The sequence below is a fragment of the Pseudonaja textilis genome, chromosome 2 (genome assembly GCF_049901715.1).
Source record: "Pseudonaja textilis isolate UNSWEBS1 chromosome 2, rPseTex1.2, whole genome shotgun sequence".
In the NCBI taxonomy this organism is placed as follows: Eukaryota; Metazoa; Chordata; class Lepidosauria; order Squamata; family Elapidae; genus Pseudonaja; species Pseudonaja textilis.
Genome location: NC_141991.1, coordinates 191,429,898 through 191,543,815, shown reverse-complemented (window position 1 = coordinate 191,543,815; position 113,918 = coordinate 191,429,898). Strand labels below are relative to the sequence as shown.

The 113,918-nt window shown below is 38.5% G+C and overlaps 2 protein-coding genes across 2 annotated transcripts; one reads left to right on the top strand and one right to left on the bottom strand.

The window, feature by feature from the left end:
- The first annotated feature begins 39,368 nt into the window (after positions 1-39,368).
- Positions 39,369-43,975, top strand: TMEM252 (transmembrane protein 252). The gene is made up of 2 exons (XM_026703967.2): positions 39,369-39,716; positions 42,308-43,975. The coding sequence occupies exons 1-2, from the start codon at positions 39,418-39,420 to the stop codon at positions 42,564-42,566; spliced, it is 558 nt and encodes a 185-aa protein (XP_026559752.2). The 5' UTR covers positions 39,369-39,417; the 3' UTR covers positions 42,567-43,975.
- Positions 43,976-45,575: 1,600 nt separating this feature from the next.
- On the bottom strand, positions 45,576-109,477 carry PGM5 (phosphoglucomutase 5). The gene is made up of 11 exons (XM_026703772.2): positions 108,919-109,477; positions 89,859-90,021; positions 88,628-88,774; positions 87,257-87,382; positions 84,477-84,667; positions 82,582-82,736; positions 68,435-68,550; positions 65,787-65,922; positions 64,403-64,586; positions 63,425-63,559; positions 45,576-49,306 (listed from the first exon to the last, which is right to left on the bottom strand). Exons 1-11 carry the CDS (start codon positions 109,177-109,179, stop codon positions 49,217-49,219), a joined length of 1,704 nt encoding a protein of 567 aa, XP_026559557.1. The 5' UTR covers positions 109,180-109,477; the 3' UTR covers positions 45,576-49,216.
- Positions 109,478-113,918: the final 4,441 nt, after the last annotated feature.

Below are 113,918 nucleotides of genomic sequence, written 5' to 3'. Positions count from 1 at the left end.
AACAGAAGCCTAAATTTGCCATGCAACAACCGGGCCTTGGCACTTGAAGCGGACATGAGAAATGGAAAACACCCACACTCTTTATACTCTATATAAATGACCTTTGCAATGATCTTATAAGCAACTGCGTCCTCTTCATGGATGACGTAAAACTATTCAACACCACCAACAATGCTACTGCTCTTCAAAGTGACCTTGATTATGTGTCTGAATGGTCAACAATTGGCAACTCCAAACCTTGACCAACAAATGTTCTGTCCTACATATTGGTAAAAAAAATCAGTACACCAAATGCAAGCTAGGCAGATATGACCTCGTTGACAGTCCTCACTCTGTCAAGGACCTTGGAGTACTCAAATCAAAAGCGCCAGAGCTCACTGTAACAGCATTGCCAAAAAGGCATTAAGAGTTGTAAATCTACTCTTATGAAGCTTCTCCTCTGGTAATATTGAATTGCTAACTAGGGCATACAAAACCTTTGCTAGACCAATACTCGAATACAGCTCATCTGTCTGGAATCTGCACTGTATATCAGACATTAATACAATTGAGCAAGTCCAGAAGTACTTCACGAGAAGAGTACTACACTCTTCTGCTCACAACAGAATACCCTGTATCACCAGGCTTAAAATTTTGGGCTTGGACAACCTTGAACTACGCCGCCTACAGTTGGACTTAGGTGTAGTACACAAAATTATCTGCTACAATGTCCTACCAGTCAGTGACTACTTCATGTTCAACTGCAACAATACAAGAGCACACAACAGATACAAACTCAATGTAAACCACTCCAAATTGCTGAAGTCATACTTTGCAGAAAGTATGACTTCAGCAATAGAATGGTCAATGCTTGGAACACACTACCTGACTCTGTTGTTACATCCTCTAACCCGCACTTCTTTAACCTCAAACTATCCACTATTGACCTCACCCCATTCCTAGGAGGTCTGTAAGGGGCGTACATAAGTGCACCATCGTGCCTCCCGTCCCTGTCCTATTGTCCCCATTTATTAGTACCTATTTCCTTTATTCTTACTCATGTTTATACTTATACCTATTATCTTGTAAGTGATTGACAAATCAAATCAAATAAATAAAAAATAAATAAGGAGAATTTGGTGATGGGGAAACATCTTTTATTTATTTATTTATTTATTTATTTTATTTGGTTTGTCAATTGCTTTCAAGATAATAGGTATCAGTAAAAACATAGTTATGGATACATGGATACATATAAGAAAGTTAAAAGAAACAATAGGACAGGGACAGTAGGCACGTTGGTGCGCAAGATGTAGAAGAGAGGGAAAGATCTCCCTCTCTCTCTACAGGGTCAAAAGGAGAAATAAGGGAATCTGAAACTTCAGAGATCTTGCAAACTTCAGATCAAGAAGTGATGGAAATCCATCCTCCTTCCTACGGTGGAGCAGAGGGGGAGAACCTGCCAACTCTATCTGACAAAGAAATGGAAATGAAGAGGAACTTGCCTTCAGGCTCCTCAGAACCAGGAGAAGGAAGAAGAAAAGGGGGGAGAGGGAAATGTCCAGTTTGGGCAGAAGCAGTTAAAATTAGAGATGAATATGTTGTAAAAACTGAAATTGGCAAGGCAGCCAACAGTGACTTCCAGGCTAATGCCACATGCCTCTGTAACACCACAATGTGATGGAATGTGCACCTGCAGCAGCAGAGGGCGTGGAACTTGCCAACTCAAAGCTTTACCGGAAGAAAAGAGATCCGGATCAAGAGACTGCACGTTCCCGTGCTGGATGGGCGAGGGAGGGGGAAGAGAATCAAGGAAACCCCACCCTAGAATTCGTTAGAATATAGTTAGTAGGTTAGAAAGTTATAGTTTTAGTTTGGGAAGATTCTATCTACCGGTATCAGGTATAAGCAAATACAGGTGTGTCTCATCTCTGGGCTGGGCCTGACACTCCTACAGTAGCTACACTGGATTCCACTAGACTTCTGGATGCAATTCAAACAGCAGGTGCTCACCTTTAAAGCCCTACATCATATGAGGCCAAATTACTTCTAGAATCATCTCTTCCTGATGGCTTCTACTTGTCCCATTTGATCAGGCAAAGATGCGCTTGTCCCCTTGGCGGAATAGTGTCAGTTGGCTTCAGACCTTGGGCTTCTCTGTTATGGTGCTTGCCTCTTGGAACAGCTTTTACCGGGAGGCATGAATGTCCTTGATTATTCTGGCTTTAAGGAAAGCAGTGAAGGCGTGGTTTTTCTTTCAGGCACTGGACGGAGTTCACGTGGTGTGACAGGTTTATGAATGAGAGTTTTATCAGGGTTTCAATATTGTTTTTCATTTTAAATGTTTTTTTAAAGTAATTATATTTTTATTTTTGTCTGTCACCCATAGCATTTTCTGATAGAGGGGTGGCCATATAAATTTGTTTTTAAAAATAAGAATGTGGAGGGGGGGAACCTAGAGTTTATGATCTGGAGCAGCCCTATAGAAAAGCTTTAACTTTACATCACTGCAGATGGAAAATAATTTACATATAAGGCTTTATTTTTCTTGAAATGAAAAGCCCAGTTTTTTTAAATGTGTTTGAAAATCTTCTGCCAGCTAAGCAAATACTTGAAAATGGTACTAAATGTTTGGAAATTCTGTCTAGACAGATTGCTGAGTTTTGGTGTGAAATCTGACTGAATCAAACTGCTCAACCTTGATCTAGAGAGCAACTGTCTGTTCAGGAGTATGAATTGGGAGAATAGGATAGAATAGGATAGGAAAGGATAGGGTAGGGTAGGGTAGGGTAGGATAGGATAACAGAGATAATAACAAAAGACCTTGTAGGTCTTTTTGTCCAACTCAGTTCAGGCAGGAAACCCTATATAATTTCAGACAAACCATTGTCCAATTTCTTCTTAAAAACTTTCTATGTTGGAGAATTCACAATTTCTGGAGGCAAGTTGTTCCATTTCTAACTGTCAGGAAATTTCTCCTTAGTTCTAGGTTGCTTCTCTCCTTGATTAGCTTCCACCCATTGCTTCTTGCCCTGCCCTCAGGGGCTTTGGAGAATAGCTTGACTCCCTCTTCTTTGTGGCAACTCTGAGATAACAGAACACTGCTATCATGTCACCCCTAGTCCTTCTTTTCATTAAACTAGACTACCCAATTCCTGAAGAGTTATTACCATTTGGGGGCGGGGGAGGGAAATGCTATTTATCACCAATGCTGAAATAAAGTTCAGGTAGCAATCCAACTGGTTTCTGTAATTCCCTTTTTGGGACACTGTTGCCAGTAAGTTTTCCCTGCCTCTGCCTGAGGGGGGCCGTTTTTGCATGTTACATTAAACCACACTGGCAAGATATGGCAAGTTTAATGTTGTGCAAAGTCAGCCCTTGGGAGTTTAATGCTGAATGAATTCAGAAAATCAATTTAGGAAAGCCAATTATGGTTGTTTAATTTAAGTGTTTTGGCTGAATAAAGTCAGTATATAAATGAGTTAGGAATCCAAAAGTATATAACAAAAGATGATTACTGGGACAATGAACAATTTCTTCTCTAAATCTAGGCCTGGTTTACAAAGCCATAATTTGTTCAACTATAGCTTATTGAAGGAATTAAACCGAGTAAATTTATATAATGCACTCAATACACTAGAACAGGGGTGTCAAACTCAGGGCCCGCAGCCCTGGGGTGCTTAGGTCTGGCCACAGCGCTGCTCTGGAAACAGCAAAGGACCAGCCTGCCAGTGAAAACGGAGCTTGAGGATGCTGCGTGCAGCCCGCCTGGGCTCCAGTTTCAGCCTCAAAGGCCTCCTGCAGCCCTCTGCCAGTGAAAATGGACCCTGGTCACGGCCTCCCTGGGCTCTGCTTCCCCTGACAGAGGGCTGCAGGAGACTGTTGCAACTGAAAACAGCCTCAATGAGTGACATTGAGCTGGCCACGCCCACCCCGGCAACGCTCCCTCAGCCCCCCAGGTCAAACAAAGCCGTCAATGCAGAGGTGGTATTCAGCAGGTTCTGACCAGTTCTGGAGAACTGGTAGTGGAAATTTTGAGTAGTTCAGAGAACTGGCAAATACCACCTCTGACTGGAGATTTTACAGTATCCTTCCATTGCCACACTCACCAAGCCACGCTCACAGAACTGGTAGTAAAAAAAAATGAATCCCACCATTGCCCCAATGAAATTAAGTTTGACATCTCTGTACTAGAGTTTATAAAAGTACATGGACTTGATTCACATACTGCTTGCTTAATGAAACAACACCACATTGTATAATATCTGCATCTTTATATTGCGCCTATTCAGTATTCATGCCTATTTGACCCTGAGTCATTTTTTAAAAAGTCTGTTTGGACTGAGACATTTTGGCCACTGTTTGCAAGAGATTCAGTTTGACCTGCCACCCTCCTGTCCTTGGGCCTTCCCATCTCTCTCTTCGAGAAAAGTAACCTGCAACTGATTAATGTGGCCTTACAAGTCAGTATTCATCTTATGACCACAACCGGGACTGTCATTTCCATTGCTAGGCAAGATGATTGAGTGAGTCACAATTGATTTTAGGATATTTTTTCCATGGTTGTTAAGCAAATCATTGCAATTGTTGAGTGAATCATGCAGTTGTTAAACAAATCTGGATAACAACAGTAGCTTATTTTGAGTCATGAATCACATTTTCAGTGCTATTGTAATTTTGAACAGTTGTTCGTTTGTAGTTGTAAATATATCTTTATTTGTGCCTAGTACTCTCTCTCTCTCTCTCTCTCTCACACACACACACACACACGTATACAAACCAATGGTGGGATTCAATTTTTTTTACTACTGGTTCTGTGGATGTGGCTTGGTGGGCGTGGCAGGGGAAGGATACTGTAAAACCTCCAGTCAGAGGTGGTATTTACTGGTTCTTCGAACTACTCAAAATTTCCACTACCGGTTCTCCAGAACTGGTCAGAACCTGCTGAATACCATCTCTGATACGAACACACAGACATATGCATGTAGAGATATAAGGTTGTAACAAAAGTCATGTCCAAAAATCATATATAAATTACATCATTGAATTAGTTGCCATTTTCTTCTAAACATTCATTTGATTATGACTTTTAAGTATTCTGAAATACAACAATATTTTCCTCTGAAAAAATTAATTAACATATTGCAATTGGCCTATGGGGTATGGATTTTGGTACAGCACATTCATTATATACACACATTTAGAAATGCATATAAAGTTTAATTTATATAGACCAAACAAAAACATCAGGCACAAAAATTCCTTCATTACCAGCTGGTCTCTAATGTATCTAGGCCTACCATTTCTTGGGATGCTATGCAGTAGTAGAAACACTTAGTTTAAAAATAAAAAAGTGTTTGCTCAGTTTTGAATTTTTGAGTTGATCTTTAAATTACTATATTTCTTTGCCTGACCTATTTCTCTTACCATCAGCTTTGGTTTTGTAGTGGTTTTGCTTTGTAAATTCAAGCTTGTTGGTGTGTAGGTCAGAGAAAGAAAGGAAGAATTAAAAAAAAATTCTCCTGGATTTCAAATGTGTATTTACAATGTGTTATAATTTTTATTTACAATGTATGCGTTATAATTATTCCTGACTCACTGAGAGTGAACTGGGTGGCCATATAAATGCTCTTAAATAAATAAATATTACCCTATTATAGCATTTCTGATCAAAAATAATTTTAGAAGATATTGGAGACTATAGTAACCAGTGACTTGGTTGAGATGACACCGAAGGGATGTGATCTCTGAACTGTCCAAATAATTCCTGGAATTCACTTATACATGAAGAAATGCTCCTGTTTTCTTGGCAGAATCTTTCAGAAGTGGTTTGTTATTGCCTTCTTCTTAGGGCTGAGAGAATAACTGGCTCAAAGACACCCAACTGGCTTTATGACTAAGATAGGACTAAAACCCAAGTCTTCTGGTTTCTAGCCTGGTGCCTTAACCATTTCTGTATACCAAATTGGCTTTTAGCCATGAAAAGGGTGAGGGACAATAAAAAAAAATATCCGTTCTGGATACCAGTGAGTAGCTATGTACACAACTATTGAGGAGACATCATTGGTTCCAACTACAGCTTGCTTAATTATTGCAAACCATTTCAGATACTCCTCAACTCAAAGCAAGGCAGTTGTTAAATGAATTTTGCTTCATTTTATGTCCTTTTTTACCACAGTTGTTCAGCCAATCACAGCAATTATTAAAGCGAAGTTGGCTTCCCCCACTGACTTTGCTTGTTGAAAGTGGTGATCACATGATCCTAGGTAAGAGCGACTGTCACAAATACATGCCAGTTTCCAAGTGCCCAAATTTTGATCAGGTGACCATGGGGATGCAGCAATATTTGTAAGTGTGAAAAATTGTGTAAGTCCCTTTTTTCAGTGCCATTGTCAGTGCACATGGTCACTAAATGAATGATTGTAAGTCAAGGACTACCTGTATTCCATGAACTGAAGAAAGCTCAGACTGGTCATGATTTATGAAGCTAAGCTTCTTCTCATGTCCAGGATATTTCTATGATTGTCTTGGTGGAAGAAGAATGGAAGAAAAATGGAACTTCATCTTTAGCACATTCCGAACAACTTCACCGGCCTCTGGATCTGCAGGAGAAAATTCACAAAATACCTTACATGCAATATATTCATGTCTGACAGAAAATCCCGTCTGTTTTCCTATTAGCTGAATTTTTCTTTCTCCTATTTGATTATACATTAGACATATTTTTGTTGAATAACCATCTCCTTCTTCCAGAAATCCAGTTGACTAGAGATGCCATTTCCACAAAATAAAAATAAATAAATCCAGGCCTGTCATTATCTTCTGTCATGTAGTAAATTCAATTATCTCTTTTGTTGTCCCCAACAAGTCTAAGCCAGATTTCTTTGCAGAAAAAGAAGGCTCTTCCTATCACAATGGGACTCTTAAAAAAATACAAAATTTCTAGATTCTTGCTATGAATACATGTCTAGGAAGCTTTTTTAAAATTTTCTTTCAGCGTTATATTCCTATCTAATGTCTAACTCTTAGTTCTAGCTCCAAAGAGCTGTCCCATTTATCATGTTCACCTTGATACAGAGCATAATGACTACATTTTCTCCTTAGAGTCATATTCTAGGTTAATATTTAATGTATGCTATTGCTGCCTTTTTGAGTTTCTAAAGGCCAATGGCCTTTAGAGCAGAATTATGCTTGACTAATATGCCTTTTTATTTTTATTTATTCATTTACTGGAGAAGGCAAATTGGAGAGAATCTGTATTCTCTGGAAAAGACCCAAAATGGTAAAATGTGTAAGTAGGTGAATCTGTATATTTGGAAGGAAAGCCTTAAATATGATAAGTGATACCGTAACACAATAATGTTATTCATGATAACAAGGAAAAGACAAGTATGTTTTGCTTTTGAGGCCAAATTAGTGGGGTTCCTTCCCCACCCCCCTATCCCCAATGTGTTATGCTTCTTCTTGTATAATAGACGGTGGGACATTCATTTAGTTATGTTAGGTTGCACTTGAATCTACTTAACTTTAGGTTTATTTCCTCCCAGAAACATGCTTGTGTTTAAACTGTTGTTTAATATCAGGTGATCCTTTTCCCAGGATTTCCCAGGGTTTTATCATTTTTTGACAACTGCCTTTTGTTGCTTGTCTTCTGAGATTGTTTCAATAGTTCAAAAGTTTGTGTCTATTTCATGTTACAAGTGTTGTTTTTAACTTTTGTGAATTGAAAGATAACTGCTTATAAAGCTGAATAGAACTTAAATATTGTCACTGCAACTATATTAGGCCCATGTAATCAATGTATTGGTAGAAGTGGAGAGTATAGTATTGGCAGCAACAACGAATTGTTGCAGTGCATATAATTATTTTGCTTGGTGACACTGAAACGCAGTAATGGCATTTGCTTCTAAAATAGTAGTAAAATTAACCTAGTAGGTCTCCCTTACAAAGAATTTATTTACAAAGAAATGATGGAATCCATGATTTGTTTAAAAAATGAATTTAGTCATAGAAGAGAATCCTGGATTCATTTTTTAACATATTAATTAATTAATTAATTAAAACTTGAGGAAAGCAAGTAATTGTGTGTGTGTATGTGTGTAATTATACATTTTAATATATATGACATTAGAATGAAATGTATTATCAAATAGACAGAAGAACAGTATCTTTCTTTCAGATATGATGATTCTATTCCTCATCTATCCCAAGCATTGACCTAAAAATACAGGTGGTTAAGGAAATCAGGACAGGTGAGATTAACCTATCAAAAAAGAAAAAGACAGAGTTACAATGAGAAAAAGCTAGAAGGCCGGATGGATTTGCTTTCACCATCTGTTTGAGAATTTCACCCACACAGCTTACAAATTCTGAATTCTCCTGATTTGAGTAGGAGTGACCTGCTTCATCGGGCTCTTCTCTGTAACCTGAAGGATGAACTACATTATTTCCAAAAGCTTTTATCAACTCTTTTATTAGAAATCTGAATTTGGGACTTCAGAACCAAAAGCTGTGCAGGAATAGGAAGAAAACTGAAGGGAGAAGGTAAGAAATATATATATATATATATATATTTATTTATCATCCTTATTGTGCAGAATATGAGATAAATACGGTAACAGACATAATTACTGCCATGTGCATGTTTACATTTCAAACATACAATTAAAGAGTTCAAGTTATGTTTGGAGCACAGCCACACCTGTACATCCTGTGACAATGCATATTCATCTCTATTATCTTTACAAATTAAGTTCTCTGTATGTTGGCCATGCCGTGTTTAATGTTTTATTTATGTGCTTCTTTAGCAGAAAGAAATTTGCAGACTATTAGGAGCAAAAAAAACCTCATTCCACATTTCATGCAAAGCAAACTTCATATTAAGATTACAGTAAATGATGTATTTGTAAATATTTGGCACATTCCCATAATTGAAAACATAAGATGTGCATAACTCTAGAAAATGTAGGGTGTACAATATTCCAATCGATTGTAGCTGCTAGGGCTGTGCAACGTTGCCGGTTTGATCACTAAAAGGAGCCTCTTCAAAATCTTTGGGTGCCCAACCTAGCAAATATATAAAATCTGGGTCCCATGAAAATAGAAATAAAAGTCTGCTGGCTTTTAAAGGCAGACATTGGTAGTCATTCTATAATTATCTTTAATTATAGATTTTAACAATACACAACACTGCAATCATGCTATTGACTATTTATACTGCTCTAATTGTAAAATAATATACGAGAGGTAATGGGCTCTAAGAGTCATCTACACAGGTCAAAAGAGTCCAAATGGTAGCCACAACCACAGGCTTGAAGCCCTCCCCCCCACTTTTAAAGTGTGTTGTTTGCTTCTGACATGCCCTCAGGACTAACATCTCAACTTCTTCTTTGATTGTCTGCTAGAGTCATTCCTGGGCTGAAATAGAATTGCTGCTATGAAAGCAGCTTCCCCTTTATTCAAATGAACAGCTCTATCCAAAACACAAGGAAGAGAAAGAAAGCTAAGTAGAAAGCTAAAATATTATTTTTATGTTGGCTCCTAAGCTCAAGCCTTGGGTAAATCTCTTCTAGGAAACACACAGCTGCTTTGCTTACTTCCCTTTCCTCCATAGATTTGAATGGAGACCAACTTTCACTTTACCATATAATCTTTCCAAATTCAGGGAGGGAAACTGTGTACCAGCTGCAAAACATCTGTGCACCATCACCAGTACACTTGCAGAAAGGATGCCTCCCATATATTGACTGCATCTCCAATAGCTTGTTATCTTCATAATCAAGATTATGAAGCAAATGGGAAAAGCAAATGAGGAGAAATCTTCACAAAAGCTCTTGACTTATGAACAATCATTTAGCAACCATTCACAGTTACAACAGGCCTCCTCCCAGGGCTTCTTACAACCCAGTTTCCAAGTTGTGACAGTTCACAACTTGTAGATATTTATCATGATTGGAATGCCCCGGGCTCAAGTTGTCACCTTTTGACAAGCAAAGTTAATGAGGAAGCCAGATTTCACTTATCAACCAAATTGCTAAGTTAACAATTGCATTGCTTCACTTTAGCACTGTGGCCAAAAAGGTTATAAGATGGGGCAAAGCCCATTTAACAATGGTCTTACTCAGCAACAGAAATTTTGGGCTCAGTTGTGTTCTTAAATCAAGGACTGCCTGTATGGTACAGATGCTTTCTACTTCCAAAGCTGAGCAATGAGTGACAAGAAATTCTGTACCCCATTAAGGCTGAGAGAGTATAAAGTCGACTCCTGTGCGAGCTACATACATAGCCAGTTGGATGGGTAGATTTTGCAGTCACTGATCTTTGTCCTGTGGGCTTCCCAACTGTAATAAAACCAATTTTAGCTCTCAGAACTTTGTCTATGTCTTATGCGGCCAGCTGTTGAGTTTTCAGAGAGAGTTTTAGTGCTGTCCCTGGGTTGCTCCCTGATAACAAAAATCACATGTATGAAAGCTGGCTGATAACCAAAGAGTTATGAGTGGGGATTATCCTGCTAAACCATTCTGCTGCAAAGCTTTCTTAACAGCTGTGAGGAATCATTATCCAAGGGTTCAGGCACAAGTTTGGAGGAAAACTCCTACTTTCATTATTGCACAACTCCAGAAATGAAGGAAGTTTGGAAGAGTACACTGAGTAAAAAAACAAAAACAAAGCAAACCTACATAGCTGTCTTTATTCTAATGTGTCTATTAAGAAAACAGGGATTTATTTCCTCAGGAGATATTCTCTCACCAAGACAGATCATTGTCTTTCATTCCTCAGGAGCTATTCTCTCACCAAGACAGACCCTTAAAGACCACAAATCACATGGGAGCCCCTGAAAACAATTAGCCCTCCATCCATTTCTCCTTAATGTTTAGACATGGAAATGCAGGCGAAGCCATTTACATCCCTTGTACATCCATCCTTCATATCTCTGCAACACTAGGAACCAGAATTAATCTCCACATTGACATATTTGGCACAATGTTCCAGAGTCTTTTTGTGCCTTTTGTTTCAGACATGCCAGAATGAAAAAAAAGAAAGAAAAGCATTTCTATAAATCAGTGCTTCTCAACTTTGAGAAACTTTCAGATGCGTGGACTTCAACTCCTAGAATTCTCCAGCTTACAGGCTCACTAGAGAATTCTGGGAGTTGAAGTCCACACATCTGAAAGTTGCCAAGGGTGAGAAATACTGCTATAAGTAATACATTTTAGCATAATCAGCTGGATTCTATAGCTTCCCCGCCCCCCTTACTTTCAGTTTCCAAATTACACTGGTATTTAAAACTTATCTGTTGCCCTATGGGCTTGATTGAAGCACATTTTAAGGCAAGAGTCCAATCCCAGTGATTTGGGTAGCCCGGTGTGATCAGCTTGCAAATGCAACTTACAAAACTTGAAATGCTTAAAAGATTGTCAACAGATTCCTGGTGCTTAGCAATACAAAGGGAATTGTGGATATCCTAATTAACATCACTATTCCAGGCATGACTAAGCCTTGGTAATGGGATAAAATAATCTCTCCGTAGTGAGCAATCACATTCAGAACATCAGTGCGTGCCATAACTCTTTACAGTCAACATGACTGCTAAATAATTAATACAGCCCTGCCCACAAAATGTCTACAGCTCAGAGGCAAACATAATAATAACAATAAAAAAAAATACAAAAAAGAAAAACAAGGTTGACCTCAAATGAATCAGAAGGGAAGACATTTCCTGGCAGCAACAGATGTTCGTAGAAAAAGGAAAAGTGCTGCTATCTCTCAGATGGAACAGTTTGGGGAAGGTTCCCCATTTTGAAGCCTGTTCACACTTGGCAACTGAAGAAGCTCCTGTGACAGCTTGATTCTAAGCTGCTTGCTCAGGTCTGGGAGTGGGATACTTTGGCAACCTCTGGCAAGGTATTACATCTACACAGCAGGCTGCCATATTCTCCTGTTGGACAATTCCTCTATTCTTGTGTCCTTCCACCAGGAAAACAAATATTAATTGCTTCCCTTCCAGTGGAAGGATCTTCCTGGAAATATATTTTACATAAGTATAAAATCCATCTATATTACAATAAATGTGTGTGTGTGTGTGTGTGTGTGTGTGTGTGTGTATTTAAAGGACAAAAACACACATATATGCAGGGATATACAACATCTGCATTTAAAATAAACATTTTATTGTCAGCCTTTTTGTACTCTGATAATTTCTAAATCTTTTCTTTAGTGTGAATGCTAAAATAGCACAATGACTAAGAGTTTTATCCTATAGCTATGAAGTGGCTGGTTCATAAACAGGAAAAACATTTTTTCTAAATTATTATTTTTCAACCTAGTTTTCCTTGCATTTATTTTTTTCCAAAAAAAAGTCCCCAATTAGCTATGGAAAGATTGCTAGATAAAAGAAACAATAATTTAAAAATATTTTGTAGGAAGAAAAGTACAGTAGTAAAAAAAAAAGCAGGAAATATCTGGCAGGACCTGGTTGAACTAATAAACTTTATTTATAGTTCATGAAGCTTGTGGCTTTTAATAAAACTTGTTACTCTGAAAAGATACTACAGATAGTTCTCAACTTAAAAACTTTAGTTTAGTGATCGAAGTTTACAATGGTACTGAAAAATGTGATTTATGACTGGTTTTTTTACACTTTTGACCTTTGCCTCATCTCCAGGTTCACGTGATCAAAATTCAGGGTTTTGCCAAATGGCATGTATTTGTATGACAGTCTCAATGTCCCAAGGTTATGTGATCACCTTTTGTGACTTTCCAGCAAGCAAAGTCAACGGGGAAACTAGATTCACTTAACAACCGAGTTACTCACTTAACAACTGCAGGGATTCACCTAACAACTATAGGAAGAAAGGGGCAAAATTCACTTAACAAATCTCTTGCTTAACAACGACTACCTGCACCCAGATTTCTCTTCATTTAAATTGTACATATGTGAGAAGGAAAATATAGGCAGGGCATTAAATCAGCAACCTTTTACAAAGCATGTTTTTTTTATGCTGATTATTAAAGGGAAATATTAGACATTCTTTCTGGATTGTGGAAGTATTCCTCCCTCTCTTAAGTACAGGTGGTCTTTGACTTATAGCAGTTCATTTAGTGATTGTTCAAAGTTAAAATTGCACTGAAAAAGGTGACTTATGCCCATTTTTCACACTTATGGCTGTGGCAGCATTTCCATGATCATGTGATTAAAATTAAGGCAACTGATGCTACTTATGATGGCTGCAGTGTCCTACTTATGACGGTTGCAGTGTCTCGGGGTCATGTGATCATCTTTTGTGGCGTGACAAGCAAAGTCAATGAGAAAGCCAGATTCACTTAACAAGCTTGTTACTAATTGAACAACTGCGGTGGCAAGAAAGGTTGTGAACTAATTTGCTAAAAACTAATAATAACAGATAATCAGAGTTGGAAGAGACCTTGTAGGTCATCTAGTCCAACCCCCTGCCCAAGCAGGAGGCCCTACACCATTTCTGACAGATGGGAGAGTCCAATCTCGCTTAAAAACAGAACTTCTGGGCTCAGTTATGGTCGTAAATCAAGGGCTACTGGCTGTAACGAACTCCTGGAATAGGTCGCAAAGAAGTGAAGCCTTCTTGCTGAAATAGAGAAGAGCATTTGAAACAACTTAAGCGAGAAAGCCGACTTTCAAACAACAGTGGGGAAATGCACTGGGGATATAAATCTGTGAAGGAAGGGACATGAGTAAAAACTGATTTCATCTGTTTTTGCTCTGCAGAAATTATTGGTGTCCCATCCTAAGGCTGAGACAATTACGCAGTGAAGATAATCCCTTAAGACTGCACACCTTAGAAGCGTTCAAATTCACAGACTGCCAAATCCTAGGGTGTTTTGCTTGTCCGTGGCTTGTCAGTGGCTCAAATGGACATCGTATCATCCCTAGCCAGCCTTTTCCACCAAATCTAGAAGAGGGACAGCAAGATTTCAGCTGTAGTCCTAAAGGTGTTTTTTTTTTCAAGAGGCAATTGGAAGACGTTTCGCTTCTCATCTGAGACGCTTCTTCAGCTTCTTGTGAAATGTCTTCTTTACATCACAGAGCAAGGACATCAAATCTTGGCAACTTTGACTGTTGGGGACTTCAACTCCCAGAATTCCCCAGCCAGCATAGCTTAGCTTAGGCCAGGGTTTGAACACTCCTGGCCTAAGCCAAGTGAAACATACTCCTCTTGCTTTCTCACCCCCTTGTCCACAATATCACAAATCTTTTCTGCCCCCATCCCAATATTTAAGTAACAACATGTTGGACTGAAACTATGAAGTAGCATTGAATGGTACTTTGCCTCTGGGAAGCTGAGCCTTCAGGTTTTCCTTACAGCAGACTTTCAGTGGAGCACAGAAATGAAGGAACGTCCTGTTCCCTTTGCTTTGATCATTGTAGCATCAGAGAAACAATAGCACAATAAAGGGAAAAAGAAAGAGCCTACGTTGAATGTTGAAGGGGACAACAGTACAGGTAGTCCTCAACTTACAACCAGAATTTCCATTGTTAAGCAAAGTGGTTTTTAAGTGAGTTTTGCCCCATTTTATCACCTTTTCCCCCCCACATTGTTAAGTGAATCACGCAGTTGTTCAGTGAATCTGGCTACCCACATTGACTCTGCTTGTCAGAACCCAGTTGGGAAGATGACAAGTTGTGATCACATGATCCCAGGACGGCGTCACTGTCATAAAGACATGCCAGTTGCTAAGTGCCCAAATTTTGATCACATGACTATAGAGATCCTGGAGCAGTTGTGCAAAAACCGATCGTGTCTCTTTTTTTCAGTGTCATTGCAACTTTATATGGTAACTAAACAACGTGAGTCGAGAACTGCCTGTATGAATGTGTCCCAGTCATTTGGGAAAGCAAAGGAAAAAGAATGGGAACCCAATGTGCCCAGAAAGGATCCGTGAGAGATCCGAATCAGGCTCAGTCAGCAAGCCTTACCTGCAGGGATGAGAAGGGCAAGGAATAGAGAGTGACCAATTAGGGTCCAGACTGAAACACTAACCCAACCCGGGTACAAATTGACTGTAATCTGAACTGGAATGTTTAAATCTAGCTTCAGAACAGCTGGAAGCAGTGTAGGAGAAGATCAGTTTAGGTTGCTATGCCTATTGCATAATTGCCCTTGATTTATCTCAATTTCCCTAATAGCCATAACCGTTTCTTCCATAGCCACTGAAATCCTAACATTTTCTAACTCTTAGCCAAGCCTGCTACAGCCCACTTTTAAGAGATCCCAGAGTTCCTTGCTACATTTCCATGGGATCCTCCCAGGGATGGGATTCAGAAACCCCAGCAACCGGTTTGCTGCCCAGCTGCTGGGTGGGCATGGCCATGGTGGGTGTGGCCTGCCAGAATTTCCGGGATGGCCGTTTTTCACCTTCCCAAGGGTCCAGAGGCTTCCCTCGGGCCTGTGAGAGGGCAAAAATGGCCTCCCCAGGGCCTGAAGGCCCTTGGGAAGCTGGAAACGGGCCTGTTTTGCGACTTCTGGTACTTCTGGTAGGGCCGTTTTTCGCCTTCCCAAGGTTCTGGAGGCTTCCTTCAGGCGTCTGAAAGGGCGAAAACAGCCTCTTCCAGGCTCTAGAGGCCCCTTGGAAGCCAGCAACAAACCTGTTTCCGGACTTCCAGAAGGCCCATTTTTCCCCTTCCCAGAGCCTCCATGCGGACCCTGCACCTACCTGCATTTAAAATGAGCCACGTGGAGACTCCTGGGGTGGTAGGATGGGGTGAGAAAATGCCTCTGATAAGTGTTTCCCTATCACACCATGATAAAATGAGCATGAAAGCTGACTGACTTTGGACCAGTCACTCTCTCTCAGCCCAACTCACCTCAGAGGGCTGTTGAGGGGAAAATAGGAGAAGGAAAGTGTGTTAGATGTGTTTGCCACCTTGAGTTACTTATAAAGTAATAAAATTAGGATAAAAAAATTCTAATCAGTAAAAATAAAACAAGTCAGATACATAGTCATTAGTCAGCAAGATCCGACAAAAATAAAACTTATTTGGTGATAGTAGGTAAATAACAATTACTTCAGTCTGAAAGTCTTCTCAGATGTTCCTTAATGTTCAAAAAAAATAAAATAAAATAGAGAAGGCAGGAATTAGGTGAGCCTCTGATGGGAGAACATCTCAGGATTTGGGTGCAGAAATGTTGAGCCATTCCATATCTTTTTAAAGTCAACCTAAGCAAGCTTTTACAGTCCAGGGGTGTCACACTTGTGGCCCGTGGGCCAGATGCGTCAGGTGCTGGCCATGCCCACCTCTGGTTTAACAAAGGGGGACATGACATCATGAGTTTGATATCTGTGTTTTACACCATTATTGTTCCATCTATCACAGTTTAAACACTTGTAGCAGAGATCAAAAAGCAATGTAAACTTAGTTAGCAAAGGAACAGCTTGTTGTTTGATTGTTCTATTTGAATCCAAAATCTTTAGAAGAATGGATATTCCTGGCCTTTTGAATTGAGAATTAATTTTAAAATTAACACATTTCCTAAGGGTTTATCTTGATATATTTGAAAAACAAAGCAAAACTGGAATCATCTTTTAGATGCGCCCATTTTATTAAAGGCATATAGCCTTTTGTGAGCATAGTCCACTTCGATCAAAAGCGATGGGTGGGTTAATGTGTTGTAGGATTTAGATTGGGGGGTCAAGTGGAGAGAAAAAGGAAAATTAACAAACTGGCTGCACCAATTGGGTTACATGTGAAACAGATTATGAGTGTCTTATCAATTAACCATTGTAATGTTTGCAAAATCAGTTGTGTTCCTATAACTTCAAACTGAGTTGGAGAATTTACTGACTGAAAAGTATGGAGAGACACGAAAATTCGTATAGCTCATAACTGCCACTAGATGGTATTATTGCTGTATGGATGCTGGTTGCTGCAGAAAAGTCACAATAAAAGGTTCAAAATCCTCAGGGTAAGATGAATACAGAGTTTATTTGTATTTATTTTAACAGTACTTCTCCACATCATTTAGTTTACATTTTTCTTGACAGCATTCAACCTCTTTCCAAATCAATAATTCCATAATTCTTGTGAGCTGCTATTTACCTGACACAGGGAGTTTGAAAATTTCAGACACAAAATTTGTAGTGCAGACCAAGAACACCTTCCTTCTCATGACAGATAACTCCACGTAAGAAATAGCATTTGGGCATCTCTAGCAATAATTTGAAATGACTTGTGTATGCTTCCACATCTTGCCACTTTACTATATAATGAGGTATATTTATCAATTAGGAGACAAAAGTACTAAATATAATAGAATCCCTCTGGCTAGCCTATTAAGAGAAATACAATCTAGCTGATGCAGACAAGACTTATTGTAATTTTCTGGAGCTTAAGGGAGCTCAGCTGTGCTCCGTTCTAAACCCAACACTGCTATTCCTCAACTTACGACCACAATTGAGCCCCACATTTTTGTTGCTAAATGAGACTGTTATTAATGAGTTTTACCCCATTTTATGAGCTTTCTTGCCACAGTTGTATTAAGTTGGTAACACGGTTGCTAAGTGAATCTGGCTTCCCCATTGACCTTGCTTGTCAGAAGGTGGCAAAAAGTGACCACAAGACACCGGACACTGGAACTGTCATATATATAAGCCAGTTGCCAAGCATCTGAATTTTGATCATGTTACCATGGGGATGCTGCAACAGTCGTAAATGTGAAAAATGGTCATAAGTCACTTTTTTCAGTGCTGTTGTAACTTTGAACAGTGACTAAATGAACTATTGTAAGTTAGAGCTCAAGAGCCCATTTTCGCTGGCAGAGCATTCAGGCCACCACAGGCGCCCACTGACACGAATGATGTCAAGCTGGCCATGCGCACCCTGGCCACGCCCACCCCAGTCCCCCAAGGACAAACACCACTCTGATGCGGCCCTCAATAAACTCGAGTTTGACACCTCTGCTGCTCTAGGTGGCTAACAAGTAAAAGACACCCTCCACTCTCCGAAACAGCTTTGTGTAATCTTAAATTTTACCACATGCTAGGCTAAAATTTGGCTGTCAGGCTGTGGCTCTGTATATCCTGCTAACACAGTAAGCAGCCTTGTTTTGCATTTGCCACATGGTAGCTTTGAAATGACAAAGGACTGTAATTGTTTGGGTGTTTCACTGTTATTTACAATATTTTCCAAAGCTAAAAGTGTCACTGCTTTTACATTTCAGTTAATCAACTGTGATTGCTGTTGATAACTGACCTGCCTGCAGGAGTATGAGGATATATATACAAGGCTGGTTTAATAGATTAACCAGTCTATAATACTTCCCAAGAATTCCTGAACTTCTCAGAACATTTTTGTGCTATCTAGGTATGTCTGCCAACAGATACATTGGCTAAAATCCTCATCAAAACTTGACACTAATTGAAACCTGCATAACCACAGTGCCTTGTTTCTTTCACTATTAAGCAATTAGGGCCATAACTTTCCAGGGGCTTCTTTACTGGCCCCATAGTCACACAAACTCTGTGTATTGGTTTTCCCAAGTTGTAATGTACTGAGAATTAAAACATGTCCCAAGAATATAATCACTCCATCAAAACAGATAAGGTGGAAGTTGCTGATAGTTGCTCATAGTCTAATGTAGTTTGGATTCTGACTCTGCAAGAAAGAGTTTTAAAAAGTGGTTTTATGGGGTCCTTGGTGTCTCTGAGCTTGGCTGTCTTCTTGCAATGTTTCATTGCCCAACTTGGTAACATTAGTATTAAATCTACTGGGACTAATGCTCTGGAATCTGGGTGTGTTATTGAGCCTGACAAAGTAGATCTGGCACTGATGTTGTTACCTAGTTGGGTAATGAAACATTTGCAAGAAAACAACCAAGCTCAGAGAGCACCAAGGACCCCACACTTCAGTGCTGGGCTACAAATATTTTATTTTAAATCAGGGGTGTCAAACTCGTGGACTGGATGCGTCACTTGTAGGCCACGCCCATCCCAGCTCTGTGAAGGGGAAAACAGTGAAATATCACATGATGGCAGCATGACGCCATGAGTTTGACACCGTGTTCTAAATGGTTTTAGGTAGGAAACCTAGATTTTGGAGAACAAGTCAGATGACTTAGAGAAGAGCAAGGATGTAATAGAAGTTCTATCTTCTTAAAACCAGTAGCATCTTCCACACTTTGTAGACGTTGCGGAACAGAAAATATTTCTTCAAGGATTATGATAATTGTATCACTTTCCTAATTATGATATTGATGGGGAACAGTTATAAGTGAGATGGTAAAACCTCTGGTAAATAATAATAGTTAGGCTTTGGTAATAGTAGTAGTAGTAGTTGCGATGGGTCGGACATGACTTTGCAACTAACAACAACAAAAAGGCTTTGACAGAATTTCCCGAGGTATTGTAAGGGTTTTGAAAACATGCATCTCAGTACTGCAGCCATTAAGGGCAGCCAAAGAAAATTGTATCTTTCCAAAATACAAGTTTCATGTCAACAGCATATATTTCAAGGAATCACGGTCTGGATTAAGAGGTGTTATTTCCAGGCATGCTAAAAATATAGTTTAAAAAAATTATGTTCTGGCAGATAGCTCCCTCCTTTGACGTAAACGAGGGTTTTTGTTTTTTTTTCCCAAAAGGATCAAGCAGAACTTAAAGAGGTGTTTCACACTTGCTGAACCTGGAGCACGTCAGCAATTGCACAACGATTATGAGCGTCAAACTCATTGGAGTGGAACAACCTTTTGACTGTTCCAAGCTGGGTTTCTGAGAAAGAATTGCTTCCTAGAGCAACTTTTACATAGTTGTATCTCCTTGGTAAGACCATTGTGCAGAAGTAGTTCATTATTAATTAACCAATTTCCTCCCTTTGATTCTCATTAAGGATAATTCTTTTCCTGGTTTTCAACATGAGAATGCAGTCGGCTCACTCATGCTAAAAAATATCTTTGTATCATGTGACCTGAATGGCTGACGGGCAAGAGTTTTAAGCAGGAGCCTGTCCTATCGTAGCTTCTCTTCCACTACAGCACAGCTCATATACCAAATGGTTTATTTAACCATGTTTATTGAATAAACCACAGTTGGCTGGCTATACACGTAGTGCTAAGCCATAAACTATGTTTTGCAAATCATTACTGATTTTATACAATGCATTAAGCCACAGTCAACCACATTATGAACACTGTTACATTAGTAAATGTAATAATTGTCTGTTTAAATTATAATACACATCACTCTTGCTTCTTTTCATGTTTCCTTTAAACATTTGTATTGTATAGCCTCATTTTCAGTTAAATTTATAGGTACGGAGTCTTGAATCATTGGATTTAAGAGCTTCATTAAACATCTGTAACTTAATGCTGATGTTGGATTGAAACTCATAATTAAGATTTAAACTTAACAAAACTATGGTTTATAATAGAAGTGCCTTGACCATTCTGAAAGTGAATGAAAGCACATGAATGGCTTAGACATAAGGCTATAGAGGAGAAAAAAGAATATAAAGACTAATCTGTCACAATATTGTAAATTACAATATTTTGATTTTTGTATTGTAAATTACAAAAATTATAATATTGTAAAAATTATGTATAAGATACCGATAGTATGATAAAGGTGGATCCAACGTTTGGGAAAAAAGCCAAATTCCATAAGCTTATCTTTCCCCAACTTCTTCCAAATTGGAGGAAAATTCTGGTGGAATCATAGTACAGATAGATAATGGCTTTAGGTGCTTCACAATGAGGCCATTAAAATATGTTAGAGCCTCTTTTAATGGATTTGTGTAAATCTGTAATGTGTAAATTAAATATAGCATTTTTATGCACACAAGGGGCACCACATTGCTTTATTAGCTTTCCAGTTAAGAGACAGGCTATAAATATTATAAGTAAATTGGTCCTTTTATGTGTTTACAGCCAGTGTTCACTCTTTGATTAGCCATAAGAAGTCCGGAGCCTTTAGAATTTACACCAGAGAGTGATATCCACAGGAAACTAAAAACAGGAAAGGGCTTCAATCTTGTATACAAAATAATTAAAAAAGAACTCCAAAATTTTCTTGAATCGCTCATCTTTCCTTCCTCTCAAACCTCATTCCATTTTTGCTATTTAATAAAATAAAAAACCTACTTCTGTAAATGAGGAGTGGATTTGACCTTCTAATCAGGGGTTGGCTCTAGTGAGTGCTTAAAAAAAGTTAAGACGGTGGCTTTGCTCACATGGTCATACCTACCATTTGAGGTTTTTGGACATCTCCTGCTGATGTCCCTGCTTCCAGTGGTGTTAAACACTGGCTGGCCATATGTTCTTGGAATTTTGAGAAACGTTGAATAGTTTCTATTTTAAGATTTGAGTTGTTGGTGAGCAGATAATTTTTCTTTTGGTTAAGTTGGACAAGTTTGAGGAGGCAGAGTTTCCATGTCAGATTTCTTTTATGGGTATCACTTGGGGCACTAACATTTCTTTATGAAAAAAAAAATATTGTGGACGTCTCCCAAATACAAAGATTTCTTCATCCTAGAATAGATTCCAAGTGCTTCATATATACCCCCCAAAAGCATACACTGTACAGCTCTATAAAGTAATGATTATTCAAAAGCTGTACCAATGATTTGGCACTAATAGTACCCATATAATATGACTTTATATTCCAGTGCTTATATTGCACCATCAGCAACTACAGAATGGCAACCAACTCTTATTAAACATTTTCTGAGGTGTTCATTAAACACGTAACGATCATTCCAGTGGTGGGATTCAGCCAGTTTGCACCACTTTGGGAGAACTGGTTGTTAACTTTCTGAGTTGTTAACTTTCTGAGCAGTTTGGTGAATTGGTTGTTGGAAGAAATCATTAGTGCAGAGAACCAATTGTTAAATTATTTGAATCCCACCACTGAATCATTCCTGTTTCATTACCAACATTTTAAGATCAAAAAAACTAATTTCACATTTTTAAAGTAGCTTCCCACTGATTTCCAAGGCGAGGGCATTCAAATTAATTATTCCAAAGGCCACATAAATAATTAACCTAAGTGTCATCTACTCATTTCCGCTTCTTATAAAAACAGAGTATTGGCTTAGTAACTATAGTTAATGCTCCTAAGGCCTCAGTCAAAAGCCAAATAAATTATTCCTGATGAGTTGAATAAACTTCCAAGTGTATGAGAAAGACATTCTAAATAACGTCACACCAAGTCTGATTGATATAAGACGGGACAGAAAGAAACATTGAGAAGTTTTCAAGACTGTTATACCCTACAGCAAGACTGCCAAACTCCTGGCCCGCAGGCTGGATGTGTCATGTGCTGGCCATGCCCACACTTGGTTTAGCAAAGGGGAAAAAAAAGTCCTGATACATCGTGTGACACAGCCGTGATGACGTAAATTTGACACCCCTGCCCAACAGCAATAAATTAACACCACTGCAATTCTTGTGGCATCTGTTTTCTGAGCTGGTCTAGTTTGAAGGGCTGACAATAGCAGATCTGTCACATATTTTGATCTGCTCAAAGCCTTCCATGAGCCTGAATATTTTCCTATTGTTCCTTTTCAGATGCTGTTTGCATTTTGAACACCTCTGTATTTTTACTTCCTTTGCCAATGGAGATTTTACACATGACAAAGCTGAAAAAGAATGTTTACATTCTCTATTTTTTTTTCTGTTGTTTTCTTTTTAATAATGTTTGATTCTGTGATTATCTTGGGAGATTGATCTACTTTCCTACCAAGGACAAAAGGAAAAAAACTGGAATTCTTGGTTTCTCTGGAGTCCTTGGTGCTCTCTGAGCTTGTGGTTTACTTGCTGACGTTTCATTATCCAACCAGGCCAGCTAATCAATCAATCAAAATAGGCCCAGAAGGGACCTTTGAGGTCTTCTGGTCCAGCCTCCTGCTCAAGCAGGAGACCCTACATCATTTCAGATAAGTGACTGTCCAGTCTCTTCTTAAAAACCTCCAGTGATGACACTCCCACAGCTTCTGATAGCAAGCTGTTCCACTGGTTAATTGTTCTCACTGTCAGAAAATTTCTCCTTAATTCCAGGTTGCTGTTCTCCTTGATTAGTTTCCATCCATTTTTTTCTTGTCTTGCCCTTTGGTACTTTGGAAAATATCATCTTCCTTCTGTTTCATTAATCTTTGCTCAGGTTAAATTCCAGATACATTCTCATATAAGCAGAATGCTTCCAACATGGCCCTATGTGGAACCCATTATCAAAGCTATTTTAAGGCTTTAGCTGCCTTCCAGAAAAGTACTAGACCTGTGTTCAGATATAGCCCAACTGACAACTCATAGGCATTGGGAAAGCTCCTTCTTGATCCAATTAATAACCTTTTGCAGCACATGCAACTATCAGGTGGTAACAGGCCTAGTGGAAGGACATGGGGTGAAGTCAGAGAGAGTAATGGATAGGTGTTGCAAGGGAATAGTAGTGCTGGCTATGAGTGGCAATGGTAGCATGAAAAGCAGCCCATAAAGTGGGAAAAATGGTGCCATCTCCATAAAGCAGAGGTGGTATTCAGGTTCTGACCAATTCTGGAGAACTGGTAGTGGAAATTTTGAGTAGTTCGTAGAACCAGCAAATACCATCTCTGACTGGAGATTTTACAATATCCTTCCCCTGCCATGCCCACCAAGCCACGCCTACAGAACCAGTAGTAAAAAAAATTGAATCCCCCCACTGCCCCAAAATAATAAAAGCAAGCAACTATGTGGCATCTCTTTCTATTAGTAGCAATGGAAAACCTATTGTTAAGTCTGGGTGGTGGGTCCCAAGGAGAGACGAGACTCGAAATACTGACAACAGCTCTTTATTAGGAAACCAGATACTGAGACAAGACTCCCAGCTGAGGCAGCTCGTTTTATAGAGCTGGCTGCGGCTAGGCAGCCTATGACATGCATTTGAGCTTGCCGCGCTTGGTTTTACCCAATCGCGGCAGCCGAATAAGAACCAATCAGAATGCTTAGTTTTGTCCAATCACGGCCTGGCTTTTCCGGACCAATAGGAATGCAGGCCTACAAGCCTGCTATGGAACACCTATAATGCACTTATTTAGGACAGAACCAATAATGTGCAACTGATGGAACATGGCTTTTAATTTAATTATCTCTATGCAGCCCACAAAATGCAACTCCCAAGAGTTGCATTTCAAATCACATTGCTCATTCAGAAATATGCTAAGCCTATGTTTTAAAAATAGGCCTAGAATACTTTCAGAACCTGGTTTACACAGTGTGATAAGAAATCCACATAATGCACAAGCAACGCTTTCAAAAACCCTGGCCATCCCTATATATAATGCTGCAAATGCTTCTGCAGAAAGTGAGTGAAAATGAAAACAAAATATAAAGAGTCACAACCACAAAGCGGACTGCGCATCACAGCCATTTCTAAACATAATTTCAGGGCCAAAGGGCTAAAACAAGCAGATGTTTAATTAGGCTCCAGAAAGAAAAATGTTGGAGATAAAAGGAACCGCAGTCAAGTATTCAGAGACACTTTAGTGGCAAACCTCAGAGAAGGGCGATACATTTCCACAGCAGGTAGGCATACAGTATATAATTAATTAGCTGGATAAGGAAAACAGGAGGAAATCTGTTACACTTGGATGTTTCCTCTCATGACCCAGGTTGCTTGCTTCAGAAAAGCATTTCCTCTTTGGGGTTTTTCCTTTGAACTTCCTTTCTGTAATTTGGAAAGAATATTATGCAGGACTGATGTTTTCCCCCTCTTCATATAAGTAAGCATTGTCTGAAACAAATCATTTTTCCTGGCAAAGTAGCTGAAGCATACCAGCTGTCAGAAAGTGGGGTGGGGGGCAAAGCTAGAATATCTAACAGATTATCTTTCTGCAAAGTTAGTCCTTCATTTATTAAAACTTCCATAAAGGGAACTCACCATTCTTGCTGAGCTTGTTCTGGAATTCAAACCAGATGTAAACGGGAGACTTGAAGGCACTACTTTATCCTGGAGGGCTGAATATATCAAATGTTAATAGCAGCTTTAATAATATCAAATGTTAATAGCAGCTTTAATAATATCAAACGTTAATAGCAAATGTGAACGAAGAAGATAGAAGCCTTCAAATGTCATAAACTCAGGATCTGCTTTAATTCCCCCCACTCCCTGAGATAATCTGGGACTGAGACTCATTTTGGGACTGAGGTCCATTTTCTATGGAGTTAATCCTAGCCTCTAAATAGGCTGGGAACAAATCCATTGGTTGATGAACAGTGGGATTTTTTTCTGAGTAATATACCAGGACATATATTTCTGGTGGAAAGATGGCATAATAATATAAACAATATAGAGATAATGGTAGAAATGCAAAATATGGTTAGCACTGAACCTTGAGCATTTAAGATTTTTAACTTTTGTTAAAAATAGCACCATAATGTCACCAAGTAGAAGGCACAGTAGATTCTCTTCACCAAGGATGGGATGTCTATTAAGACCAGATGCTGAAAAAGGACATTTACGGTCCTGCAGGCTACAACTGCTAGTCCCTGCCTCTCAGGAAAAACAACAACAAAGGTGTCTTTTCCATGCATGTAGAGTGGCCATACAATCCCAGGAAAACATGCATTTGAGTCAAAAGTCACTGACAATTAGTCACTGATGCTAATTGTCTAGTGGTTGAAATCTAGGACAACTAGTGGGTGGAATCTAGGACAACTCACCACAGCCAATTCACCATGGCCAACTTGCCGCAGGACAATACAATGATGTATTTATGCTATAGTTTAATCAGTTGTCCATGGTGAGTTGGCCGTTGTCGATTCTGGAGTGGGCATTGGCATGCTGTTGGGAGTTTCTTAATTGAAAACTGTATTTTATTGGGATTGCACAGATGCTGTTTGCTGGAACAGAGCCAGTGTCTTCAAGGAAGTGTCCATAAATGTGATACATAGCACCAAGACCCATTTTGGCTTCAGAAACGCGAAGCTTATCGCTTCCTTCAATCAGCATGTTAATATGTTAGCATTTTTTGCAGTATCCAGACCTTGAAAGTAAATGTTAATGCAACCCCTGATTCTGAATAAATCAATTCACTCGATGTATGATTTAAAACAAATAATAAACAATGATGTCGCAGCTAATCTAAACTGAAAAACACCAACCATTAATCATTCAAACTCAGCTGACGTCTAGTCAAATAAGATGCTGAATCCCTATTTGTATTAAAGTAATTCAGAAAATATTTACTTTGAAAAATTATTAGGAAATGTATTCAAGTATTATAAAGTTACAAGAATGCCATAGTTACAAGAAAATCCAAAGTAGGATATGTTCAGTTATTGACAAACATGTAAATGTGTGCTTTGGTTATGACCTGAAGCAAAGAATATGATAGATAAATCCATAAATTGTCAAATGACAGTTGTTCCATATTTTTAGAGTATAGTTCATAAGTTGTTAGTTGTGAAGTCATGTCCGACCCATCGTAAGCCCATGGACAAAAGTTCATAAGTACATGCACATATTTAAACTATGTTGATCAATAAATGTATTAGAACAGGGGAGGAGAACATATATGTGCAGTGTTCCTTCAGTCATTTTCCATTTTCCATTTCATGATGTAACAGTCAACTTTTGGTACGTCCAATAAATATAAGAAAGAATCCTAAATCCCTCTTTTATGTTTTTTATGTTTTGTTTGTATGTTTGTTGTAAAAAATAAAAACTTTAAAAAAAAGAATAAAAAAGAAAGAATCCTAAATGTGCTTTTTCAAAAGACAACTGGACTTTCTTTGTTTTGCTTGAAGACAATTTCGCTTCTCATCCTTGAAGAACAGAGGATGCTTCTTGGAAAAGAAGCGAAACACCTTCAAGAAAGTCCAGTTGCATTTTGAAAAAACGCCTTTGGGACTACCATGACCTTGATGACTGAGAATCTACATAGACATGAGAAAAAAATCTTTTGTTGCATTACTCTGTTCTTTAAAAAATAAGAAACATACATTATATTTTTAAAGATCTTAGCCATTGGCTTTTTTAGTGTGGGATATTATTGAGAGCCATTTGGTGTGGTAGTTTATTAATTTGTGAGATTTATATGATGGTACATCTAGTAACTCTGGGCAGCTGGTATTTAAAAACCACATTGTTCCATTGATTCTGTAAAAATACTGTGTATTTATTTGGTTCTGATAGTAATTTAGGAATTTTCAAGGTTGCTAATGTGCCTGGCCTAAAAAGGAATATCAAAAGATGTTTCAATTGAACATCAAACCACTTCATATAAAACTGGAAAGGTTTTAAAACTTGATTGGCAATAGAACTGACATAACATGATCTAACTTTCATGATTTCATTCATAAATACTTCCATGCTGGGATTATCCTAGCAGGCAAGTTTATCATGAGAATAAGAATCAAAATTATGCATATATCTTAAAGACTTCCAAATGTGACAAAGAAATCCCATAGTAACTTCCTAATTATAAATAAAGACCTTGGTGGTCTCCAAGTATGGTTGTTTGTAATTGTACGTGTAATTGTAACCTGACTAGGTAATATAATCAGTGCTAGTGAGTATGTGGTTTGTTTCTTGTTTATATACAATGACTTGTCCTGCTAGTGTTGGGTGTAGTTTTATTCTTGGTACTTCTGTCATTAAAGTGTTGTTTTCTACCTGATTATTTGCCTAGTGTTAATCTCTGATATTAATTGCCAGGGACAAACTCTTCTAGTCTCTTTGTTTCCTTCTTAGCCTTTTTATGATCTCATGAATGGTGCATAGATACGGTTTATCTTTATAGGACTATTGATGGCTTGAATGCCAAACGCCCAGGAATTCTCTACCATTTTTTACTTTTAACAGAGTTTCCCAGCTGAAATTGAGTAACAAGGTACATCCATGAACAACAACCAGTGGTCAGTAGACACAGTGAAAACTATACCAAGTCAAGTAATGAAATATCAGCAAGCAAATACCAAACCACGGGGAGCGGGGAGGTCTCCATAACTGAGTGTAAAAGCACCCACTAATATAAATTTCCCCTGCCCATTTTTGCAATCTAATTTTATGTTCATTGACAGTGTTCTAATATTATTTGGAAGTTTCTTAAATATAACAATAGAAGTCACTGGAAAGACACCAGGGTAGGGAAAGTCGTACAGTACTACAAACTACTTACAGACCAATGACGTATGTTCAGAATAGAATAGAATAGAATAGAATAGAATAGAATAGAATAGAATAGAAGAGTTGGAAGGGGCCTTGGAGGTCTTCTAGTCCAACCCTCTGCTTAGGCAGGAAACCCTACATCACTTCAGACAAATGGTTGTCCAATCTCTTCTTTAAAACTTCCACTGTTTGAGCCTTTACAACTTCTGGAGGCAACTTGTTCCACTGATTAATTGTTCTAACTCTCAGGAAATTTCTCTTTAGTTCTAGGTTGCTTCTCTCCTTGATTAGTTTCCACCCATTGCTTCTTGCCCTGCCCTCAGGGGCTTTGGAGAATAGCTTGACTCTCTCTTCTTTGTGGCAATCCTTAGATATTGGAACACAGCTATCATGTCAGTCCTAGTCCTTCTTTTCATCAGACTAGACATACCCAGTTCCAGCAACCATTCTTTATATGTTTTAGCCTCCAGTCCCCTAATCATCTTTGTTTCTCTTCTCTTCACTCTTTCCAGAGTCTCAACATCTTTTTTACATCATGGCAACCAAAGCTGGATGCGGTATTCCAAGTGTGGCCTTACCAAGGCATTATAAAGTTGTATTAACATTCAAGTTGGGGAGAGACATTGATTAATTTGCATTTGAATTAGCATAATGACCAAACCCCTTGTTTGATTATGTTTGGGTTTTGAAACTACTTGATTATGCTTTGATAGGACCAACTTCCTTCCACCACCATCCCTATCAAAAGAGGGTCATAGAAGGATGCTTAGGTAGACATTTCCTACAAAGCTATTAATCCTATTCAATGCTGGCCATCTATTTTAGCAAGATGATTCACTACAAGAAGGACTGCACCTTACCCTTCAAAGATCACACACTGTTAGGAATAACAAGGTTACCTAACGTAGTTTGGGTAAAATAATATATATAAACTATGATAGTAAGTTTAAGTGTGTGTCACTTTAAACTGCAAAGCATGTAATTTTGGGTGCGGTTGTAAACCGCCATAAGAGGGAGCAAGAGAACCTGCTCATTTCCTGACAATTCCTGACTATTCCTGACTGGTTTGATGAATTGATGGTTTGTTAACTGCGTGTTTTCCCTACTGCTGAGTTGCTGAAGGAAGAGAGGAGGTTTTGACTTCTTCATATCTCTACTGCAAGGAGATATATTCCTGGACTGATATTTGTAAGTTTACTGACCTCTTTTTCGACACTGGAATTTGCAACTGAATAAACCCCGGACGGACTGAATTAGTGAATGATATATGGACTGTTTGACTATGCTATAACTCTTACTGGAATAAACTATTTAACTAGCACGGTGTATCTGTTTTACTGAGTGTAAGCTACAAAAACGTTTATCTCACATATTTTGCCTGCCTGCCTGCCTGCCGTGCAGATTCTGCTAGGGTGTATCCCTAACACTCACCTCTCACACTCCCATGGAATTCAGCAGGCTGCTAGGCAACCCTGGGTGCCTCCTATGTCACCCGATTATAATTCTATCTAATCACGTTTCCCATTGGGCTGTGTTTTCTGCATGACCTAATGGCTGGCAAATAAAAGATGTCCTAAGTGCAATGGCAATATTTTCCCAAGTATCAATGAGTGTAAGGTGTGCTCAGCACCTCCATGATTGCTGTAGGCCTTGTGTGTATGTGGAGGTCGATAAGCTCTGCAGATAATGTGGCAATAATCTTTATTGCAGTCATCTTGTTCAATTGAGGCCTCTGATGTCCACATTTAGCCAGGGATCTTATCAGCAAATGTGAAGGCTGTAAAAGGCTGGGAAGGGCCAAATGAACAGGGGAAGACAAAATAAAGGAAAGGGAAAGTTTAAGATGGAAATATTTATTGTGCAACTGTAGGGAGAAAGGCCAGCATTTTTGAACTTGTTGGTTTGGATGGGCATGGATTGGAAGTACAGCCCTTATTTGCAAGAGGTAGAACTTTTGAGTGGCACCAGTGTGGCAGATCAGCTGGCATGGCTGCAGCAAGCTTTATAAAATTCAGAAACAAAATTGTACAATTGCATTTTAAAGACATTAGTAGTTGTTATAGAAAGGAACTCTGCAGGCAAGCTGTCTGAGCCTTTTTTATTTGCTGCAAATTTTAAAAGAAATCTAGTCATTAATATATGTATCTATTCCCTCTGCCTCGGTCTTTATCTATCTCTCTGTCTCTTTCTCTTTGTGTCTCATAAGCATTACTTGCTGCCATCAGAAATTTTAGTGCCAAAATGTCTAAATTTATACCTATAAGGTTTTTTCTGAACAATAGTATATTGCAGAAAGGGTATAAGTGCTTGTGTAAAACCACCCTTGTAGAGGCAGAATTTGACATATGACAAATGGGGTTGTGTGCTTTTAACAACTTTTTAACAACTAAATTGTATTCATTATGGCAATTGCCTTGACTTTTAGCATCCACACATAATTTTTTTTGATTGTTGCTATTATACCCAGAATAAAGACCCCAATTTTCCTACAATGCTTAAATTCAGATAAAGCCAAATTCTTTATTTGGGTCTAAATGACCTTCTAGCAACTATTTCATTTATATCCATCTACTCAGTTTATAAGTTTGAGACTTCCCTATGGATGGCTTGCTGAAGCAACACAGCAGGTGTGATAAAGACAAATGACTGAAATGCATGTTAAAAACCTTATGAGGAGAAGTGGGTTTGCCTGGGGTAAAAGAAATCATCACTCTCTGTAGACAGGCCAACCATTTCAAGGCCTGAATGGAAGCTGCTTTCAGCCCTGCCTTGTAGGGTAGTCTGCTTTCATGAAAATGGAATATTTAACGAGGTTCAAAGCACTTTTTCGGAATCCTATCTCAAGAATGTATAACTCTACTGCAGGGGTGGGCTGCTGGGGGTTCACAGGGGTTCGGGAGATTCTGTACAGTTCAGAGGACCCCCAAATCCCACTCCTGGCTGGGTCCACCCACCTTGGGCCCAGTCCTCTCCCAGGAATCCCCACGTGGCCCATTTTAGATGCAAGTAAGTGCAGGGCGTGTGCAGAGGCTTGGGGAGGACAAAAAATGGGTCTCCCGGAAGTTCGGAAAGGCCGGAAATAGGCCTGTTTCTGGATTCCAGAGAGCCTCGGAAGCCCAGGTAGGCCATTTTCGCCCTCCCGGATGCTTGAGGAAAGCCTTCAGAGCCTGGGGAGGGCAGAAACACCTCCCCGCCATGGTGCAGGAGGCTTACTAGGCCAGGCCACCATAGCCATGCCCATCCAGGAACCAGGCAGAGAACCCATGGCTAAAATTTTTGAAGCCCACCCCTGCCCTACTGGTTACCACAGGTTTGTATTGATATTGTGCTTCTCAATCTTGGCAGCTTTAGGACATACGAACTTCAACTCCCAGAATTGGGAGCTGATGCCCATACATCTTTAAATTGCCAAGATTGAGGAAAGCACTGCATTCAGGTATATTTAAAAAATGCAAAACAAGTGGCATCAGTATTACTTCCAGCTGTTTAATAAGGGGAAAGGTACTGTCAAAGTATTTCCTTTGGTCAGGCAACACTCATAAACATAATCTCCAAGTAATTTCATTACTTGATGGAAGAACAGCCAGTCCCTGGCAAAAGTTCAATGTCCTCCTTAGGAAAATCAAAACCTCACATTAACCGCTGAACACAACCTTGGAGGAATTCATGCTGCTTTTACTGCATATGGTAAAGCTGAAAGCAATGGCCATCACTCCTTTGTTGATGGTGTTATACATTGTGCTGACTGAAATGCAGGAGAAAGCCTGCAGGTCTCAACATTAAAAGATGAAAAAAAATTATATGAAGCAGCAGATCAAGGACCTAGGAGTACTCATCTCAAACGATCTAAGCCCTAGAGCATTGTAACAGCATGGCCACAAAGGCATTAAGAGTTGTTAACCTTATTTTGCAAAGTTTTTTCTCTGGTAACATTGAATTGCTAACTGAGGCATACAAAACCTTTGCCAGACCAATTCTTGAATACAGCTCATCTGTCTGGAACCCAAACTGTATATCAGACATTAACACGACTGAGAGGGTTCAAAGGTATTTCTTGAGAAAAGTACTCCATTCCTCTACTAACAATAGTATTCTCTATGCCTCCAGGCTTGAAATTTTGGGCTTGGACAATCTGGAACTGCGTCGCCTGTGGTCTGATCTAAATTGTTCACAAAATTGTCTGCTGTAACATCTTGCCCGTCAACGACTTCTTTCAGCTTCAATCACAATAATACACGGGCAAACAACTGATACAAACTCAAGGTAAACCGCTTCAAACTCGATTGCAGAAAATAGGACTTCAGCAACAGAGTGGTCAATGCCTGGAACACCCTACCTGACTCCGTTGTTACAGCCTCAACCCCACACAGCTTCAACCTCAAACTACCGTGGACCTCACCCATTCTTAAGAGGTCCTTAAAGGGGACTGCATAAGCGCACCAGCATGCCTATCATCCTGACTTACTGCCCCATTTATCTGTATTTGCTTCCTTTGTTCATGTTTACGTTCATACTTATACTTGTTATCTTGTACATGTTTGACAAATAAATAAATTTAATCATGGGTTACTGAATAAAGCACAAAATGGTAATCACCCAGCAAGTTAAACCCAACCCAACCAATCACACAATGATTTAAATGCATGTGGAAACTCAGCCAACCCAGGTGTGACTGTTTTGAGATCCAAATGGGGTTAAGAGCTATAGATAATCCTTGAACTCCATAGAGAACAAAGAAATCAATCAGTGCTTTGCAAAAACCACTGTAATAATATTTCTCACATCTGGCATGCTGCAGCCCGTCATGAGATTTTTCTTAGCAGTACTGAGTTGTGAAAAAAAAACAGGTTTATAAAAAGGACATAAACACCAGTCTTACACAAATATTTTTTAAAACATGCTTAGTCACACACATTGCCCCACCAAGCTGCAACATAGGTTAAATTAGCATTGGTTTATAGTGTTGAACCACTGTCATATTTTTAGTGCTCGAAATATAAACAGTATATTAGAGAATCATAATTTGTTAGAGATTTGAACCGAAGGTTGACAGTGATTAACCTGTACATCCTAAATAGCCAACAGATTTGGTCAAATGGAATAATGAATGTTTTAAGAGGTTTTATGGAGAGTTCCATCATTCTTCATTAGATCCATTTTGCTTTGCTTAATGACCGTCTAGAGCAGCGGTTGCCAACCAGTGGGCCGCGGCTCACTGGTGGGCCGTGAGAACATTTTGGTGGGCCGCAGAGAAATCTCACCCCCAGAGCACCCCCACAAGGCAATTCATCCAGGCTACACAGAAACACACGGCTGCACAGCCCACATGGCCTGCGGGAATCCTCCCCGCCCACTCACTCCTTACCCTGCAAACTTGCCTGCTAAATTGCTATTTTTCCTTTTTCCAACCATCATCTGTTCTGCTGTGCCAGGAGATTTAGATTAGCAGGAAATGGTTGGATTTCTTGCTTTCTAGCTAGTCTTTAGATTTTGGCTCTCCTTTTAAGCACAGCCAAACTGCCCTTAGGACTGAAGGTTCTAATATTCAGTGCAAACTCACGGCAAGCAAACTTGAGAGACTGAGCTAGCCAATGGCATATAGATCACTGAATGATTCTGTGATTCTGTGAGCAATTCAATCTGCCTGCTTGCTTTGCCTGATTTTGAGTAAAAGTTGCTCTTTCTTAATAAAAAATTCAGTATTTACATATATGGTGTGTTGTGAGTTAATTTTGTGAGTTTGCTTGCAAGCAAATTTTATGTGACAGACTGAGCTAGCCAATGACAGATAGATAGATTTCTGAATGAATCTGTGATTCTGTGAGCAACTCAATCTGCCTGCCTGCTTTGCCTGATTTTGGATAAAAGTTGCTTTTTTTATGAAAAATTCAATATTTATATAAATATTTATAATATTTACATACAACCATGCCCAGCCAGTCACAAGACCACCAAACCACACCCACAATTTAGGCCAAGCCCACAGAACTGGTAAGTGGTCCCTGGGATTTAAAATTATGAGTTTGGTGGTCCCTGAGGTCCAAAAGGTTGGTGACCCCTGGTCTAGAGTGTATTCCCCAATTATTATCTTGTGCACCAGGACTGAAAAAGTATTCTTCTGAAACTGGGAAGCAATAAGCCCTTGAGAACCACCAAAACTATCATAGATGGACTGATGGTTTAAGAAAGTAGTGCTCAGCCTTTATTTAATGATTTAAAACATTTATATGGCCACCCATCTTGTGCGTAACCTGGGGCAGGTTTGTCACCAGTAGGTAAAATCACAGCTACGTAGAATAAAAATACTAAAATCCAATAACCTATCTAAATTGAACTCACCCTATCCCAGCGGAATGGGACAACTCGCTGCAGCCAAGTCGCCATAGTCAACTTGCAACTTGTACTGCAGGCCAACTCACCATGGTCAAGTCACTGCAGGACAATTCAACAATTCAATTACTTAAAATAATTTTAAAATATTTTTAAAAAATTATCATTCACATTTCATTTTATCCCTCCTTTGGCATCCTTTCTTTTACGATTCTATTTCACTATTTCTTCAGCATTAGTGTAACTCTTGTCCCACAGCGAGTTGTTCTGTGGCAAGTTGGCCATAGTGAATTGGCTGCAACGAGTTGGCTGCGGCGAGTTGTCATAGAGGCCTATCCCAGTGCTTGATGGGGTGGGGGAAAGGAGGTCTTGAATGCTGCTTGGATGGTTAAAAGGATGGAGACCAGCTGGATTTCAGAGGAAGGGTATTTTATAGAATAGGGGCTGTCACAGAAAAGGCCTGCTTTTCATGTATTCCATAAGATAGCAACACTTAAGGGAAGTATTAGGAGTGTGCAGATGTCCTTAGGGAGAAGCAATCCTGAAAATAACCAAGCCATGGGTCATATATGGCTTTAAAAGTAATAACCAGTTTCTTAAATTGCACCCAGAGGGAAACTGGGAACCAATGCAGCTCCTCCAACAGAGGTATAACATGGGGAATCTGGGTCACCCATCACTGTGTGCACCGCCACATTCTGGAACAGTTGTAACTTCCAGGTAGTCTTCAAGGACAGCCTTGAAGCGTAGAGTGAAGTATAGTGTAGAGTGTACTACAGTAATACAAGCAGGAAGTAACTCAGACTGGGAATTGCTAAGTGTTATGTCCCTGGAACTCTCCACAGTTCCCACTCAGGTCCGCTTGCGCTGCGGGGGCGTTTGCTGCTTCCCCATTGGCTGACCACCCCCAGCAGCCGGCTATATAAGCAGGCTGCGGGGTTCGGTTAGTCGCTGGTTGCTGCGAACCTGTTCCAGGCGGGCGAGCACAATCAGTCCTTTATTTTTAAATAAAGTATTTTGTTGCACCAATGCCCTGGTCGAGCCTCTCATTATCCGAACTTAACACTAAGAAAAACTGGTATCAATCTTTTTGTTTCTGTCTTCCAGTTTAGAATTTGAAAGCTAGGACACAGAATGGATACTTTGGGTGGGGACCAATGCTTAGAAATAACGTCCTCTTTGTAACTCAGTAATAAGGTTCTAACCAAGGAAGAAAGAAGTAAATTTGAGCCAGTCTGATCTAATTGTTAAGGCATCAGGATAGAAAGCAAGAAGACCGTGACTTCAAGTCCTGTCTTAGTCATGAAAGCCAGTTGGATGATCTTGGGCCAGTCATTCTCTTTCAGACCAACCCACTTCACAGGGTGATTGTTGTGGGGAAAATCAGAAGAGGAAGACATGTTGGATATGTTTGCCGCTCTGAGTTATTTGTAAAAATAATAAAAGCAGGATACAAATAAATAAATACATTTTAACGTATTTGTTAATTTGACCAAGTGGGCATTCTTTCTTACTTCTATAACTTTTCTCAGCTTTTCTGATGGAACAACTATTGCCAAGAAGAAGATGGAAAAAGAGTCATTTGATTGCTTGATATATGAGACCACATTGGCTGTAAATTGTCTTTTATCCTATGGAGATCCTATAGTCCACTTAAGATCTTCGACAGTATGGAGAACCAGGTAGTTTGGTTGGGGCAGGCACCAGATGGACGAGCTGCCATGGGATGGACTAGTTACCATGTCACCTGTTATATTCATAAAACAATCTTGAGTACAATTTACACTGCTAAGTCAATAACTTGAGAAATTCACAATGAAACTTAGAACAGTTTTTTTTTAATGAGCCATTTCAAGTGATGAGTCAGAGAGCTCACCAAGTTCACTCTTATCAGGAATCTGAATAGGAAAAAAATACATCATGCTCTTTTGATAAATGAAATTCCATTACAAATATCCAGACAAGTTTATCTCTAAGTTCAGTGGTGAAAGGAAGGAAGGCTTGGATTCCCTTTGGTGTGAATTGATGTACTGCAATTTAATTAAAGGGACATCTTTATTTCAACTTATATAGGAGTATTCCATTCCCTTACAGTAACTGTGTGCCCCATTGATAGAAAACAATCTATGTTGCCTGTCTGCATGGCCTTTGAAAGTTTTATTTAAGGCGATCTAACTCAACCTTTGAGAAACTTTGAGCATCTTATCAAGCCAACTCAACGCAAAAATAGTTCCAAAGCTTCAATACTTCTCTTGTTGCAAAAGTTATCTTGTGGCCAGTAAGGAAGAGTGGAAACCAAAATATCAAGGACACTTTTCAAACAGGGGGACTCAAGTCACAGTGCTGGTTGGAAGCTGTCACTTCATCCTAAGAATTTGAAAGAAATAGCCTGAGGGACTTTCTCCTCTTACATCAAGGGTGGACAAATATGGCAAGTTTACAACCTGTGGATTTCAACTCCCAGAATCCCATGCTGCCTCAAGAATTCTGGGAGTTGAAGTCCACAGGTCACCATAGTTGCCCACCCCTATCCTATATGAACCTTCAGGTCCTAAGGAGTAGCGACACCCACATATACACACAGAGAGATAAAGAAGAAGCTGTAAAACTAATATACCATTTCATTCTTCCTTTCCCCCCTACCAGCCAATAAGCATTTAATAACTGGTAAATAGAGCCAGGTCTTATGCATGCCTTTGAAAATCTGACAGATAAATACTTCACATTTCTAAAATGTTGGGATTTCCCCTGTTCCTGTTGATATCTCACTTTTCTATATGGATGATGCATTGACTTCACCAGCTGCTCAGTTTCATCTCCTTATGTTCTGCACTGGGAAAGCAACTATTTTGACTTGCAAAGTTTATCTATAAGCCAGTTTCTGCCCTATGAAATATTAGGCTTTATTACTTCCTTCTGCATTTCTTTTCTCAGGTGTGAAAGTTGTATCTGCAGTTTGATCTATGGATGCTGCCTTGAATGTTGACTTTCGCCTGCTGCTGACCTTCTTGTTTGCATCCTTTTTGTCTTAAAACCCACCATCTGACTGAGTTTTCCTAGTTTACATCTTGTTAAGCTGACATATAGGGGTTTCACGCCCCCCCCCCCATTTATTGTGTGAACCTATCCATTATGGGTTTGTCAGGACCAGCTTATTATGTCTTCTTCAACAAACTTGATTTTAAAATGGTTGGTCTTATATTATATTCCTGTATGTACCCCTGTTTCTGGAGGGAAGCCTGATCCAACTAACTAACCCTTGTTTTCAGCGTGAGTGTTGATCTAGGAGAACTGCTGTAGGAAAATGTTTCTATAGAACAGGGGATGAAAGGGGGGGAAAATAGAAAGCCAAGGAAGGTTAAGCATGTCCTACCAATGATTATCTTTCTATCTCTATCCAAGCATCCAACAGCAGAATTTGGAGGACTAAGAATTCTAGGCTTGTATTGGACTAAAAGGATTGATAATCGAAGAGTCTGAATACTAAGTGAGCCCACGTTCAGGCTTTAAAAAAACAACCCACTTTTGCTTTATCTTTACAGCTCAGCTTTTTCACAAATGAAATTTTCACTCTTTCTGTTATGTTATACCTTCTTTTAGCCGACATTCCCACTGCGGGAGAGATAAATGCTTAACCGTGCAGACTGCCGATTGGATGAAGGCATTTCTCCACTGACATCACTAAAACTTCTCTTCTTTCAGTAAGCTTATTGCTCTTGGAAAACAGAGCATTTTCCAGGATCCTTGACAATGTTACAGCAGGGGATTCTGTCACTGTTTTAGTAAAGAGAAGAGAGAGAGAGAGAGATGACAGTAGTGAAGTCAGTCCAGGCAGAACTAGGACAAAGTTGATGTATTACAGGTCATGATGTCACTGGCGGTTGGGTGGTATTTGTTCTTGTCATTCAGTGCCCTTGATTCCTTCCCAAGTGTCTCATAAAGCAGATAATACTGGCTTCCTGGGTGATTTACGCAAGGAGGACCACATACTAAAATATCTCCCTTGGACGTGATCCCTGTTCACGGATCTATATAGGCAACCCCAGCTGCAGATTACGATGGAAAGCATAGAAGGTGTTGGTTGCATTGCGTGTGCAACTGTAGCAGAAATGAAATAATTCATAGCAAGGACAAAATTTTCTTGTTACAGATGGGTGCTTTCAGATAAGATTACGAGATGCTCTTATCCTGTTTCCTTCTTGGGATATTATATAGAGGGTGATTCCATTTGGAATATACTTATTAATCCCCATCACCACCTTGTTTGTTGTTGTTATAAGATTCAATGGTTGTGAAATGCCTTTTGCTTGCTAGTTGTAGGAACTATCATCTGAGAACACTTGCAGAAATTTTTGTTCTTCTTCTCTCTGTCCTTTGCCATTATTTCCAGCCAAATTTTATTTATGCTTGGTACCCTAAAAAGTGCTGTGGGAATTTGTGGCAAAACAGCAAACTGCCCCTATAGCAAATTGCCCCTGCATTTAACCTGCCGTACAAAAACATCCAGATGTAGCTTGCCTAATGGTAGAACTGCTTATCAGCCATGGGACTGATGCTGAATATGTTAAAATAAGAAATGATCAATCAAGGACAGTCAAAATAGCTCCCACTTGAAAATCAGTACATATAACCAAAGACGAACAGTTAATCTTTCTTGTCCACTGGAACAGAGCATTAAGGCTCACAAGTTGTTTTTTTAAAAAACTTATTTTTAATAAGCCAAGAACCACTTTATACCTTTGGAACAAATAAGTGGAAGGAAGGCTGAGAAGAATCTTGTAGATAAGGCAACAAGGGTTTGCTGAGTTTATGTTGGCAATTAAACAATACAGGAAGTATTTTTGTCTCTTCTTTGCCAGTGTTTTGATTATAAGTTAATCTCCTGAGATACTATGACTGCTTTAAATGGTTAATGGGTACCTTAACACGTGTCCAAAGGACAATCGGTTTCTGATCATATAAAATCTGGGCAGAGAGAAGGAGAAATTGTTCAACCAGAGCATGCTGAGATTAAGAGCAAGGATGTCTAAGAACTTCTTCTCGTTTGTCCGCTTGCTTGTGCTAATACTTGGCTTTGTAACTATTTGTTTAGGAGCCTTTTGCATCTCTACAAGCACTTCTGCATGTAAGTGCAACAGTTTGCCGCTTGCGTATTTTCTTCTACCATTAGGATTCTTCTTTCTCATTGCTGGGATCTTCTGGAGCACCTATCATGAAGCCAGCAAGCACAACAGCTTGTTCCACAGCATTATACATGGGAGTCCTAGACTTGAAGAAAGTCACATCACGACCATAGATAGGTATGTGTTGACTATTGCAAGCCATCAGCTGGCCCAGATATACGCTCCTTTTCCATCTTAATTCTCTGCTCTGAATTTGCTTAGTTTAAGTTCTTGTTTTTCTTCCTGGTAATGACTCACTAATTATACGTGCTATATAAACACAGCTCTTTCTTAAATGGTGCCCTGCCAAGTTAATTGCCTCAAGATAATGTATTGCTTCAATTCTAACTGCTCTTTGACAATATCCGGTAATTGTTTATTATTTTTTTGCCAGCCAGTTGTAAAGGAAATTCTCTATACATATAGTTGTTCAACATCTTATTTTAAATACCTTGTTTTCATTCGTTTACTTTTATATCATAATCTAGTTAAAAAAAAAAAAAGATTATCAAATTTTATAACCATACTGAGACCGAGTTGTGTTTGTATTAAGGCACCAGGCTATAAATGGAAAGATCATGAGTTGGAATGGAACGCATATATACTTTACTGGTTGGTTTCTTACCTAACATTTAAGGTTTGCAGTTTGTTCTCCCTAAATATTGAGGCCCATAGCAGTCTGGGAAAACTACCCCCCCCCCCCTGCTTCCTCTAAGGGAGACTTGGATAAAATTAGTTTTGTTAAGTCCTCTTGAAATAAACTAAGCCATTTTAAACTTAAATCCCATTGATTTAGTAGGTACTAAAGAGAGGTGACTTAGTTTGAATCTAACCGAATAGATTCCACAACATTTCTCCTGTCTGTCAATAACATTTTCATTCCCTTGTTTCCCTCATAATCTTTTCCTTTTTCTATACTATAATTCATATTTTAAATCTCTACTCTTCCTTCTATGGGTAATCAGACGATAGTACTGTACAGCTACCATAATAACTTTTCCTCGGCCTTCAATTCTCTAAGTTCGCCAGTGCCATGATCCAACCCGTCTAGGAAGAACTAGATTAAGAATTGGTGATTTATTCTGCTTTCTTCATATTTCTAAAACTAATTTGATCCTTACTGAACTGCTTACTAGATTTTATTGACCATTCTAGATCACATGCAGTGGTCTATCGTGCAAAAATCCAGTTTAGTGCTAGATATGGATGCAGCAAAACTAAATGCATTTTCCTGCTTGAGCCATTTAGAGGGCCTCGACTGAATCATCTCTTCTCAACCTAGGCAAGTGTTTCTCAGACTTGGCAACTTTATGATCTGTGGACTTCAACTCCCAGAATTCCCCAGCAAGAATTCTGGGAGTTGAAGTTAACACATCCTAAAGTTGCCAAGGTTGAGCGAACACTGATATATAAGCTATTCCATCCAGTGGTTTTAACTTTTAAGGAAGAGCAGCATAACAATACTTCTAAAGCAGGTAATGTCTATTTTTGTCCAAATTTCTGTGGGGTCGCTTGAAATCATGTAAGAAACATGCACTGTCAGTGAACTGATCACCATCCTGAGAATTCATAACAAGTCTTGGACATTATACATTCTGAATTCAAATCAGAGCCTTTAAGCATGCTGTACATGGCATGCCTCAGTCTTATCGGTGTTTGTGGCTCTACAATATTTTTCCAAAAAGTCAAGAACACATTCATTTTTTAAAGACAGCTGATAGTTTCAATCATAGCCAGTATGTGTTGAAGTGGTATGCGGTTGCCTGCTTATTTTCAGTTTAAATCCTCACAGTCATATTCTGGGCCATTCTGCAATGATACATTCACAATAGATTTCTCTTGAAGTCAAGCCTTTATACTGGCAAGCCTTTTTAGAGGGCTACAGATACAACAGTCATTTCTTATTCTGTTATGGTAACAGTGCCATAAACACTCACAATCGACAAAGCGACAGCTCTATAAATATGACAGCGTGCAAACCTTGCTTAGATAACTAGAAAAAATGTCACACTTTGGAAGACACCATAGCCTCATTAGGAAGTAAATTTAGGAACACTTTTAGACAGAATACACGTACATAATTTTTATTCAAACACCAGGGGAATTAATGGAAGACTGGCACGTAAACTATTCAGTATTAATCAAGTTCACTTTTCCTTGGATGTGCCTCATAATATTGCCATTACAGAATACAGGTAAACCTCGACTTAACAACCACAATTTTCATTGTATTTGTAGAATGTAATGACAATAAAGGTATTCTATTCTACTCTACTCTCCTCTCCTCTCCTCTCCTCTCGTCTCTAGTCTATTCAGCCCAAAATTTCTATGGAAATTAAGCAAAACAGTCATTAAGTGAGTTTTGCTCCATTTTACGACCTTTCTTGCCATAATTGTTAAGTGAATGGCTGCAGTTGTTGAGTTAGTGATATGGTCAGTAAGAAAATCTGTGTTCCCCACTAACTTTGCTTGTCAGAAGGTGGCGAAGGAACTCTGGGACCCTGTAACTGTCATAAATGTCAGTTGCCAAGCATATGAATTTTGATTATGTGACCACAAGTGATGTTGCAATGGTCATAAGTGTGAAAAAAATGATCCTAAGTCACTTTTTTCAGTGCTGTTGTAGCAGTCGCTAATTGTAAATCAAGGCCACTGAGCCACTGCGTCCCTAATTTCTAATACTGCTCTCTTAAATAATATGGGTTTCTTGTCTTGGCTGTCTTTTGCAGGCCTGATTTCTACCCACCCTCCTACGAAGACAGCACCGCTCCAGGAAAGCAGACGTTCTCACTCCCAGCCTGCTCATTGGAGCCAAAGAACTATTCTTATAACATACCTCCACCTTTGTACACAAAAAGCTGCTTCGAATTCATTGAGGAAACCAGTGCTCAGGAGCAACAGCCACCTTCCTATGAAGTCTCTGTGCAGCAACGAGCCACAGGAAACGACCCAACATTTGGAGAGGCTTCTGACGCACCTCAGCCATAGAGCAATGGCTAAGAAGATGGGCTGTCCAAGGACTGAAGAAGATAAGCCATGACTGTTCTTCTGGGACACGGACAATGTTTAGGCATTGTGTGTAAAGCCTTGGTGAGGAGGTGCGGAAAGGACAGTGTGGTTCCATTACCAGGCACTGGGCACAGATGAGGGAGCATTCAGTGGCATTCAGAAAGGTTGAGTCAGAAATAACATGGTCTTTGTGACAGGAATAAGCCACAGGTGTTGCTGGTTTTAGGAATGATGATGAATTCAGCCCAACATTGTTGGTTGATGGATGAAAACAACTGAGTCTTCTTGAGGATCTTACAAAAGTTGTATTCTGCCTGTATTAAGCAATGCTTGCAGGAGCCCGTGCCATCTTCTGAATAGCAGCAGGCATGGCAAGAGGCAATGAGTAAATGAAGAAATTTAAAGCTTCAACGTAGTGAGGAACATGGGAAATATACATACAACAAAGCAGGGACAGTTACATTAGCTTTCATCAATTCAGTGCCTTTCACGTGTGTTTGACTTCAACTTCCACACTCTGTCAGAGGTGCACAGTCTTTTGGGAACTGAAGTTCAACACATCAGAAGAGCACCAGACTGGAGGAGGTTATGTTACTGTAAATATCCTATTTTTGGCATTCATAAGGGAGATGAAAGGCACTTTCCAAAATTAAACTCCTACGCTCTTTTAGTGTTCTGCAAGCTTTTCTCTGCACCAAGAGATGAACAGGTCCAGCTGAAATGACCAAAGATTTGATTTACCAGTTCCTATTCTACAGTTTGAGTATTTAAAAAACCCTTTGATTTTAACGTTTACCATTTCATTGAAATTGAATTTAAACATCTTATCTGAGTTGTAGTTTGGTCTTGCATTGTTGTTTCCATGTTTGAATTATTGTGCTACTATTGCGCAGTATCTGGGATACAGGAAACTAAGTTACAATGGAGCCCGCAATCGCACAAAAATATGAAGACAAAGCATATTCTGGATAAAATAGATTGTGTTCTTACTTCGATATTTATTCTTTCTTAAAAAAAATAATTGTATCAATATTGCAATAAATTATTTTTCATTATGTACGCATCTTTACTCCTCTCATTACTTTTGAGAGGAGGGAGTACAATAAAGATAGCCCATTGAAAAAATAGCCAACTCAAATGTTAGAGGTTTAGACAATTGCAGTAAGATAATTAGCACTGGAATGTCTTCCATATATGTAATTTTTAAAAATATCTTGGAATTTTAGCAGCAGTTCTTTTTGTTATCCATTAGCATTGAAGGCTGAAATCTAATGAATCACCTAATAGTTGACATTTGTTGGTTATAGTAACTTTTTCTATTCTGAGGCTAACCAGTTTACATTGTTTAATGCTGCATTGTAGTTTTTTTTGTAATAAAGATTTGTAATAAAATGCATTTTGAGAAACGATTAGCAATTATTGGGGAGAATAAATGTGCATTTGTTTGTTTGTCCTACAAAACAAGAAGGAACGAAGTATCTTGGTAACCTTTTCTTCTAATTCCTCCATTGCTCCTTTGCACTGTACAACAATCAGGACTTGAGCTTGTATATGGCAAGGTTAACCCGCTATTTTGTACTGAATTCCAAAAGGGGGACATTTCTCCCCATTTCTGTAGGTCAGAAAACAAAATCCCAATTCTTTTTTCATGGTAAGTATCTGCCTATCGAGATGTCAAGGAAAAACCTAATACTCTAAGGCACTGTCTCATGTTTAGGGTAATCCAGATGAGCAAAACAATTTTGTGAATCTGTATTCAGTATTAACTTAGCTCCTATTTTCACGACAAGATGGTACTTAAGTACTTCTTTTAAAGAAGTGATTTATCCCATGTGAAGGATAGTAGTCAAATAGTGTTTCTACAACAGTGAAAAGAACGCACTTCCAAGTGAGATCTTGTTCTGTGATCTAAACTGTCACTTTGGAACTAATTCAGAAGACAACAAATACAACCAGGGAGCTGGAAATGATGTCTTGGGGAAAACCGGATATGGTTAACTTTAGAAAGTTAGAAAAAAACAAACTGAATTGAGCTTAACAGAACAATGGAGTCGGAAGGGACTTTGGAGGTCTTCTAATCTAACTCTTGCTCAAGCAAGAGACCCTATAGCACTCTGGATAAATGGCTAACCAATTTCTTTTTTAAAAACCTCCACTGATGCAGCACCCGCTTCTGAAGGCAAGCTGTTCCACTGATTCATTGTTATCACTCATGAAATGTATCGCTATTTCTAGGCTGGTTCTCTCCTTGAATTAGTTTCCATCCATTGCTTCTTGTCCTGCCTTCAGGAGCTTTGGAGAATAGGTTGACCCCTCCACCCTCTTTCTTCTTGGCAGCCCCTCAAATAGTGGAACGCTGCTATCATGTCATGCTAATCCTTCTTTTCATGAAACTAGACCTACTCAGTTCCTGCAACCATCCTAGCCGCTGCTAATCGTCTTTTGTTGCTCTCCTCTGCACTCTTTCTAGAGTCTCAATACCGTCTTTATATCATGGCAACCAAACCTGACTCGTGGAGACGTCGTTGTAGTTTTCTTGGCGGCAAATTAGAAGTGGTTTTCTTCTGTCTCCTGGATGGTTTTGCAATTTCACAATCTAGTCTACAGCCTTGAGATTTCCCTGAATCTGAGATCAGGGAAACTGCTGCCATCTGCTGATACGGAGGCCACGTGTTTGTAACAAAATAAAAACCAAAGTTAATATATCTCCATTCCTTTTTCATGCATTGGCTCGGCTCTAATCAGTATCAACGACTTCAAAACCCATGACTATATGTGTGCATTTTAATTCAGAACTTGCATTTCATTTATGAAGATCTCTTAAATTGTGTTCAGCTTTTAGCTTGCTCCATACAGTAAAACCTCCAGCAAAACTTTATACCTCTTATGAAAGGCCGGCACGAAATAAACCAAACTAGCTACTTGTTGCTGTGGGCAGCCACAAGATTATATATACTGTGTAACATTATATAAAACAGAACAAAAGTATTTGACTTACAAAAAAATCTGTTTAATAATACTGCAATAAAACACTGTGCAAAGATAAATCAGTGCCTCATTTACCTAGACACAGCTTAAAAAAAACTGTTGCATTGGAGCCAGCTGTGTTCCATCAGCAATTTCATGCAAAGCAAATAGGACACAGTTTATTAAACGTCATAGTAAGTTTTGACAAATACCAAAAGAATCTAAGTCAGCTACTTAAAACACAGCAGCATTCAAGAGTGCACTAGAAATGAAGGTTTGCCATTGTGGTGTTACCAGTCTATGAACATTTCAGATTGCACAAAAGCCATTGTAATGCCTGACAAACAGTTACACCATGTTCTCATTCTACAGCAGAGTTATCCAAACTCGACAACTTTGAAGACGTATAGATTTCAACTCCCAGAAATCCCCAGTCAGCATTCTGGCAGTTGAAGTCTACGAGTCTTAAAGTTGTCAAAGTTGGCCACTCGTGTTTTTACAAACTCAAAAACACTTTTCCATATCCCAGCATTCACTGAGCAAGCCTCCTTCCTCTGCCATATTATTCCCTGACTTTTTAGTAAGACACTGGGCAAGCTTTTCATTAAGTGAACTAGGCAAATATTTCTAGAACGTCTATTACAGTTCCACTAACAACCTACTGTAGATTACGGGTGACAAACTTGTGGCATCACATTGCTGTCACATTTCTCACCTTCACGGAGCTGGAATGAGCATGGTCTGCACATGATGCATCCGAATTGCAGGCCACCAGTTTGATACTCCGATCTAGATGGTGTTTTAGGTGGGAAAATTTCTCTCTTCAGCTCCATACACTCTCATGCCTCCCAAAGCCCTGTCTCTTGGTTAAAATAAATTACTTGGAAAATGGAATTGTAATTCCTTTGTCTGGAGTTATGCAAAACAGCACATTTTAATTCTGATGCCAGCTGCTTCCACTGTCTTCCTGCTTTCCTTTTCTAAGCTCTCTTCTACCATTTGAGGTTTTAGAGCAGGGATGCCGAACCTTGGCTACTTTAAGACATGTAGACTTCAACTCTTAAAAATTTTCTAGCCAGCATGGCACCTTTGCTTTAGATTAGACTCAGATTTTCCACTGCTTTAGTTTGAAAAGATCCAAAATCCCACTTTCAAAGTTGAGGAAATTATCTGCTGTAAAGGAGAGATGGTTGTTTAAAAACTGGTTTCTGATATAGTTTCAGAGATGTTGATAAGGCGTATATAGAAGCAGGAATCTTACACTTCCAACATACCATAACATTTAAATATTTTGATGTTATGCGGGGATTGACTCAGTAGCAGAATCCTAGTTTGTCAAGTCATGTTCTCATACAAAAGAATTAAACTCCACTATGGATCTCCAAGTATATGTAGGGGCATACAATGCTTAAAAGACAGATTGTCACCTATATCACTAAAGGTGAGATTCAATTGCCACACATTTGCAATAACCAAACAGCACTTCCACCTTGAATTATGATTATTTATGATTATTATGATTATAAATCAGTGCACAGCAATGGAACGCACCACACACAGGCCCATTTCCTCCACCTTATCCAAATTCATACGTTTGTGGGGTCCTTGGTCCTCTGTTTGCTTGCAGACATTTCATTACCCCAATAAATAACATTATGATCACCATCATCCATCAGTGAATGTGGGTTTTCTGCCTGTTCATAGATAGTAACTTGCCCTGCCAGGGTTGGTGGGGATGTGGTTTTCTGCTTGGTATTTACTTGATTAGGATATTGTTTTCTTCTGGATTGTTTGTCTGGTATTAATCCCTGCTTATCTGGGTATTGGCTGTAGAAGAGGAATGGTTTCCTTTTTAGCTTTTTTTACTGTCTCTTCTGAATGGTGTTTGGTGTTTGTTTTTAAAGAATTAGCTGGTCCATCTGCATAAAAGTTAGAACTCTGCTGTGATCTGTAGCCCTTTTAAAAAATTGGAACATAAATATATCTTGAAATGTATCTTTTAAAGATTTTGAATTAAATTGATTTTAATTAAATACTTGTGTATGAGAGAGTGATAGTGAACATGCACAAGAGAGTGAGAGGGAAATACCCTAAAGATTTACTTCTAAAAAAAGAAACGGATAACAAAAGGAGAGGGATCATTGTCAAGGTAGCTCCACAGTAGGAGATAAATCCAGAATACAAATCATCAGCTCATAGCAAAAGGTATATTTTCCTTAAAACTGAAGCTGTATAGAACTGAATCTGAATAGAAGGTGGCTTAGGAAATAAGTAGAAAAAAGCAGTCCCATTTGTAAGCTACAAGCAGAGAGACCACACATACAAATCAGTTATGCTGGTGATGGTATTTATGAGTAACAGCAGACATGAACAAAACATGAAAGCTGTTTGCCAAACAGATTGCTGCAAGGTAACTTCTCATTTTTCCATTTAAATATATAAGATTTAGTTACATCAAGTGTGTATAAATGTAGCACTGGTGCATAAAAATGTAGTCATTAAAACTCGAGCTGAGAAATTAGGAGTGGCAGTTGCCAGTATACTTTGAAAAAAAATAATCAGTTAAGTAAAATCTCAGGATAAAGCTGCAGAATTAGGCATAGTTATGGAAGATTACGTTGTTTTTGTTGCTCAGGGGCACCTATTTGTAAATAAATCTTCTGGGCTACATATTTGTGAACTCATTGATTAGAATAGCCCCACCTGCGGATTCTTCTCATGTGCTGCTCCCTTTGGATTAAATGGCAATGTTCACATGACATGAACCTACCCATCCTTAACTCATAGTTTATTTAATAAATCCAAATTTGTAAAAATCATTGAACCATAAATTAACCACACAGACCAGGCTGACAAAGCCACTAGGCTAAAATGCAATTGGCTAGTTTATGGTTCATTGTATTACACAAACACTTTGTCACAGCCCAAGAAAAGGACAAAGTTGCCGACATTCTAGGCCAGGGGTCTTCAAACTTGACAGCTTTAAGACTTGTGGACTTCAACTCCCAGAATCCCTCCCCCAGTCATGTTAGTTCAGGAATTCTGGGCGTTGAAATCCACAAGTTTTAAACTTGCCAAGTTTGAAGATCCTTGTTCTAGGTTGTTCTTCTGGGACTTCGACCATCTGAAATAAGAGCCCTATTATATTTTAATTCAAAATTAATCCATCATAACTCCCCGATGGGTTTAGAAAATAAGGTAACCTAAGAATAATATCTTGTTTTTGAGATTTTAAAAATGTCCTTGACTATCATTAAGAGTGCTTTCTTTTTAAATTATGATGGGTGATTCATAAAACACTATTATCAAAAATCTATGTTTTGCAGCCAGCTCTAGCTAAGGAAACATGTAGCCTATTTTCACCTTGCAAATGCAAAACACAGGAATCTTTTTTAAAATCATCTCTTATAAACAAATCTTGGTATTACTCAGACAGTCTGGTTTTGATCATTTGCAACACAAGAAGACGCTGAAGCCTATAAGAGACAAGTGCACATTTTTCTTAAGAATGAAACTCAAAATAAATTTTGTCCACCCACCTCCCGCCCAACTGCCCCCAAGCCCTTAAGCTAATATAAGGCACAAAGAACTGGTGCATTTGAGCACTGTCTTCATTTTTCCTTGTCCACCCGAGAGTTTGGCCCTCAGTCAGCAATTCTCCTTCAGGTGATGACAGTGGGACCCTTACGACCTGTCCTCTCATGAATCTGAGATATTTTCAGTGCAATGGCAATGAGTGGACTCAAAACCGCCTAGAGAAAAGAGAAAGAAAAGACGCTTTGAAGAAAACACATTTAAATATTTAAATCAGTGGTTTATGTATCAAAAAGGAAGAGGTTACTTAAGGCCCATCAATATATGCATATAATAAGTCTGCCAACACCACCAATATGTTTTCATAAACCAGGGGTCCCCAACTTGGCAACTTTAAGACTTGTGGACTTCAACTCCCAGAATCCCTCCCCCAGTCATGTTAGTTCAGGAATTCTGGGAGTTGAAATCCACAAGTTTTAAACTTGCCAAGTTTGAAGACCCTTGTTCTAGGTTGTTCTTCTGGGACTTCGACCATCTGAAATAAGAGCCCTATTATATTTTAATTCAAAATCATAACTGGCTGGAGAATTCTGGGAGTTGAATCCACAAGTCTTAAAGTTGCCAAGGTTGGAGACCTCTGGCATAAATTGACAAATCTTTCAAAATTCATGTTTAAAGTAGAAAAGGAACATGCAAAAAATAGTATGTGACTAAAACATGCATGATATTAATTGGAAAGAAGATAGCCCGAATGATTTGTTCCCGTTGAATATTTGGTTTCTCAGGCTTCACATGGAAGATAACACAAAGCTTTGGATAGCATTTCAAAATGCCAAAGGATGTGCATGTATGTTTGATACAAAAAAATGTGAGGTTAATTAAGCTAGCAAGGTGGAAGACTAGATGTAGGATACAGGTTGGCTTTATTGAGGGCTTTATTGACTTCTGTTATGTGTGTGTGTGTGTTTTATTTGTTTTATTGATTTTATTGTAAGTCACCCAGAGACATCTAAGTCAGATGGGAGGCTATATAAGTGAAATAAATAATAATAATTTAAATTAAGTAATTAATTAAACTAGATCCTTAGGTAAGACTCGACAGAGGAACAAAAATGCCAAATCCAATCGAAACATCTGACTGATTGTGTGACCAACTAATAATAATAATAATAATAATAATAATAATAATAATATGCATTTACTTGGGATCTCATGCTAGCAGTCTTTATTACATATTTAATTATTTAAATATAGGATACGTTATTTTTTTCAGTGAGGAAAAATGGGTATTTTCAAGAAAAAGGTGGAAATGTTGAACTAATTTAAACATTTATATTATTTACAGATTGAAAATCATTTTGTTCATTTATTTATGATGTGTTCAGCAAGTGCTGGTCAAGAAAAGTTCAGAACAGTTGGACCAGATGCTGCTGCTCAAAAGTTCCCTTTTAAAGGAGTAAACATTTGAATATGCTCTTTATTTGTATTTACTCCTTCAAAGAAGTAATAGGAATCTAGAGCAATTTAAGGAACCACCTTGGTACCTCAAAGCCTCTGTAGAAAAATAATTCTGTCTTGCTAGGATACAAGGACGTTCTATCCCCACCCACTCTTTCATAGATCCAGGCACTGAGTCAAGACTTCCACTATATCTCCGCTGATGTCGAACGAGAGTTATGTCACTGGTTATCATCAGGATATTAAATTTTTTGGGGTGCCTTGGAGTCAGTGTTGACTCTTGGCAACTGCATGGACAACTCCTACTATTTTGGGGGGCAAGATATGAGGTGTGATTTGCCATTGCCTCCTTTAAAGAGTTGAGAAAAAGAGAGCGATTGGTGCAAAGTCACCCAGTTGGGTTCATACATAAGGCAGGACTAGGATTCCTGGCACCCTGATTACCACCCTAATCCTTAACCACTACAACAAATTTCCTCTCTCTATTTGATCACCTCAAATCCAGGGTTGTAGATGTAGATGTTGAAGAAAAGCGAAGTCTCCAAAAGCTCAAGCTCTCCCATGAATGCCTAATTTAAAAAGTTCTGCTAACCAGAGAGAATGACTTAAAAAATACAGAGTACAATTTCTCGGCATTCCATCAGACAAATCAAATAAGTTGCCTTTTGCTTCTACTTAAATGAAACGTTTTCAAACATTATCTTGGAAACTTCTGCTTTTATGACTTTGTGAACCTTACTATGGATGGGGAAGTGATATAAAAGAGGAAGTGTTCACTTAATGTCTAATGTCAAAGATAATATTTCACTCATATCCATTAATAAAAAAAAAATCAATACTGTATTAACGCAAACTCTAACCCAACAAACAAATCCCACAAATTCTATATCACAACTTTGATATAATTGTTAATGTTCCTGTTATAACTAGCTGAACTTTTTATGTGAGAAAATCACATAATGGTTTTAGAAATGACCAAAAGCTCAGAAAGGTTTTTGGCTGAAATCACATCAGCTTGTCATAAATAAGAAAGGAACTACTTATATTAGCCTAAATACTGCTCTGTAATACAGTACATTATGAAAATAGGAACTAGTTTAATTTATTACATTTTTAATAGTATGTGATTCAAATAATTCCAAGATCTGTTTCACAAAATAATGACATCATTTTAAGGGTGGAGGACATGTTGCTATAATATATATCTGAAATGTTATCGTCTTTTGCTTCCAGCAAAACTCTGCATACCTTTTTCTGAAAAATGTAAACGATCTTCTAAAAAATAGATATATGATGGGCTGGAAAAAAATATCTATTTATCTTTCTTTACAACTTGCTTTTTTCCCCAAGTACTCTTATATCTGTAACTTAATATTACAAATACAATGGACTTTCTAAGACAGGGCTGTCGAACTCGTGACCCGCAGGCTGGATGCATCACACGCTGGCCATGCCCATTCCCGGTTTAGCAAAGGGGGGGAGGGGGAGAAAGTCCCAATACGTCACATGATGCCGTGAGTTTGACACTCCTATTCCAAGATAATTCAGAGCCACAGGCACGATGAGACTCAGGACAGGTCATCTTTCTTATAAGGGATGAAATGGGAATTTGGCCCTTTAAAAATCCAGGAGTAGAATAGTTGTTATACATTCACTTGAAAAAACCCCAATCTTGAGAGTGAATTGGGCTGGTCTTTCAACTTTTGAGAAATGATTGAGGATTCTATCTTAAAATGTCTGCTTAGTCTCTAAACATCATCTTCATGCAAGGAAGAAGGGGAAACTGGTAACAGATAAGTAGATAAGTAGATGGATAGATTAAATATAGATAAACAGACAGACAGAGGACAGCCACTGCCAGACAGAATTTCATTATAAAGAACTGAACTTTTTTCTCCTTTTATTTCAGGGGACAGCTGAATTTATGCTGTACTTCACCTCACAGCCGCTTGCACTTTGTAGTATGCATTACCAAACAATGCATTCTCTATGCCCCATTCTGAAAATCCACAGGGTGTAAATGGAAAATAAAAACTCCTGCTGGCTTCTGTATGTGAAATGACACTGCTTGTGAATTGAGACGATTCTTGCTAGGTAGATCACAAGGATCCACTTAAGGCAAGGTGACTTTACTTCGAAGTACACGATTGCCCCTGCCTCCTTGTTAAGGGGCAAAATAGCAGGGATCGATGTGTTTCATTCATGTTTGAGTAGCTTATGGGACATTTCAAAGCATGTAACCAATGGTGCTGTCACTATTTATCAAGAATCATGCAAATTATATCACCTCTATTTGACTAAATTAAAAAAAGAAGTTTGGGTCTTTATATCTGTTTCTTCCAAAACAGTCTTTTCCCACCTGGGTTCTCCAAATGTGTTTGATGCCTTTCATTACTAGCTGGCATATCTGGAGTTGATTTTTACAATATTTTTTTTAAAAAGGGAACACTTTCTTTGTTTCAGATTGTCTATAGAGTTACACTGTAGAAAACCCCGGCAGCTGAGTGTCACTTCCTGTGTAAGAGGAAATGGAATGCTTCCTGGTTGCTAAGCGGTGTTTTAAAAAATCAAGATGGCAGCCATGATCTTACAATTGAAGGTCTACCTGATTTTATGCATACTGCACACATCACAAGGAAAATGGACTTTGATCGTACTATCACAGCTGCCATCTTTTTTTTTTTTCATATGCTGCCAACACCCCTCTTGTTATTGTTCTTTCAGAACCAAATAACCATTTTTCATAAGCCACCAACTTTTCCATCGCAAAATTGCCGTTGCTGGGAAAATACTATTCAGGAACATTCTGTTAAGTCAGTTTTAAATTCTATTATCCAACTTGTACTGTGTAAAGTAAGAACAAACATTTTTATAGTAATTTTATTAAACATTACAATTACAAAGATGAAACTAATAGAAACGAATTCCCCCTGAAAACAATAAAAAGAAAAAGATAGCAAGTGCAGAGAAATTAAAAAAAAGAATAAGCACACAGTAAAAGAAAAGAAATATATAAAGAAATGATTTCCCCTTCCTTGGAACAAGTATAAACAATTTTTAACTTATCACCCTGTCTTAAAGTACAACAAATTACCTCTTCTTGTCCTATCTAATTTCTTATCTATAAATAAAGGACGGAAATAAATGGTACAGTTTGTAAATATATAATCCAATCAAGTACAATAAATTATATCTAAAAATAGTTCAGATATTGGTTCAAAATGTGCAATAATTATTTTATTATTCTGTTCACCTTTTTATCTGCAGCTAGTTGGGAATCATATGATACAAATGAATTTACCACAATCATAGTTTCACTTGATAAAGAAATAAAATCAAATTATAAGAGTACATAAAAGTTCAGGGTTCAATTTATTATAACTATCTAATAAAACCCATGCAAAGGTTATGGCTGTTGAATAATACAATGACAAGCAGGTGCACTTTTTCAATTAATTACCAAGAATGAAACACATGATTTTCAGTTCTGTAGTAGTCTAACTGCTTGCTATTCCAATCATAAAGTGAAATAAAGGTTTTGTTTACAAAATTACCATACGCTATAAGCTGGTATTTGTTCTGATATCCAGGAATTTCCAGAGCAGCCAATATTTTGCTTTGTTTCATTCATATGTGGAAATGATGGCCTGATTTGAGGAAACATTTGTTCCACCCATCTCATATTTTTTGCTTTTCAAGATCAAAAATACCCAGGTGATCAGTTCTACTTAAGATTCCTGAGTTTGTGTTAAAAGGCCAGAAGAAGTATAATTACAAAGCCAAGTTTTCTATCTGGAGGCAGATATTATAACAAATACAGGTGAACTAAGTAAATTAACTTACGTCTAACCTTGGGGAAGAACTATGGGAAAAACATTTTGTCTTAAGTGCTTTGAACCTTATTCTTCCTTCAGATGGCACATTAATAATCTATTAATATTAGTTATGTAATAAGCATGGAGATAAATATATATATATATTTATATCTCCACCCTAATTTAGCATGTAATCGGAAAGACATAAAAGCACCAAGTTCAATTGGCTTACATAAACTCAAGCATGTAGGCCATGATAGATTGGGAGCCTAAAGCCTTCCAAATGATGTTCAATAACAATCTTATTATATAGATAGTTCTCAATGTACAACTGTAATTGAGCCTGGAATGATAGTCGTAAGTTCTTCCAATCATTAAAACGCTCACATGTGACCGTGTCTGAATTTACCACCTTTTTTGTGCTGGTTGTTAAGTGAATACAATGGTTGTTAAGTAAATAGCTTTTATTCAATGGAATTTGGGGGGGGGGCAAAATTAGAAATAAACAAAGGAAACTCTTTAAAAAAAACCACTAAAATCATGGTGATTTGATCCTGGGATACTGCAAATGGTTGTAAATACAACAGCTGCCAAGCACCCAAAATGTAATCATATGATCCAGAGGTGGGTGGTTTGTAAGCTGTTGGAACTTCAAAATTAGATTGTAAATACTTTTGGGGGGAGGTCTGTAATTTTGAATGGTTACTAAGTGACCAATCATTAAGCAAGGACTACTGCATGACATGAACACCTAAAAGTTACAGTTCAACAACATCTAGAACAGGAGTCTCTAACCTTGGCAACTTTAAGAATTCTGGGAGTTGAAGTCCATAAGTCTTAAAGTTGCCAAGGTTGGAGACCCCTGATCTAGAAGATCAATCTCCATGGGTGATAAGAAGAAGACTTTTACAACTTGAAGTCTGCCAGTTAAGGAGGACTACAACTCCTAGCATCCTGGCCAGCACTACCAAATTGTCATCCGATATATCCCCTAATACCTCAAAGTCATCTAGAGTCCAGATTTTAGCCTATTTTCCATAACATTTCTGTGGTAAAACAGTTGCCAAACACTCACTTTACCAAATCTGTAAATGAAAACTTGAGCAAATTTTTTCAAAAAATAAAACGTGTCTTTTGCCTTTGTAAGGCATCTTTCAAACAGTGACTGTGAATTTCATGAAGGCCATGGATTAAAGGAAATAAAACCTTGTTAGAATAATATGCTCTGTACTCTGATGCCTTTCATTTTAGCCATATTCAAATTTGAGGAGTGAAGTTGCTTTTCTGATTAAATTGTTTGATTTTTCACACCTCAAAATCATCTCATAATTCACATAACCATCCTGTATGCTCGCCATATACTTGACTACGGTCACTATAAATTGTGTTAGTTCAAAAGCAGCTATAGACAGCAACCATCCCATGAGGTCAGATGAATTTGGCAGCTAAACTCATTTATTTATGACTCAACTGTGATGTATTCCAAATGCCTTTCGGGGGGAGGGCAGAATTTCATTTTGTAGTAGTGAAACTCGATTGAGGTTGAGAGCCATCTGTTTCACCACTGGAAAGAATGCCTGCCTCACTCTTCTTCTAGACTTCTGAATGTTAAACGCAGAACTTTTAAGGTAGGGTTTTCATGCATTTTCAGCACCGCTTTTTTCAACTTCAAATCCACAGGTTAGCCATGGCATTTTTTTGCAGGAGATTAAATCAGCTGTACACTTTTCACTGCACCTTAAAAAAAACTGGCACGGTTGCGGTCAAGTTAACTTGGCTTCTCAGTTTCACCTTCTCTTCTAAGTGTAGGAGATGAACAGGTCTAAGTTTCCTGAAGTTTATCCATTTTATTTTATTTTCTTCCTTACTAATTGATTTCATTTCCTTTTTGTATGGAAAGACCTTCTGCTCTAGGACGGAGAACAACTTAGATCAGGGGTCGCCAACCCTTTGGACGTCAGGAACCACACCAAACTCATAATTTTAAATCCCGTGACCAGAGACTCTGGGAAAATCCCCCCAAAAGTCTGCAGAAAATTCCCCACCCCGTTTTCCTACCAAACGATCATTCTTTATTTGGGATCGCAGCAGCCCCGTTCTTGGGGGGAGAGGGAGAGAGAGAGAGAGAGAGAGAGACTTTTGGCTGCATGCAAGGAAAGCAGCAGAAGCAGTAGAAGTCTTTCTTTCTCTCCCCCAAACTCTGCCAGAAATGAGTCTTTGTGAGACTTGTCACACCAGTGCATCCTCTTGGAGCAGGATGCCTTGCAGGGTCTCAAAGACTCATTTCTGCCGGAGTTTGGGGGGAAAGAAAGAAAGACTTTTGCTGCTTTCCTTGCATGCAGCCAAAAACAGAAGAAGAAAGAAGCAGAAAGAAGCAGCCCGGTTGCCAGGCCAGGTGCATGGGGAAAGTTCCCGCCCCCTACCCTTCCCACCCTCCCCTCACTACCTTGTGTTGTTCGCAATGCAAGCAATGCAAGCCTTGTGTTCCCACGGGCCATGTGGGCGGCATAGCCTTGTGTTCCGTGCAGCCTGGATTAATTGCTTTGGGGGGGTGCTTTGGAGGTGACATTTCTCTGCAGACCACCAAAATTTTCCTGCAGACCACCAGTGGTCCCTGACCCACTAGTTGGCGACCACTGACTTAGACAAGCTACCGGCTAAACAATGTTTTTTTTGGACAAAAACACCGATTGTCCTCAGCTTTCAAAAATTGGAAGGAATAAATGAATAAAAGCACAATGGCTCTAACCAAAGTTGAGAATCAGAACTTAGGAGGTCCTTCTGTTTTACTTATTCTCCTTCTGTCCAAAAAATTTTCACAATCCAAACCAATCAGATTTTTTTTACACTACTTATGATTAGTAACCTGAAAGTTATTTTAGGAAAAATATGCTTTTTTTAAAAAGTAGTATATGAACTTGGTTTGTCCATGGCAACTAATGGTAATTATAAAAGAGATTTGGAAAAAAATGTATTATTTGGAATGGTTGAATTATTTGTGTTCAAGTAGCAGTGAATCCAGAGAATAAACATCAAACATTTGAAGTATTTGTTTTGTACATAACTGCATTCATGATGCTTAGAGGTTTCTCTTGTAGAAGCACTGGGTTTCTGAGTGTTCAAAACTAACTTCAGAGACTGTTTGTTCTCTATGTAGGTAGCATAAATTACCTTTGCATTTTGACCAGGTTTTGTTTATCTCATTGAATATTTCCCCACTTTTGATATAACTATGCTCGTGTGGACTGCATTGATAATAAAATATACCTAATAACTTTTTTACTGTGCTGGAATGGATCACTGTTCTCGCTGCCATTGATAAAAACAGTGCAATTTGTCTTTTTAAATGTTGCTTAAGCAACTAAGAGAGCAATGGAAAATAAAGAGGAAGCAAAAAAGCTATATTACAGAACAAAGGGAAATCGATTAATAATTGTAATTACTATACAGACCTCTTAGGAAAGGGGTGAGGTCAATAGTAGAAAGTCTAAGGTTAAAGTTTTGGGGGTTTAGGGAAGAAACCACAGAATCAGGTAGAGTATTCCAGACATTGATCACTCTGTTGCTGAAGTCATATTTCCTGCAATTAAGTTTGGTGCGATTAACCTTGAGTTTGTATCTATTGTTTGCTCTTGTATTGTTATGGTTGAAGCTGAAGTATTCATTGACAGGTAGGACATTGCAATGTATGATTTTATATACTATACTTAGATCGGACCGAAGGCAGCGTAGTTCTAGATTTTCTAGGTCTAGAATTTCGAGTCTGGTGGCATAAGGTATTCTGCAACGAGTAGAGGAGTGGAGAACTCTTCTTGTGAAATATTTCTGGACTTTCTTGACTGTGTTAATATCAGATACGTAATGTGGGTTCCAGACTGATGAGCTGTATTGGAGTATTGGTCTAGCAAATGTTTTATATGCTCTAGTTATTAGTGTAATATTACCAGAGAAAAAGCTACGTAAGATTAGGTTAACAACTCTTAATGCCTTTTTGGCTATGTAGTTACAGTGGGCTCTAGCACTTAGATCATTAGAGATGAGTATTCCAAGGTCCTTGACAAAGTTTGGATCATCAACAAGGTCTTGACTATTCAGCCTGTATTTTATTTTCTGAACTTTTTTGCCAATATGTAGGACAGAGCATTTGTTTGTTGAGATTTGAAGTTGCCATTTGTTTGACCATTCTGATATATAGTCAAGATCTTTTTGAAGGGTAGCAGTATTGTCTATGGTGTTGAATAGCTTTACATCGTCAGCGAAGAGAACGCAGTTGCTCTTAATATGATCACAGAGGTCATTTATGTAGAGTATGAAGAGAGTTGGTCCTAGAACACTGCCTTGGGGGACACCACTGTTGACAGGTACAGAATTTGATAGGACGCTCCCAGTTTTGACCATTTGTTGTCTGTTTGATAGGAATGCTTCTATCCAGTTATGCAGATGTCCAGAGACACCATAAGATTTTAGTTTTAGGAGTAGTTTGTCATGTACCACTGAAACTATGTACAGAAGTCTATGTAGATTGCATCTATTGCTTTGCCCTGATCGAGTTGTGTAGTCCATATGTTTTTGCAGTGTAAGAGTTGCATATTGCAGGATCTAATCCAACTATCTGCTCAGGCAGGAAGCCCTATACCATTTCAGACAAATTGTCTAATATCTAATATCTTCTTTAAAACTTCCAAATTTGGAGCACCCAACAACTTTTGGAGGCAATTCGTTCCACTGATAAATTGTTCTAACTGTCAGGAAATGTCTCCTTAGTTCTAAGTTGGTTTTCTCTCCTTGATTAGTTTCCATCCATTGCTTCTTGTCCTTCCTTTTGAAACATATATTTCTAAAAACACTGTTACTGTTCTAAAAAAATATCCACTGTAATTTAATGTACATAAGCGTACCTCAAAGTTAAAACATATAGGGACCTACGTAGTCTTTCTTTGGGTTTTTTTTTCTCAAAATAATTCTATAGGGTCTACCTTTATCAATAGCGCTCTGCTGGGTAAAAGTTAAATATCCTGAGATATGCACCATATTTTATGGAAAACAAATATTCTGTACATTAATTTTAAATCATTTACTAAAAATGGCAACTGAAACACAATTATTGCTGAGTAATCTATATGGCAGAATTACTACTAACAATACCTTCTCTTACCCTTTGTATTTAACAGAAGCTAATTCAAAACTGTCATAGATGAAACATTTTCTATCAAAGAGGAAATGATAAGAAAAAAAATCCTTTTAAAAAAAAATTCCTGCATAGGAGATGCTGCCAAAATCCTAGACCCAGAGTTATTTGACAAAGTTGACAGTTTAACGGCAGTGTTTTTGGACATGGTAAATCACAGTGCTCCTCACTTTTTAACTCATAACTTCTATTTATTCTGATTTGAATGATTACAAGTATCCAATCTTTTTTGCAGAAGGGCTTCCCTTTAGTCTGAGTGAGGTGGGTCAAAATACATCAAATAATTAGGTATTTTATTGGCAGAACATTCCCTATTGTTTTCCAGGTTATCTCAAGATACTTAAAAAAATAAAATTTGTAAAATACATAGTCGCAATTGCCAGTGGACAGGAAGTATGACTCCTGCATATGTTTCAGAGACAGAAAAGGCTATTAGAAATGCACTGCAGGTTCCCTCAGATGTGTCCGGAAAGGAAATCACTACATAAAGTCTTACTTCTTTCCATGACGCATCTCCCACTGACTTATACCCTGCCCACACTGAAAAACAACTCTCTTAAATATCACAATGTTCAAGTACAAAGTATGGCAATGAATGGTAAATTTACAGAAATATTGACGACAGGGAAAGGAAGGAGTAAAGGAGATTAATAAGAAATGAAATAAAATAATAAATTTCATATACAGTCTAAATTCACACATACTGGTAAGCAAAGATTTTTAACTACAGATTGTTGGGGGGAAAGCTAACACACAGTTCAGGGATGGGCAAACACTTTGAGGCTAGGAGATACACATTGTAATACACCTTTGCAGCTTTTAAGGGTTGTAGAGTTTGTGATGAAGAAATCAGGACTTTCTACTGGAGGCTGACACGATTCCTTTCTTTCTTTCTTTCTTTCTTTCTTTCTTTCTTTCTTTCTTTCTTTCTTTCTTTCTTTCTTTCTTTCTTTCTTTCTTTCTTATGAAAAATGTTGCTGCTGCAGTTGCCAAGTTTCTGCCAACTCAATGTTGGAAGATACTGCATGCCATAAAAAATGATCTGCTGATCACTTATGACTTATTTCTGCAACGATTGGTGTATTCGGGTACAGAAAAAAATGAATAAATTCCATTATGACCTAATGCAATGTGTAAGAATTACTTCTAGTCCGATTGCGCTGCCTATTCTATTATCTGGGTATTAGCTGGTGATTAATTTTTCTCCAAAGAGTATGTTCATTATTGCACTGGCTGGGCACAAAGTGGCCCGGGTCATGCCATTTCACATACGAAGGGAAATACCTGGTTCTTCTAGCAGCTGCAGCAAAACATCACTTGGGAAAGATTCCAAACCTCACTATTCCTAGTTATGGGTCAAAAGTTGGAACAGATATTCACAACCTCTATGCGCAGATGTTGTTTGTTCGTTTGTTTTTTAAATCTGTTTCAAGATGTTACAACATGTAAATGTAAATCAGGATGACCTTGGGGTCCAAGGGAATGGGATGCTGGCCAGGAAACAATGGGACAAAAGAGCGGGGAGCCCTCAATGGCTTAACAGTCAGAGGAAAAAACTTAGAAAGGACCCTCTTCCTAAGTTATATCGGCTCATAACTAAGCATCCTAACAATATTCCCGATATTGAAATATGTTCTCCTTTTCTGGTTTTTATGCACTTGCTGCTTTCCCAATTTATTGTTCCTATTGATAAAAACAGCAAGTAAAGGGTTTTTTTTTTCCCAAATAGAAAAAAAAAGGGAGTGGGGAGAAAGAAAACTATTGGCACTTTGCTCTTAATGGATCTCTAGCAAAACATCCCACCTTAAATCTTCTCCCAGACACACTTTCCCTCCGGAAAAAAAAAAAAGCTGGATTGAATAACTTGATAATTTTGACAATCTTAAATACATTTCCTACCGAGAGCTAAGATTATTCTGCAACTGTGGTACCCATCCTGGATGCAAGGCTGAACCCTAATTTTTAATTTCACATGCTATTCTCATCCCCAGATAATTTAGATACTGTTCTTCCTTCTCCTCCCTTGAGAAAGCCTGTCTGGCGAACATTTCCAATTTGGCAAAATTGACAGCAAGTATGAATTCTGGAGATGTTGGCTGCATTTGCTGAAACACTCCTTTATCCCTTAGCTCCTCTTTAGTACAGAACAGTTTTTGTTTATAAATACAGAAAAGAACTCTCCAGCAGCTTCGCATTTCTTCCTTACAAGGAATCCAAAAGTTGCTTGGATGTATTTCCCAACTGCAGTATAACTGCAGCAAATTACTGGAATACATTAGGAAAGTAATTCTCCAGACAAATTAGCTTAACAACGAGCTATGCTGAATTTAAATTTAAATTTATGAAAGTAAAATAAAAGAGAAAGGGCGAAATAAGGAGGTCTCTGTGCATAAAAATATATATATTTCCTTCTTTTCTACCATGAGAAAATTTCATGTTAAAAGAATGTATCCTATAGCCATGTATGGTGCACATAAAAGTAGTTTTATAGAAACAGGCCCCCCAAATCTCCCCCATTCTTATTACAAACAATTTGATCTTGCCTTTTGAGCTGCAATCTTTTTAGGCTTGGCAGGAGAAGCTTTCTTAAGTTCTGCTTTAAGGAACAGAAAGATGAAATCTATTCTTTTTAAATCAGGGTTTTATTGCCTGATTTGTTTATTTGGAAATGCAACTCTTGCACTTCAAATAAATGCGCTTAGACTTGCAATCTTATTTAGGTGATGTAAAGAAAAGGCATGGATTACTGCATTTCAACCATGGAAAGTTTTGTACTTTGCCAATGCTTATCCTTGAACCATAAGGTAGCATAATAAGAGTACAGAGCCTGTAAATATATAAAGACTCAAAATGAAGCCTTAACAAAGTTTGGAGTCACTTGTTTGTGGGATGGGTGGTCATAACAACACAATGAAATAAAATAAATAAATAAATAAATAAATTATTGGATAATTAACAATTCATGGTTTGGCACAGCACTGGGGATCTCAGCCAGCGAGAGATGTCAATACATGATGTGATTACAGTAAACACGGCATTTTGAAATAAGAAAGAACAAGAGACAGAGGTAAAAGTGGGACTAGCAACAAAATGTAGAACTCTCAATTCGGGGTCTTTATTGTGACCTTTCTAGAATCTCTCTTTCCAGTGAGAATTTTTTTGCGGGTGAGAGACAGCATTTTTAGAATTTTTAAAAAAACGTTCGAAAAACTTCCCCCACCTTTATCGATTCTGCTCTGCTATCCATGATTAATTCCCAATTTATACCCTCTGTAAAGCAGTCTATTACTTAAAACACTCTTGCCAAGGGTATATGTTTTACAATTTGTATCGTTACAATGTCTGGCCACATGAACCATCACTACATATTTAAGAATGAAACTGTACCAATCTACTATTTGCTTACATAATATTCAGGATTTTCCTCCAGTTTGAAGTGATTTCAATTAATAAATGTAAGAGATGAAAGGCATGATGTCTCTGGTTAGACCTAGCCATACCGGTGCCCCCCTTCCCATGAACAGAAATGGTCTCCAGATATGAATGAAGGCCAACCAGTGGGGAAGTCTACCATACATCTTAGTTTCCTTTGAATATCTTAACCAGGGGTCCCCAACACCCAGCCCAATATTGGGCTGTGTCCTATTTGCAACCCAGGCACATAAGTAGTGGGCTGGCACATGTATAGCTCAATTCATGCGAGAAGCAGGCTGGCGCACATGCGCACTCAGCTCAACTTGCAGTCGAGCTACGTGTGCATGCATGGCACACTTCCCCCCCCCCCAAGCAGGGCTGATAAGCCGCAAAGGTTGGGGACCGCTGACATACATAGTATCTTTTTCTTGGAAGTATAAAAGTAATTTATCTCTGTTTACCTGTGGCTCCTTCTCATGTTTGCTGGGATCTTTTTCATAACTTTCTGCATAGATTCTAAGGGTGGCTCGCACATGGCTTGAAGCACTTAATCTAAAGATGAGTCTGGAAGCATCAGTGAATATAATCCTCAACCCCTGCAGGATGAAATATTGTATAAGCACAGAAACAGAATTCTTGAGAACAGACATTTGCTAAAGTAAATGTTACTATACTGTAGCAATTAAGAGTTCATTTGCAACAATAATTGATTTTCTTATTCAACATGAGGACATAATTTTTAACATATATATATATATATATATATATATATATATATATATATATATATATATATATATATATATATATATATATATATATATATAGTATTCAGCTTTGTTTGGGTAGTTTCCCATGTCATTATAGTTGTGCTTTTAGTTGTAGCACGTTTGCCAGAATCTCATCTGCCATCATCAGGCTTCTGTATTGTGTTCGTCTTCACAATACAGAAGCCTGATGATAGCAGATGAGATTCTGCCGAAACGTTGCTACAACTTTAAAAGCACAACTATAATGACGTGGGAAAATATCCGAACATAGCTGAATACCATACATGTAAGTACCCGTGAAAACTTAAGAAAACACACACACACACACACATATATATATGTACAACTGGAATTGTTTGACTTGTCTGCTAATTAAAATAGAAATGATTTCGCTTACTATTTGGGCCTTGGAGATATTTTCCATTAATAAAATTGTCACACTTATAATAGCAAAAGTTAAAAATAATGCACATTTCTATTTCTTTTCCCAGTTGCTATGTTTGGAATCTGCTCAGATCTAGTTGTTGCTGCTGGCAGTGAAGGTTAAAGCAAAAGCGACAAATTATGCAAGTTCTCAATTATCTTAAGTCTTGTCCTGGTTCTTACCAGTTATTTTCCTCTTTCAATGATGTCATGTTATGTGTGGAAAAAAAAATCTCCTGGGCATACCTGTCTTTTGGTCACAGTGCCATCTACGGGATCCACATATTCAAAGTTGGTTGCTTTCTGCACAGTGTAAACATTGTTTCCAACAGCAAACTGTTGATTAGTGAAAGATTTGTCAGTGATCAAGGCTTCCAGGTCTCTCATTATGTAGTATGCCATTCTAGGGTCCAGTGCTTCATAATCAAATCTTGTATTGCAAACAAGAAACATGTGAAAAATTAATATGTATTATTTATTTAGGAAATCTGTTACGGCTGTATTTATATGACTTGGCAGCTGACAGTTAAAATGGGATAGAAACAGAATTAAAAACAAAACCAGCAATTAAACACAAAAATACATAAGAAGTAGAAACCAAGCGTTCCACAATAATTCAGCTGAGAAACACCTCACCCACACTACCAAGGCTCCAATTTTGATGGCAAAGCCAAGTTTTAGTGCCTTGTGAAAGGCCAGAGGTTTGGAGGAAGTCTGATCTTGGGGAGGACAGTCTGAAGAGTGGGTGCCATGTCAGAAAATTAGAAATGCAATACAAGCAGGACATTCCCACAGGTGGCTGGAGAGAGGAGGAGCAATTTCACCAGGCAACTGGACTGAACCATGTGACCAATTGTTTGGGAAAGGGGAGAAACTTTTACTTTTAATTTGGTGAAAACCATGGGAGTATTCAGAGTCGCTTTTCACCAGCTTGTGCCAATATGATATGTCCAATAAAACTATTCTTTGAGGAACCCACTTGCCTCGGAGTTTTGTTTGCTATGGGTATATTACTTGGAACCCTGACAACATGATGACATAAACCAGGGATGCCCAACCTTGGCAGACTTGTGGACTTCATCTCCCAGAATTCCTCAGCCAGCTATACAATTCTGGGAGTTGAAGTCCACAGTTTTAAAGTTGCCAAAATTGGACACCCCCTGGTATAAATGAAGCTACTACAACTTTAATGTTATAATTATGGGACAATGTTTATCTATTTCATGATTTTCCTTTTATAATAAAATGCAAATAGAAGTTAAATAAAATTAAATAATACACAAATAAAACATCAATGCTCTTAATACTTTTAGCTTTAGAATACCAATATTGTCTGGTTTTGAATTTTTTGGAATATGCTGCTGGTAATTTTTTAAAAATGTCTTGGCTATAAATTAATAGCACTCAACTTATATCTGAATGCAAGAGTTCACTTTACAATGATTACCATATTTCTATGCTGCAGTACAAGCCGATATTGTAGTTTTTGCAAAAATTGAAATGAATGGTTTGCGGTTTGATACACGCACAGTCATAATTGTAACTACTTTTATCGTTATTTCTAAAGGCATAAAAAAATGTTGCAAAAACTTGAATTAAAATGGCTATCATTCTGCTGATAACTCTTCACCTGCAATAATAGTGACGGCCAAATTTTGTCCAGTGATCTCTAACAATTTCCTCCACGCCCTGCTTTCGAGCTGCTATAATTGAGAGCCAAATTAAAACAGCCCAAAGTCCATCTTTCTCTCGGATGTGGTCAGATCCTATGGAAAAAATAGTAAACGTATTATATGATAAGAGATAATCTCCTTTGGATTGGAAACAAGAGATACGGCTATTCAGTAAATTACTGTACTTCCCAAATATGTGAGAATATTCTCACTATAGTAAAAGTAGACTAGGATTTGGACAATTTGAGTTTTTGCTTATGCAACACACATAAAACAATAAACTTCAACTTCTCCAGACTGGTCCCCTTTCTAATCCTTTATCACATGTATTGGTTGCATTTTTAAAACTCCAGACATTTAAGAGACCCAGTTTGGCAGTGGTGGTATTCTACTGGTTCGGACTGGTTCGCCATTCGCCAAAGAAAGCCTCCGAAGATCAGCTGAGAGGAGGGAAAAAAGCCTCAGATAATCAGCTGAGAGAAGAAAGAAAAATGCAGGATCTCCCACACACACACACCCGCCCCTGGGCTTTTCTCTTCTTTATCCTCTCAGCTGATTGGCACTGCAGGCCTCAGCTGGTGTGGGGAAAGCTGCACACGGGCATTAGGCAAAGCACGCCCACCAAGCCACACCCACTGAACCGGTAGTAAAACAATCTGAATCCCACCACTGCAGTTTGGTATAATGGTTAAAGGCAATGGGGTAGAAACCAGGAGACTAGAAGTTCTAGTGCTGCCTTAAGGACAGAACTAGCTGAGTGGTTTTGGGCCAGACATTTTCTCTTAATCCTAGGAAGAAGACAAGAGCAAATAATCTCTGAAAATTTCCAAGGAAACTACAGGGATTAATCCAGGAAGATGTCAGAAATCAACACTAACAAAAAGCACAAAAAAGAAAAAAAGAGTTTTATTAAATATAAGCAAGAATGGTTCCCCTATATATCCTATAGCAGGGCAGTCAAACTCCCAGCCTGCGTGCCGGATGCATCAATGCTGGCCACGCCCCCGCCCAGTTTAGCGAAGAGGGAAAAAGTCCCAATACATCACATGATGCCACTGTGACGACGCGAGTTTGACACCCTTGTCCTATATTATACAACAAGGCAAACTCAGATATTAAGAATATGGTAAAGGGAAATAATTAACATACAGATAGAAGTAATTGCACTGTTTATAAGTATCTTGATATAATCATAAGTCAGTCTGGGAAGAAATTTAGAATTTTATGTTTTTACTGATTTTTATACTTTTTTTCTTTTCTGATTTTTTTTCCTTTTCTTTCATTTAACATGATTATGTACATTTATTCTGAGCACCATAATAAGTGGTGTCATTAATACCAATGCCAGTATTACGATATAGAATTTTATATAGATTTTTAGTTATTTCTTAAGATGATACTATGAATTTAGTTCTATGCATTTAATTAATGAAATAATGGATTTTATGATAATTATAAATAATTTATTGACTAGATTTCCCCCCACTTTTTTCATCTTATGCAGCTATTTATTCTATTCTTTAAATGCTTTTTAAAAAAAGATAAAGCCCACATACCAAAGGTACTAAGTATAATGGATGAAATATAAAGTAGAATGTTTGATGGATAAATACTGATCATGCCAATATACTTCGGAAGAGTTCATCATTAAGTTTCTACCAACTCCAGTTCACTGAACAAAAACACACATGCATTTCAAGCAAAAAGTACACATTAGAATTTCATGTTCATATAAGGTTAAGTTGCTGTTCTGATTCATATTTTAAGTAGACTGAGAAGGCAAGAGAGAAATCGTTTAGATATCCTGCAGTCCAACTCAAAATTGAATTAGCTATTTTTATTTATAGAGGTTTTCATGGTAGTGATTGGCATTAACTTATGTGGAGGGCAAAACGATGAAACATGCCTAAATTCATCACACAAAAGCTGCCATTTATATATTTTCATAAGACGCTGAGAGGCAAGTATGCAGTGGCAGCTTTGGTCACTGATGGCATCACCCATATACCTTCACTTTGGCATTATAATGGTTTGCAGATCATTAACTGCTTACTTATGCATTATTGTTGTTCTCTTCTTTACTTCCTCTTTTACCACGTTAGGTGTTGAGGGAGATACAAAATTCTGGCTCTTGCTCTTCTGGCACCCTCAGCCATTGTTAGTTGATGTTGTTGGAGTGCATCTTTGATGTTGTCTCTCTACCTTTTTCTGGATCTGCCTCACATTCTTTGACCTTCTCCTTTTTTTATATACCTTGTACAACATGGAATCCCACAACATCCTCCCCAGGTGAGCTAACCACTTTATTTGCTGTTTTTGTATGTATAATGTTCTTCCCATCCTCCAAAATGTTTTATGTAGAATGTAGCATGTTTTTATTGTTTGGGGTAAATGCCAATATGCTGCTAATATAGGAACAAAATCTTTTTCTGTTGCATCAAAAAAGTCTTCTGGGCATCCTGTATTTGCTTTTGCTCCAAAAGTTCAGAATCTAAGTTTAATATATTCAGCAGAAATGTATTTGATAGTCCTTTTAGAGCTGTAAAATGGAGTAGGCGCTGTAGTTTAATAATATTAAGAAATGCTTTCAGAGTATTAATCTTACCAGTGCCAAAACTTTCTTCTCCACAGAGAGAGCATCGACCAGAATCCATCAGATTTGAGAAAAATCTCCATCCTGCCGGTGTTTCATATACAGGTACTTTCATTGATTTTGCAACCCTAAAAAAAGGCATTATACAACATACCCTATTAATATACTATAGTTTTTTTTTGAATATATGGATATACGATAGCATTATTTAAATGCATTCATTTTAAGGAAAGCCATGGATTAAAAACTGGATTTAGGTTCTGGCCATAACAACCTATCACATGCTACTTAGTACAGTTGTTTAAAAGAAGTTTAGATACAGTTTAAGAAAAAAATATTTCTTAGAAGAGCAAAATGCTATATTCAACTGAAAGTTTGAATATTTTTCCCCAAATAATTTAACCTAAATGTTTACAAACATTGAAAAGTAGCAGATGTCATAAAAGGGATAAGTCAGAATTTCAGTAATTCCTTTTTTAAAATTTTGTTTTCTTTTTTTTCTTTCTCAGTATTTTAATCTTATTAAAATATGCTTTATCTAATTATTTTCTTTATTAATGTCTCTGTGTATTTTTGTGTGTACAAATACAATAAAATGGTATATTAAACACTAAGTAATCAACTTAAGATCTAAACTTTATCATATAACAAATACTTTGAGGTCATTTGCAGACGTTCTTGTTTCAATGTTATATGCAATTTTGGATGAAAAACTCAAATAATTCTATGCATGTAACATTGATACTCCAAAAATTATAATTAATATTAATAGCATTTTTGTTCTTCTTTTCTCTATTCTCAACATCCTAAACTATCTAAACAACAGAAAACTAATAATCTCCAATAAACAATATTGTACTGAAACAATATGGTATATAATATATCAAGATCTATAGCAATATAATAAAAAAGAATAAAATAACTGGCAATAATTAAAACAAAAAAAATCCCAAACATTCAAACATAGAAACAATAATAACATCAATAAAACATAAAAGATACAGTTATCTCTTCAACTTAATGGCATTACTGAGCCAAGGGAGCGCAGTGATTATAGTGCAGTACTGCAGACTACTTCTGCTGACTGCTGACTGCCGGCTGACTACAATTTGGCAGTTCAAATCTCACAGGATTCAAGGTTGACTCAGCCTTCCATCCTTCCAAGGTGGGGAAAATGAGGACCCAAATTGTTGGGGGCAATAGGCTGACTCTCTAAACTGCTTAGAGAGGGTTGTGAAGCACTGTGAAGTGGTATATAAGTCTAAGCCAGGGGTGGGCAAACTTTTTGGCTCGGGGGCCTCATTGACTTTTAAAATTTGACAGATGGGCTGCCACCTGGTGTTGAAATGCCTGTCATTACAAGTCAAAATCAAACGAATGCAATCATTCAATCATTCACATCAAACCTTAATTCTGTACCAATCTTCGGCGGGCCGGATTAAAAAGACCAACGGGCCGGATGTGGCCCCCGGGCCGTAGTTTGCCCACCCCTGGTCTAAGCGCTATTAGTATTAGTCAACTAAGAATTATCAAGGCAAGAAACAGACATAGGATCAATGTGCAAAGGAATGTCCCCTTTATTCATCTCTTAACATTTGCCCTAAAAGTTAATAATTGTCACATGTACAAAGAAAGGATGCAGTCTTCAACAAAGAGGTGAACTCCAAATAGACAAATCTTTGGAATCCTAAAGACTGCAAACTGGATTGCAGTTTGCAAATCAGATACATCAACAACTGGATCCAATGTAATTATTTTATTTCATAATGGTACTTTCCAGGGTTTCAATTGCATTAAATGTAAATAACAAAACATAATTTAAATTAATTTTTTATTCCCTCCCCCCCTCTCACACATAGACACATCCTTAACATACAGATACACAGATTAACTGATATGCCAGTCAGTCTCATGTCTCTTTTTTTCATAATCAATATCTCTAGCATATTTTCCTAACTCTTTTACTAGAAGAATCCTTGAAATAATTTTCAGCTATCAGGAAACTCTGGCAAAAAATACAATACTTCACAATACAATTCATTTCTAACTTAGATAAATTATGATTTACAATGTTCACAACATCAGCAAACTAGGTTGTGCAAGCACTAGCATTTCAAAAAGCAGGGTTTCATTTTAAATTATGACCTAGGGTTTCAATGGAAACTAATTGAAAAACGCTGCTCTATACCTTAGAAACTTATAATAAAATATGTCCACAAAGGTAAATTATAGGTTATATATATATTAGCCGATGTATTATTTGGAATAAGTACAAATATTTTAACTTTAAATAAGATAGTTTAATTTATGTGTAATTAACTCTGGTACAAGATCTGTATTGTGAGAGAAGATTATGATCATTGATTTAGAGCAACTTGATATTCAAAATGTTAGCTAGCTATTTCAATCCAGGAAGCTTGTCTTCAAATTAATCTAAGATGAAGTGTGTACTCCATTTTGTACCATTTTTAGTGCCAATAATACCCAATAATTGCCACTTTTAGATGTTTTTTCATAGACCAAAATAGCTATAATTGCTTGTTACACATGTACAGAAAAATTCACATAGTTTACAGAAGAGTATATCTTGATGAATAAAACAAATAGCTTGTTGTATTTTTAGAAAATTTTATTTTATTTACTTTATTACTTTCACAGTGTGTTTACAATATCATACAAAAACATTAGTATAAATTTCACAAGTGCTACCATATCTGGGTTGCAATAATCCATCTGACCACTAAATAGCACCAAACCAGTTTACAATAACTCTCTGCTGCCTTAATGATGATTGTCAAAGTTTTGCAGCCCAGATATCATAGCCCTACAGTAATAAGGAAAATATTGTAGAATGAATTTGCTTTATTTTCATTCTACAGAAATAAATTTTCAAATGGTTGAAGCTATCCACAATCTTGGCATTTAATTCCCTATATCTGAAATGGAGAAGGCAGTCCCAGAGAATCCCCACACAAACAAGCTTAAATAAACATCCTCAGCCCCACACAAACACAAATTCAAAAAGTTAATACAAAAGACATCAGAAGTGAAACACAAAAGAAGTATCTATTATAAATAAATATTATAAATCTGACATACAGTGCCATGCCGGTTTTGAAATATCTGTTTCTTGAGTATTACTATAGCAATATGGTTCGCACATTGACACAAAATTAATTTCAACGTACAACCACAATTAAGCTGAAAACTTCTGTTGCTAAGTGAGACATTTGTTAAGTGAGTTTTGCCCATTTTGTGACTCTTCTTGCCACAGTTGTTAAGTTAGTAACATGGTTGTTAAGTGAATCTGGCTTCCCCATTGACTTTGCTTGTTGGAAATAGCAAAAGGTAATCATATGTCCCCAGGTCATAAATATGACTCTGTTTCCAATATCTGAATTGATCAGGTGACCAAGGGGATACTGCAACGGATGTAAGTGTGAAAAACTTTTCAGTGCCTTTGTAACTTCAAACATGAACTGTTGTAAATGAACTGTTGTAAGTCGAGGACTACCTATACATTATGTTCTAGGGAACCAAGCCAGTGTGGCATTCAAAAATTGTGACAGAAAACTTCTAACGTTCCCACTCCTCACAATATTGTATATTATCCTTTCAAACAGATGGGAACACATTTTTTAATTCAGAAATTCTAAATAAGATCTCTGGAACTACTAGGGGAAATATATTACCTGAGTTTTTTCATGGATAGAACATGATGGTTCATCTAATTAACTATGGTTTGTTAAACTATTCAGACCACACAAGATGCTGTTACAGTATAAAATATCAAATTAAAATTGTAGTATATTATTATCATCTTTTATGCCATATTAAGCAACCTGTGCCTTGTTAGGTCATCCTTTTAGAGATATTTCCTTGCCTAAACAGAGAAATAAAATGACTATGGGAACACAAAAAAACAGTTAACTCAGTGGGGAAGCCTGCAAAAAGTTGGATGTTGCTTCCATGCCCACTGCTTTTTTGCATCTTTATTGTCATTAGAAATCCTGCTTTAGAGGATTAACAATCCTCCTTCTTTCCTTCCTTCTGCATCCTTCTTATATTCTTTCCTTCCTCCTTCCCCCTTCCCCCTTTCCCTTCCTCTTTAGAATTCCTGCCGACTTCTCCATTTACTTTGTCTGTGGTAAGTTTGTAGGGAGAAAATCAACGGAAAAATTAGCGATATTGCAGACTGAAGGACAGCAGGCAGGTAAGTCGCTACTGCCATGTGGGGAAGGGAGAAAGGAGGTGCGTTGGGGTGTGGTTCAGCAATTGTACATGGAAGTACACAAGGGATGGTGAGGATATGCAAGCATGCACAAGATACACCACACGGTTGAGGAAGGTGCACTGGGGGCGGGGAGCATAAATTGGGGAAATGTAATGAGGTGTTATAGGCCAGAAAAGATACACTGGGTTCCCTTCTCCCTGTTTCTCCTTCCTTTCCTTTTCTTCCTTCCCTTTTTTCCTTCCTCCCTCCCTTCCCATTATGTACATTAGCCCATTTGTGGTACTTTGTTGCCTTATGATATATTGTTTTGCTCTGTTAAATGTCATGACAATGGGAGTTTTAGCAGTATACAGATAAATGTGAAAGATGACCTCTGATATTAAAAAATGATTTGAGGAAAAAAGCCAGCTAATTTTACTGGGTCGAGAAATGGAAAATGTTAGAAACAGTTTAGTCAAAGTAATGTATTTATCTTCAAATGTACTTAACCCTCAAAGTTTTGAATGTTTCGTCTTCAGTCAAAAGGAGTGTAATACAGAAGATTTAAGAGAGTTTTATGTGATGTATTTCGTGAACAAAATGGGTCTATAACCAAGAACATCTGTGACAGCAGCATAGGACCATGATAAGGCATTTGACATTTTTTGCAGCCTGCAATTTTTTAAAAATAAAAAGTACTTCAAAAGTTACTGATATTACTATTGAATTCAGTGGAGGCTTTACCTCAACGTATATGCAAAGACAGCAGTTTATTTTGTCAAAGTTCGCAATAATGTGTAAGCCAAGAGACAAACCACAAAAATGCTATCTTGTATGAAGAATTTGGACAGTAATTTTCTCTGCTGTTCTGGAGATCTTATCTAAGTTTTCTGAATTTAAATAAAAAAAACGCTTTTCCTTTCTATTTGAAGCATTTATCTCTGGAGCCTGTACTCCTCATATGCTTCTAACAGTAGAAAAGTGGCAGGTCTATGAAAGACATGTTCAGTTTCTGGATATTTTCACTCTGCAGGCACTGAGTTCCCTTAAAAGGCATCAAGTGTATATATACCAAGAGTAGAACCAGGCAACTGCCAATATCCCATATATGGTAAGCACTGCAGCTGCTACTGCCATTATTTTGGATTTATGTGCAAAAAAAAATAAAAAAATAAAAAAAACTCAGGAACTGCAGCTTTGACCCAGAGAACAGATAAAAAGGATGCTTCAGAAAGATAAGAAACAAAGTGATTAAATGGCCTTCTAGGATAAAATATTACAGAACTGGAAGGGAATTCAGTAAAACATTTCTTTTGCCAGTATCATTGTCACATGTCCAATGGTGGCTCGGCTAATTTAGACTTACTTGTAAACAAAGCCATATGCTGTCTGTAGAATCCTAGTTTGATATTGTTTAGGACAACCAGATATGAGCTGCAAAAATCTGAATGAGTTTTAGAAGACAAGAAAAGGCTCATTTTTTTCTGCATATTTTTGTTGCCATTTAATGGCCGGATTTTCAGAGCCCTGACCACATAATCTCTACATTTTTAATGCAGCATATCCATTACTTCAATTAAAGAAATCTTACCTTATTTTATAAATTGCATTCATGATGCTGCAAATAAATCTATTTGTTCAATTAAAATATTCAGTATTTTGAAAGGATTTCCTGACTTCCAATGCAGGGGTCCCCAACCTCCAGTCTGTGGACTGGCACAAGTCCGGGGCATGCGAGAAACTGGGTCATGCAAACAAGCAAAGCCCCATCCACGGAATGCAAGTGGCACATGAAACCTCATCCCTTCTGGTCCGCGGAAATACCTCTCCACCGAACCGGTCCCTGGTGCCCAAAAGATTGGGGACCACTGTTCTAGTATATTTATATAAGCATTTCTCTATTTTATTTCATGCATAGGACCCATCTGTCTCATCAAAGCAATTCTGGGTGGCAAAATATTTCAAAATTTAAAACATATCATCAAAACTAAAATCTCAGAAGAGTAACAAATCCCAGGGGCTGCACTTACTTTCCAATCTCTATACCTGACCACTACCAGGTCTTGAAAGCTTTGTGAAGGCTAGCAGATAAGCCGCCATTTTGATCTTGGGTGGAAAGGTGTTATAGAGGGCAAATGTCATAACAGAAAAGAAACACTTCCTATATCTGGCAATACATCATTTAATTTAATTGATGGAAACTGAAGCACACCATTGCTGCCAGATGCAATAGGGCAGGTAATGGCAATTGGACAGAGGCAGTCCTTCAAGTATCTTGGCCCCGTGTCTTTATAGGCGACCACCAGTACCTTTTAATTCAACACAAACCCATTATGGTTGAATAAAGTGAGTTCCTGCATAGTAAAAAAAATGTCACCATTCACAAGTAGAATAGAATAGAACAGAATAATTAGAGTTGGAAGTTGGAAGTAGTTTGAAACCAATCTATTACAATTTTGCTACCTGCGGATCTTTGCTCACACCTGAGTTTTGTTGATTGCTTATAAATCTAGGGCCCACAGAGAATTTCATGAGCCCATTGATTCCTTCACTTTCTAGATGACCAACCAAGAATGCAATAGGGAACATGCAATCAGTGCCCCACATCCCTGAGATGCCACCAGTCATGGAGGATGAGAAAAACGAGAAGCTCCTTACTCCTGGAAATTAATAAATTACTTTTTCTCTCCAGTGCCACGCAGAAAAAGGAACACATCTTTCAGAAAGAAATGATGCATCTCCCTCTTTGTAGGAAATTTCCAACAGCAGAAGTGAAAGAAAAGCATTTGGGGGAAGGGGCTGCAAAGAAAGAACACTTCTATTCTCTCTCCCCGGGTCCATCTACTTTTAAAACTGAATTCATACACCCTTGTGGTTCTTTTTCCTAGCCAATTAAATCTGTGTTAACAATGAACTTTTCCGGGGATTCCCTGAAGTATTTAGTACTTGCTAATAGTGTATTTTCAGAATACTTCATTTGGCTAGTTCCTGCAATATTTTCAGACATATTTCTCTTCGATCCAGTTCCTGAAGTCACGGAAAATTACAATTGTGCCAAGGCAGCATTCATATAGGGTATTCTCTCTAATTCAAGTCATATTGTTTATGCACATGAAATATTTAAGCAAAAACATATACACATCACATTATTTTCTTTTGGAATAAATAACATTATGCAAAATAAAGTAATGGAGTGCAAAATAATAAGCAAAAGAAACTAAAGGCATGTAAATAAAAAAAATCTAGTTATGCCAACATACTTATTATACCTCTCCATACATTCATTCTACCTAATATATCTGCATACATTAAAATTTATTCATCCACTTTTTCATCTTTGGTAGTGGACATTCTAACAATTTTAGGTTTAGTTTTTTTTGCCACTTACATGTAACTCACAATCATTCATACCATGTTCCCTATCAAACGTAACTACCTTGGTCTTTGATATATTATTTTTCAAAGGATTACTCTTTGGCATAATTTACAATCTAACATTTGCTGCAAAGCATTGACGTTTTAACTCTACAAAATGGTAGATATTTACAGTATTAATGCCTAAATATATATATTAACGCATTCTTATTCCCAGGAGATACATCTGAAATCTCACCACAACCATCCCTTATATATTTTCCATAAATATTTTAATAACCAAGGGATGTTATATAGCTACTCACTGCTCAGGACTGAAGTATTCATTACACTTTTTGTTTAGCCTCTTGGGTGCTTTACTTTCATCATACATTGCTCTTATTACATTCAGCAATCACCTTCAATTATATATTTGTGTGCAACATTCCATAATTCAAGCGTATCACTTTTTCAAATACTTTCTCTTTCAAAAAAGAGAAATATTCTTCCCATTTAAACACTTTTCAATGTCTTGCTGAAGGTCAAAAACCAGATCTTCACTCTCTGCAAAGCATAAAGTTGCACTGTCCTTTCCAAATTTTGCTCATTGACATCACTTATCCCTTTCAGTCAATATTGTGCCACACAATTTCCCATGCACACTCAACAAACTTATCCTCTAATGTTTCCATTCACAATTGTTATCTTCTTACAAAGCAATCAAGTAATGGTTAGAATGCAATATTGCAGGCTAATTCAGCTCACTGCCAGCAGTTTGATCCTCACCAGCTCAAGATTGTTGGGGGCAATATGCTGCCTCTATAAATCCCTGAGAGAATGCTGTAAAGCTCTATGAAGCAGTATATAAGTCTAAGTGCTGTTGCTAATGTCTAATTAGTGCAGTATTTTGAAGAATAACTCATTACTGCTGTTTTATTGTCAGATATAGATGGAGTCTTTAACACACATTAAACAAGTATGCAGCCACCTATAAGCAAACTCTGTTTTTAATAATTTTTGCAGTTAGTCCACAATAGGAATTAATTATGATGATCACAGCAGCAGCACAAAATTACTTTTCTATTGATCACATTCACAGAGAGCTCCCCAGTAGCAATTTTTAAAGTGATCCTTTCCTTTATGGGGAGGGTCAAGCCACAGTTCCACTATAGCCACTTTATAGCCACTATAAAAAATATACTAGACAAGTTTTGTCCGGACATTCTCTGGGTGTCTTGGATGTGGAGGAACATATGCAAATTCAACCCTGAAAAGATTGAGTAACTCATATTTGGACCACCCAGGTCCAGAAATGGTCCTTTGGGACTGGCATGCCAGGAACAGATAACAGCTGTGGCCATCAAGGGCCTTCCACAAATTCACCTAGTGTGCCAAATGTGTCCAAAACTAACAGGAGAGTCTTGGCACAGCTGCTCGTGCTTTGGTCATTTAAGGCTTGACCACTGCAATAAATTTGTTATGGGACCAACCTTGAAGATTACTCTGGAGCTGCACGTTGTCCGGAATGTGGCAAGGGCAGTTATGGGCCTGCCATACTATGCCCATATAATACCATTTCCAGAGTTGCACTGGTTACCAATAGGCTTCTGGGTGAAGTTCAAAATGCTGATTATCACCTAAACCCCCTTTATAGCATAGGGCTGATTATTTGAGGATCCAAATCTTCTGTAGCTTCTACCACCCTACATAATAGGGCAGAATCAGTATATTTTTGGGTGCCATTTGTGCCTCAACATTTGAATTTTACTGCTTTATTTTGACTGTACAATCTCAAAGTGCTATGGAGGATATATATACATGGCCTCAGGTCCTCATCCCTTCATTAAACCCTAAAGCAGGGTTAATGTAATTCTATTGTTTAATTACGCAACATACTATGCTTGAATTATTGGCTTTATTTATTTAAACATTTATATAGTCAGCCATCCTACACCAAACTCTGGACTGCTCCCAAGCTTTTAAAGTATTTGGCCTAATTATGCCTTTTCCCAATAGTGAATAATGTCATTACTTCTAAAAAACAAAATACATCCGAACTGCTGTTTTACATAAGCCTCTTGGAAGTGGCAGTCCCAAACTAGATCCTTGACTCAAAAATTACAAATTACAAATTTTTCCATTGCCCCGGATATGCCCAAATTATCCCCATGAGTATAATTACTCACAATTTAAGAACACTGCAGTAAACTGCATTATGGTTTAATGTTAATTATCTGGTTCACAAACCACACAATCAATAGATTATTGCAACCTGCTGAACCCAATTTATCCAAAACCCTCCCCCATCCTTAGCCTAATCTAGCTTGTTGCATATAAACTATGCTAAAAATATAAACTTAGGCTTAATATAGTGACCAGGTTTGTATAATCATTAAACTAAAATTAAGCTATCATGCATTATAATATTTGAACTGTGCATCTTTAGGGAATTAAAAGCAGTATTTTCAGATCATAGCCCTCCTATCATGGGAAGTGGGTTAAAGAAATCTTATCCTCCCTCTGCTTTTCAGTGTCAAAGGTTCAGTCTAGGACATGAAGGAAATGAAAAGAAGCCCAGGATTCAGAGGAAGGCTACTGAATAAAAACTGCTCTGAATATTCTGGAATTAATAACAAAATAGACTCTGTTGTTTACAAAGCCATTTGATTAGTTTTTGGAAATAGTCATTACAAATATTCATTTCAAAACAGTTTTGTCATATCCAAACAAAAAGAAAGGACACCGGGAGGAAAAAAGCAGTGCCAAGTTAGACATGCCTGTATAAATAATGATAACATGGAAACTTTCATTTTGGGGGTGGAAGGAAAATATTTTACCCTTAGAAGAAAAGAGAAATATAATTTTGAGTGCCTCAAAAGTGCCTCAGAAATTCTGAAGACTGAGCTCAATAGTACAATTTGTAAATGAGTTTTGCCAAAGTCACTTAAGCAGAGCTAGTCAATTCAAAGCAACAGTGGACGGCCATTTTGAATGTTTTCCTCAGCCCCTCTGGCATGCAAAAAACACAGTAAGTGACACAATTATATAACTGAAGTTTGTGTTTTGTTTCTGGATAGGTTTAAAAGACAAACTAAGCCCATCAAACCCCATAGGGCAGGGGTCCCCAACCACCGGGCCCCGGACCGGTACCAGTCCATGGATCATTTTCTACTGGGCCGCCGGTTTGATGGGCACCGCCATCTTGTTTTGACGAGAAAGTGCTTCCAGGTGAGCTTTTCCGGTTGGAAAGCAGCGTTTGGGTCCTGAAGGAATCCTCGCGCCTTAGTTTCATCGAAGGGGGGGCGGCTTCGAACGAAGAGCTGTCCCGATGGCGGAGGAGATTAAGAAAGCACAAAAAAGCACAAAAAAGGTACAAAGGAGGAGTTGAAGGTGGCGGGGAGAAGTGGGGGACAGCTGGCTGGCCGGTCGCTCGGCTCGCCTTGCCTTGTCATGCGTGCCAATGCCGGTACCAGGCCGCGGATCATTTTGTGATGCTGGTACCGGGCCATGGCACAAAAAAGTTGGGGGCTACTGCCATAGGGAATAACCCTAGTCTGCATGTTATTTAAGGAAAAATGCAAAATCCGTGCCTCACTGAGGATCAAAGGTTTGGTCACCAAATATTGTTCTGCGCTTATTCTAAGTATTGAAAAATGGAGGTTGCATGGGATAATAGGCCATTCCTGCTATAAAGCCAAACAGTGTAAAAGCATCAGGCACTGAAGAAAGGGTTGAATAGACTACAGGTAGTTCTTGACTTACAACCATTCATTTAATGACCATTCAAAGTTACAATTGCATTGAAAAAAGTGACATACGATTGTTTTTAAGACTTACAACCTTTGCGGCATCCCCACATGATCAAAATTTGGGTGCTCGGCAACGTATTTATGAGAGTTGCTATGTCCTGGGTTCATGTAATCACCATTTGTAACCTTCCTAGTTGGCTTCTGATGGGCAAAGTCCACGAGGAAGCTAAATCCACTTCATGACAGCATGATTCACATAACAACCTCAGTGATTCACTTAACAATCAGGGCAAAAAAGTTCCTAAAATGGTGTTCTGATTTGGTAGTAAGTCAAGGACTACCTGTATATAACAAAGAGGATTCTTTAAACCAGAGGTCTCCAAACTTGGCAACTTTTAAAACTTGTGGACTTCAACTCCCAGAATTCTCCAGCCAGCTATGCTGGCTGGTGAATTCTGGGAGTTGAAGTTCACAAGTCTTAAAGTTGCCAAGTTTGGGGACCCCTGCTTTAAGCCCTCCTGTTTATCAGCAGATCAGATGTATGTGGCTATTTAGACTTTAGTTCACACATCACGTAGTTATGATTTCATTTAACTATGCTTTGCTTACAAGAGCCAGGATGGAGCAGTGGTTATAATGCAGTAGAGATAGTCCTCGACTTACAACAATTCATTTGGTGACCGTTCAACGTTACAATGGCACTAAAAAAGAGTGACTTGTGACCATTTTCCCACACTTACGAATGTTGCAGCATCCCGATGGTCATGTGATCAAAATTGAAATGCTTGGCAACTGGTTCATATTTATGACCTTTTGCTATGTCCCAGGGTCATGTGATCAACTTTTGCGACTGTCAACTAAAAAGATACTCCTTTGGTCTTTTTAGCTGCCAGAAAAAGGGAGTGTGGGAAAACAAGGCATTCTTGAAATGCCTAGATAATCACCTTGGCAGCCTAAAGTTGTTGGAGAGTAAGAAGGTTTTTGGAGAGCATGATGGATGACTCTTGAAGATGGATGTGTCCCATTGGAGAAGTCACATCCAGGGGGTGGGGGAAAGACCAGGGTCAAGGCGGAAATGTATGATGTGATTTAGTATCGGCTGTACCCAGCCATGCGCCAACATGGCAACTTTTAATAAATTAATTTTTTTTTCTCTGAGATGTGGCTAGAGACTTTTGATTTGAATGAGGGTGGATTTGTTGGAGCCCGGACAGCGTCTTTCTGACAAGCAAAGCCAATGGGAAAGCCAGATTCATTTTAACAACTGTCTGACTGAGTTAACAACTGCTGTGATTCACTGTACCACTCTGGCAAAAAAGCTTGTAAAATGAGGCAAAACAAATGTCTCAAATTAGCAACATAAATTTTGGGCTCAATTGCAATTGTAAGTCAAGGACTCCCGCTACTGTAGGGCTAACTCACGGCTCATTGCCAGAGATTTTGATCAGCCTTCCCTCCTTCTGAGGTGGGCAAAACGAGGAACCAGATTGTTGGGGGCAATAGGCTGACTTTGTAAACCGCGTAGAGAGGGCTGGAAAGCACTGTGAAGCAGTATATAAGCTAAGTGCTATTGTTGCTGTTGCCTACTAGTCAAAACTGGTTGGTTCAATGAAATAGGTTAAGCAAACAATGACTGGCTCGCACTACATGCTCAGCCAGGACTGATAGCCTTTTTCCAGCTAAGAGCTATGATTGGCCTTTTGAATGATCTGTCAGGGATTGCACTCCAAAAAGGTACAGGTAGTCCTCAACCTACAGCAGTTCATTTAGTGACCGTTCAAAGTTACAATGGCACTGAAAAAGTGACTTAAGAACATTTTTCACGCTTATGACCTTTGCAACATTCCCACAATCACATGATTAATATTCAGATGTTTGGCAAACTAACATTTATGATGGTTGCGGTGTCCCAGGGTCATGGGTTTCCCCTTCTGTGACCTTTGGACAAGCAAAGTCAATGGGGGAGCCAGATTCATTTAAAAACAGTGTTACTAACTTAACAATTGCAGTGATTCACTGAACAACTGCAGCAAGCAAAGCTGTAAAACGGGGCAAAACTTTTTTTAAAAAAATTAATAAAGGTATCAAAAGCAGTAATCAGTATTTGAAACATCATGCCCATGGCTTCTTCAAATCAGAAAAAGTGAGTGACGTGGGAAAACAGCTAGAAAATTCAAGCATTTTAAACAAAGATTTGTAATTTGGTAGCAATTTTCCTGAAACAAAGGTGTTTTGCTCATAGTTTCTACTTTCTATTATGTGGAAGTGCACACACATGCACTACACACAACAATAGCTCTGAATTGTATAGTTTCTCTGGAAAAATGATTCTGAAATACACAAGGGTTCTATAGAGATTATTCTGGTTCATGAGGTCAGTGTCTCTGCAATTAACCGTACACATTATATACTTAACTCAGAAATTGTCATTTTGTGGTCCTTCACACATATGATAATGAGATATAACTCCTGATCAGAAAGCTTAATAGTGTGACAAGCTGAGGTTGAATTTCAGAGATACCTATCTGGAAAAATTAAAAAAAAATCTGGAAATCCAGGACAGTAACATCCCACCCCACCCCAAATGAATGGAGCTATTTTGAGACATACTATAGATTGGGGAAAAAAATATTTTGCAATTGCAATTAGACAATTGTTTTATGAGTACCCTAAACTAGGGGAAAATAAAACAGGAGGGAAATAATCTCTTGGTGGTTTGTTGATGAAATGTAGTCGCAGAACTTCTGAACTGCAAACCAAGGGGTTGGGAGTTGAATAGAACAGTAAATTTAGCCTTATCCATGTCCAGATATATAATGATACCAATGAAACTTGTCTCCTACCTGTCCAAAGCAGTGCTGGTAGGCATACTCCTACCAAACCCTCGCAGAGCCATCTGATGAAAATACGGAATGCAATGGAGATTTGCTGCAATAATGGCCAGGGAATCAGAAGGGTTAACAAAAAATCCATTTTGACCCAGAATCATGTAACGATCCTGAAAGAGAAAATAAAATATCATATTGGGTAGGAAAAGAGGAAATGAATAAGTAAAGAAGAACTTCTGCAGTGTTTGTGCAAAAATAGCCGGATTCTCCCTTTTTTCAATTTGCAGTCTAGCAACAGAGAGACCCAAAATTGTTATCTGGCTTAGTCTGTTTCATACGGTAGTACTCAGCTAAACCCCACAGAGATCTAAACCCTACGGAGAAGTTTAATTTGGTTGAATAAATTATGGGGGAAAATAGTTTTTGACTCCAAAGTTTCATATTATTTTTTCCTGGAAACATACTCTCTTGAAGAATAGTAATGTTTTCCCCTTACATTAAGCTTGATCAAAAAGGAAGGAAGGAAGGAAAAGGAAGGAAGGAAGGAAGGAAGGAAGGAAGGAAGATAGAAGGAGGAAGGAGATATCTTTTATCTATACTCCTTCATTAGGAACTGCAAAATCAATTTTGAACTTTTAATTCTTATTTGTATTTTATAACGAAGTATGTTATCAACGGCTTTCTTTAATTGAACTTTGAAGATTTCCAATAATTATGCTCTATAAATCTTTCACTACTAGGCAGGAATTTTTCTCCAACAATCTTTTCAGCAAAGGAAGGATAAGCAACCATAAGTTAGAATGAGATAAAGAATTGAATTTAACTGGAAATATCAAGTCCAGTATTACATTTCCTAAAATGGTCACACAATACTTGGTACACAGTTCTTCATGCCCTAAACAAAGGAGTTAAAAATGTGCTTCCAAAATATCATTTACACTGGTTTCTTCATCTGTTGCTTACTGATTAAATCAGAAAAAAAACACGATTGTTTTACAAAAAACTGGAGATTATTTTGGTAGTAACTATGAATAATGCAAAATGAAAAAAAAACAAAAGTTGAGGTGGGGTAGAGGTCCCATGGCTAGGTTCAGCTGCATACACAATTTGTTTACGTGACACTTAGAATAGAATAGAATAACAGAGTTGAAGGGACCTTGAAGGCCTTCTAGTCCAACCCCCTGCCCAAGCAGGAAAGGCTATCTACCATTTCACACAAATGGTTGTCCAATCTCTTCTTTAAAACTTCCAGTGTTGGAGCATTCACAACTTCTGGAGGCAAGTTGTTCCACTGGTCAATTATTCTAACTGTCAGGAAATTACTTCTTAGTTCTAAGTTGCTTCTCTCCTTGATTAGTAACCACCCAATGATTCTTGTCCTGCCCTCAGGTGCTTTGGAAAATAGCTGGACTCCCTCTTCTTTGTGGCAACCCCTGAGATATCGGAACACTGATATCATTTCATTGCTTCCAACAAGGAACTTCAATCAGTTTTCCAATTCTAACTGCCAAGCATTTCTAATATCAAAGAAGTTATTGGAAATGCCAAGCATTTATAATAACTGCCAAGCATTTCTAATATCAAAGAGATGCATGCATCTGTCTGGAAAATCCATGAGATACATTATGAACTTAAAATGTATTTTCTAATACATGTTCTGAACTTGAAAAATCTACAGTTGATCCTGAACTAAATGATATATTTTGGAACTCTAAACATTTTAGCCCTGAACAATGTTGAACCACTGAATCGTTCATAACAGTGAGGGAATTTTGAAGGGCATAACTGATAAACTAAACTGTTAATTTCTTCTGTGCTTAAATAAAAGCCTAATAACTATGTGAAAGATAGAAATCCTCTGAAAGTTGTTAGGTCACTTTCAGCTATGAAGTTAGTTTCCCCAAACCTACCCCATCAGCATCAAATGCAGCTCCAAATCCATACTCTCCTCCTTTCATTGCTTCCAACAAGGAAGTGGCATATGTAAGGTTTGGATCAGGGTACTGGCCACCAAAATCTTCCAGAGGGACACAGTCAACTGCAGAATTAGCAGGAGCTCCCAATTCCTCACACAGGATTCTCCGGACATAGGGGCCCATCACTGCAAAAGGGATTTGCCTTCAATTTAAAGACCATTTTCAAATAAATATTCAGAATGAAATCCTTCATGCATTTTTTTAACAAAATTGAATCAGTTTGCATTAAGCAGGGTCCCAAGAGGCAACTGGACTTTCTTGTTTTTCTTTGAAGATGTTTCACTTCTCATCCAAGAAACCAGAAAGTCCAGTTGCCACCTGAAAAAGCATCTTTGGGACAACTATGACCTGGATGACTGAGAATCGCCATATATATTAAGTAGGGTATTATATAACTCTCTATTAAACAAGGTATCCAGCAATTCTCTGCCAAAAATGCCTCTGTACTTATATGCATATTTGGTCATCTGCATGTGACTGAGGTAATCTCCTTTTTAAAAAATGAAGGCTATGAAATATCCTTTGATTACCAAATAATTTAGGGAATAAATTACAGTAAAAACAATAGTAAAGCCAAACTATAATAAATAAATCAATGAAAATAGAAGAGGGCCAGCATTAAGCACATGGAATAGGCAACTCTTTATTTTTTATTTTTGTTTTACAACTATTGCAGAAGGAATGCAGTAATTTCACTAGGCGTTTGATTCAGTTTTAGGGAAGTGAAATAAATATCCAATGTTTCAGTTATTTATTGCACTTATTTTGTTCTTTATGTTGCTATAGAAGTACAGGTAGGCATCAACTTCCAATCGTTCATTTAGTGACTGTTCACAGTTACAACGGCACTGAAAAAAGTGACTTATGACTAGTTTTCACACTTACAATTGTTGCAGCATGGTCAAAATTTGAGTACTTGGCACCTATTTATTTATGACAGTTGCAATGTCCTGGGGTCAGGTGATCATCACCTGTAACTTTCCCCGCTGGGTTCCGACAAGCTAAGTCAATGGAGAAAGCCAGTTTCATTTAATGACATCAAGATTCATTTAGCAACTGCAGTGGTTTGCTTAATCATGGCAAAAAGGTTGTAAAATGGGGCAAAAGTCCTGCCTTGCTTAGCAACTGCCTTGCTTAGCAAAAGAAATTTTGGACTCAGTTGTGGTTACAAGTTGAGAATCACCTGTAGAATATCTAAATTAGCAGTTTATCCACCTTTTCAGTCACAGTTTGGTGACCTATTATGGCCTATCCCACCCAGTTCAGCTGCTTATATAATTTGTACAATAGAAAGCCTGTATCAAAACCAAACATATTAGCGTGGTGATTAATTTAAAAGCAGATTGATTCTGGATTAATTTGTGCTCTGGAAATTCCCAAGTGAAATTTTTATAAAAGTAGTGAGAACACTGGGCAGCAATATATACCATCTGGTATATATTATTAAATAACAAACTTTATTTGGGAAAAAACCTATGAGAGTACTTAAGAAATAGCTGTATAATACCAGATATAAGGTCAAATATTCTACTAGTGGACATTTTATAGCAGTAGTCACAATGACAGAGCTTTATGTTTGAGCAGTAGAAAAAATGGCCTCAGGAAATGAAACTGATTTTTTAAAAAAGAATGTTGTTCTACTTAAACACCAACATGAAACATAATTAAAGGAAGAGACAGATTTTCTTCCACTTCTGCAAAGAATTTTGTGGCTCTTTGAAAATATCTCCTTAGCAATTGTTGAGGGAAATAGCTGGTATGAGGTCATATATCTAAACTCAATTATAGTATCTGTGTTTTTGTGGGCAGAGAAAAAAATTGAATAGCATTTTTAAAAAATACAAATGGAAAACAGGCAGCGGGTGAAATGTGATATCATGGCGTATAAGAACGTAAAAGAAGGATGTTTTATTTGTGGTATAAACATTCTTGACATATTTAACTTTTCTCAAGATGACAGTAACTATTTTAAAACCTATTATTGAAAGTTTTAATAGAGTAAACTGAAGAAACCAGTTTGTGGGCAAAAATGTATACACTTAAAAATATAATCATGTATTTTTTAATCTGTTACCTTTGTCCCAGTTATTTTTGTCACATTTGAATAATTTCGGTTTCTACGAATTCTTCAACATATAATCCATTAAATGCATTTGTCATACCAAGTAACCTATATCACTGTTAAGAATAAATTATCTTAGCACAGAAGCAGCAATGTGTATGTGGAGTTGCTGAAAATAATTTGTATCTTAAGGGCTAAGGAGCTAGATTTCTATATATATATAGTTGGTGTTCTTTCAATTTAAAAAGAACAAAGCTATAAATACTTTTCATGAGTTAACTGAAACAACAAGTGTCCTGGACATTCAAGAATTGCTTTTTCCCAGAGACAACTAATATTTTGGTTTTCAGCTGAAGAAAGGGGTTTTCATCTTTACTCTCATCTCCAAAATTAAGTCAGTAGGAAATTTAAGGCATCTCTCTGACTCTGCCCCACTCTCATCATATACATAGCTCCCTTACGAGCATGAAATATGGAAGATATTTTGAATATTATACATAACAGCAAAATCATGTGCATGTCTCTGCATTCATTAAGGATTATCTAGCCTATTATTACTATCAATAGTAATTAATTACTGAGTTTTAAATCTTATTTTCAGCATTTTAAAAATCAGTGGTTTACATACTGCATTAAAAATGGTGCTCTTTACCTCCATTCATGGCATCAATTCTGATCTTAAGTTGATTTGGCCCAGTTAGCAAGCCTCTAATAGAACTGAAATCAAAAATGGTCCTCAGAAGATTAAGATAAACCTCCACAGAGTCCACTATCTCAACTGTGCACAAAAGATCAAACAAAGAAGTTAGGTCAGGATACTGTGCTTAGGCATAAGTACACACCAAATGAAAATTATTACTGCAAAAACTTTTATCATCGAGTAAGTGAAAATCTACAACATAAAACGCTTTGGGAATTAACCTTTATCAAAGATCACCATTCAATTTGGCAATTCAATGTCCATAGTAGAAATCTTGCTAGGGTTGTCTGAACTATTCAAATAGGCAAAGTTGCTTAACACTTCAGCAACAGAATTGGCAGAAGTATATTCTGTTCATGTACATGTAACATGCATGTTCAGGCAACCTAGTAAGGTCCTTGGGACTGTTTCACTTTCAAGAAGATAGGCCTCAATGCTTTACTGTCCCTCAGAGTATTACTTTAAGGATTTTGTTTTTTTACTTAAAGAGTTACTTCACAAAATGTCCCACTGAATGTTTTTGGCCAGCCACAATTTCTATCTGATCCTATCAACTCTGAATATTTGACTATTGTTACCTTTTTGGATATTCTATGAATAAGCAAGAGAATAGCTTAAGACATGCTTTCTTTCTTTCTTTCTTTCTTTCTTTCTTTCTTTCTTTCTTTCTTTCTTTCTTTCTTTCTTTCTTTATTTATATTTCATATTTCTCAACCGCCTATCTCCCTCAGACAAAGGCTCTGGACAGTAATAATCATGTCAGATTGATAAAGGCGCAAGTAAAGATAGGGTTATATGTTCTAAAACTCCCTATATTGCTTCCAGAACTGTTGGCACACAATAGAATAACACAAAATATCATCAAGATATCAAAAAGACCAAAATAAAACCAAGTATGAAAAAAACGTTATAAAATGACTATGTGGCTTAGTAACACAATGACCACAAAAATCCATAATTAATTTAGCAAAGTAAAACAAAAGCTGTAGAATGAGAAACTGAAATTTCAACTTGTGCTTTAAGTTTAGAAGTAAAATGCCTGAAGAAAAATATGTAGAATGGGAATGCTAAGCTAACAAGAACCAGGGAAACAAAAAGATGTTGGTTTGAATTTCAGTCACAGCCAGAATAAGATCATTATCAATATGGCATTGCCTTTATAGTACTAAAATGTATGTGATATTTGGGTAACAAGAAAAAAGCCACATTTCCATTGTGGATTTCCCATTTCATTCTAAAATATTACCATGCCAATAACTTTTTAAAGGACTAACTTTTCAGTTTTAATTGCAAATTTCCACACTATGGAAAAGAATTCAATACCCCGGAAAGGCTTGAATTTATTCTCCAGATCAAACTCCTGTCTTCCCAACCGAGACAAATCAATTCTCAAATCAGGGCAAATAGCATATTCTTCAAGGGTTTTGCTGATCTGATAAATTTTATCAGAAACAACATCTGGAGCTGGACCTGAAAATGTAATACAAACATAAGCTGTATCAATTCTTGAATATTGCCCCAAAACAGGGATTAAATGCTCTTAAACACAAAATATATTTTATATATTATTACGATACACAAAAGTTTAAATTAACATAGTATTTTAGAAGCGCTTGCGTATTTTATTACAGGTTTTTATGGTCTCTGAAATCTTCAGATTAAAACTGATCTGAATGTCTGATATGTTGTATCTTCTGAAAAATCAAATTAAATTCCTTGGGTTTAATGTTTCATCAAATATTAATTAGTAGGATTTTTTTTCCCAATCTAGTTCAATTACTGGGCCCAGATTCTTGGGGACAACAAGATGACTTTGCAAACCGCTTAGAGCAGGCTCTAAAGCACTGTGAAGCGATGTATAAGTTTAAGTGCTATTGCTATTGTTATTATGCACAAAATTTTGCAGCCAAGAGGCATACTAGAATTTTGAGAGTTTACAATGTTCTCACAAAATGGCTACCATGCTCTATGTGGAGAGTAACATATTTAATTTACCATAGGAAAAACTAGTGAGAATATTCCTTGTCACTCTTTTTTTTTCCATACAGGATGCATTCTACCAGTTATCTTCTATTAATTTTTTTGTGGAGAAGATGGGTATATTTCCAAATGGGGCTGCAGTAGTATATCAGATTCCTACTTATTTATAATTAAAGTAGTATTTTAGATATTTTAAAGAATATTTTAGAAATCTAATGGGACAAGAAGCTGTGCCAATATGAACAGAGGTGTCTGTGGCTACTACATCAGACTGTTTGTCATGGATCTCATGCCTGGAGACGAAACCATGACTATTCAAAGAGTTTAATTCCAAAAAACCAAATAATTGGAAAAAAGTCTACAGGCTTTTTAAACATTGTTTAAATATACTGTATTTACATCTAAGATGTCTTAAGATAGATAGCTGGATTGCTGGCTGACTTGCTGGATAGACAGATACAGACAGACATTATTTTTAAACTTTTATATGAGTATAGATGGTTAATGTAATAGGCAAATGTCTTTTTGGACCTTAGGTTTTTTATAATATATTCAAAGATGCAACAACTCTTACCTCCATTGGCAATGTTAAACTTTACTCCAAATTCTCCTCCAGGTCCTCCAGGACAGTGACTGGCTGTGAGAATAATCCCCCCAGCAGCTTTGACCTTTCTGATAATGCAGGACACAGCAGGAGTGGATAAAAGGCCATTCTGTCCAATAATCAATCTTCCAATCTAAATGCCAGAAAAAAACAATGGTTGATAGTACATGATTCCTTGGTTAAAGATTATCTCTGTTTTTACAAAACGAGAGCTTTGTTCCAAACATAACCATACTGGCTGACATCCAAGCTGCACAGCCAATATTTTGAGCCATTGATCACAATAAAGTAGCAAGGATTTTCAACTCTGATTGCACTGATGAATAAAGACGACGTACATTTAAGTTTTATCCATGGTTTCCTGATACATCTGCATCAGTTTCATAGTGTACACCTGCCTTCTTGCTCTATTATATCTCAGTCTACAGCAAGATTATAGCCAGTGGCCAAAAAACTCCATATGCCATCAAATGGTGCCATAAATGAAAGTCTAATAAATAAAATTAACATATAGCAGTATGAGAAAAACTGAGAAACCTTTTATTATAAGCTATGTCCATAATGCACATTCATCAATATGTCACACAGAATACAGAAATGTTAGAACTATTAGAATTTTTTATATCATGTTATAAAATACAGATTGATGTCTAATAATTTGTCTCTATTAAGAAGAAGCTATCTTAATAAATATAGCCAGTTTAGCTTCACTAAAGTTTGGGAAAAACAAAATCAATCACACTTGAGAATCAAAGCTGGGGTCTGTAATTTTGTCAATGGAAGTCATTAGAAATCAACTAGGCTTCATCAATATGCAGAAATCTAAAACATGTGGGTTCAACTGTAGGCTTAGGCTTTTAATAGGCATGAGAAAAGACAGCAACTGTCATTCATGGGAGCCTTTAGCAGGGTCAAAGAATGATTGATTGCTAGGACATGTAGCTTTCCCCAGAGTCAGATTTCTGTGTTAAAAATAAAGGCCAAGAATACAGTGCATTTCCGAACACTTTGGCTTACTGTGTTGTACTTGCCAAAATTAGTGTGAATCAAGAAGTAAGCCACATTCCATTCTTACAATATGACATAATTTCGGGTATGCAGTTATTAATGATTTGCTCACTCTCTTTAACATAACAAGAACGATTAATTGAACTATATTTTTTTTTCCTTTCAATTGTGCCAATTCTCAGAGTCTCCCGGGACAAGTCTCTGCAGTTTTCTTGGCAGGGTTTTTCAGAAGTGGTATGCCACTTTCTCCTTCCTAGAGCTGTCAGAAACTGACTGGCCCGTAATCATCAAGCCAGCTTTATGCCTAAGGTGGGACTAGAACTCACAGTCTCTCAATTTTTTGCCTGATGCTTTTACTGAATACATCAAACTGGCTTTCTATACTTTTATAGTGTTATTCTAATATTATTTGAGTTTAATACAAAAGTAACTTCAGAGACAAATAACCTATATGCCCATTTGGCACAAGAATATAAATTGATAAGAGCAGAAGTTAGTAGAAGTACTTTATTACAATTAAAGACCAGTTCAAAATCAGAAGGAAAAGAATTGTGAGACAGGAAATAAAAGTGCAGTAAAACCCAATAATTATGATATTGAAATTGGTTGAAGTAAGCTAAATTTAATAAATAGTGAAACAAAACCTTGTTAGAAGAAATAAACAAAATAAATGTTTATTACTATTATATTATATTCTGTAAACACATACACCAATATCTTAGGTTTTGCATAATTAATGTTGAGTGCTTCTATTGTGCAATATGCTGTTATATGAAGTTTGCTTTAGACCAATTGGTATCTAAAATAATAGTACATCATTCACCTAATTTTTAAACTAGAGTTCTCAAAAAGTTTTATATAAGAAGCAAGCATCCATTATACTCAAGTTTGCACTATGTGTAGCAATAAGTACAAAAGTGATTCTGAAATTGATAAAAACTGCATATTATGTGTGGATCCCAACTTAAGTTTCACTTATAAGTTTTCACTTATTGTAGATACTGCAAAATAAAGAAGTGATCTAATACTGAATGTCCAGCTATAAAGCCTATTTGTTCTTCAACCAAAATATTTTCAGGTTTGATCCATTCCAAGGATCTAGAACTGCCTAGCAGTCTGAAAACTGAGAGACTTAAATTTAAATCATTTATTTTTTGAAAGAGGAAAGCATGTTATTGTGGAATTATTGAAGAACAAAGCATATTTTACATATTGAAGAGACCACCATGGATTTTCTTTTTCAGTTACTAAAATCCAAGTACTACACTGAATATCAAACCAGTTAAGAAATTCTGCTCACAAAGTCTCCCTGATTTCTAAAGCCAGCTCTGGAATTCCTTTTACCCCTAGTTGGTATGTAATCAAGTCTTCAGAGATAATAATTTTGTCATGATGGTCTTCGTATGGTATGCAAAACAACAGCATAGCCGTATATGGAGTTCAAAAATGTGGCTTAGTGCCCTTAACATAGTGAGAACTTAGCAGATTTTGATGAGTGACATGAGCCTGAGGCTTCCTCCCAGTGCTACAGCTGAAAATGGGCGTTGGTAAATTTACCCGAGAATGTTCTTTCTATCTATGCTGCTAGAGAGCCCAGGATGGGTATGACTCCTTCTGATGACATCATCAAGCTGGGTCCGTCTAGTATAAAAGTAGCAGCCTGTGGGAGAAACCCCTCAGCTTTGGCGAAGATACTTGACAGACTTTAGTGAGTGTCTCTGAAAGCCAAAACAGAATTGTGAACCATAACATGCCTCACCACAATCCAGATGCAACAAGAGCGGGGCTGGGCTCTCTAGCACCATAGATAGAAAGGGAATTCTCAGGTAAATTTACCAATGCCCATTCTCCTCCATGCTGCTGTGAGAGCCCAGGATGGGACATACCAAAGCCTTCATGTCCTCGGGAGGCTCCTCGTCCGGTCTCTCACTCCGAAGTAGGCACCACTCGCTGAAGAACCTGTCTGCCAAAAGCCGTGCTTGTGGAGGCATAGGAATCCAAGTGGTAGTGTCTGATGAACGGAGACAGGGATGTCCATGTAGCCGCTCTGCAAATCTCCTCTACGGGTGCCTGGGTGGCTCACGCAGCCGAAGTTGCAGCACTTCTAGTGGAGTGTGCTTTCAAGCCGTGTTGTACTGGCAGAGCTTTGGCTTTGTAGGCCTGTGTGATGCAAGCCCTGATCCACCTGCTTAAGGTGGCAGGAGAGGCCTTGTTCCCCCAGTGGGAAGGGGAAAAGGATACAAACAGCCTCCATCTTCCTAAACGTTGAAGTGCATATAAATTCTAAGAGCACTCCTAAATCTAAGGTGTGCCACTTGCGCTCTAAGGCATGATGTGGATGGGAACAAAAATCAGGAACTACTAGGTCTTGGGCTCTGTGGAATACAGAATTATTTTGGGTACAAAGGCAGGGTCTAAATGAAGAACAACTCTATTGTCATGAAAAGTGCAGAGGTGCTGCCGTATAGATAGAGCAGCCAATTCTGACGCCCTTCTAGCTGAAGTAATGGCTATTAAGAAAACCACCCTGAAGTTCAAGAATTGAAGGGACACCTTTCTGAGGGGTTCTAAGGGAGGTTCTGTTAGGGCCAGGAGGACCTTGTGAAGGTCCCAGGATGGGAACCTTTGAACCACAGGAGGGCGGAGATTGGAAGCCCCTTTTAAGAATCTCTGAACTGAAGGATGATGGGACAAGGAAGGAAAGGAATCTAAAGAGATGACTGAAGCAAGAGCTGCTACTTGACGGCGTAAAGTGTTAGGAGCCAGACCTTTGTCAAGGCCATCTTGGAGGAAACGGAGGACCTGTGGGACCCCCACTACTGTAGGAGAGAGACCTTCCCTGTGACACCAATGACAAAAAACCTTCCAGGTGGCATTGTACATACGCGTCATAGAAGATTTACGAGACGCCTGAATAGTAAGGATGACCTGGTCTGGGAGATTGGCTTCTCTTAAGTTGGCTTCTCTTAAGTTGTTGCTCAAGTGCCACACGGTCATATTTACAGTTGTTTCAGTTTTAAATTTGGGGCTAGCCTTCTGGCACAGCAGTAGGCTAGCCCCAAATTTAAAACTGAAGCAACTGTGAAAGTCTGACTCACAGACGAACACAATACAGAAGCCTGATGATGGCAGATGAGATTCTGCCGAAACGTTGCTACAACTTTAAAAGCACAACTATAATGACGTGGGAAAATACCCGAACAAAGCTGAATACCATACATATATATGTGTGTGTGTGTGTGTGTGTGTACAGTTAGTCTTTGACTTTCAACCATTTGTTTAGCAACCGTTCAAAGTTACAACGGCACTGGAAAATGTCACTTATGACCAGTCCTTGCACTTACGACTGTCCTAGCATTCTCATGGTCATGTGATCAGAATTTGGGTACTTGACAAACAGCATGTATTTGTGATACATGCTGCAGCATCATGAGGTCATGTGATCATCATTTGTGACCTTCCCAGCTGGCTTCGGACAAGCAAAGTCAATGGAAAAGGCTGGATTCACGTAACGACCATGATTCACTTAACAACTGTGCAAAAACATTGCAAAATTGTATACAACCACCCCCCTTAAACAACCACCTTGATTAGCAACAGAAACTCTGATTCTAATTGTGGTCGTAAGTTGAGGATCATCTGTAGTGCATGTAGGACTACAGTGGGAATACCAGATTGAGGAAGACTGCCATAAGCAAGCTGCAATGAGTTAAGGAAGTGCTGAGAAAGCATGATAAACTGTATCTATATTTTGGAATGAAATACAAAGCAAGCATGGCTCCAGATTCTTTTATCTGAAAAGTGAGTTGGTTTCCCCCCCACCCCTTGCTTAAATGGTCATGCATAAAACGAAAACCATTCATCTCCTTGGGAAAGAGCTAAATTAAGAGCAACCTTATTTCATTTTTAAAAGATGGTATTAATGTAACAGCAAATATTTATAGCTTTTAGTGAGGGATAAGCCCCTTATGACTTAGCAGCGTGCTTTGCAAACAAGATTTGTTATTTCTACCTTATTGGAAACAGTTGAGGTTTTCCAAATTCCCTTTAAGTCACCTTGTTCTTCCAAGTTTCCCCTTTTAAAATTTACTTATTAGACAATGTGGAACTATTCCAGCTTGACGAGAAAGTGATCTAATACTGAATGTCCAGGTGTAAAGCCTGTCTGTCCTTCAACCAAAATATTTTCTGTTTTGATCCATTCCAAGGAACCGAGAAGCAAAATTCCATTGGGACTTCCGTTACTAGCAATTCAAGGAAGGAAGGAAATTGTATTTCTTGTCTTAATGAGGCTGCCATCACCTCTGCTACTGTTTAAATGGAATTGAATTGGATAAGGAAGAGTTTGGGATGATTAACAGAACATTCTTCTACTTTGGCTGAGATCCTAACTCTAATCAGAGAACAGGGAAGAAATTCTTTCTCTGATACAAACTTTTTCAAATCTCTAGAAGTCTGCAAAAGAAGGCCAAATTAGTAAAACTTTTAAAAATTTTCTGACAATACTAAGTCTTTCCATATTTGACCTAGAATAAAATATTATCAATCATTTTGGAGTATTTTTCATCCTTATAATGACTTCTTTCTGTTTGTGAAACTGCCCCTTATTTCTAGATCATACTATAGACTTGTGTTCACTCAGCTTTTTCTGCCAAGGGGAGGTACTAAATGCTAAAAAGATGGGAACAAATTATGCAAACTCTGGAGTAATCTTTCCAGTTTTTGTTTATATACATGTCTTGTAAAACAATACATATTTACATCGCACATATTTACAAAGTCAACTTTTGATCCAATCTCCTTAAAAACATAAAAACAATTCATAAAATGACAGGTCCTATATTTTTGCTAAGTTAATAAAAAAAAGTAAGAGTTGAAAAGAATATAGAATGAGAGAAAGTCAATCATCTTGGCTTAAATTTTGTTAAGGAAAGGTGGAAAAATATTAAATAAATATTAAATAATCACTAGAATCAGTCATTATCATATATTTTTACTGAGAATTGCAAATACTTTTGTAAGTTAGATTTGCTATTTAAAATGCACTATGGCGTAGCATTTGGCATTTGTACAAAGCACAGAAAATCGTAACATGGCATAGTGTGACATGTTTACACATAAACATAGTCAACAATCTACTTCAGACCTAAGTAACCAGGAAGCAATGCAGATTGTTAAAATTCACAGTGTAGAGATGTTGCCAAATGATAGCACAGAAATCATGTTAACAGACTGAACGTATCTTCACAAGACTGTATACTCCTGAAATACATCAACATTTTGTACAGATTTTATGTGATTTGTTCTTATACGACTCTACATTACTGATACATGATGACTAACAATGAGAGTTAGATCTAGGTTTAAGACATTAGGCTACAAAACGGGCAACCATGAATTCTTGTCCGGCTTTAGCCATGAAAGCCAGCTGGATGTATGTTGGAGGTATGTTGGATATTGAGTTATTTGTAAAAATAATAAAAGCAATATACACTGTATCTGTATACATATACATACATATATGCGTACATATACACACACACACATATATAATAAGCAAAGAAAGAAAGAAAGAAAGAAAGAAAGAAAGGTCTGGATCAGAGTGACAAAACCACAGACAATGTATCCTTTAATATAAGAACGTATCAGCAGAATATTAGTGCTGTTGAAAGCTTTGTGCAGCAAATCAAAAGTCATAGTTCAAAAGAGAATAAAATCAACATGCAAAGGGCATGGAGCCACAGTTAATGCTTTTATTTTAACTTAAGCTAAGACTTTCATTTTTGTGTGTGTGTTTTGTTTTGGTAGTGGTGAGTTTGGAATACCAAAACTACACTATCAAAATTGCAGCTAATAGAACACTATGAGACCAAGGCTCGCGTCATCTTGAACCATGAGATGGGTGGCACCCAGGGGTGGGTTTCTACCGGTTCTGTCCACCTCTGTAGAACCGGTAGCTCTGAAGAGCAGCAGACATAGAACCGGTTCTATGTCTGCTGCTGTTTTGGCCCACCTGCCTGCCTGGGCTCTTACCTGACCTTTATTTCCTGCTTTTTCAACCGCAGCTGCTTTGCGTGACACAGCTGCAGTGGAAAAAGCAGGAAAAACGTGCTTTTTCAACTGCTGTGCACCCACGCCCAGCACTGCTCAGCTGTCCAGGCAGCTAGCCGATGATGGTATACACACATGTGATTTACACAAAACATTAAATCACTGAAATGTAAAATCACTGAACCGGTAGTTACGCCGGTTGGATCCCACCTCTGGCGGCATATAAATTTAATAAATACAAATAGAAGGCTCTTTTTGCAACAGCACAGCCCTTTTGCTATCAAAAGACAGCAGACTTTTCCACAAGGCTGGAAAGGGAATGAGAAGTAGAGAGGTTGGCAAATAGAAGAAGCAAAAATGTGGGAAATGCAGAGCAGGCAAGTTCAGTGCTGGAAGGAAGCAAGAAATGCAGTGGAAAGAACAGCATGAATATATACGTACGAAGAATGTTTGGAGGTAAGGAGACTATGAGGAAATCAAATAGGTCATACACGTAAGGAATGGGAATGGATGGAAGATTCCGACTTTAGGGCAGAATCAGGAAAGTTCTGATGTATTTCGAATACAGTATGTTTTAATATATAGAATGGGAATTTTCAAACTGGGTTGAATGTCTCTCTATCTGATGAACTGAAGTCAGAGTGGAGGCACTGGCTGAAGTCACAAAATGAAAACAATAATCTAAAACTGAAGGGAGACAACTTCACAATCAGATTGCTGATCATTTCTATCCCCACTAGAGCTTCTAAGAATACAGCATTGCATACAAGACACAATTTCCTATCCTTATATCAATAGATGCAGAAAAAAATTGGCCAAAAACCCTTGAAGATTTAACATGGAGTAGAATGAATTAACTGTTCGATCATATTGTACTACTAACTTTACAACTGCTATATAATCACTTGTTTTATTCTAAAAAAAAATCCAACAACCCCAAGAGTTTAATCACTTAAGAATGTGACTACTTAAATGTTTCGTACTTGCTTCCAAGTATTAGAAGCATTTAAGGGACAGCCATGAACGTGCTCCAATTTTCTTCACATGGATCCCTGTGACTATTAAAATAACTACCCCTTACTTTGTGTACTTACTTTATGCATACTTATGTATGATCAGGACGGTATTCTCAATTTTTAAAAAAGTTTCTTGCTGGTTTATGGCTTTGAACACAGACAGGATCTGAAAGACTAGCCATCTGTTTGAAGGACCGGAGAAGAGTGTGCATTTTGGTTGGACAATTCTGTAGAATATCCTGAAGCACAACCTGTTCTTAGATGTTGTTCTACTAGTTTCAACTTTTGAACAATACTTAAAACAATAACAAAAATATATAGCTTTGAACCATACTGGTTTTTAATTGTAAATTTAATAAAATTTATTTCAAAAAAATAAAAGAAACATACTGGTGAGCAGACATTTACATTCTCCTCCATGCTGCATCAAGAGACCAGGATGGGTTGACTCCTTCCTATGATGTCATTTAGCTGAGTCTGTACTAAGATATAAAAGCCAGCCCCTGGGAGAGACCCCAGTTTTTGACTCAGCTCCTTTCAGTCACTAGCAGTGTCTCTGAAAGCGTTTTGTTAGACAGCACTCACAGCGATCTTCAGTACTTTTTTCCTCGCTTCAAGCAGCTCCCAGGGCAGCTGCTCTTCCAGGAGAGCAGGGCTCTCTCTCCTGCAACGTTACAGAGCTCTGTGCAGGCAAGCTGGGCAGCATCTGCAGACCTCCCCCACACCTGCGGTTTGGAGCGATCGTAAAAACGATTGGCAAACTGATAAGAGCACAAGCCAGCTGATTGTGTGGCTGGTTGCTGCGTTTTTCCCTTGCTGACTTCACTCGGGCCTCTATATAGCCTAAGGAGCGATTCTTCGATCTTGGAGCCTGTTTTCCTGTAGTCAGTGGCCATCTTGGATTCAAGCCTTCCACCATGAGGTGAGAGGCCATTTTGTAAGCCCGGGGGCCATTTATACCCTAAGGGGCTTAATAGAAAAATTTCTAAACAGCTTCTTTCCAACGCAAGATCCTTTATTCTACAAATGGAGCAAGATAAGGCTCAGGAGAGCTTTCCCCCCAGTGGAACAGTCTCTTAAGAGAAAAAGACGTAGGCAACGCACCCAATCAGTCCAGAGGGAGGTGGCTGCTAAAATCAAAGCTAAGGCTCTAGCCCCTAAGAAGGCTACTCAAGTTGAATTGAGGGCAAAGAAGCGCAGACATGCAGCTCTAGAGAGGCAGTTCAATAGAACTATTCAACAGAAGGGAGTGCAACTGCAGCATGTTTCAGGTGATACTTGTGAGCCCCAACCAAGCCCTCCCAGGGGAGGAGAAGTTATCTGTGAGCCTCTCCATCCTCCATCCTGGTCTCCTGAGGCTCTTTCTGTACAATCAGATCCTCAGGATCTAAGCAGATCTGCGTCTTATTTCCAACAGGCTTCTGTGCCCTTTGCTCCCCCACTCCCTCCAGGCCTCGAACCTCTCCTCAATCTAGGCCTGAAGCCACCTTCACTCCCACAGCAGCGGGCCTTCGGCCTTCTGCCTCTACTTTTGAGCATAGACCAAGGGATATCCAAGAAGTTGTCTCATTAGTCATTAGGCAGGGACTTCAAGCAAATTTTTCAACCTCTGGAAAAGGTTCAGGCCCTTCTCCCTTCTCAATCTGTAAGTTCCTTGCCTCATCATCCTGATTTACACAGGCCCCAGGACCTCGGGGTCCATTCTTCTCTACCAGAATGGGAGGAGGTTGATGAGGAAGGAAGGCCTTCACCATCTGAACACAGTTACTCTTCTCACTCAGTGTGTGAAGAGGGTGAGATTTTTGACCAAAATCTTTCAGAGGAAGAGGATTCTCGCCCAGAGCAGACATCCCCTGCATTGGTTTTCAAACCTACTCTCTTCAGGCCATTACTCAGCAAGGCCTTGGTCACTGCCAAGCTGTCGCCAGAGGAAGTGGCTCCCAAGCCACAAGGAAATCCCTCTAGCCAAAGGAATTCACTCTTCTCCAAGCCTGTAGTGCATGCAGAGGTTTTGCCTTCTCCCACTTTGTTCCTGGACATGGTCAAGGAACAGTGTGCTTTTACTTCGGCAGGTCCTCGCCTATCTTCTCTGGATAAGTGTTTCTACAACATCAGCGCAGCCCTGGACAATGCCCTGGCAGTACGTTCTGTTGACATTCCGGTTCTGGCCCCATTCTCATCTTCTGGCACTCCCAAGGAGCCAGAAGATATCCTGAAACCAGATGATAAATGCTCCGAACAGACCCTCAAGTGCAATCATCAGGCCGCTGCTTGGGCTGTTCGGGCTTCAACAGCAGCATCCTTCTTCACCAGGGCATCCATATGGTGGCTGCGCCAACTCCAAAATAGATTACCTGCTTCTGACTTTCAGTCTCACCAAGACCTTAATAAGATTATTGCAGTGGCAGAATTCACTGCGGATGCCACTCTCAATTCCGCCAAATTTGCATCCAAGGCCATGGCATCTTCTGTAACAGCAAGGAGACTTTTATGGTTCCGAAATTGGCAGGCGGAGTCACACCAAAAATGGAAGCTGGCTTCAGTTCCATTCGCAGGCAGTAAGCTTTTTGGCGATGCTCTGGAACCTTATCTCATCGAAACTAGAGATAAACGTAAAATTCTCTCTTCCTCTGGGAAGAAAGCCGACTATCGCCTTGCTCCTGCCTTCCGAGCGGAGACCTCATCTCGCTTCCCCTGCTCTCACAGGCTGTACTCCCAACTCCAAGACCAATGGCGGAAGCATCTGGCAGGCAACAACCTTCTACTGGTAAACGGCCCTTTCGGGGGGGGAGGGGGTCAGTCCTTCCATTGCTCTAAGTAATCCCTCATTCTCCCTAGGTTGCCTAGGGAGGTTGCCTAGCCTTCTTTGCCTCCAAATGGGAGAAGTCAACGACGGATGCCTGGGTGCTCAGCACTATTAGGTCAGGGTTACAATTGGACTTCCTAACGCCAACCCCCAAATTTTTTTTGATCTGTCCTGTCTCTCGGGACATTTCCAGGCAAGCCCTCATGAATCAGGCCATTCAGCACCTTCTTGAAATCAGGGCTATTCAACCTGTTCCCCCATCTCTACGGGGGCATGGTCTTTACTCTCACCTTTTCATTGTTCCCAAAGCCTCAGGGGGGTGGCGAGCCATCCTTGATCTAAAATTTCTCAACCAATTTGTAAAATACAGGTGATTTAAAATGCAGACTCTGCATTCTATTTTAGAGAGCATTCAGGAGGGCAACCTCCTCTCTTCCATTGATCTCACTGAGGCTTACCTCCACATCCCAATTTGGCCTCATCATCGCCAGTTTCTCCGTTTCTGTTATCAGAATACCCATTACTAGTATCGAGTACTTCCCTTCGGCCTCTCATCGGCTCCAAGGGTCTTCACGAAGGTTCTGGCAGCATTGATGGCATCTCTGCATTCTATTCCAGTGAGGATCCAATGCTACTTGGACGACATTTTGATTCTATCCTCTTCCATCCTTGCGGCCCATTGGGATTTGCAAATTACCCTGTCATGTCTCCAGTGCCATGGATTTTCCATCAACACCAAAAAGAGCCAGCTCTCTCCCACAGCCACATTGCAACATTTGGGAGCAGTCATCGATACCATGTCGTGCCAGGTTTTCCTGTCCCCAGCTCGTGGAAAGAGCATTGCAGAGATCATCAGCCAGATCCAGCAATATCAAATTGTCCCCCTGTCACTGCTGTCCAAACTTCTGGGGAAGATGGTCTCCTGTACTGGCATCATCCCGTGGGCTCGGCTCCACTCCCAACCCCACCAATGGTTCCTGCTTCCCTACCAACGAGCAGGAATCAGCCACTCATCCATCAAGGTCCCACTCCAGCCACAAATCCGGAGATCTCTCAATTGGTGGCATTCCCCATCAATCTGGAGGGGACTCCTGTTCAGGGACCCAGACAGGCTAGTGATAACCACCAATGCCAGCCTCCTGGGTTGGGATTCCCACATGCAGGGCCAGATAGCTCAGGGAATTTGGTCCAGATCAGAGCAGACCCTTCCCATAAATTGGCTAGAGCTCAGAGCCATTCTTTTGGCTCTCAAGCATTTCAGACAATCAGTGACCGGCTCTCATGTTCTAGTCCTTACGGACAACATGGCTGCAAAGGCTCATTTCAACCAGCAAGGGGGGACGAGGTCCAAAGCCCTCATGAGAGAGGCTCTACATTTGGGGTTATGGGCAGAGAAACACCTGTTGTCGATCTCGGCGAACCACATCTCCAGGGTCGACAACTCCCAGGCCGACTGGCTCAGCAGGAGCCTAGTCGACCAGGCAGAATGGTCCATTCCTTCGTCTCTATTCAGGGATCTTTCCCTCAGATTCGGAACACCGGACGTGGATCTCTTCTCCACTCCTCAAAACGCCCAAGTCACCAGATTCTTCACCAGGTTTCCTTGCCAGGGAGTGGAGGGGACCAATGCTCTTCGGTGCAGATGGCCCAAGGGTCTCCTCTATGCCTTTCCCCCGCTTCCCATCACTCCAGCAGTAATTCAGAAGATGTTGGAGGAATGTGCGGAGCTCCTCCTCCTGGCACCCTATTGGCCAGGGAGGCCCTGGTTTGCAGACCTGGTCAACCTATCGGTGGCTTCTCCTTGGAGGATCCCAGCCCATCTAATCTCCCTTCACCAGGGGGCCCTGCTCCACCCAGAGCCCCAGTGGTTCAAGCTGACCGTGTGGCACTTGAGTGGCAGCAGCTAGAGGAGGCTGATCTTCCATAAAGGGTCATCCTCACTATCCTGGCCTCTCGCAAACCTTCTACAAGGCACACCTATGATGCCACCTGGAAGGCTTTTTCCCGATGGTGCCTCAGGGAGGGTCTTTCTCCTGCTTCAGCCTAGTTGGCAGAAGTTCTTAGCTTCCTTCAGCATGGGCTGGAGAAAGGTTTGGCCCCCAACATCTTACGCAGGCAGGTTGAGGCCCTCTCCTCGGTCCTTCATGGGGTTCGCTTCCTTCCTTATCCCATCACACTTCAGTTAGGAAGTTTTTGAAAGGGGCTTCCAACTTGCACCCACCAGTGGTTCACAGGTATCCTTCCTGGGACCTTTATATGGTCCTTAATGCCCTTACAAAGCCCCACTTTGAACCCCTTAGAACAGTGTCTCTCCGTTTCCTGACTCTTGTTGCCATAACTTCTGCCAGGAGAGTTTCCGAGCTTGCTGCGCTTTCCATCAGACAGAACCTTTGTTCCTTTCACGATGTTAGGGTTGTTCTTTGTCTGGACCCCTCATTTATTCCGAAGGTTAACAACTGGTTTCACAGGTGCCAGGACATTGTTTTGCCTGACTTCTGTCTTCTCCCGCACCATGACTTAGAGCGGCAGTGGCACACGCTAGACGTAAGAAGGGCTCTTAGAATATACATTAAGCGCACTTCCTCCTTCAGGAAGTCGGAAGCCATGTTTGTTTCCTTTTTCCCTTCTCACTTGGGGCACAGGGCCTCTTCTCCTACTATTAGCAGGTGGGTCAGGTCTTGCATTGAGCAGGCCTACAAAGCTGCGGCCCTTCCGGTTCCCTGAGGTCTGACGGCGCACTCTACCAGAAGCGCAGCCACTTCTGCTATCTGGGCAACCCAAGCATCCTTGGAAGAGATTTGTCGTGCGTCCATGTGGACATCCCCGTCTCCTTTCATCAGACACTACCGTCTGGATGCTTTTGCCTCAGCGACTGCAGCCTTCGGCAGACGGGTGCTTCAACGAGTGGTTCCACAGTCGGTGTGATGAGCTGGACGAGGACCCGCCTGTGGACATGCAAGCTTCGGTATGTCCCATCCTAGGCTCTCGATGCAGCATGGAGAAGTTACCGTTGGGCGTTGGTAGAACGCCCTTTCTATCTATGCTGCAAGAGAGCCCAGCCCCTCCCTTGATTCGTCCAGAGAGGGTAAGACATATTTCTGTATTTATTTTGGGCTTTCAGAGACACCTTTCAGTCTGTCAAGTATCTTCGCCAAAGCTGGGGTCTCTCCCGGGGGCTGGCTTTTATATCTTAGTACAGACTCAGCTAAATGATGTCATAGGAAGGAGTCAACCCATCCTGGGCTCTCTTGCAGCATAGATAGAAAGGGCGTTCACGGTAACTTCTACCAATGCCCAGTCTAGCTGTGGTGGGAGTGTGTTGTGTGCGAAGGAGCTTTTAATCATGCAACTCCTTTTCGGAAACCATAGAAGAATATTTCTCAAAATGCTATGTTTTTTTTTCTTTTAACAAAAATAAAAATCAGCTGAAGAAACTGGGACATGTTTAAAGCATACTTGACCAGAGTGTCTAGAATGTTTGAGCTAGCAAACCCTATACATTCAAATAATGGATTGTTCTAAATTCTCTGTGCCTTGCCTTAAAATCAAAATGCCATAGTTTATTAAAAAAAACCTTTAAAATGCCTTGACTTTTAATACATTTCGTGGAATGTAAAACTATTTCTGTCTATCAGTATTCAGTCAAGGCACTATTATCAAAATTCTAATGTCCCATATATAATTTGAAAAATATAAAACATATAGTCACATAAAATTCTGAGTGACTTGTTAAGGAAAAGTCTAGGAATTGCCACTTCAACCAACCTGTTTCATAATTGTCATATATTTAAACCAATAAATTAACTTTGATATAGCCATAGACAAAAAGATTGCGAACGTCTCAGATGCTGCCAAGGTTTTATTTTTCTATTCCTTATATGTTCTTCATAACAGCCAAGTTCACATCACTTAAAGTAACTTGTTTGAAGAAGCTTCTTGGATGAGAAGCAAAATGTTTTCAAAGAAAAAAAAAACAAGAAAGTCCAGTTGCCTTTTGGGAAAACACTTTTAGGACAATCATGATCTGGATGATTGAGAATCTCCATACACTGTCCATTTTGGTTTCTCAACCAGTTTTCATGGCTTACCTTACTGTGTGATACTGGCCGACTGTAATTTAGTCAATAAACCATAATTAATAAAAAACACTGCTTAATGCAACGTATGAACCAGCTAATATTTTCCCAGTGTAATCAAATGTTGTAGTGCATTGAAACTGAAAGCTGTCTTATAGAAAGTAATACTGTATTTTTAATGCTTCTGGCTCATAACTGCCATTACTGGCAAACAGTCAAATAAGAGGCATGTTTTTAAGTTTCTGGATCAAACATGGAATTTTTTCCCATACAAAGCATGTTCTTCAGCTCTTTCCCACATTCCACAACTATAAGAACAGATTGTTTCTGTCACTTATATTTTTTCCTCAACAAATTTAACAAGATTAGATTAAAAGAAGAAAGTCTCAGCGTTCATGACAAGCCAGATTTTTCAAGAATATAATGAACATTTAACTAATTCTAAATTATGGTGGCATGTGATAAGGAAATGGCTACAACTATGATGTCAAAATAGCAGCACTATAACCTGCAGTTATAATAAAATAATCACAAATAAATGATTACAATGTAGTAGCCTGATCTGTCCTCCTGACATACCGTGTTTTCCCGAAAATAAAACTCCACCTTATATTTTTTGCCACAGAAAAAGGCACCAGGTCTTATTTTCAGGAGAGGTCATCCCCTGACTAACCTCACTAGCGCACATCGCCCCTGGCCTCCTTTTCACTGACAGAGGCTTCAAGAACTTCTTCTGCGGCCAGTAAGACTTTCCTGAAGGCCTCTGCATCCGATAACAGAGCTCCAGATTGTTCCGGAGTTTTGTTAGCAGCTACAGAGGCCTTCAGGAAAGCTTGCCAGCCTTGCTGGCTGCAGAAGAAATAGGCTAGCAAGGCTGGTGTTGGGATGTGCGAGGCCTGGCTACAACTGTCCAAAGGTAAGTAGTAGGACTGCTCCACCCCCCACCCCCCCATCCCAACCCTAGCTTAATTATTACCCATCCACTCTGGAGTGTGTGGGATCTTAATTAGGGCTTATTTTGGGAGTAGCGCTTAATATTGGGTGCACATGTAAAAATCAAGCTAGGACTTACTTTCAGGGTAGATTGTATTTTTGGGAAAACGGGGTATTTTATGGGGAAGGTCAAGTCTGATGTGATACAACAGAGGAAAGGTTAGATGTTTTTTAATGTCAGCAATTTGGAATATTTAACCAGTGGGCTCCAAAATGCAAAGCAACAGGGGAGGGAATTAAAGTGCTGATTCTGTACAGTATGGAAAAAATATCCAAGTAATGGGACGGGATAAAGAAAGAATCTACTGGAACAAGTACATGCTTTGTGGGTGATCAATTATATCCTAGGCTAGTTAAAATATTTTCCAGGAACTATTCCAATCAGAACTCACACGGCTTTTAGTCAGCAAAACAATATGTCAGCAAAATGTTGACTGGCCCATTCAGATTCCTGTTTTACCATAAAACAAAGTCACCAGATTGCATTATCCTTACCTATTGTGTACCAGGTTAAGACAAGGGACTGGTGGATTCTCCTTCTTTCATGTGTTACCTGTGGGCCATCAATCACTTTCCCTAAGTGGGCAAAGTGAGTACAGAGAATAGCTTAGACCAATGGGTTCTATCCAACTAACTCTTCTGTGCAACAAGGATTTGTTCTTTGTTTCAGGGGTCTCCAACCTTGGCAACTTTAAGACTTCTAGACTTCAACTCCCAGAGTTCCTTAGCCAGCTTAGCCACGGCTTAGCAAAGCTGGCTAAAGAACTCTGGGAGTTGAAGTCTTAAAGTTGCCAAGGTTGAGGACCCCTGCTATGTTTACTGTCTGAGGAATCCATCCAAGACCTGAAAAGTCTTATGCAAAACACCAATCAGACATTATCGAGCAGAGGTCTCTGAAGTCCAAGCCAAATTGGACACAGAGGACCAAACCCAGCAACCAGCCAGAAAGGAGCATAACTACAGCAATCTAAAGTGACAAAACAACAACAACAACAACTATGGAAATCCTAAACCCAACCACATCAGCAATCAAATGGTCAGTGAAGGGTAACAAACTTTAGCCATTAAAATTATATCAGAACAAAAAAACAAACAAAGATAAAATTTAGACCTGAATAAGGGAAGGATGCCTGTCAGAGACTGGAGCTGGGAAGAGGGCTGGCAGTGAAAAACTAACATGGCAGAAAAAAACATTACCGGGCCATGTTTGTGCCTTAATCTGGAGTAAAAGAGGAAGAGACAGCATTTACAATTCATCTGATAAAATCCTACAGGTAAGATAGATTTAGCCTTGGAAATCATGCTATCTCATTAGCACCCTGTTTGGTTTTGCTTATTCTAGCTTTTAATCTCCTTTATCTCCAATTTGTGCTTTGCTCTTTACAGTCGCTAGCTTCAGATTATGTCTATTCAAGTTTATATCTGGTTTATTATAGGTTATTCATAAACTTTTTTGTGTGTTGTTGTGGAAGTGAGCAATCTACCGAGGTGCCAAGAAGTGCGCCATCAAATCCAGCTTAATATCAGTAGAAAATAAAAAGGGTGGGCACTCCTTTTTTAGATTATCTCTCTCTTTGTAAAGAGCATAACAAGGAACATGTCAAAATTATTCAGTAAAAGTATAAAAGACATTTGCAGAGGGTTTGGCTGAACGTTCTAATTTCCTTCCAAGGCAGATTTGTCTCCAATACGTTCCCACAGCAAATGTACTATTGTCTCTTCAGAGGGTGATTCCTTATTCTCTGCAAGCCAAGAAAAAGGTCAGGCAGATGTCACTGAGCCAGAAATATACTGTGTAGCCTTCAAAAATACAACTATTCAATATGTATAGCTTGGATATTAAACATATCCTTGTTACATTGAAATTATGGGTTTTGAACTTATAAATCGGCCTTAATTATGTCTAAGTGCACATATTTCTTCCTAAATAGATTTACTGGTATGATGGAACTTCTTTTAAACCAAAGGAATGTAGGTAACCATGCTTGAGAAACTGTAACTTTTCACCTCACAGACTTCAATTCCTCCTTATTCTATGAAATTATGGAAATATAAATTACAAGAGTGAATACTGGCTGAATTCTCACAACTTACACGTATTTCACCACAAGTAACACAACTTCTGGTTTCACATAACACTCTGAATTAACCAAACAGACTGAGTTTGCACTATACGCTAGGCTAAAATGTTGGTGTCTAATACTTTCATGGTAGGTCATGAAAAGGCTGGAACAGCTGAAAGCATGCCATAGGCAAACTACATGATCAGGCAGATTGAGTGAATAACAAAATCAATGGAACGCTACACTAGAGGGGAGAAATTAGACAAAGACTTTGGAACAATTTGATATATAAGATGGAAGGCAAGATAACACAGTGAAAAAAACAATTTGATAGATATGGTGGAAGGCAAGATAACACAGTGAAAAACCACTGCATTTTTCCCATATACCATTGGAGTAAATATGTCAAACTCAATATGTGAAACACAGAAAACTTAGTGAGCTTCCAAAATAGACCCCAGTAAACTGTAAACTATCAACAGCTGTTTTCTAACATTCACAACAAACCAGTCAGTACACCAAGTCCTGTAGCACACTACAACAGTCAGGAACTTACACAGGTGGAGCAATGAAGGGCAGGCTAGCAAACAGATCTACAAAGGAAAGGATGGGCCATTATAGATATAAATGAATTGGATGGAAGCTATGGATAACAGAAGGCCAGATGGCGTGTGACAGAATATATATTCTACGCATCTGTAATAAGATGTGATAGAATAAATCATGGACTGCAGATCTATTACCCTATGGATCCAATCCATTATCCACTAGAATAATGACAACTTGAAGATTCAAAAGGAGATCGGATCCAGTTGACCTTATGAATTGGTTTTTTCAAGATCAACTGGATCCAACCTCTTTTTGAATTCAGAATTCTCCAAAATGGATAAGAAGGACAGATTGCCCTACTATCATCCTCATGACCCGAGTTAGACGTGCTGGGTGGGTGATATCCCGCTGGAGAAAAGTCCGCCTTCAACCAAGCTCCGGAGGAGCCAAGGGAGGCGCCGCCCTTACCCCGTTAGCTGCCGCCATCTGCACCACCACCTCGGTGGCCGTCTTGCTGAAGTACCTGCCGTCGCTGCCCACCACCATGGTGCAGCCCTGGCGGTCGCGCAGGTCGATGGAGGACAGCAGGCTCTGGATGAAGTTAGGCAAGTAATTGCGCTGGCCCTCGAAGACCGCGGTGGGCCTCCTCAGCCCTCCGCCGCCCGTCGGCTTCTGGTCCTCGTACGGGACCGTCTGCATGGTCAGCACTGGGATCGGGCTTCCCTCCATGGCGCTCGGCTTCTAGCCCGCACGGGATCCCGGCGAGGAGCTTCTTTCGATCGGCGCGGCGATGTTTCTCGCCCGCGGCGCTCCCCTTAGGAGAAGGATGAGCTCCCAGAGCCGCCCCGCCCTGCCCAGCCACCCCACCGCGCCTCTTTTCCCGCCTTAATCCTCGTTCTGCCTCGGCGTCCCGTAGCTGTGCATGATGCCGATTAGCAAGTTCGCTTCAGGAAAGCAACGAGCAAGAGGCTTCTTCCCGCCCGGGGCGCTCGCAGCCGCTTTGCCCCGCGCTCTCCCTCTCTGCAATGTCCTCCGGGACAAGCCAGCTGCCCTTTTCAAAGAAGGACACGAGGGGGCTGGCAAAGCCTCTTTTGCAGGCGGCAGCCTCGGCCAGTAATAACCCTGGTAAGCAAAGCTGAGAATTGTTGTCCGCTGCCAGAGATGTAACTAGAAGCTGGGGCGTCTCTCTCTCTCTCTGAAAGACATTTGTTCCAGAGGATCACATCCTGTCAGTCCTCCAACTTTCTATTTTGCACAAAGCTGCCCAGCCCCTTTATAGATCAGCCTGGCGCGCTTCTCGCCTTGCTGGTTTGGGAAGACTCTTTTGGATCAGCTAAAAGAGAGCATAAGGCGTGGAAGGGGGGTGGAAGTTTGCTCATACACACACATGCTAAAAGCATTAGGACAATGTTCTGTTAGGACAATGGGATCAACCAGGATGAAAGGTTATGTATTTCCAAGGGATCGCATGACACGCCAGCATTGACAGTGCAGTTGGGTTCCTTTAATAACTTGGATTTGGTTTAGTAACCCCCCCCACCTCCGGTTTACTTTGGGCCTTGGTAGCAGGTGAGTTTTCAAGTCAGCATTTTTGAAAATACTTTAAAAACAAGGTTAGGGTTTTCCTTTTTGTAATATTGGAAGCAGTCTCCTCCAAATGGTAATGAATTAAACATTATCTGCTTAGTTCTTCAGCCAAATAAAGTTGCTATAATGGCTCTTTAAAATCAGTAATTTTACGAGCCCCTCCTTGGGGTTTGCACTGTGTAAGATAACAAGGAAAGGAGAGGAAGGTGGAAGAAAAGAAGACTGATGCAAAATATAACGTTCACAGAATTTTATTCAGGGTTATTCTCTCTTTTTTTTTGGTTGTCCCATTCTTTCTTGGTGTTCTTTCTGTCCTTTTTGCTTTTTTAAATGAATTTGGTCTTTCTCCCCTGGGTCAGAAATCCAGCCAGAGAAAATAAAGAAACATCTTTGGTGGTTAAATGGAAGCTACTCCGTAATGGCTTATTTCAGAAGAAGGAATCACTTTTTCCTCTTTCTCCTTTCAGTTTAAATCCTAGGTCTCCATGCACCAGATTGACAGGACTGTACTACATTATTATCATATTTTCAAACCCTTAGATAAGGACTCGATAAGGACTTTTTTTTATGCCAGTAGGCTTCTCAGCCCCAAATTGGGATAGCCCTGACTAAACTAGAACATATTCTAATCTTAACACAATTTACCATCCAAAGAGCAGTAAGACCATTAAGTTCAGAATCTAAACTTACCCAATAAATAATATACTGTTTCCTCACTGTGCTATTTTGGATCCATTACTCCGATGATGCCAGAGATAGTTAGGGACAAGACTGGCTGGAAGAGAATATGGAAGAAAAAAATACATCACAATAAGAGAACACTGACTGACATACAACAATTCAGTTTCTTATCATGTCAAGGGAAGATAAGCATATTCCTATGCTTAAAGTTCCTAAATACTGTGAGTATTTCTCCTGTATGTTTAAATGGGATAAACTTATACCTCAGGAATTCTAACCAGCAAGTTTTGGTCGGGCAGCTGTTGATTGTAGACATTGCAGGAAGGAATTCACCAGGCTTACTCCATATAAAGTCACAGGCAGGGGTGATATTTGCATGCCATGCTTACCCATGGTAAACCTCATGGTTTAGTCTACCCAGTTTCATATTATCTGCTAGTTTATGGAACAGGGAGTAGGGTGGACACCATCATTATTATCTTTGAGAAGGTGTCTATTAGAACATGAATGTACACAAAGGAAAATAATGGAAAAGTTGTGATCTCCCCACACAAACTACTCCTTTCATCTATATCTCATGTTTTGTATGCACCTACGTATATGAAGAACTTTATGTACATTGTGATATGCATTTAATCACTGATGAAACCTCTTGACTCAATGGGTGGCATTAATTACAGGAAGAGAAAAAGGATAAAGGACCTTAAAATACTGTGTGCTGTATAGACCAGTTTGAATTTTTTAAATGTTAATCAAGAAATAGGAATTATTTAATTGCAACTTGCTTAACAGCTTTGTTTAGCTGAAATACTTGATTTTAAACTTATCTACAAGACTATGCTTACAGGAAGCCCTCATTTAGTGACCACAATTAGATCAGCAACTCAGAGTTAAGTGAAGCAGCCACTAAGTGAAGCTGCAACTGTGCTTACGATGTCATTTCAGCTTTCTATTGCTTTACAGACCTGTCAAAGTAGTAATTGCAGGGCCTGGTAGTAAAATTACTTTTTCATCACAGTTGTAACTGCAAACAGTCACTAAACAAGGCACTTCAGTTAATAAGGACCACCAGTATTTGGAGAAAAACATCAAATGGAAGCTAAGTATATATATATGTGAGTACAAAACACGAAGAAATACAATGTCTTCTGGAAACCAGAAATTCATCACTTTCAGATAAATGATGAAATGGTTTAAGCACCACCCTAAGTGTAAATAAAGGGTGGGGTAGTACGGTACCATGTTTGTAATGTAAGACTTGCATATTGGAAAACAGCCTGAAACAAATTCTAGGATGTTCAGTCAGTTCATATGGAGCATTAGAACAGCCACAGTGCATAAATCATGTTTGAAAACGAAGGTATCAGATTTCTCAATTTCTACTCTTGGCAGGTTTACCAAATGCTTTTAGTTTAAGCTTACTTTCCATTATATTTCTGCAAGTAGAGATATGCAGCAAAAGATTACTGTGCATGTTCTTCCTTTACAAAGGTTGTTGCCAAACCTAATTATTGTGAAGCAAGCTTTGGAAAACTATTTGGGATTTACAAAGAGGCAAAAGAAATTTCTGGAATCATGTTTCTTCTTTTTCCTTTCACTATATATATAAAAAAACTTGTTTGTAAGTTCAGAATGCACATTTACCAGTTTTCTATTTAAACCAAGGGTAAATAGAACCATTCCTGTGGACATAAAAAAAAATTAAAAGATAAACTTATTTAGCATCTGCTAGATTTTCTACTTCATCCAGCTTCCACTTTCAGTGAAAAGCTCTATCAATTCTATTACTATATTTTTTATTATGAACACTTATCTCTTGTCCTGAGATATCTTAAAAATTGTTTAACATGTAGACATAATGAAAAATAAAACAATTGTAATATAAATCCCTGTTACATTACATATGGATATTTTCTGTTTATTTCACTGCTGTATTGGGTACTTTCTTAACTGCCTGAATGTTCTGCATAGAAAGGCTAAGTGTTGAATAACTGCCAATAATCTTTGTGAAATGTTACAATAAGCTCCTGGGAATTAAAGTTATGGAAAAAGTAAAATAATTTTTGTGAATCATCAGAAAAAATACTATTTTTATGCAGCTCGCTTCTTGTAATTACTTTAAAAATATTCACATGCTAAGATATGCATATGTATTTTAATCTATGATATTGATATGAGATTGCATTAATCAGATATCATTGTGTATGTATAATTCTAAGCTTTTCTTAATATTCGGGGTAAGTATTGTTTTAGAGCTAATATATTTGAAATGGAGGGTAATTAAAGGGAGAGTACTGTAGAAATGCAAATCTTTTCAGCCCAAGATGTTTTTCTGACAAAATCTGCAAAAATAGTAGCAAATATTCCAGATAAAACTCATAATGTTAATCTCACTATTTTGCATCCCTTTTTTCTCTTCCTCCCTTTAAACCCTATACTGGGCAGCAGCCAGCAGGTTCAGAAACTTACCCAGTGCTGCTTTTCTTCTTGGAGAAAACCTTAAATAAATCATCCACAATAATGCCACCAATCCTAGAATACAGTAATAAAAAATCAAAATAATATTTAATAATTTGAAAAACAAACAAGTATTCTGACAACAGAAATCCAAAACAGCCTGTATTTTAAACTTTTAAAAATACCTGAGAAAGTGGTTAAATAGCGCCACCTGGAGTGAAAAATCTTAATTGTATACTATATTTTTTCAAGATACACATAACCTTAATCAGAACAGTATAGTTCAGCTGTATAAAAAATGTGGTAATCTTGAAAAAAAATTGTTATCCACTATTAAAATAAATTGAGAAGCAGTTTTGTTTTTTGTTAATAAAATATATCTTATATCCTTTAATCGGTTGCACTTGTAATATATGTATGCTATCGACAAATTTTCAAATAAAGTTAAGTCATAGGTATATGTGTGTATGCATCCATATATGTTTAGATGGATGTTGATAGATAGCTAGATAGGTAGGTAGGTAGGTAGGTAGGTAGATAGAAAGAGATAGATAGATAGATAGATAGATAGATAGATAGATAGATAGATGACAGACAGACACACATAGTTTTCACTGTTAGCCCAGGTCAATCCACTGCAGGATAAAGTGCCATCTTCAGCTGTTTTCCAACTGCTTTGACATATTTTGCCATTTATAGTTAACATATTGTATAAGCAAAAACCTGTGTTGATAAGTATGGTT

Excerpts from the sequence above, each read along its gene's own strand:
- PGM5 (XM_026703772.2), bottom strand. The coding sequence starts at position 109,179 with ATGGAGGGAAGCCCGATCCCAGTGCTGACCATGCAGACGGTCCCGTAC. Across the intron at positions 87,383-88,627 it reads TAAATTCAAGCCTTTCCGGG|TTGAGATAGTGGACTCTGTG; the intron begins GTATTGAATTCT and ends TTTTGTGCACAG. Across the intron at positions 84,668-87,256 it reads AATTGATGCCATGAATGGAG|TGATGGGCCCCTATGTCCGG; the intron begins GTAAAGAGCACC and ends TCCCTTTTGCAG.
- TMEM252 (XM_026703967.2), top strand. The coding sequence starts at position 39,418 with ATGCTGAGATTAAGAGCAAGGATGTCTAAGAACTTCTTCTCGTTTGTC. Across the intron at positions 39,717-42,307 it reads CACATCACGACCATAGATAG|GCCTGATTTCTACCCACCCT; the intron begins GTATGTGTTGAC and ends TGTCTTTTGCAG.